Source organism: Lichenostomus cassidix, chromosome 3 (genome assembly GCF_008360975.1).
Source record: "Lichenostomus cassidix isolate B80296 chromosome 3, HeHo_3.0, whole genome shotgun sequence".
NCBI classification, from domain to species: domain Eukaryota; kingdom Metazoa; phylum Chordata; class Aves; order Passeriformes; family Meliphagidae; genus Lichenostomus; species Lichenostomus cassidix.
In genome coordinates, this window is record NC_139483.1 from 21,357,263 (window position 1) to 21,465,307 (window position 108,045).

At 39.8% G+C, this 108,045-nt stretch overlaps 3 protein-coding genes and 1 long non-coding RNA gene across 6 annotated transcripts; 2 read left to right on the top strand and 2 right to left on the bottom strand.

Annotated features, from left to right (window-relative positions):
* The first annotated feature begins 13,100 nt into the window (after positions 1-13,100).
* On the top strand, positions 13,101-24,539 carry LOC146439247 (uncharacterized). The gene is made up of 4 exons (XR_014850714.1): positions 13,101-13,439; positions 18,740-18,936; positions 20,185-20,524; positions 23,524-24,539. It is a non-coding gene; the product is annotated as an uncharacterized LOC146439247 (long non-coding RNA).
* An 855-nt stretch (positions 24,540-25,394) lies between these two features.
* Positions 25,395-30,159, bottom strand: NENF (neudesin neurotrophic factor). Its single transcript, XM_085054863.1, has 4 exons — positions 29,911-30,159; positions 28,754-28,814; positions 27,663-27,766; positions 25,395-27,078 (listed from the first exon to the last, which is right to left on the bottom strand). The coding sequence occupies exons 1-4, from the start codon at positions 30,079-30,081 to the stop codon at positions 26,902-26,904; spliced, it is 513 nt and encodes a 170-aa protein (XP_084910989.1). The 5' UTR covers positions 30,082-30,159; the 3' UTR covers positions 25,395-26,901.
* Positions 30,160-31,765: 1,606 nt separating this feature from the next.
* PACC1 (proton activated chloride channel 1) lies at positions 31,766-55,281 on the top strand. Of its 3 annotated transcripts, none has more exons than XM_085054860.1 (8): positions 31,766-31,972; positions 35,013-35,109; positions 36,657-36,866; positions 38,924-39,078; positions 39,932-40,074; positions 44,053-44,197; positions 46,944-47,048; positions 48,023-55,281. In XM_085054860.1, exons 1-8 carry the CDS (start codon positions 31,937-31,939, stop codon positions 48,182-48,184), a joined length of 1,053 nt encoding a protein of 350 aa, XP_084910986.1. In that variant the 5' UTR covers positions 31,766-31,936; the 3' UTR covers positions 48,185-55,281. The 3 variants fall into 3 exon arrangements, with proteins under 3 accessions (XP_084910986.1, XP_084910988.1, XP_084910987.1); XM_085054862.1 differs by having other exon boundaries at positions 31,770-31,972; positions 34,950-35,109; XM_085054861.1 differs by lacking the exon at positions 31,766-31,972 and adding an exon at positions 32,617-32,658.
* PPP2R5A (protein phosphatase 2 regulatory subunit B'alpha) lies at positions 50,799-92,662 on the bottom strand. Its single transcript, XM_085054859.1, has 13 exons — positions 91,803-92,662; positions 74,701-74,897; positions 69,551-69,652; positions 65,259-65,351; positions 63,189-63,319; positions 62,929-62,988; positions 61,616-61,724; positions 59,198-59,251; positions 56,051-56,101; positions 55,216-55,335; positions 55,002-55,129; positions 52,779-52,880; positions 50,799-52,019 (listed from the first exon to the last, which is right to left on the bottom strand). Exons 1-13 carry the CDS (start codon positions 91,951-91,953, stop codon positions 51,887-51,889), a joined length of 1,431 nt encoding a protein of 476 aa, XP_084910985.1. The 5' UTR covers positions 91,954-92,662; the 3' UTR covers positions 50,799-51,886.
* Between the last annotated feature and the right edge of the window lie 15,383 nt (positions 92,663-108,045).

Consider the following 108,045-nt stretch of genomic DNA (forward strand, 5'->3'; position numbering starts at 1 on the left):
CAGGGAGAAGACTTGGCTGGTGGTGGAGCTTTTGTTTCTACTCCCCTTGCAGTTGGCTCTATTAAGACATTTTTAATTAGACCTGGCTGAGTTTATTAAGGGATTCAAATTGTTCTACATTACTATCTTCATCTTTCATCCTCACAGTTTTATTGATCTCACAAATCTTATTATCAAGGATGCATATGTTTGTTTTCGTCTCACGAAAGCCCTAAAGTTTATGTTGCAAGTCTCCATTCATTATTACTTTGTTAGATCTTTCAGTTTTCAGTTCATTTAATACATTTTTCTGATATTATTGTGCCAGTGTTCATAATGAGAATGTCATACACTATTAAGTCAAGTGCTCTCCACAGATATATTGCAAATATACAATTACTTTCATAATCCAAATGCTTGTCTCATCAAACAATGCAAAGACTTACTTTACAAGATCTATTTGTCACAAAACTGGGTTCACTGGGATGATATTAATTATATTCCGTCACTTCCATTCTTTATTAAATTTACAACAGCTTTATTACCTGGAAGTAAGGTCAGACTAACTGTCCATTAGCTCTGAGTCATCCTGCTGGCCTCTGTTATTATTGGCACAACATTAGCACTTTTCCAGTCAAATAGGATTTCCCTGGAATGCCTTAATTTAGTAAAATAAACATGATTAGCTCTCAAGTCTTCTCTGTCTTGGTTTATAGGTGTGAGGTAGATGAGTTGGCTGACTTGAAAATGTTGATTTCTAGTGCATGTTGTTTAACATCCTGCTTGGTTGCCAGGGTACTGGAAAATAGTTCAGCTTCATCACGTGACATAAGAACAGCTGTCCAAATATGGAATAGAAATATTTCTAAAAATGTCTGTCTCTTCTGCATCACTATTAAAAGTTTTATAATTTCCATCTGGCAAAGGGTTCCTATAGCTGCCAGAGTGTTGTAGTCTTGATAAGTTTTAGGATTTTTTAATTCTTCATGTTAACTTGGTGATGTCAGCTGTGGACTTTCTGCTGATGTTTCTAACTTACTGATATTTTTCCCTTTGTAACTCTTGATTCATATGGATTATTACTGTTTATCTTCATTATTATATAGTGCTTTTTATTATGAACTTCTTCTTGCGCTTGAATAGTGAAAGAAGACAGTATTTTTGGGCAGAATTGTCCTTTCCTTAACTGTGGAATTACAAATTCATGACCATCCTTAGATTTCTTCTTGAAAAAACTTTCCATTTCTGACTTTCCTACATCAATTTCAACCATAATTTTAATTACTCTGATAGGATTCTGAACTTGCAGGTGACTGACAACTGCAGCACATTTGTCACACTCATGGCTTTATGCAACAGTGTCTCCCTCATCTCATGTACTCATTATACCTTGTTAATGTGTTTGTTGGATTTTTTAGTGTTTTAATCAGGCACATCATTGTGCAGTGTTCACTAATAATAATGGCATCATTCTCTTGCATTGGTGATAATTCCATGTTCTCTGGCTGATCACCTCTTCCAATCTCAGTGTGTAAAGGATGGAAAAAAGTAATCTTTTAACACTCTCTGCCATGCTAATTCCATTTTCTCAGAGACTGAGCATGTAGTGGATTTGCTTTCTTACCAATTTCCTCAGGTGTTGCTACTGTAACATCCTCCTGCCTATTCCAACTGATCTCCAATCAAAAAGAGGTAAACACTTGATAAACACTTGTGCTCTCCACTTCTTCAGTTTTTCTGAGGTAATGTTACCACAGGGAGTGTATTTGCATTAAAGTCCTATTAAAGAGGTCTTCCCAAGTCATGCACCTGTTTGTTTCCCATCTGACCATACTCATTCTGAGGATAATGTCATCTATTCCAGAAGTGATGCTGCAAAAGTGAGATTTCAGATAAATTTAATCACATTATGTTCTCTATGCAAGATGTGTCAGCTTTTTGTTCCAAACCAGTGTATATTTTCTTCATTTAGAATAACATGTAGTAAATTAAATGGGATGATGTAAAGGGTATATAGGGAGGGAGCTATAGCATCCAGCTATAGCTGGGATGAGGGAGCTATGGCATCCAGCTGGTTTGTAAGTGATGTTAAAGGCTGCTCCCAGGAGTAGAGCACACTGCATATTTTGCAGTGAGGATTCACATTTAGTCAGCATTCTAAAACAATAGCTGTTCAGAGCTGATAAACCAAAAATGTGGCTTGGACATACCTCCTTGCTTTAGTATTTTAAATCAAATGCCTTCCCAGGGCAGGTCCCTTAGCATGGTTCTTCCCTCTGACTTCCTCTTTCCTTCCTGAAATATAATCATCACTGTAGGTTCTCTTGTCTCCTGTACTCTCAGGAAAAACTGTTTCCTTTATACATGTACATTGCAATTAAACATTTTAAACCTTATTTTAGTAATAATTATTTTAGTAATATTCCTGCCTAAACGTGCCAATTAGCACACACTAAGAGGAAACGAGAAGTAAATAATTACTTCTTTCAGTATGTTTTCCTATCAAGAATATTAATAGATAATGAGCAGAGGAAAAGACAGTTGGCAAAATTGAACTGTGCCTCTCATTTCATGGGCTTTCAGTCTGCTTTCTAACCGAGGAAGGAGAGGAACAATAACCAAGCAGATTTAGGATGTACAAAGACTTTGAAATGCAGGCCTTAATTTTTCTAATTCTTACCTACTTTATACTCTGTCAGAGTGGTCATCTTCTTACACATACTTAATCTCATGTTTTCTAGTGGCAGAGACTAAAAACTTAATGATGCCTGAGTGTTACACATTTAACTTTTGATCTTGACATGATTTGTCCAGATCATGCTAAGGAAATCTTTAGGGTCTCATGAGTACATAAGAACACTTATTTCTTTCCTGAACGAAATCACGGAGGGACCCTCAGTGATAAACCAGTACAGCCCCACTGTAGCAGCAGTGTTTTGTCTGATATGATAAATGCAAAAAAAGTACTAAAAAAGAGTCACAGTGGCTAAGCCACGCAGTCTTTCTGAATCCAGACTTGTTTGGCTGTTTTGAAAGAGAAAATGAAATTGTCACATGGTTGCTGATTACATAGTGCCTGAATTGTTTGAAACTCGTGTACTTTGGGAGTCTGCAGCTGGGAAATCCCCAGCATGTGACTGGTACAGCTGTGTTTGGTAGTGTGGTTAAATTTTACTGGGGGCCTGGGTATTTCACCACGTTGCATCTTCTACCTGCTTGTTGCAGCATTCCAGCAACTGCCAAACACTCCTTGTCTTTCAGAATTTGCATCAGCGTTTGAACATCTGAGCTGCTTGAACTATGCTAACCTTTTGTTGATAAAGCAATGGGGAAACAGAGTCCCAAGTGAGGCAAAGGCAGATTTCTCATTAAGGGTGAATACAGAAGCTTTCAGTCATCTGCATTTGTGCCACACTGCCAAAAGATATAAATCAACTGTTAGGAAAAGGGGAACTTCTGGACTTCTGCTTTTCTTCAAGCTATTTTTGTACTTATCCATCCCATCTTGTTCCTGTGTTTCATCCTCCTGTGGCATCTTGTCAGCAGTGGGCATGTTGTGTTGTTTGGGATGGGAGCTCTTTGTTACTTATTGGTGCAGTGCCAAGGATAATGAGACACAATTCCTTATGGGGTTTATAAGACTTTCTATAATAATGGAGAATGGTGCCGCTTTAATCTTTCTGCCAAAGCTTTGCATAACATTTAAAATACATTTTCCTCTTGGTGTGTATCACCTTATGTTACTAGAGACCAAGTAGGGCTTTTTATCTGCTACTTAATGAATTACTTCAAAATGCCTAATTAGGTGAGAGATTGCTAGTAAGTTCCTAAAAGGATTTTGGTAGTGTTTGATTTTATGCCTGAGATTTTTCACATGTGGTGGCAAAAACATCTGTGGTGCAATACTGTGGCACATTAGCTTTGCCTTCTCTAATTCTCAGTATAAGTTGTGTTTGTTGATAAAGTTCAGTCTTGGTACTCAGGGTTGCTTGTTATCAGCATTATGCTGTAAGGGGCAGAAAGGAAAGTTGTACATGTGTTGTTACTTTTTAAATATAGAAGAAGATTATCTGCAGATTAGTGTATTATTCATATGATATTGTTTATTTTTAGAGTATTTTTCAAACACCTATCCCTTTGTGAGGGCATTAGGTCTTCTCTGCCTTCACTCAATTCGTAACAAAGAGCAACCTATGCTTTAGTGGATCTGGTTAAGTAGTCAAAGGGTAGCAAGAGATGACAGAAACGTTTGAGAAATGTAGAGCATGTAGTAAGGATTAGCACAATAGCAAAGAATATCATGAGATGAGCTATTATTATTCCCCCAATTTGTTGGTTCCTGATTTCCATATGTTATTAATACTCCTCTGTATTTTGTTTGAGGAAGTAGTCAAATGAAAGGTCACAACTGTTTTCTGAAAGTGGGTGAATCATGTACTGATTCACTGTGTACAGGCAGTGAATGCTTCATGTATTTGTGACTGTGCATTCCTGTATTATTTTGCCATCTGTTCTGTGGAAACGTAAATTACTAGAGATGAAGAGGGCTGCAAATCACTGAAACAGAAGTGGTGGTGCAATATAACTTGATGGACTTGACCAGGAAATTGCACAGTTCATTTAAATCGTATGCTCAGTACAAATTTAGGCTGCATCTGCCCCCCACCAGCCCAAAAGATTCCTCCCCAGATTCACACTTTAAAAAACCCAACTGGTGTTGGGGTCAGGGTCTCTGTGACAGATCATGTGACCCAGAACAACAGTTTTGCTCTTGCTTTCCCATCACTGGCACTGGAGATGGGAGAATTCCCACAGCTGAGGTTTGAGGAAGACAGGAGAAAAATCACATTGCAGGCAAAAATTTGGAGCAAAATAATCACCAAAGATTATAATCAGGATGATGGAAGAGTCTGGGTTAGTTTTGTTTGCTTTTTCTTTAGGATTGTCCAGGAGCAAAGTTGACACATTGTTAAATGCCACATCTGCTCAGTCATTTGGCAGACGTGCCTCCTTCTGTTACCACCAAATTATATAACGCGGTGGGACTGAGCCAGCCTCGTGCGCTTCACCACAGCGTGGTGGGTCACTTGACAGGATGAGGAAGAGAAAATGATGATCAGGGAATCTTGTCTTTCTTCTTTTTCCCTCCTCCAAAGCAGACAATGTCGTGCTTGTGGGAAGGTGTGGCAGATCTGGGAAGTGATATGTTGTCCCTGAGCAGACACCACACGTGTTGTTACACCTCACACTGATCCTGTGCACACTTTCCTCATACTGACAGGACAGTCAGTATGACTGACTGTCGTGGAAAAGCAACCTTTAGATCTGAAAAAACAGATCAGGTCAGCTTAGGCATTTTGCCTTTGTTACTTCACCTTCTTGCCAAGACTGGCAAAACTTTAAAACTGGAGAATTCCCTATAATTTCAGCTGGCGCAGACAAGAGTCCATCATATCAATACTGATGGAAATGTGGAGGCCCATCTGCTAGAGGTACTCCCTTTTACTTGAGGCAATGAGTGTAATTCTCATAAATAATGTAGCAGACAGTTTTAAAACTGGCTGATATTGCTGCAGGTGCAGCTGTGGTAAGGGCAGAGGGCTGCATGGGCATTAAGCAATCCCATGGCTAGGTACTGCTGCATAGAGTGAAGTAAAGAGAGAAACAATCCTGCTAGAAATGCAGGTGAATCTGCTGTAAACTACTTGGAATCCCAATCCATATTTAGGATCCTATCTAGGAAAGTACTGCTGAACTTCTGTACAGGATTCAAGCAACTGAACACTAAGCAATTTCATTGATACATTTCTGGAGTGAGGCCTGAGTTTCTTCTAAATGACAAGTTTAATTACAGCTCCTCTGCTCTGACCTTTAGTTGGCTTTACGTAGGCATCCAGGCTTGCAAGCTGTACATTTTACAAAGGGAGCTCGAGTTTGGTTTTCTCTTACTACACCTACTAGTGGAATGCCAGTCTGATGCACTCAGAAATGAAAATAAACACTGAGCAGAGCAAACAGAAGCACTGTGGGACACAAGGGTTCCATATAACTTCATTTGTATAATGCCATCCTGAAGATTGATTTTTTTTTTTAAAGCAGAAATAAGTCTAAACAAATGTATTTTTCAGCCTTTTCTCTTCAGCTGATACAGGATTAATTTATGTGGTATTGAGCACATTTTGTAAGTTTTACAATGCATGTCTTTCTAATTACCTTACAACATATTTATTAGCTATCATTCTTGATGCCACTGTGTTTTCTGCAGCTAAATGAAGGATTAAAAACCTGATTTGAAATATGAACTAACAACAGTGGGAAGTGAAAAAATGTCTCTGTAAAATATCCGTAACTTCTTACTTTCAAATCTGCAGGCATTAGGCGATATAGGATCATAAGCGTTTTATCCCTTCTTGATAGGCATGGAGCTTATCTCTCATTGAGATCAAAATGTACAATATGCAAGGGGAAAAACTAGAGCTACTGATTCTCCCTAAGTTCTTTTGGTTTTGTTTTTTTACAATTATTTGTATAAAATCTCCCTTCCCGTGACCAGTTTAAGCTGTTTCATATTGACTGTATGCAAGGGGAAGAAGCACCTGGGCTAAAGAGATGTGTTTGTGTGTGCTTAAATATTCTGTTATTAACTGGTGAGGTTCTTTCCTGAAAACAGGAGGTTTTACTGATGCCCTTTATTTCTTGTAATTTTATGTTAGAGAAATGATACTGTGTTTCAAAAGATACTTAACCATGTCATCAGTTCTGGGAAAAAAATTAGCAGATGCTACTTGGATATTTGAGCAAATTGTACTGCTGGGCAATGTTAAGTCATCTTGAGGGGGGAAGCACGTATGCACAGGGATCTGGGTTTGGAAACTTAAACAGAAAAACCACAGAGTGAGTAGGAAGCTTATCTTGGGTAAGAGTGAAGAAAAGCCGAGCAAGAGCTCTCAGAGCAGCATTCTTCTTCACCGGCTGGGGGCACTTTCAGCTGCCTCATTTGTTTGATTCTTGCACAGCTGGAAAAGATCTGACTCTGTTGAAAGGGCTTGTTAGTTTTATCTTGAAAGTAGAGCTGATATATAAATTGGGAGGGGGTGAAAACAAACAAAGGGCAGTCAGTTCTTGTTTCTGCCTTCTCTGTGTGGGAGGTTTCTCAGCCTTCGGCTGGAGTGGAAGTACTCAAGGAGGTTGAGTACCTGTAGTTGGAGCAGCTGAGAGGATGAAGCTGCGGTGTGGAACACAGCCTGGAAAAAGTGTCAGGCGTCTCCTGAGAACAGTCTGGCACTGACAAAAGTTCCTGTCCTTTCAGCAGCGCTACAATGAAGAGTCCCACTGCTTCCCTGGCTGCTCCCTCCCGTTCCTCTGCTGTGGCAAAGGCTGATCCAGCAACCCTTGCAGCTGTGCTGTGAGTGGTGGTGCAGTGTGGAAGTGGGTGACAGCATGAGAGAATGGTGCAATGCCTTGAAATTAAAAATTAATGCTGGTTATTAAAACTAACAGTTAAATCTAATTATTACTTGTGATCTTAGTAATAATTACGCCAGCACTATTTTTGAGTTAAATTCTGTACCAGTATCTTCTAGCTGGAAAGACCACCTGAGTTTTGGTGAGGTGTTCAGGTTAAAATGTTAAGAGCTGAGCAGTTTGACCGGTTGAAAAGTTAAATGTGCTTTCACAGTGATTAATGACCAGGCTCAGCCTCCACGAGAATGTGGTTTCACAAGCCCTTTCTGATAGTAGTGTCATCTATGTGTCACTCATTCCTGCCTGCTGCCACCGTCACCTACATTTTCAGTTTTGCAATGTAACAGTTGATAAGAGTGCACAGTGAATTAGATTGGGAAATTAATTAATTCGTTTTTTTAATCTTTTTTTGGTGGGGAAGAGAAGGGGTAGGAGAGGTTTGTTTTCCTTGATGCAGTTCAATATGTACCTGTACCAGGAGTTGTCCTGGCACAAGTAAGGTTGTGGTGTAAGGTGAGAGTAAACTGGAAGAGACCAAGTTGGTAAAGCCAGGACTGTTACTGAGGTGTCTGTGAAAATAAACCTTGTTTTGGTGCAGAGCAACAGGAAAGAGCATGTAACTAACTCTTCTGGGAATTGCTAGGTTTTATGTGGTTATTTTGCTCAGAACAGAGACCTAGTTCTGAGTGCCTGTGGATCCCTGAGGATTCAAATCCCTCTTTTCGGTAGCAGGGTGAACAGGAATCTCATTGCTTTTGAATTCTGGAGAAGCAGGCTGTGCTAGAATGGAATGGATGTAAATTTATTCACTGGTAGAAGGAAAAAAAATGTAACCAACCTGAAATTTTCTGTATTATACTGTTGATCTTCAGTGCAGTCATCTCATGTCCTTGTCTTTGCTGTGCCCTGGGCACTGCTGTCACAGGAGATGCTGCAAGTGGCCTGTGGTGCTGCACAGATGTGTGTCCCTTCCAGGTGTTGGCCTCAAATCTGCCTATCTTTGTGCTGTAAACCACCCCTCCTGTACTATCTTCTTCACTGCACAGCTTGTTCACTCTTTGCCTGGGTATTTCACGACTTTTCCTGAACTTCAGTTCCCTCAGGTACAGAGGTTCCTTGCCTTCCTTTTTCCAGGTGTAATATAATAAGATTCTGCTCCTTATCTAGTGCTTTCTACTTAGAGTTCTCACTGCTGGGTTTGCATCTTCTCATTTCTTAGGGAGGAAAATAGATAGAGGTGACTGTACCAGATGGATACAATCACATCCTGCTCTCTTATCAGGGCCTGGAATAGTTAAATAGCTTTTCTGGCTTCAGGCCACTGCTCAAGTCATCTGCATTTGAGCAAGGGACCTTCCTTCTGGCAAATTGATTTGCTTATTTTTGTGTATCATGTTTCTGTGGCACATGTTTTCCTTCAATATGATTAATTGTGTCGTTAAATAAAGTTAATGAAAGACAACCAAATTCTGCTGTATATCTGCAGGCATCTTGCACTGCATACCTGAGACCTCACTCAGCCATATCATTTCTCCAGTGCCAAGTTCTTCCTGGGCTGTTATTGCCACAGCACACAGTGCTGTACTTATGCAATGTAGATAGGTACCTGCTAAACCCCTGTGACACTGGGAAGCTCATTTCACCTGGGATCTCAGGAAACAGACTCATCTCAGAGTCAGAAATCAAGAGGAACCTGCACATTCAGTGACATGACTCAGAAACCTACATGGGATCAGGGTTGTGTGGTATGACACAATGAGAAGCTAGTGAGATTAAAGAATAATAATTATCCCTGATGCGCTCTTTATTAATTTTATTATAAAAACTCATTGATCCCTTCAGTTCTCTGCATGATCTGTTAAGTGGGAAACTGCTAGAAGCCTTTCTCCAGATTTTACTCAATTCTCAGGCAATTTTCCAATCAAAGTTGATGCCATTATCTTTGCTGTGCTTTATGTGGATGCACATCTATGTCCCAGTAAATCAGCAATGTGTCGTGCTTTTCTGCCTCTCATTTTACTACACGAAACCCTCTATCTTCAGTTTGCCAGATTCCTAAGCTGGGTTGCGTCCAGGAGTGTCCCCAGCCAGCAGGGAAGCGTTTCCAGAAGGTTGTGTTCTGCCGCCTTCTCGTGGTGAATATTCCGCTTGCAGCCTTCTCTCCGAGGCAGGCGCTGCCAGGCACTGCCCTCTGTGCTGCTCACGCCTTAGCGCTGTCCCTGAAGGGCACTACTGCTGTTCTGGCTCTGGAAAGGTTGCCTAAAAGTGACAGAAACATTTGGGAAGAAGGTCCGGAGGAGAATCCAGTGATGCTCTGGAGCACCTTCCCTGTGCAGACAGGCTGCGAGAGACGTGGTTGTTCAGCCTGGAGAAGAGAAGGCTCCAGGGAAACCTCATTGTGCTCTCCAGTACTTAGAGGGAGCCTATAAAAATAGGTAGAGAGACTTTTTACTCGGGCAGATAGTGATAGGACAAGGGGGAACAGTTTTAAACTAAAAGAAGAGGGATTTAGAGAGATGTTAGGAAGAAATTCTTTACTGTGAGGGTGGTGAGGCACTGGGTTGCCCAGAGGAGCTGTGGATGCCTCATCCCTGGGGGTGTTCAAGGCCAGGCTGGATGGGGCTTTGAGCAGCCTGCTCTAGTGGGTGGCATCCCTGTCTAGGACAGCGGGTTTGGAACTAAATGATCTTTAAAGTCCTGCCCCAAACCATTCTATGACAAGTTCTTAACAGAGGAACTATGTAACCAAGTTGATTTGAACAGTGATGCGGGGCTTTGATAACATAATTCAGTTTCAGGCTTAGTTTTCAGTTTGGTTGGCTGTCTCAGCAATCATTTGGGTTGTTCCTTGAACTCAAATGGAGTTGTTGGAAAAGTACAAAACATCAGTTAAAGGTATCTGAGTTGTTGCTCTTTAGATGTAGCTTTTTTCCTATCATTTTCTGTATGGAGAATGGAGTGTCAAGAGCAGTTACTTTATCATGGTGTTTGGGGGCTGTTCATTGAAACGACATCCTCATTGCAAAGAATGTGTGCTGTAAACACCAGGAGTACATTTCCCAATAGAATAGGACCCAAGGTCTTTCAGAGAATCCTGTCTGAGTTGTATTTTTTAAATGCTTGCACAAAATCAGTGCAACCTCATGCCAAATATAGATCACCATTTAAAATTGTTTTTTCAAGTGAATTACCACAGATTCCAAAGCAGATGTAGACTAAGGAAAAATGTTTACTTGCCTTTACTTTTCATGTAGGAATATAAGAATATGTTTTTTAACGTGTTTAGACCTAAGTCATTAAATCATTGATTAATTAATTAGTTGTTGATTTAACCTTTAAATTAAAAAGAAATTCTTTTGAGATAACTAGGAAGTAATAATAATAATTTCATTACTGTCTGGTATCTATCCAACTGTAGTGATGCACCAGTGAGAGGAACACTAACTGTGGTGGTGTACAGGAAGAGATTAATTAAAGACAGAAAAAGAGATCACCAGTCCTGGTTCCAGCACTGATCCAGTTGATGGGATATCAATCCTGGTTTCAGCATTGATCCAGCTGCATCAGTCTGGCCGAAGGGATGTCCTGGGGATGCTGCCCAGGCTTGGTGGGATACCTTTTTCTGGACAGGTTTCTTGCTTTCTAAGCAAATTAATAATTATGCACAATGCATTCTTTCAGGCCTTTCTGGACATGGGTCAGAGGGCTCTGGGGCTCTTTGGTGGTCTTAATCCCACCCTATGGTCTGTGGCCTCTTCTTGGTCTCATTCCTGAGCTTGGGCTGCATTGGGTTGGGTTTCTCTCCAGGAACTACAATGAGGATATTTGTCCCAGAAAGTGCTGCCCTATCTCTGCATGGTGCCCCTTGTCCAGCCACATTTTGTTCTTTCTCATGGTGTGTTGATACCAATAGCCCTTGGTTATTACCAACAATTCTTGTCAGTTATTAATTACTAATAATTACTGGGTATGTCATTTTTTTCATAAGTAGCGCATCCTGCTAATTTTGGCTCATCTCATCATATTCTCTGGTTTTACCCTAACTGCATGCAGTTTTCTTTTAAAAAGGTCTTTAAATACATCCCTTAACTGTACTCCTACCACCTCAGCCTGCATTGTTGTAAGTGAAGTCAGCAATTCCCTGCCTTTAATTCTTCACTAAATACGGACTTCACTAAATTGGGACTTTACCTATTCCCTACTCTTTTCATACAGATCTTGCAAGTTTCTAAGGGTCAAGCCCTTAAAAAAATTAATTACTTAACATGTATCAGTAACAAAATTGATTTTTCCAAATAAATTACTTCTAAATTAATATTGCTAATGCTAAGTGAAAAAAAATCCTATTTCTTTATCTTGTCTTCAGATTTTTGAGTTTATAAGCACTTTTGTGCTGATTTATATTTCCAAATAAGTAGTATTTTTATATACAATAAATATTTTAGATATGGCAGTAAAGACAGGGAATTTTCAATGACAAATACTGTAGATACTACTAATATATATATATATATATATATGTCTATTAGTGAAGTTAATAATTTGCTTCTCCTTGCTCTTACATAAGATCAAACTACTTAATACTAGCATTTACAACCGATTCTCTGGAATTTTATATCAGTATTAACTGGGAACTCTATTTACTATGCAGATAAAAATAAGTACTACAAATAGAGTTAAGGTTAAAGAAAATATTTGAATAGAAGATAGTAGATGTGAAAAGTACATGCCTGAATGTCAAAGCATTGGAATGAGATCTTGGATTAACACAGACCTTTATAGCTTCGTGGAAGTTAATAGACCTATCCCAATTCACATGTAGGATTCAGAAACAAAAATAATGAAGTTAAGCCTCAGAGATTTATGGGTGAGAATTATGGGTGGGAGAATTATGGGTGGGACTTTGAGAATGCAGTGAGGAAGTATGTAGGTTGCATGAAAAATGTACAGCAGAGATTAAAGTAGTGCTTCTGCCACTGGAATTTTTTTTTCTCTGGTTCTGTATGTGTGATAGTTGGCTCATAAATTTTTTCTTACACACACAGCGTCATGGACTAGCAAAGAAAATAGCTGAGTTTGCCTCTAAGTGGTGCAACCGCTGGAAGTCTCTCTTGCTCCACTTTCAGGGATCAGCCTTTCAGAGTGAAGAGCCTACATCTGGGAAAGATAAATGGGTCACTGTGAGAAGCCAGCTGCTCACTGCTGCCCAGCTGACTGTGATGATGTGACACACCAGCACAACTCTCAACACAAGAGATTGTGAGATATCAGCAAGATTAACAGATGAGAAATGCAGTTTTCTTCCATTATAAGAGCACTTTTTACCCACCCCATTCTCCTCAGTTGTGCTCAGTACCACTGTACTAAACCTGCTGCCAATAACTGAATATTATTTAGGAAAATAAGTTAAAATCAGTAATGTCTTTCTCAATAGCTGCAGTATGTAGAAAAATACTATGCTAGGCTGGATAGTAGAAATGCACCAGGTAAATGTTCTTTTGTCATGCCAGGGGTTTCTGGCCCAAATCAGTTAAGCTGGGAGCAAGTTCATATAAACAAGAACTACATTTCCCTTTTCTGGAAGAGTCTGCACTCTCTGCTTTGTCTTTTCTGGAACAGAATTGAGAGAGGCATACATTCAGAACTTCCAATGAAATCCTGCTTTGGAAAGGTAGGCATTAGGAGGGAATTTTGGTTCCCTGTGCGAGTCAAGGCTACAGGACCAGGTCTTTGTCTTTCTCAGCTGCGGTTTTGAAAAGCAATGGAAATCCTTCTGTATGCACATTATCAACTCTTCTTTTTTTCCAGGCATCAGAAATACATGAATGCAGCAAAACGCTTCAGAAATTCTTTTGAGATTGAGAACCTCAAGGTGTCTGAGTTGTGTAGAATCAAAGAGTTCTGTACTGCTTGATAGCACAGAGCTGTCAGTGGTGTGGAATACAGGGGAGAACAGAGTGATGCCTCAGGCAGTGCTTTCAGAAGGACCCATGAAGGTGAGTGCAGGGAATTTTGTGTTTCAGTGATTTAGCTAGGCTAATACGGGAATTTGGGGTTAGGCAGGTTTGTAATAGAGATCTTTAAGTTTCAAGGTAATGTGATGATAGTTTTTCCCATTCCTCAATTCTCCACACTATTTTCATAAAGTTTCATCTATATATTGTGAAATAGTATGTTTCCTTATATTTGTATTATATGGTTAATTCTTTAAGTTAAAAAACAACTTAGATTACAAATTCTGAATGCTAAAAGTCTGATATATTTCAGAATTTTGCTGGATTTCTTTTCCTCTATATTTTTTCTCAGTATGTATGAGAGAAGTTACATAATTTTGACCTTAGTAGTTGGCCAATATTTGAGCTCCTCTAGTTTATTTATGTCAGAAATGTTTATACAAAGTGATATATCTTTGTGTACATTCTTTGTAATCAAAGCAGGATTAAACCGAGGTCCTGTTTTCCTGACTGTAGCAGGAAAAAAAGACAATAGGAAACAGCTCCTTTGGCAGCAGCCCAAGCCTCTCTTTTCAATCAGGGCTGCACTCAGAAAAAACTCACTCTCATTTTTCTCTCTTTGTGGGCATTCATGATCATTCTACAAAGTGCTTCACTGATCTGGGGTTTTTCTTACCTGTATTTGTAATATTTCTGAGTGGGCCACACAATTTGGTGTTTGCATCCACATGGTTTTCATGGTTTTGCATCCAGGTGGTTTTTTAATTTGCTTGTCTTGGGGCTGGTGCTTGGGAGGCAAATACCTATTTGTCTGCATCTTCTCTTTGCCATAGTTATATTTCAGTTCCATTTTCCTCTCTAGGACTAGAAACCAGTTTCATTCCACTCCATTTTCTGTTGTGTTTCTCTGAGGCCGTTCAGGAAAACAGGCAGGGAAAGAAGTTTTGGTCTCTCTTATCTCAGACAGTGAAATTTAAGGAATATCAAAAGTGTTAACGGTCTAAACTAAGCATTAAATAGGGGAGGTGCTCATTGCCATGTTCTTAAAGTCTGGGGCAGATAAATCTGCATTTCACTATATTAGATATTTAAAGGCCTTTAGTCCATCTGGATTTTAGCTTTGCCAAGCTTGTGTTGAGAAAGATCTTTGCCTAATCCTGACTGTGCATAAAAACAATAATCAGAAGTGGTTATTCAATGCAAGAGCCAGATTGCATGGTTGTTATCTTAGACTGGCAGTGAAACCCCTGGAGAGCTATTTAATTATGTAAATTACCATTAAATTGGAAAATTATGTTTACTTTGAATTTTTGGGGGGATGTTTGGATTTTTTCCCCAGGAAAATCAGAAATAAGCATCATCAAAACATATGGTTTGTTTCTATAGCTTTTAGCTAGATTTTGCAATTTCTTCAGAGTTCATAAGTAGTTATCTTGTACTGTATCTTGCAACAATATTTGTCAAAAGTCCCAGTAGTGTGGATGTCTTAAAATTCTTCAAAAGAAGAAATGAAGGGAAAGGGATAATAATGTACACAGATGTACTGTGAAATACAGAGCTTTGAGGTTCCAAAGTTTTGGGGTTTTTTTGACCAAAAGCCAGTGTCCATTTAATTCTAGAATTGTGGAAGAAAAGTGGATCTGTAATTTTGTTCATAATCAGAGAGGTACTTTTTTGGTGTTTAATCCACATAATGTAAAATATGTAGGTTTTTGAGCAGCGTAGAAAACATGAAAGTTGATAATGTCGGAGGTTTTTGTGGTTCAGGGAAAAGCAGGGGGGACTGGGTTCTAAAATAGTGAAACTCAGCATAGCTCAGTTGGAACGCTGTATTTCTATTGATGTACACTAGTTGAAAATTGGTTTATGATTTCAAGTTGCATAGAAACAAATCAAACAAACAACAACAAAAAAAACCTGTTATGAAAGCATCCATCTAGGAAAACATTCAGGGGAGAAAAATACTGTGAAAACAGCACTTCTTTCTAAATTAAATTTACTATTACATTTAATAAAGTTTCCTAGCAGGGAGTTCCTGGAAAATGTGGACTGAAATGTGAAGCAAACTTCCGTTGCTCTTTTAGCTGCCATGTTGCTATCTTTACAAGAACTAAATTTCTTACTTTATTTTCATTACTTCTAAAGAAGCTTTCTAGAGAAAGAAAAAAAATAAGCTCTATAACTACCTGGAGGAGCATTTGCTGTGATTGTTTTCAAAGGAGCATCTTAAGAGTTTCATGAATATCAAAGTTAATAGGCTCCTAGAAACAAAGGAGATTGCCTGTAGGTGATTTCTGCTTATACAGAAACAGCTACTCTCTGAAATGCAATCTTCTCTAAACTTTCTCTCCAGGCCTGTTGCTTATTACTGCATATTTTGCTGTCCTGTTCCTACTTCCTTTAGCTGTTTTGAATCAACAGTGGGTAGAGCAATACTTATATGAAATATACTTGAGGGTAAAACACGATCTCACAAATTACAGAAAATAAACAATATTAAGTGTAGCTTGTGGCTATAGGCAGGTCAGAAACAGTCTAATGGGAACACACTGGGTTTTGAAAATGCAACAGCTATGCCACATTGTCATAAAGCCCTAGTTATGGCTGGATTTGAAGAAGAGAAAATCTTTCAAAAAGTGGCTTCCAGAAAGAAGTCTGAGAAATAATATCTTTTTCTTGTTTTGAGTTGCTATTTGGTATGCAGTAGGAGATGCTTGTCCTTTATTTTTGCTGTCTTTTTTTTTTCCTCTTGATTTTTATTCTAATTTTAATGGTGTTAAGGCACTTAGCACTATTGATAACTTTTACTAAAAATCATTGTTTTCTGCATAAACAGGATAATATATATATGCCTCATAATGGTCATACTTGGAATAAGAGCACTTTTCTCTCCTTAAAGGTGCAGAAAAATGTTATAATATTACACAACTCACAGAATCATGCTTAGGAAAGGATATGTGCAATATTAAGAGACGGATGAAGGATATGTGCAGTATGATACTAGAAAATTGGGATTTCATAATAGGCTTTGAGTCCTGGTGGGCTTTCTGCTGCCAGAGCCTTAAAGCAGCCTAAAGGCAGTAGAGTTGATTTTACAGAAGGCAGCAAGAGGCTGAAACAAGGGTGAGCAGTGCTGGTTTACAGCATGGGAAGAGCCTGGTGAAAGCTGCTGTCCCCATCCTGCCCACCCCAAGGAAGGGCAGGTGAATTGTGGTTTAGTTCACAATATTGCATCCCCATTTGGGATGCCCATTAGATACAAGTGAAGAGGGCCTAGCTCTGTTCTTCTTTAATGTTCCATGTTTTGGCAATTACATTTTATGTGCAGACAGCTGTTCATCATGTTAGATATTTATATTTCACATTCCTCACGTTTCCTAAATTCTTTGTCGGTGGGGAAAAAACATTCATAAAGTTGTGGTAAATTTCAGAAGTCTGTTATCTGAAGTTTTACCCAGGAGCTTTTATACAAATCTTTATTTTTGAACGTTGACTCTGGAAGTACATTGTTGCTATTAACACCTTTGGGGGTCTGGTTTCCTTTAAAAAATAAATGTATGCCTCCTTAGCAAAGATCATGTTGTAGTCTTGATTGAAGAGTGAGCTCTTAATTCCCTCAACTGCTGTTTGTTGACAAATCCATCCCTGGTTCTCTGTTGTGCAGAGAGTAGGGTAAAATAAGGAAAAACATTTTTTCTCCTTCAGGCAACAAGTAAGCCTCTCCCTCCTTCTGTCCATTCAGCTGCAGTTGAACAAAAACCATCACAGGAACTTCAAAGGAAAAATTTAATCCAATATGTATTTCTTCTGATCACTAGGTACAGTATAAAATAATACTTAATTCCCAACAGTTCACTCTAAAGCATGTGTTTCTTCTTTCCCCACTTCACTAGTCTGAAATAATGAGGCAGGAACCAGCCATGCAGTGAGGCTGGCTCTGGACTTCTCTTACTCTACTGCGGCTGTCAACATCCAAATTTCTATTACTTCTCTCTCTCTTGATTGTTGGGGTTCTTCTCTGCTCTTCCTCTCTTTTTTTTTCTCTGATTCTTCCCTCCTCCTCATGCCACTCTTTCATTTTCTGATTTTCCAACAGCTTTTCAGTTTGCCCCACACTGGCAGGATGGAGACCTACTGTATATTTTGTTCTGCCTGACTGGGGAAGCTGAAACTTAGCATCCTTTGGATTTCTCTAAGTTGCTGTGTGCAATTGAATTGTCTAGAGTGTTAATCATCATTTGATTATTCTGACATTCTTTATGCAAAAATATGTACATTAAAATAATAATGTAATTACGCAATTTGCTTTTAGCATGAATAGATTTCTTCTTAGTGACACTGAAATTATTTGCTATTTCCAATATTTATATATTGTTTTGACAGATATGCAGTGGGCTATGAGTAATTTTAAGGTGGCACAGTTTATTGCATGCAGCTTAAAAGCAAGGATTGTCCCCCTCCCCTTTTACCCCATCACATTTTATTATTAATGGACACATTTGAATTGTCAGCTTTCCCAAAACCTTGGTGTATTGGCTGGAATGATCAGATTAATTGCTTAACCATGTCATCACTAACCAGGAGTACTGAACACCCTCTTGCTCTTGCTTTATTTTCTCCCTAGCAGTTCTTTTGTTTGATTTTTCAATGTTTATCCTGTTAGTTTAAATATAAGAAATGCAAGCCAAAGTGGAAATACAGGCTTCCAGGAGCTGTGTGGGCTAGGAGTAAACTTTTGACTTTGTGTGGAGGCAGGATGCTAAGGCAGCTCAGCTGGCAGGTTAATGGTGATTGTAATGAATATTAAATGACAGAACCAAAACAAAACTCCCAGAGAGACACTTATGCACAAATCTTACATAGCAGCACAACCAGCTCAGACAGCTGGCTCTCTGTAGGCTTTCTTGAAAGAAAACAGTGCTGAGGCATATTAGGGTGATTTTTCTAAACCGGAAAGCCAATTTGTGATGCACTGTTTGAAAGTTAGAGGCCTTAATGATTTATAGCTTGAGGCAAAAATCTGTTTTCTGAAGTAGATAAATAACAGGTGAATTATATCTGTGCTGTCCTCCCTTGGATTAAGTGCTTGAGAATATTTTAGAGTTTTGTGCTGTCTGAAAATGCGTAAACAAATGTGTACAAGCCTTAATGTTAAAGTTCATGCCAACTCTCTGGTGTGCAGGTATAGTCCCACTTTCCCCTCTGAAGTTCCTCTAATCCCTTTTTGTTTTGATTTGGTTTTTTGTTTTAGTTTGGGGTTTTTTTCTCTAAAAAACCCACATTGCAGGGCACAGAATAATAAATTACATTTGGGTTTGTTTCTGTTTTGTGATTTCTCCCAGACAGGGTAAGAACTTGCTATTCACAGAGTTCCTCCTTTGGCTCCTGTGGCATAAAGCTACCTCCAACTACATGGAAAAAATTGCAAAAGAATTAAAATTCAAGAAGCCTGGATTTATTTGAAGTAACACCAACATAGCTCTGGGATGATTCCATTAACAGCACTGCAGTCATGCTGTTTCTAGAAGGATATCTAAAGGTGAGACATCCTCAAGGGCCTAGAGAGTAATCTTTGTTACATTTTAAAGCTGGGAGCAGATTCTTGCACATACCTTCCTTGACTTTTATGGTTATGTAAATTTATACCAACTTAATATGTGGTTCAGTGATTTCCATACTCCAAAAGGAATGAGCTGAAATAACAGAGTAGGTTTCCTCAGATAACTGCAAGTAGGCATGACCCATTTTGTGGTGTTATTCTGAGTATAAAAAGATAAAGTAAATCTAAACTATATTTAGGTGCAATGAGTCAGTCTAAATGAGTTGATGGAAAAAGATAAAAATGAAAGGACAGTCCAGTTAGAGGAAGTTAGGGAGAGTAATGCTTTTATATAAACATTCTACAGAATTCATTTGGCTTTCCAAACTCTGTCTATAAATCAAGAAGTGCTTTCCAGTAGCTCATGGAGACCTCTCAAGTCACATGGTGCTAGCTGTCTTCTTAAACTACTTACTTCAATTCAGTTGAAAACAGAATATATATATATATATATATATATATGCATATTAGAATTTTAAAAGTATTTATGTAAATAATTGATGCAGGTATCCCAGTGATTATTATGTGACTACCAACAGTGTGCACAATGAAAAATACAGGTGGCCAGCAGGTTCCCAGCTGTGAAGAAAACACATTCAGTGAGATAATTTTTCAGCTAGTACCAGGAAAAACCCTGATTTATTTCTGTTGATCTTAAATCAAACAGCCTTGTTGGAGGTTTTTTTTTTAAAGATAACATAAAGCAGATACATTTCAAAGACTTAGACTAGTTTATGTTTATATTTTCATTGTACCATAACAAATTTACATGCACTCCCTCCGACAGGCCTTGCAATAAAACAAGCTACAATATTGTAGAACAATAGTTTGTAACTATTTTCCTGTATATTAAAGCTTCCCACAAATAGGTATTACTTGGATCAACATTGGTAAACCATACTCACGTTGGCTGAAAGATGAAGCATCACAAAGTGATACCTCTTAGGAGTGAGGAAAGTAAAATTAGAGTTCCATAAAGTAGCATTCTTGATACTATAGCCAGCTTGAGGGTCCCACCAGCCCAAATGTCCAGCCAACATTCGTCAAAAGGCTGAAAGTCAAAACAGGGATAAAAGACAAAAGGAATTCAAGGTAAACACCAGCTCGTTTAACAGCTAGGAAACCTATCATGAAGGATGCCAAAGTTGTAGTGGAGCTGAGAATTGTAACTTCATTTCTGTGTCCCAGGTTACCTTTTCGTCAGCAAAACTCCAGCCTTCTTTCTTCAGCTGGATTGGGCATCATTTAAAGACAAACTGGGAAAAATTGATAAGTTATGGACTGAATAGCAGCAGTATGATTTTCCATGAATCCAGGCACCTGCAAGGTATCAAAATCAAAGGCATAATATTTTTAGAAAACAAGAATGAGGTTGTCAAGCAAGGAGCCAGCAGTCACAAACTGTTTAATTCATGCTGACTTCCCAAGAACTGTATCCAAGGAGGATGTCATACTTTTCTGTTCTCAAGTTCAGCCTTATCTCTGAGTGCATCAGCAAGTTTCACCTCTTCTGAAACACTACTCTCCTGTGAGTTATTTATAATCTCCTGCTGCTTCTTCTAAGCAGAGTTTCACTCCCCTTCCCTCCCTCTGCCTCACATTGCTGTATTCCACTGATACACTGCTGCTTCACATATAAACCTTTCAGCAGCCTGTTTTCTTCCAGCTGCAAGACATGCTAAACTCAAAGGAGACCATTCAGAGGAATGGGAAGGAATTTAGGGACAATGTTAGTATTTAATGTGTAGAATCATAGAGGCTTAGCACATACCAAACATCCCTGCTAAGCTCATGTTCTTCAAATCCTTTAAAGTTCACTAAAATGAATAGCTTGGTCTTTTGCACACATTAATACTGAGAGTTTTTCAGATATCCCTACACGCTCATTTCTGCCTATCATTTTTGTTGTTTCAGGGTATTTGTGACCTGTTCAGTTTAAGAAATACATTTAATATAACATGTTTTAAAAGACCATAAGATTGTTGGCTTTGTCTAAATTGCCAGATCTGTCTGTTGTGTACCTCAGGTGCATATTTGCCTTTCTGTAACATGAAAATACCTCACAAATGCCTTGTCACAAAGTCCTACTGCCCTATTCATAAAAAATACTGCATAACTATTAAAAAGTACAGAGCACAGTTAAACAATAAATAAGGAAAGAGCCATTAAATGCCTGAGGCACTTCCAAGACATGTTACCTAAGAATACAATCTCAATTTAAACATGTAATCCCTTTGATTACCACTTTTGCCTTGAGTATACTTAGGTGTCATGCACAGTTCAGCAGTTAAGAATGAATACTTTGCTTTTGTGTGAGGCAGCATTTATTGTTATTATAAAGTTTTTAGGAGTTTTGCTTAAAAATAAAAATTAATAATGGGATAAATGTAATGAATAATTTTGAGTTTACCTGGACTTTATTGGTGATCACTACTAAAACAGCACTCCAGTGTAAAATAAAGGCTATGTAGCCACAGCCCCCAACAAGGCAAATAACCTTCCTTGGATACTTTTGATCTGCCATGGCTATTTTGAACCAGTTATCAGTTTAATCTATAAAGCTACCCTTTAGGCAGTGAATTGCTTGGTAACTAAGTTCTGTGTATCCAACACAAATGATTTTAGAATCCCTGCAAAGCAGCACAGAACAAGGTCACAAGGAAGTTTTCAGTCATCATCTGTCTGCCCAAACTGGCTGAAACAAGTGCTAACTTTAAGGGATTCTTTTTCTGACAAAGATTTTGTTGTTTACAAAGAAGGGTGAAAGGCTCTAAGTTTCAGCTCTACATTCAGACATTCCTACTAGCTTAGGCCTGGTTTGATTCAGTGTCTGGGTTTGATTCCTTGTACTCCACTATCTGTGTTGTTGTAACCTTTAAAGCCCCAGGAGATACACCAAGAAGTGGATTAAAATTTTCACAATGCAAGGGTTAGATTCAAGTCTCTGCCTTATCTGCTGCCTTTGCACAGCATTGGAAAACTTCCAGCAAAATCAGGAAGGTAAAATATAGACACTGGGATCACTGATTTCTTTTCTTTCTTCAGAGAGATTTCTTCAAGTAGAAGGAAAATTAGATCATATTTTGATTTTTCTTGGCTGGCTGATGTCCAAGATGGCTTGCACCCTGTTTCTTCTAAACTTTTCACTTCTCAGAAGGACGGTATCTCATGTCAGAATGATAAAGGATCATGTCAAGAAGTACTGCAGAACACTGTAATCTTAACATTCATTAACAGTACAGAATTTCTGATGACAACAGCTACAAATAACTTACAGGAAACAGTAATAGAAATTGTTTATTTAAGAGTACTTCCTGTGGCTCTGCAGTTCATCCAGGTGCAAAAGCTCTATTTTTCACAGAGCATTAATCTGTTTCACTTAGTTTGGATTTCTCATCAACAGATTACCCAAGCCAAGATCTAAGCATAAACTTTGTACACAAGTAAATCAGGACTCACACTTTCTACTGAACAGAAAGAAAAAACCTAAACCAGAAGCTGTTATGTGACACCAACAGATGGATAAGGTTACTAGTTTGCATTGTTATCACTGACCATATCTGACAGAAGCAAAAATAGGAAGCACTGTTATCAGATCTGCTCTGCCAAATCTACTTTGCCAGTGTAAATTGTCCCAGTAGTTTCAGATAAATTCTCATTTCCCACCTATTCTTCTAGGTTAGGGGGTTTTTTTTTGGACATGCCAAGGTCATGCTAAAAGTACTCTATGCTATTAGAGTACTTTTAGCAGTGATGCCCACATATCATACACCTAGTTCTTTGAGACTCTGACTGAATAGAGTGGGGGAAAAAATCACCTTTTGGTAAGCACTGATTTTTCTGCCAAAGCAGACAGATAGATTGTACATTATAATTGTCTGAACTGGCATTCACAGACAGAGCTCTGAGTAAAGTGCAACAAATCTAGAAGTTTAGTGATTTTTTTGTTTGCTTGAAAGCATTCACAGACAAGGACTAGTTTCTTTGAAAACTGTATACCATGTAAATAGCTTTCAGGTTATAGGTTAATGTGCATTTATATAAATATTACTTATGGAGCATGGATTTGTCATATAAATTGCATAGTTTGTATATTTTTTTCCTGTATGGATAGGAAAACATTAGGCAAAGGCATAAATGTATGATGGGTAACAAAGTGTGATGATTGTTATCAGTTACGACAGTTCTGGGATTTCAAGATATCCAGTGTTCATCTGAAAATATGCAAATACTAATCAGAGCTGCTTAGCACATCTTCCTGATGTGCAGCTGAATCCTTCTGAATGGCAGCTTTTTCACTCACAAAAGTAGTCAGATGTTTTTTGACTTTTTTTCCTTTCACTTCAACCAGATCAGCTGAAAAATTTGCATTGGGCTTCCTATGTGAAACTTTCCACATCTCTTCAATTTTCTCTTAAGCAAATGCAAATTACATTGAGCCCATTTCAGATTAATACATTTATCTATAAAAGAGACAGAATACATATGTAAAAGTAATTTAAAGCTTTTTTTTTTCTTTTTCTACAGGTTCCTGGGAATCTTGCAAGGGAAAACTGCAGCAATTTAATGCCTTTCCAAACTATCATTAGTTGAATATATTGCCTGATGGTGAGTTTGAAGCAAAAGGAGGTGATTAACAAACTGTGTTGAGGCTTCTCCCATTCCAAACTACCATCCTCAAACAGATAAGAACCCTCTTTCAATTTTTACTGAAACATGGAAATCTGGCATGCCTGACAAGTGCAGTCTGAAATGTGATCCCATGTGGATTCCTACACTGATGATGTGATGAATTCACAGCCAGTGGTATCATCAGACCACAAAGTTAGTAGCCTAGGCTGCAGTTTTCAAAGAAACACAAGGCCTTTTCTGCAGAAAAAAACTAACACAAAAACTGATTTGTTTAACTCAATGAAAGACTCATATTTTGGCAAAGAGCTACAAAAAGAATGGTGTCCATATACACATTAGAGATAGAAGAGAAATAACTATGTCTAATCCCAAATTCTTGGGAAAATCTCAGCTGCTCAATCTGCAGGATTCAGAGTCCCTGCATTCTGGCATGTGGTCTCGTTTGGATTAGGATGTAATAACTAATAACGCATTCTTGGTAGGGTTTCTCTTCACTGCAATCTTTACAACTGCAAAAAATAAAGATAATACTTTGATTTGCATTTCATAACCCCTTTATTGAATTTTTGTTGCTTATACTAGTAGTCCTAATGCTTCAGTTGTTAATAAGAGAAGTCCTTCTCAAAGTAGGGACGATAGAATCAATCCTGTCACAATAAGAATGACATTTGCAAAGTTATCTGGAAGCAGCAAGCAAATTGAAAAAAAATTCCACACTCTCCACAGGAGGTGTGGAGTAGGAGTGCTACAATAGGGCTTTGCACAGCTTGCTTGTTTTGAGTGCAATTTATAGATCGTGAAGGCACCTGTTTTACTGGAATAATACAGAGGTCAGGGAATGCAGCTGCCTGAACAAAACAGCCATAGCAGACAGTTTGCTTTCAAGCAAAATAAATTTCAGACCGTTGGCAAGTCAAACAACCTTAGACAATAAAAAAATGTTGTTGAATTAGCACTAAAAGAAATTCTGTGGTACTCTGAATGCATTTTTAAAAAGGAGTCAGTGAAAATGTGTTAAGGATATGTCCACTTATTATTGTAACACTGAGTGGGAACCCCAAGTGAAATGGCCTAGGAAGTGATTAAATATGAAACTTTCAGTTTCCAAAAAGGAAATGTTTTGCATTCTAAAGTGCACTCAGTTGGGATAACCTTGTCTTTAATGACAAAAAGAAAGGACTAAAGCATTTCCCTCAGAGACATGAGTGAGGGTAGGTTGTATTTGCAAGAATCTTGCATTACAAAGTTGGGTTTTATATCACCATTTCCCATTGCAACAGGAGCATTTCCTCACTGAAAAGAACTCAAAATTTAGTACAAGTAGAAGCTGAGTTACCTGCTTTAACATTAAAAAGGTGACTTCATAGAGAGAAGAGGAAAAGCAGGGAGAGAGCAGGAACACTGAGCCACTCAGCAGGGATGAGCTGCAGTTGAGCTACCATGTTTTGGAAATGCAGCTGGATATGATGATCCCAGATGAAGCAAAGACTATTGCAGTAATCACAGCAGCACAACTACTGAAGCTGCCCCATCAGGGAGCATGAAAGGAAAGGAAGAGAAGGGCAAAAAAACCAGCAGGCATTGGAAAATTATTTGTGAAATGCTGGCAAACAACCAAAAACCATTACCACCAAACCCACATGCATTTCTATAAAGACAACAGATACCATCAAGGAGCAAACTACCAGCTGCTGTTGGTCTCTAATCAAAAGGTCAGCAGTAATAATAATAAATAATAACACAAAAATAATTATCTGAAGCAATAGTAATTTCTTAGATGCTGATTTATTTCTTTTACCTAGAGCACCATCCAACAGCAGCAGTGGGACCATGGAGTCCCTCTTGCAAATGAAGTGGTCTCATGGTAAGACACAAACCAAGTGTAGAACAAAATCTGTCACATTGTGAAAGGATGGGCAGATACATAGAAACAGCTTTTCTAGTTATTCAAGTGACAGTTAGCTGTCCCCTGCAAACTAGAAGGTTTAATCTAATAAAATCTAATAAAATCTTCTCTTCAAAGAAAATTGCCAAAATGCTAAAGAAATAGAATAACAATACAGAATTGTATTTTTATTATATCTGTCTTATTAGTACAGAATTGGGAGCAGCTGCTTTGTTTTTCCCATATAAATTCAAATGGTCACAGTGGCAGATAAATCAGTCTACAGGGCAATTCACATTCTACTTAAGTTAGTGAAAGTCAGTGGTTAGCAGCAATTTAAACAGCTCAGGCTTTGACAGTCCTCTTGTTGCTGAAAGACTGCCAGGGAACCACCATAAAGAGGTCTGCTTTCAGCCTACAGGACCTTCAGTTTTATAACAGGCTAAGAGGAACTGCATGCTCACTGCATGCTTCATTAAAACAGCAGTGATGAAGCCAGAGTAAGAAAAAAGTAAGTGACATAAAAAATAAGAGCTGAAATTGTTAATATAAAAATGCTAACAATATCCACAGCACACTAAACTGTGATAATAAACTTGTGCTGTAAGAGTATGTGCAAATAGTGGGCTATGATTTCCTCTTTTTGTCAGAGAAAGTTAGAAGGAAGCTAGAAAAAAATCATCTTAATCTAATATAGGTGACATCTTTGATAATTATTTTTAAAAATTGATGTGTTATTTATCCAAAACTAACATAGGAGTCTTATTTAAAATGTCACAGTAGTTCTCATGGGGGAAAAAAAGATTCATTTTTCTCACTTTACAGCTGTAGGCTTTGCACAAATACTCCACAGTAAGTGCATTTTAAGAGACTGAGTGTCCTTATATCCAGTATTCTCAAACCTATCAAATATTAAGCCCATAATGCTTTTAAAAATGTAAGCCTCTATTGTACCTGTTTGTACTTCTGATACCTACACTCACATGAAACACAGAGAATTTATGTTAGCTTGTCAAAAAAGTGCATTACACTTTTCCAAAGAGTGGCAAACAACTTGGGACTTACAAAAAGACCAGTCGTGTTTCAATTATTAAAAAATTCCTTCTCTCTTCTAAGGAATGTAATTTTACATTATACACTTCCTAACAGAGAAATCCAGGCAGAAAGAACTTGCAGGTTAAATAATTCCCATAATTCCCACCAAACAGCCCAAGTGTATGACACTGCCACAGATCTGTTTCCTTCCTCTAAACTGTGTACACACAGATATATTTTCTGAGCAGAAAACTGACTCATTATAGCTAGTTGTTGTAATGAACTCCACAACACAGGGAATTCTTTTAATGTTGTGCCCCTCCCCAGGCATTCTCTAGGTACAAAAATGTTCCTCAAAACTCATCTTTAATGCTGAAATGGGGCTGATCTTCAGGTTTAAAGTCCAGATTGGGGCTGCCATCCTCATTCAGAATTCTCCGAGAAGTATAGCCAACAATTGGGTATTTGGCCTTGTAAACATTATTGAAGATGTCATCCAGGGACTTCAGTTCCTCTTCTGTGAGTCCTGTCTAAAGGAAATAAGGAAATGAAAGTCCTGCCTCAAAGAAATAAAAATAGAGGTATTTACATTGGTTTTTTTTCATGATTACTATAAACCTTAAGGTCAGCTTTTAGGTTTACATTGCAGAGCATGATGAACAAAATTGATAGTACAGCCTGTAATTTTTTTCTTTCCATCCAAATTCAGCCTTGACAAATTTTGCTATATTCAGGTCAAACAGGCAACAACCCATTGCCAAAGCTAGCATCCACTGCCATGTCAGTGACATAGGATACATCAAACCAATTGACAAAGAAAGGGATTTACTGTCTCTGTGAGCATCTTTTTAAACAGCAGGTGATTTCCCTTTTACATACATACAGAAGTTGTATTGATTCCACAAATTAAAAACTTTCTTCTTAAAGGCTTTTAGCACCTCTCATGAGCACTAAATAGATACCCATTTTATGTATTTAAAGAGTACTACTACATTTTGGTTTAAATATGTGAATCAACTTCTATAAATACAGGTAATTTAAAATCATCATTTACTGTCTTGTATAATAATAATAATTTGCAAAATGGAATTAAACTGATGGCCCATTTTCTTACTGTGTCATGTGTAAGATCTGCTGGATCCAGAGACATCTTTGCAACTCCTCTTGTTGAGTCTTTTCCAACCAAAGCATTGTATGGGGCTCCTTTTCCATAAAATTCTGTCAGATTTAAAAAGAAAAAATAATCCAGTGATGATTTGACCATGTACAGGGTATGTTCAACTTCTACCCTTCACCAGCCTGTTCCATGTCAGTGAACTGAAAACAACAACCCAAGTCTAAGACTCTTCTTTCCAGAACTGACTTTGGATTAAATACTTTTTGATAATATATCCTAGTCTAAAAAAAAAAAACAAACCACCAACCAAAACCAGCAAAACCAAACAAAAAACAGGGTGTGCTTATACAGCTGTTGAACTTTCTACACTGCAGTCTTAAAATTTTCTTATTTTTTAGGGAGCTGTGCTTTACATTCTTATGAGATGTTTGTAGACTCCAGAATTTGCAGTGGCAAGCCTTGTCTAGCTTGGGATTTGAAGATCAGCCAACGTGTATGCCCAGAGAACCTGCATTAACAAGGTTAGTACAAACAAAAATCGAGCCATTAGTTTACTTCTGATGACATCAAGGGAAGTGTCTAAGATCCTCATGGTCCCTTCAACCTTTTTAAAGCAAATCTGGATTAAGTTGCAGGAGTTCAAATCAAAACATTTGTAGTTCTTAGGGGAAATACAAACAGCAAGGGGTGTGAACACCAGCACAAGAAAAGATGCGGCTGCAGCAGTGTTGATATTGCACAGTGCCATATGGGTACATCCAAGTTAGCTTTGATCTGCTCAGTTCGTGTACCCAGGGCAATAAAATGCTATAGCAGCAGCTTCCATGTGGCCTGGCAAGGACTCAGGGGTCTGGGCAGTTTTCTTCCGTGTTTCCTGTGTTTCTGTTGCCCAATCTCCCTGGACAGTGCTAGCTTGTCTGTCAACACGTAGACAAAACCTTAGTAGGGCACTTTTTAAAAACAGGATAAATTGTATTCTTTTTGTTGCAATTGAACTCCAGGCTTCCAATACATTGGGAACAGTTAAAAACAAATGACTGAGTAGTAACATGAAAACAAAGTAGACAGCAGAGGAGAAGCCCACTAACCTTTTCCAGAGGTGACATCAAACACTACTCCCTTCACCGCCAGGTAGATGGGCTGTCCTTCCTAGATAGAAAGCCATCAATGCATCCTCAGCATTTAAGCATAGGCAAAAGGCGGTCAGTTTCAGCTGTGAAACCCACAAGCTCTCAGGACACAAATTCTCTGTTGTTTACTCTTGTTATACCAGCACACATGTTCCCTCTCTTGACATTTCTTGCTTGTGCTTTAAACTGTCCCCGATACTTTTTGAAGATTGAACCATATGCAATAAGAGAATCCTTTTAATATAAACCACAACCACAGAAGATGTGTCCCTCTTGCAAGTCAGCTCTTGGCTGCACACTAGTCTGCTTGAAGATTATCAACTGCGTCTTTCTAGTCCTAATGCAGATGGATATTGCCCAAAATAAAAGGGTGTGTAGCCAACAGCATTATTTGATTAAGAAACAAAGATAAATACATAAACACACGTAAATCTCATCTGCTGACATCTGTTTTGCTTAATAAGCCAGTGCTTCTGCTTTGTGTTTTGTACATAAGATGTAATTTTAGTCAGACATTGGTTAGCCTCTTTCAAGTATCTAGAGACGACCATGAGAAGGTCAGACAGCGTTTCAAAAGAGAAGCAGATGTGTATCAATAAGGGACTTGATAGTTTTGAATCTAAAGTTCTGCTGGGGCTTCTGAATCACAGGAAGTGAAACACTCCTAAGTTAAAACTGTCTGTTATTCTGATAATCTTGTTTAAAAAAAAAAAAAACCAAAAAGGGGGTGGGGGGGGTTAAGTATAGGGTTAATGAATTACTGAGAGAAAATTAATTTTGGCTCCAACTCGTGGTAATCTGAAATTCCCTGGCAGGCAGCGAGTAAAATGGGCACATGGCACCTAATGATCTAATTGTATGTGTGCAGCACCAAGCCCGGCAGCTGCCAGCCGGACCGAGGAGCAGAGGCTGGAGCACAGGGTGCCTGCGAACGTCTCACGAACTGCTGCCTAGAAAGCGAGCGATGCCCAGAAGGACAGGGAGGGGAGGGAGCCAGCAAGGGAGCAGCGCTAAAAGCCGAGTTTCCCGGCGCTTGCAGGGCACCGAGCGCCAGGGAAGGAGGCAGCGCTGGGCCCGGCCCGGCCTGGGCGCGGAGCAGCGGCCCCCGGCCCTACCTGCTGCCCGTCGTATCTGGCCAGCTCGGGCTCGGTGAAGAGCCGTACGGGGGCCTCGGCCGGCGGCCTGAAGCGCAGCTCCGGCTCGGCGCTGGTGCCCGGCAGGAGCAGCAGGAGCAGCAGGAATGGCTGCGGGAATGGCAGCGAGCTGCGGGCCGCGGCGCCCGCCATGCCGCGGAGCGCGCAACGCTCCCCGCCAGAGGCTCCGGGGCAGGGCGGCGGGATGGGGCTGGAGCTACAGGAACACGTGTGGAGAGCGCCACAGGAACAGCCACAGGAACAGCCACAGGAACAGCCACAGGAATAGCCACACTGCCTGCCGAGCGCTGAGGGGGATGGGGAGCTTAGCCTGGGGGAAAGGAGGCTCGGGGGAGCCTTTTCGCGTCCCACCGCTGCTTGAAGGAGGCCGGAGTGAAGTGGGTCGGCCTCTTCTCACGGTAACAATCCGTAGAGGAAATAGCCTCAGGCTGTGCCGGGAGAGGTTTGGATTGGATATCAGGAAGAACTTTTTCACGGAAAGGGTTGTCAAGCCCCGGGCAGTGATGGAGTCACCATCCCCGGAGGTATTCAGAAGAAGCGTGGATGTGGCACTAAAGGATGGTTTAGTGATGGACCTGGCAGTGCTGGGTTAGTAGGTGGACTCGATGGGCTGAGAGGTCGTTTCCAACCTAAACGGTTCTGTGATTCTCTTCCATGCGGGATGCACAGCCGGCTCCATATCATACTATCTAATAATAAAAGACTTCTCAATTTTCCTCCTTTTCCCCCTCTTGAAGTTTCTCTTCTAGCTGTTTTCAATGTTTGTTGACAAAACCAGCACACACAGTGCAGGCTTCGTCTTTATAACTTTAAAAATCCAGGCATTTTTAGTCTAAGAATGGAGAGAATAAATAGGAAATTTCAGATTACATGTTTTCCCCATGATATAAATACAACACGGGGGAACATTCAGGACTGGCAGAAGAATAAGCTTGAGGTTTATAATTCCATGAAGAATTATAAAAATTAGAAACCTTTTACAGATCTGTACAGTTTACAGATACGTATATCACATCCTTCACTGCAGTGCTGACAAGTGAGGATCTGAAGGGTTTAAAGCCTGAATGTTTGATCCTGTGGCACCCAGTCTTCCTGACTACAGTGCTGTAATTCAAATGTCTAATAGGATTGTTATTGTCGAAGGACTTCAAACCTTGGTTATTAACCAAGTAGGTGTGGGCCTTAGAGGGAAACGATCTGCTCAGCAGGGGCTCCCTTTCTCAATGCAAAAAATGTTGCACATGCTCTTTCTTGATGATGAAACATTAACAATTACTTCCACGCTGGGGAAGGAAAAAAATAGCTGTGTCGGTATTTGTGGCCGGGTGGGTCGTGAATCAGCCCTTGTGTGGTTTTGGCTTTTCTCTTCCCGCAGTGCCCATTGCTGCGGGCACAGCGTGGGTGTCCTGCAGGAGTTGTCTGCTGGTCAAGCACGCCTGTTGTTTCGGTGTTCTGCTAACAGCCTTGAGTAGAAGAAAATAAAAATAAAATTAAAAAAAAAAAAGGTAACATTTTGTGCAGCCTGGGGAGAACTGGCAGAATTATCATAAGCTGCTTTTCCCGTCTGGCTCATGCTTGTGTTAGCAGAGTTGTGAAGCTGGCGGTATAGAAAAGACTTTCCTCCCCGTGAGCACCTCTCGGGAGGGCGAGATGCTCCTACAAACCTCTTCAAAACCCCCTTGCGCCGAGCAGCCGGCGCTGTGCTGCCGGAGGGCTGCGCTGTGCCCGGACTACGCCTCCCGGCAGCCTCGGCAAGGGGCGGCACCGGCCGGCCACGGGAAGCGGCCGGGGCGGGAGGTTCGGGGGTCCCGGCGGCGCCTGCGTGGCCCTGCCCGGGCGGGGCGGCTCGGTCCGGCTCGGCTCGGCTCGGCTCGGTCCGGCTCGGCTCGGCTCGGTCCGGCCCGGCCCGGGCGCGGTGTGGCTGCCCCGCCCCGTGCGGTGCCGGCGGGCGCTGCCCGGCCCCCGCGGCGCCGCTGCCGCCGATGCTATGCCAAAGCCAGAGGTGTCCGCATCCTACCAGGAGGTACGGGGGGCCGCGCAGAGCTGGGGGGAGGCTCGCCGGGCGCTGCTGCCCGAGCCAGGGCTCGCCGCTTGGCGCTGTCGCCGGTAGCTCGGCTCGGCGCTGTGCCTGCGCTGGGTACCTGGGGCGTCAGGTGGCACCTGCGCTCCGCAGGAACGAGCGAGCGCTTCGGGTGCGCTCAACTGCGTGTTTTACCTTTGAACGTGGCTAACATGATGGGCAGCAGTTGTTCGAGGTGGGTTCAGCTGGACTCTGTACCCGGGATTTGGTAACAAGGGGAGGGTCTGTCGGGTGTGAGAAGCGACTTTGGTAGCAGAGCTCCCGCATCGGAAACTGAAGGACGCTTTATCACCCTGCCAAAAGCCTGAGGCAGCGCCTGGTTTGCATATCAATGTACAGACTCAGCAACCCGACTTCCTTGCTCCTTCCTATCTCTCCTTGTAGACATGCAGGCTATTTGCGCCAAGTTCAGCAGCGGTAGAGAGTTACAGCAGAGCGCTTTTGTTTGTATCTTGCAGGCAAAAGGAGTGTAGATATTTTCCTTCCTCTGCACGTGACACGTAGTTTGAGGCTCAGTTTTAATACATTCTAATTTAGCGTAGCACTGTCTGTTTAGTTTCAGCTTCTGGTTTTTGTGCCAGGCTAGAAGGCAGTGGAAGGTGATGAATCAGTGGACCAGCAAAAGGCCTGTATGAACAAGTTCTCCTTTTATTTGATGGGGGTTTATCCAGTAGAAAGGTTTTACCCTGTGATGAAATTGACTTGAGTGCTTTTACATAGGGGAGGTACTTGAGGGAGTTAATGAAGCTGCATTGGTGCCTGAAATATGGACTGGACTATGCATGGTTTCCACCTGGAGTATCAGCTATCAGTGACACTGCTCCATATATTCGGGTTTATCCCAAACTGTAGCACAAGTCTGGATAGGGTGTGTGTGTAAGTGCAGCACCTGTGTTTCCATCCCTTCTCCAGCACCTGCAGCAGCCTTTGTTGCTTCTGCCCCTGGCAGAGATGCTCAAATGTCTGGAATTGCTTTTTCTGAGCTTCTGTTTGCTCAATGTGCAGGGCTGAAAAGGAACTGCTGCGACATGGGCAGGCTCCTGCAGTTGTTTCTCCCTCAGCTGTATGTGCTGAACCCAGAGAACTGCTGAATGAAGGTCTGTTTCATGCCCTTCCTGCCCTTGACATCCATTTATTTGGTTTCTTTCTAAGGGGTGCTGAAAGGTTATGTTTTCTGAGCTTTTCACAGAATCATTTAGGTTGGGAATTACTTCTAAGAGCATCTTTCTTCTCCTACATGTTGAAAAAAAATCCTATAGGTCCTCTTGAGAGGATTGGAAATGTTGAATATTTTGTTCTTGTTTAAACTTGCGTTGGGATCTCCTTGCCATCAGGAATAGAATTCACCCTCCAAATAACCTCAGTCAATGCCTGTTACCTGGTGAATCAGAGAGGTGTGGGAGTTGGCTGAACAACTGCAGTGACTTTGTAACTTACATTAAATTTGTTGGATCTGCTCTGGTGTCAGCAATTTTCATGAGTATAATTGGAACTGACTTCTTAGCTGATTTAGTAACCAGTACCAGAGTGAGTACTTTCCTTGGGTCAGAATAGATTATTTTGGGTCAAGTAAACAAACAGAACCAGAATGTTTCTACTAAAAGGAGCAGAGTGTTAATTTTCCCTATTTTATGATGATAATGAAAAGGATATCTTCAGTTGGACCCTGGTAAGGGTCTTGCATGTGAGCTGAGCTTTTAGCCTATAAGTTACGTGTTCACTTCTTGCCTCATGCTATGGGAAATCATGCCTTATTTATGTGCTAAGCATTGAAAAACAACTGGGCAACTGCTTTCATCTTGCTTTGCATGGTGGAAATGAATACAGAAATACAGCAGGAGGTGATGGAGACTTTGACGTCAGACTTGGAAGATGTAAAATGAGTGGACTCTTTCCCAATAGGTGCTAATGATGATCTGGTGATGGTATAATGATGATTTCAGCCCTGAATTAAAGTTGGGTGAAATAGAAGCACTTCCTTATGGACACATGCACGTTACTGTTGAGTAAGTTAGGGGTGTAATGTTTAATAGCATTCAGTGCAGCTTCTGCATTAACTGTGCCCCCTTTTTTTCTTGAAACAAGAGCAAGGTGAATGTGATGTGCTGCAAGCTCATGCCTGCTTTGCATTTTTGTAATCTCTGTGTCAGTTGCCACCATGAAAAAAACTTGGAAAACATATAGGAGATACTTTACACTTATAATGTTTAAAAACTGTGGTACTTCACAATCCCATGTGATGTGTATCTGATGTGACAACTTTCTGACTCTGATGGAAGAGGCCTGGCAGTTTGAGCCCAGAGCTCTGAATAGCAAAACAAGAAAACATCTGGTCTCTGTTGGTGTTTCAGAAACACTGGAAGACTAATTAGTTGCATAACCACTAATATATAATAATCTGCACAATGAGATCAAATAAGGACCAGAAATACAGAGATGCTTGGCTGTTGTCTCATAATGACCCACCTACCTCGTTGGCCAAAACTGTATTTCATGCCTTGCTCTAACACCTGTCAAAATGCATCTTCTGCTTTTTGCACCTCTTTATTAAGAAGCACTAATGCTGTGTTTGCTGGTATGTGCTGTGGTTTCTTTATGCCTAAAAATATGTTCTTCAGTGACAGAATGAAGTTCCTGCTTATTTCAGGGAACACTGTCCTAATTGGGGGTTTAAAGGGTGTTGGAGCTGCCAGGGAAATAATGACTTTGGTCTTGAATGGAAAGGTGATGCTATTGTTGAAACAGCAGGGTAGAAGTAGGTTAAATTTGCGGCATGCAAGTCACCTAATTTTTGGCTCTAAGTCTCCAGAAATGTGGCTCTTGTCTTGTGAATAAATAGAACAGATGTTGGGTGCTCTTGGACTGGGGGGCATGCTTTTGTGTGTTTGGTTAGTTGGAGCCTCTTTTATTTGTACCATAGAAATTCCAACAATTGCAAGTTGAGAGCATGATTGGAAATTGAACCACTGTTTTAACTACACAGCTGAGTGAAGATGTGGAGCAAGTATCTGAAAACCCAACAGATGAGAGAGAAGGAGAGATGGAAGTTCATGAAGATTCCAGCTCTGTTATTTTACCAGGTGAGAACTATTGACCCAGAAATTACTGGTTTTTAGGGCCTGTTAGCTGCTGCTGTGCATGGCTTTGGTTGTCTTGGTTTTGTTATTTTATTGCAATTCTGAAAGCAAACAAAACACTAGATTAATTATTTTTGTGAATCAGTATTGATGGAAAGCCAAGGAGGTTTTCCAAGGACTGATAGGAGAACATTTCTTTGCCATGAGCTATGCTCAATCAAAACAGGTTCAGCACATCTGACTCTGAGATAGCTTAGCTTGTCACCTGCCTTCCCTGAGTGGCAGTGGGTTGAAGGCAGAGTTTGTGCCAGATTTACATGAGCAAGATGCAATATTGAATAGATACAGTTTTAAATAGGTTTTTATTTAGACTGTGCAGGCTGCTTTTGGAGAGCATGGAGCAGTGCTAACTGGGCTTATTGCAGCTCAGGTGTAGGCACTGAGGTCAGCCAGCCTGAAAGGAGCATGGCCTAAATGCCTTGCAGCTGTTCAAGACATTTGTTTCAACAGTGCAATTTTATGCATATTAATATCCTAATTGCCTTGGCTGCCATCTCCTGGCACATAGCTTGACCATGGGCCTTTGTAAGCAGTTATGTGTGCAATAGGATTTACTAGAAGGCTCATGTTTGCTGTGGGGAGGAACAAACACCAAACCTACTATTAGAGTTAAAGAGCAGTGTGTGACCCGGCCTCAGAGGGCCTGACTCATTAAATGACACCACACACCAGAATCAGTATGAAATGTGGCTGCTTATCTCCTTTCTTATGTGGAGTTTTAATGCTCCTTTTGTGTGTTCAGCTGTGTATTGCTCATGGCCAAAATGGGGTGTGTAACTCAAGAGTACAGGAACCTTTTCCTTAGAAGTGTTGCCAAAAGAAATGGCAAATGCAAGGAGTATGGGGAGGGCAGTGTCTGTGTGTGAGTGAGACTGGTCTGAAGATCTGCAGAGAATAAGGTTTGAAGGCAGTGAGGCTGTGGGAGAATTGGGTTACTCTTTTTCTAGGTGTAGATGGAAGAATCCTTCTATGAAAATTTTTAACATGCACAAGGAGTTATGAAGTAAAGAGTAACAAATATCTGTGACTTCTACCATGGTGAAGATGCAATGCAGAGAGCTGGGCATGAGCATTAGAATATTAAATATCTGCTTTTGCATATGCTGAGTGTGTGAAAGAATCACTTCAGACTGGAAATGGGGGGAAAGGCGTTGTTTTTTTCCAGGAGCAAAGATTCACCATCAACAGACTTTCTTGTGAACTTTAAACTTTGTTTCTGAGTTGTTCTTGAAAGTAAACCTTGTTTCCTGCCTTAAGCAGAGTGCCAGATTCTGGTAAGCAAAAAAGAGGCACAATCTTATGATGATTACACCTTGTACTTGAGAAGGAAGCATCTGTGTGAATGATAATCAAAGCCAGAATTAGCTGTGGTTTTTTAAATCAAGCTGAGGTTGAGGCTTATGTTCATCTCACGTGATTGATCTTTAAATGGAAATTGAGCACAAATATCTGTATTTTAAAGTCCCAATCCATATTGTGTTTGGTTCCAGATGGTGAATTGGGTACCACTACCCCTTCTTTGCGTTTCAGCAAGACCTGCCTAAAGAATGTGTTTTCAGTAATTCTCCTGTTTATTTATCTGCTGCTCATGGCTGTAGCTGTGTTCCTTGTCTACCAAACCATCAGTGACTTCAGGGAGAAGCTCAAGCACCCAGTGATGTCTGTCACTTACAAGGAAGTGTCCTTGTACGATGCACCTGGTAAGAGTGGTAACAAGCAAAATGGCTTAAGTCCTTGTTCATGTTTTTCTTGGATTGTTTTAAATTTTTGGTGTTCATTTGCCAGGGCCCAGAGTACATATAGGACTTTGACCCAGATCTTTAATTTCCTCTCTCTTTAATCTAAAGTTGTGTTAACTTTGCACAGAAATGTTAACACTGCATGGGAGATTTTTGGGAGCTTTTGTGCCAATAAGTGAATGACAGAAGCTGTGGAGAACTGTGCAACTTTTGATAGATAAGAAGTGTTTTCAGACTCTAGAATGAATCCTCTCTTAGGGGAGAAAGATAATTCCTTTTGGAAATATTCCACCAACTGTATCATTCAAACAGGGTGTGTTTCAGGAGGTCAGTACTGCACTGGGCAGTGAGATGCCATTCACAGTAAAGAAGGTGAATTTCTCAAACCAACCACAAGATAACCACAATGCCACTTTCTGCTTCCATCCTGCCTTGTTTACAGCGTGGTTTTACGTCAGTAGGCAATGATGTGACTGCAGGGAACAATGTTGGCATAAAAATGCAGTGTGGCAGCAGAAACTGTGTTGCAGTTTGTGGGAGGAATTGCTCCACAGGAGCATTTTGGAATAGTGAGTTCTGTTATTATTATTTTTTTAAATTGTCCAGTAGCCATTCATAAGTAGAGCCATGGTAGCAAACGCAGCTTAGTCAGTCATCAGTCAGCTTCCAATTTAACAATAACACTTTTGTTTGGAGTGTTACCACATTTTACAAATACCCACTTCAGTAATTGTGGCTGAAAGGTGAGTGTTTTGTGTTGTTGCCATATTACAGTACTTGTTTTTCTCTATGGCCAGCTAGGCTCAGCTCTGGAAGAAGTGCCTTGTGTTTGGACATAAGAATCTGACTGTGAGAGCAAGCAAACTCAAACCTGCCCCCCCCCCTTTTTTTTTTCCCACATGAGCTTTTCATATAGCAACAGGAAGAAAATAAGCAGATTTTAAATAAGCAGAGCAGCATACATATAAGTCCAAATGCATTGTTGGACTTATCAACATTTTTATGGACTGCCAGATCAGAGAACCTAAATTAACACAGTCCTTTACTTTATTGCTCTATTAAAATGATGAGATGGCAAGTTGCAAGCATGGAGCTCTGAAGAAAGGGATAAAGCATTTATAGCCTGATATATGCTGAATGCTTTGACACTTCACATTTTGGTGAGCAGGACATCTCAGTTGTGTGAGTTAATTATATCTAATAAATCATACTCTCTTTTTTTAAAAGTTGGACTACATTATCTTCCAGCAAGCTTGTTTCCAGTGATAAGTATGGCATATGTGGTGTAAAAGGATTCTGAGGTTTGGGTCTTATATTTTGCTAGCCTTCCAAAGCTGAGGTGGCTGAGGTCCTTTGAATGCACTGTTGGACTGAAAGAGGAGCTTATGGTATTTCTGAGTTTCCATCCATTTGGAGTAGTAGTCTGCCTACCCCATGATGGTAATAATAAGGGATAGTAGCAGTTAGTGTGTTTGATGGCTATGATTTTTATCATGATATCACATTCAGTTAGCAGAAGATGCTGAAAAGCATGTTTTAGCCTTTATTAGATCAGCCAGTGATCTTTGATCTGTCATGTATGGTTATGTACATTATACCCAATTAAAATCTGATGCATTAAATATTAATATCTGAAAGCATGAACAAGCTGAAGCCCTACATGTCACATTTGACATCTCCTAACTTGCTTTACAGATTCATTTGGGGTGAGAGGGACTGGTGGATTAGCTGCTGGCTTCTGGGAAGGCTAGGGTGACTTGGTAGCTTCTGTGAGCCTTGAATTGTTGTAATAGAATATGAACCCTGATTTTTGTCAAAGCATGGTGGGGGTTCTGTCCTGATGCAGTTGGTGCTTTTGTCCTGCTCCAGAAAAATGTGGAAGCACATAGTTTAATTTTGATTGATTTGTGGGTTCTTAAGGATAGCTCAGTGTCCTGTGGGATTAAATTCCAGAATGAAGATCTACGTACTCAGGAAGGAAATCTGTGCTCTCCAATGTTTATTTTCTCCCCAAACAGGTATTGCCTTTTACCCAGGCAAGGCTCGGCTGCTTAGCTGCAAACATCATTACTATGATCACATTCCGCCTCTGATAAATCCAGGTCAGCCAGGAGACATTGAATGCACCACTCAGAGGATCAACTACTCAGATCCTTTTACTAATCAAACTATGGTAATAATAATAATAATATAATAGAACAAAGCTTGTTCAGTGTGGGTTTCTGCTCATAATCTTACTGGGAAGTAAAACTATGTACTACATGCTGTAAAATAATCCTTGCTTCTGGTTTGGGTTTTTTGTAAGCCATCTGTCATTTTTTTTTCAGAAATGTAAAAGACCCCAGTCAGTGTGTATATGTGTTATGGAAGATCAGCTGTCCTGTGGGTGTGTGCAGTACAAAAACCTTAATGGGATAAAATAAGTAATTTTTCACAGTGAAACTCTTGCTTCATTTTTCTCCTAAATGAACTGGGAAGCATTTTCCTTGATATTGTAAATCTAGCTTTGATTGAAAGCAGTATCAGTATCCATTAAAGGAGGATAGCTAATCTCTTTTTGTATGTTTGCTGGGAATTTGTGCAGGAATTCCTGCTGGGAATTACACACTATGTTTGTCACACTTGGAAGAATCTTAAATGGGCACCAAGTGTTTCATTACACTGAAATGCTGTGAGCCAGCAGGATGGGTACATTGAGTGGTAGTCTGTCTGAAATTGCCCTTACAAGTGCAGGAGTGCCTGCTTCTGCATAAACAAATGTCCAACCCCCACAAATGACCATATTCAATGCTTAAACATTAATATTTAAACAGTGAATCTTGATGTAAAGACCTCCTTTTCAAACTTTTAAAAGGAGGGACTCAATTGGCATTCTGTCTAGGTATTTTAATAGATATGTACTTAGCAGCAGCCAAGAAATTCTCAGTGTGTATTAGATTTCTATAGAGTATTAGTGCCAGATGGCAAATTAATGCACAGGAAATGAGGAATCCTGTGCTCCTCTCACCATCTCTGTTTGCTTACAGAAGTATGCTTTGGTTGTTCAAGGCCCTCGTGATGTGAAGAAAAGGGAACTGGTGTTTTTGCAGTTCCATTTAAATGAAACAGACCAAGATTTTAGTGCCATTGACTACCTTTTGTTTTCTTCTTTCCAAGAGTTTGTCAGCAGGTATGTAAAGAGGGGATGAGCCTGTGACTGCATTGAACTTGCTGTCACAATACTTGTGAAAGCAGGGGTGTTTCAGTAAAAATCAGACAGACTTTTATGTTTTGGGTTGGTTTTTTTTAATATTTGGACTATGTTGGTGCTCTTTCGTGTCTTTGCTAATCTGACTTTTAAAAAAATGCAATGGGGGCTTTTTCAGTGTCAAAAACTGTTCTTCAGCTGTGCTAAAACCATTTATTGCTGCAGTTTCTAAAAGTTTGGAGTTTGTGCTGGTTTCCTGCTGTCTGCTGCTGTGGGTGATCAGGAAGTGTGCTGTCCTGGGGAGTGTGTCAGGAAGTGCACCAGGAACACTAATATTTCTGTACCATTTGGGGCTTTTTAAAGCAATTACTCTAAAGGTCAGATCCCTAGATTGATTTGTTGTGGTTTCACTGAAAGATTAACTCTGTTTTTTCGTATTACTGGCTATATGTAGGCTTCTACAGAATGATATAAATTCATGCATGGGGTTTTCAAAATTGCTTTGTACTGGTTTTACATTGGTGCTATTGGAGTAAATAATCAACCACCTTCTAATACAGGAAGAGAACCAGCTGTGGGCAAGAGGCCAGTGGTGTCTCTTTTGTAGCATCCTCCAAAGCTTGGTACAAATTGTGTGGCTTGTCTTTCTCAGTGCTCAGTTTGCTGTCCTGGCATCCCAGGGCATGAGCAGGATGGGCTCAAGGCAGGGAGTCTACATTTCTCCTGTACTGTGAAACTGCACTGTATATGTGTGGAGAGCACTCATTCTGTCCAGCTTCCAGCAGAAGAGAAAATAGAAATGATTTCTTATTCATCAGCAGATGCTAAATTTAGCTGATGGGAAGTCTGGATTAAGATATCTGTAGAAACTGTTGTGAGTCCTTCCATACAGCCTCTAAAAACTGCAATTACTGGCCTCTGGTGACTACTTCTGACAAAGTGTCTCACTGGTTCTGAGAGCCCAGCATTAGCACTGTGTGCCCAGCAGTTCATGCACAGTGTTATCAGAGGTGCCACAAGCAGTAAAAACATGGCATCTAGAGACTTGTACCTTTAAGAGGTTTTTTGTGGTGTAGTAGGTGCTGAGGACTCGAGCAAGGTCCAGTTGTTTCTGTCAAGGGCTTTATTCTCTGCTGCTCTTCTGTTAAAATTGGATCAGACTCCATGAAACTGGCACTGCTCACTGGTTTTGTTCTGGTCTTCACAGAACACTGCTGCACTGTGTGCTGTTGCTGGCCTCTGAGACAGAGGGATATGCTGCTGGCTCCTTTTCTTCTCTTTTTTTTAAGGCAGTGGCAGCTGCTGTCTGTACCATATTAATCGGAGGGAGGGGAATAATGAATCCTTTGCGAATTACCCAAAAAGTGTGGCTAAAAATACAAGTTCCTCTCCTGAGCTGTCATTAGTATAATACATGGGGTTTAGAAGAAAGTCCTCTGAATATACTCCTGGCAAAACTATTGTTAGTGTAGCATGTCAAATAACTTCTGGTCCTGTGAAACAGTGGATACCAGTCTGAACAGATCAGGGATTATTTAAGGCTCTAAACAGAGCTCCATGTCTCTGGTCTGGATTGCTGCATGCAGAGAAGTATAACATAGAAGGGTTGAGACTTTTGGTACCACACCAACCTTTATTAGATGCCATGGCTATTTGAGAGTTTCCTGGTCTGGGGAAACACAAAAGCAGTAAACACAAATTGGGTTTGACCTACCAGTGGGTTTGGCTCTTGCTGTTGCACTGGAATCTGCTGGTGGGATGTCCTGAGCTGCCTCTGCCTCACGTGGGGTGGTCCATAGAGACTGGTGTTACAAGGATCCACTGCAGCACTACAGCCCAGTCCAGAAATAAGTTAGTGACTCCCACAGATTTAAAAAAAAAAAAAAAGAGATTAAAAAAACCCCCAAACAGCAAGAAAAAAAAGCCTGTGTGGGTTGTGTGTCTTTACTGCAACGAGGGAATTAAAAGAAACTGCATGGAGAACTGGTTTTTATCTTAAAATCCCTTGCCTGTCATGTGTTCACTTGCTGTGTGTGGTTTTAAAGCTGAGTTATTTTCCCTCTGCTATAATTTGTGCAAAGCTTGTGTCTCTCTGCTCTGCTCCTCCTGTCCACCCCCTGCTTTTTTTCCCCCTCACTCTGTGGCCGTGGTCTGGATTATGAGCACATGCATGGAGATGCCTTCTCAGATCACTTCTCCACAGCTTCTCCTAAGATATTATTAATCCTTCATTTTCAAGCCTACAATTACTGTCGAAGGCAAAGTACACAAAGCATACAGTTGTGGCTGTAATGTTCAGCTCTGTGTCATAACTTCCTGCCTCATTTTTCCATGTTGGCTTGGAAAGCTTTTCTAGGATGCTGTATTTAGCCAGACATTAGGCATATGACTGGCTGGCAGAGTGCTAATTATGTATGTTCCTCTTGAGTGGCAGAGCACTCCAGTGCTCCTCTGTGCTGTTCCCTCAGCTGCTGCTCTGCCCACATCCCAAGGGGGGAAGCAGAGCAGTGTTCCTGTGGCCCTAGTTTGTTGTGGTGAGGAGCAGTCAGGCCATGGCCTTTGTCCTTAGGCTCTGCCCACATCTTTCCTGTGGGAGGTAGAGAGGTGCCATCCTGTTGGGGTCACTAAACAAGCACCTCATGTCACAAATAAAGATATTCCTAACTTCCTAAAACACCCTTGGAACAGCATCTGTCTTGATGGGTAGCAAAGCATGTTAGTTTTTCTTCCCAGGAACACTTCTCTTTTCTGTGCACAATGGAATTCTGTGCTTGAGAGCAGTGGCTTTGCTGGGTTTTGCCTTCCCATGGACGTGTGTGTATTCATCTATTAAGCCTGAGCAGGTGGTGTAGTACAAAGTAGCCATCAATGTGATATTTTTATCAGTGCATCCTTTTGCTCCTTGTAGACAAGGCAAGTTGGTTTGCAGGAAGAGAAGTAGCCCAGAGCTTGAAAACTAAGAAAAAAATACAATAAAAGTGCAAGTCAGTCAGTGCTGGACAAATCTTCCTGATTGGCCTGTCTTGGGACAAGAGCTTGCTTCTTCAGCTCTGCTTTTCTTTTTTACTTCTTTGCATCCTTCTCCTGAAAGACCAAAACACCTTAATGTCCCAAAAGAGATTATGTAAACCCTGTGCCATACAAGCAAAGAATACCCTTTACCTTCTCCTAGGCAGATGGATTTAGTCTGGATCAAAATCCTCTCCCTTCTTTTAAGGACCAACACACCCTGGCATATCTCTACAACCTGAAATCTATCTTTAGTAAAAGTAAGCTTCAGTGATTCATGATTTATGACAGTGGTTAGCCCCTTCTTCTCAAATGAAACCTTTTTGGACAAGCAGCTGCAGGGCTAGGCTTATTTCACAGGGATGACATGAAAGTGGCTAAAATCACAGTACTGAGGAGCTCCAAGTAAATAGCATGGTTAATTCACTACGTCCTGTGCAGCTGGTATAGTGTTTCCAAAATAATAGGAATACTAGGAATATACTGAATGTAAATTCCAAAGCATTTTAAGTATGTCTGCCTTGCAACTGGTTTATTGGGCAACCACTTTATTTGCATGCCAGAAATGAGGTGACGCAGCCTGTCCTTCCTCTAGGCTCTTCCTTCTGTCTCTTGCTTCTTAACATGGTGATGAATTGTTTCCTGAGGTCCTGGCTCTGCTCCTTTCTGTCCCAGAGATGAGCAGAGCTGAACTCCTCTATGAGGCAGAACAATCCCTACAGCCAGGCACAATTCCAGGGTCATAGGGCACCAGGTAACTCCTCTGCAGTTAAGGATGCACGAGTGCAGTGCTGCCATTAATGAAAACATCAATGCACACGATGTTTTAGATATATTGAACTTAGCAGGATAAAAGGAATTGTGAACATATTTTGAAGTGCCTGTAGGTCTGACATTCTCCTGTCTACAGTGCTCAGTTTGGTCAATAAAGTAATGCTCTTTTTCCTTCAGTCCAGAAAAAGCAAAATTCATGAAGGACTGTGAAAGTTCCTACTCCAGCTGGAAGTTTTCTGGGGGCTTCCGAACTTGGGTCAAGATGTCCTTGGTCAAAACAAAAGAAGAAGATGGTAGTGAGACTGTTGAATTCAAACAAGAGGTAAAAAAAAAAGAAAATAAGTATTCATAATGTTTTGGGAGTTGGGTTTTTGTTTCATTACATCCATTATTCCACTTTGCAGAACAATTGCTAAAGGAGTTCTCTAAATAACAGCTGCTATTGGAAAGAGGTGTTGTTTAGGTTGCCACAGGGACTGATGTTAGGATGAAGAGGTAAATGTAAGCTTTGTATCCTTTGTAGCATTCTCATGTCTGCTTTTTGTTTGGGTTTGGAATTTTTAGCTGTTGAGTGTCCTTAGAAACATGGAGTAATTTCACTTGTTGCATCATTTAAAACTAGGAAATATGCAGGTGGAAGATGCAAACTTATCTAGAGAGGAAATGAGCTTGACTTTCATTTCTGTTCTATTCACATTAAGGGACAGGAAAATAATTGTGTTTTGAGTTTGTTTTGCTTCCAGTGTTGGTTGGAAAGGAAGTGTCTCATTGGTGGTGAGAAATGGGGATTTTAAGAGCAGTCCTTTCCAGAGGGTGTCTCTTTCAGAGGCTGTACTTTCTCTCAGTCCCTGGTACGCTTGAAGAGAGTGTTCTGGGGAGAGCAAAATGCAGCAGAATCTTCAGTTCTATCTTTAGTTGTCACAGTTAGGGTGTTGCATGGCACAGCCTTAGGGAAAGAGCAGAGCTCTGACTGTGAGGGGGTACCCTTCTACTCCCCTGGAGGACAGGAGGCAAATCCCAGAGTCATGCCAATCCCAAATTATTGCCTTGGTGTGGAGGAGAGGAAAGAATGCATCAGTCTGCTGCTGCCATGTAAGCACTGACAGCAGCTGTCTGTCTGTCCTTCATCACCTACAGCTCTGTATCACTTGCCATTTGGTGCTTACCAAGTATAGGATTTTTGAAAGTCCTCCTTTGTGTGCCCAAGTCTAATGTGTCTCAAAGTGGAAACAAAAGGCTGGCTCAAACTCAGAAAAAAATGAGCTTTTTGTGACCATAAGCATGTATTTAGTTCAGCAGTTTTGGACTCTGATTATGTGTGTAAGTGAACATTGTTGGTGGTTTGGGTTTTCTGTTTGTTTTGTGGATTGGTTTGTTTGTTTTTAATAAAACCTGGGAACCAGGAATCAGATCCCTATTAATAATACAGCAGAAATTGAAACAGCTCAGACATAAATTGCACTTGCTTTGTTTGACAGTACAACATCTGCTCAAATTGCACCAGGAAGTCCATTAGCCTTTCAAATGCAAGGCTGGGAGCTGGCATACTGGAAAGATGGATACAAATACTAGGTCAGACAGAACACTCAGTCGCTCTGCTAACTAGCCCAGCAGTCATTCATTTGTATTTTCTTCCTTCCCATTGCCTTCATTTGGCCTTGTGTGCTGTTTGTTTCCTGGTGTGCAGTTTTCTTGGATGAGTGTAGCTGGGATGCTGGTACCCTGCAATAAGGAAAAGAGCTGTAGAAGTGTGGGGCAAGTTGGCAGCAAAGGTGTTTGATCAGAAACCAGGAGGTGAGGAAGCTCTCCTAAGGTCTGAGTGGCCATAAATAGCATTCTAGCTCCTGCTTCTGCTTGTTTGCAAAATCTGCTAAGGTTAGAGACTGTGGAGAAGACTGAGAGAAACCCTGAGGTATTTGTAAAGAAACTGCATCATGGTAGATGGCAGACTTTTGTGGTAGGCTTTTCCTCTTACAGTGGAAAGGCTTGCAAGGAGGTGAACAGAGTGGTCTGCTTAGAGACTTCCAACTCAGCCTTCCTCTGCCTGGAAAACTGGACTCACAAAACATGGAAAAGGCATGTTCTTCCATCATCTGTCTCTTCTTTGTCACAACCGTGACATGAAATCACGTTGCTGCTGGATTCATTGCTTCCAGTACAGAATTAAACAACTGCAGGATGAGCAGCAGTACTCCCCTGTGCACACACCAAGATGTAAACACTCCTTTTAGGGCTGGAGAAGGGAGAAATCCTTCCACCACTGTGCTTTCCTGAGGTCACTGTGTGTCTCTTGGGCAGTTTGTATTGTCCCCTAGGAGCAGGGGCAAGTTCAAACTGTGTTAGTTACTGCCCGTGTACAAACCCTGTGTAGTTTCCCTCTGGGCTGGGGGCAGGTGATACAATACAAATGTTTTTCTGGCACCTGATGTCTTAATACTTTCCTGGTTGTGGTTCTTGAGACTATGGTTTCACGTGGCTGTAACATAGTCTGGTATCCTAACCCAGTTCCCTGTTGGAATTGTGTTACAGTTCACTGCTGGGCAGCATTAGTTTCAAATGGTGACCTAGTTAATGGGAAGTATGGATTTGGTTGTTGACATCTGGGCTTCTTTCCTTCCATGTTCATTCTGCACTTGTTGGAATCTTCTAGTTTGTTCTACTGTGGATTTTTCAAAAATAAGGAGTCTTCCTGCCACCATTGTGGGGTTCTCTGGTAAATAAAACTAATTGAAGATTTATTCATGAGAACTTTCCAAATGTCATATTTGGAAGTAAACTGATTTTGGAAATTAATTTCCCCTCCCCTCTTTGAAAGGCAATGTAGAAATGGTATTGTAGTGTGATACCGAGTGAGAAATAGGAAAATTATATGAACATGAGACAGAGGGAGGAAACTGGCTTTTCCATATTTTGGCAGTCCATTGTTCTAGGTAGAAAGGTAGAAAGGCTGAGGTGGAAGTCCCTAAATAGCCTGCTATTTTCACCTTCTTACAGGCCTCTTCTGTTGCACAAAAGACTCATTGTACCTCTGAAGAAAGTAACCTGCACTTTTCTTTCCCTCTCCCCAGACCAGTGTGGTTAACTACATTGACCAGAGAACTCAATCAAGGAGTGACCAGCTGTTTTTCGTGGTGTTTGAATGGAAAGATCCCTTTATCCAGACTGTTCAGGATGTGAGTAACCCTTCTTGAATCACTGTCTGACTTTGAATGCTCATGGTTAGTGTGTGCATGCACTTGGCCCTGTTACCTCACTCCAAGCAGAAGTGCAGAGGAAGAGTGAGGCTACTTCTGAAATTCCAGGCTAGGTTCTTCCTTATGTCCAGTAAAGTATTGTGTGTGGAGGTCAGGACCATCTGATGCTTTTCCTTGGGCTGGTGACACTCAGCATTCTGCTTGCAGCTAGAGGTACATGTAGCTAAGAAAAGCACCTGTCCCCTGTGTTCTAGCAAAGGGTATCTTCAGGTCAGGGCTGAACTTCTTGCTTAAATAAATCTGCTTGGATAAACTGATTGAATGACTTTTTTTTTTTTTATTAATTGACAAGCAAGAAACCTAGGCTGAAATAAGAATAATAAAAACAGCCTAGTGTATTTTTTATCTATTATTAGAATAAAATGTGGTACTGTATTTACCAACAAGCAAGGTCCAGCAGCAGCAAAATCTAGACTGTTGTTCTTTTCTTGCCCAAAACTAGAGTGTTTTGACAGTTGTTGCTGTTAGAAGCTGGTTTATCATTAAACTGCTGTCTTGGTAAAGCTTTCCAGTAGATGCTTATCCAAGCTTTGTCTTCTGGAAGATCTCCTTCCATGTGACTGCTTCTTTTTGGAAATACTTAAATAATATAGTAAGTTTAATCTATAATTTTAATGTTAGCAATTAACTGTACCTCCGAAGTTTTAAAACAATTCAATATCCTGAAATATTCTAAAAGGAATTTAGCACCAGGAATTTAGTGCAGTGTGTTTTCTTCCTGATGGCAGGAATCAGAAAACCATGTTGTGGGGAGAAGGCACTGCAGCCCACCTTTGCAGCATAAAGGAATACACTGCAAAGCACTTGAGTTTGGAAACTGGAATTGTTTGGCATTGAATAGGGTGATAGATGTGGAATCAGATGAGGGGGCTAATATTTGTCATCTCTTTCAGATTATCACGGCAAATCCCTGGAACATGATTGCCCTTCTTTGTGGTATCTTTCTGGCTCTGTTTAAGGCAGCAGACTTTGCTAAGTTAAGTGTTAAGTGGATGATCAAAATCCGAAGAAGGCATCTGAAGAGGAGTCGTCAAGCAACAAACCACATAAGCTGAGACTAAGACTGCCTTTTAACTGTTCATAGCAGGAGGGATAGAAAATAACTGGAATAAACTTCAATCAGCAATCAAAGCTGCAAACCAGGTATGTTCTCTTCCAGGGAGGTGCTGGCTGGAGGAACAGCCTAGTGAATCTGCCTTTGAACTGCAGAAGGAGCTAACTCTAGGACAGGTCTAACAAACTCACGCTTTTCTAGTCCCAGTTTAACAAGTTTACCTCAGTGTATGGGGGAACCAGGGAAAGAAGGGAACTCACTAATGTTCAGAAAGTCATCACTGTAGTAAATGGTGTAAAAGTGGACAGAGTTTGAATGCTTCTCAGACCCTTTAGTTTCTGCATCAGCTGTGAGCTGCATCTGCTCCCATAGCAGTCACTGCCTTGATGGTGCTTAGTGGAAGGTAAAGCACTCTGAAAACATCCTGGCCTCTCTTCTCCAAAGTATGTGTTTAAACAAAATACACTGGAATTCTATTACATGTCATTTTTGATTTAAAGTACTATAACTTTAATATTAAAAAAAATACTTCAAGTAAGCTCTTGTGTGCCTTCTTTGAAACCACCTGCTCTCAGGTTCAGATGGAACTTTACAGGAGGCAGGAGTGTTATGGCATGAGGATAAAACCAAAAAGCTCTTCCTGATCAGTTCAGCTCAAAGGAAACTCAAGCAACAGGACAAGCTGGGGGGCTGAGCTGGTGGTTGATTTCAAAGTCTATCTCAGGCTCTTTATCCCTCTTTCCCCCAGTCTTTCCTAATGAAGTGAAAAACAGTCTTTCATCAGCATAGCATGAGCATGGAACTGTGATTCTGTGTTACATGGGGAATGCCTGCTCACCAACTGTGCTGGGGTGGTGGTGTCTTTTTCTTCCTTATAAGTCCCCTGTTAGTTGAGATGCCTGACGTGGATGTGTGGAGTCTACAGGGAGCAGGGCACCACAGTGTTTGCTCTGAAGGCTTTGCTGCAAGGATGCCAAGTCCGAGTTTGCTTCTTCCTTCCTCAAGAGGCCTAAGTGTATCAAAAGCACCCCCTCACCTTTTCTCTTTGTTTTTGGCATCTGAGGAAACCTTTTGGAACAAAATTTACTACTTTCAGCTAATTTCCAGAGCAAATTAAGGCACTGCATTGACCAGACACAGCCTTAACCAAGAGAGCAATTCATTTTAGTAAGATAAACAACACAGCAGCACTGGCTGTTCGGGGGAAAATGTTTAATCTGGGGACAGAGTTGTTTGTATGGGAGAAAGGTGTCCAGTCACCACCTTATCTTTGGTGTCTGGCAATGGTGACTGCTGAACAGCTTAGCCTGGTGCACAACAAGGGAATGAGATTAAAGTGGAAAGGAGCAGCAAAGGCCAAACTCTGCCTGGCTGAAGCAAATAGAGCTACTCCATCCCTGGGCGATGTGGAACAGGACAGAAAGCAGGCAGGGGGTGGGGGGTGGATAAAATCCCCCATGCTTAACCCTTCCACATCAAGAAAACCCCCACTGATTTTGCTACCTAACAGGTTGTGCTATGACAACTGAGCTTTCTTGATGCCTCACTGTCAAAGAAGCACCCAACTCTCCCTTGAACAAATGATATTACAGCAGCTATTTCTTGGATTTAAAAAAAAAATTGAACAGGTACTGACAGATCCTACTGCTTTTTTTCTTTTTTTTTTTGCTAATGAGGTCAGAGAAGGTAAGCTGGAAGACAGCTGCAGTTACGGGGTGAAAAGAAGGTATCCCTAAATCAAGGATAAACTCTTTTTTCCAGTATGTACTTTTTTTCCCCCTCAATAAACTCCCACAGCAGTCCACTTCAGTCACTACATCTCAGCTGTCAAGATGTTTTGTTTTATAAGGAAATGTTACAAGAGCAGGCCAGTGATCCCAGCCAAGAAACCTTTCTTTTACATACCTATTTATAGGAGTGATTTTAACAGCAAGTGTTGCACAATTTGGAAGGGTAGCTTACAGCTCCTGTGTTGTTTTTTTCTATTACTTAAGCCTGATATCCAGATTTATAATTTTGGAAAAGCTAATAACAATTACAAATGCCAGTGATTTGTTCCTTGAACCCCTGGAAGGTGTTTGGTTCCCCAACATTTGTGTAAGTTATTTCCTTTAGGCTGTAGGACAGCTGAAAATAATGTATCACACCCTGGGAACTTTATTCTTCTAAGGGCAAAAAGGCACTAAAGCAAGGTAAGATGTGCCTGTGTGACTGTCTTCTCCCCTCAAGAAGTATGATGAAAGGTAAAGGGGTTTTTTTTTCCCCCTTTAGTTTTGGGCAGCCAGCTACCATGGCAGTCTACTTTAGTCAGCTGATTCTCTACTCTTTTTATGCAAAACTGACAGAGAGGAGCAGCTAATTGGATTGATCCAACAGAGCAGTTGGAAGAACAAGCCCTTGCAGGCTGTGCTAGTCCCACATCCTCTGTGAAACAACTGAGACAAAAATGAAGCAACAATAAGTGTAATACAGTTGACTCAAACAGCATAGCAGAGACTTCCCCACTTTTGCCACTCAGTGAAAAGCCTCTCTGCACAGTTAAAAAGGTTGGTTGTAACAGCCATTCAAATACTCCTGGTCTTCATGAACACAAAGATGTGAGGTACAGCACTAAATACAAACATAAAGACTTTATTGAATGCTGCTCAATTCCCCAAAGATCTTTCATTACAAAATTTTTCCACACAACTGCAATTTAAGAGATTGGAATGGTACTCTGATAAAAGATGTGAAAAAATACTTGATCAAGTAAACAGACAAGACTTCTATTGTCAACTTTCCACCTTTAAGCAACAGACTGCATTTTCTTTAAAGAAAACAAGGAACTATTTCTTGACATCCTCCTCTCCTTACTGAAAAAAAGATATAGTAATGCCAATTTTGGTCTCATTCTTCACTCCACGAGATGCTAAAACTAACACAGAAACATCCAAGATGGGTCACTCTCAGAGGCTGCACCACTCTGGAGGGTCCTTGGGCTGATGAGGAGCATCATTGATGGGCTCTCCAGAGGAAGCTCCATCCTCAGCTGTAGCAGGAGGAAATCCCTAACTAGCCCAGGACCCAAGAGGTAGCAGGAATGGGGTAGAGGCACTGGCCACCCCAACCTGTTGCAGCTGATTCTCTCCCTACCTCACCTCCTTTCTAACGTGAGCATTATATAAATCTAAATCTGAATCCAATCAGGAATCCAAGGACAGCACTGTATCCGAGTTCCTTTCACTGCTGGAAGGGGCATATACTGAATATCTCAAGTTACTGGTAACGTACCTTGGTTTTATTTGAGAAAATACAGCACAACTAGAAGCCTTTTCTATCATCTTAACCAAAGTATGCAGCAATGTGAAAAGCACATAGAAAACAAGGAAAAATGTGTACGTAGCAAACTATACCACCTATGTGCAACACAATCAAAAATTCAAGTCATAATTCTCACCACTCCCGTAATTATTTCACTCATTAAGGATGATAATTCAGTTCTATGAAACATTGGAAGTGACAGTATATCAATAATTAGACAAATTTACAATGTGTTGTGGTAATGACATCACTTAACTGCTGTATTTAAATTCAAATCTTTACATTTGCCAGAGAAAAAAAATGGCTGTTTCTGTTATACTGATGAGGTTTCTTTTGCAAATCCTTATATATTTCAAAAGGGTACAAAAAAAGAATGTCTGCCGAGTAGAGGTGGTCATTTCTTTTATTTGGCACTTGTATTGTGTGCATTGAGCACATTGTGAGTGCTGTTCTGCTTTTCTGCCATCGCCTTCTTAAGCTTTAACTCCTCCAACCTTCTCCACAACTCTTCACGTTCCAATTCTTTCTTTTTCTCTCTGTAGAAAAGAGTGAAAGATCAATTTCAGATGTGTTTTGAGCACAGTCTGGAGACACAGTAACTTAGCTGTGACTTTACATCTGCTAATTCCTCTTTAAGGTTTTTCTCCAAGGCTATTTTTAGAGGCAGTTACAATTTCCTCAATTAAAAAGTGAGCATAACAAATCAGTAACGGTGAGAGGTGAAACTGTACCTTTGCTCCAGCAAATGCAGACAATTGCTGTAGGGTGGCTTTGCCCAGATGGCTGCAGTTCTAAGAAGGTTCTTTATCACATGCACACAAATTAAGGGACTGAGCATCTTTGGGGAGGAAAGAACACAGCTACTGCACAGAGGCTTGGCAGTGGTCTCAGCTGGCTAAGGATCACCTGTGCCCTGCCTCCCTGCCTCCCACAGTGCTGCTTAGTAGGTTAGTAGGGTAAGAGATGTTTTTGCTGAGCTATGAAGCATTCTCCAGCTCAGTTCTCTTCAGACACCTGAGGCAGCACAGCCAGCAGCAGCTGAGCCTGATTTCACCACCAAGGAGTGAGCACATTCCCTGCCCAGGAGGGAATCCAGGCAGGATGGGGAGCTGGGGCATTCCTGTGCCCTTGCTGGGCTCAGCTCCCCCACAGCACTGCCAACACTGCCTCACTCACAGCACACCCAGCAGCAAACAGCTCCACTGCAGAACCCCACAGCCACAACAGCAAAGCAACACCCACAATTACAGCTTGGATCCATATTGATCAATGGGCACTTGGAAAAAGGGTCATACCTTTGCCTTTCTGCTTTGTACGAGCTTGTGAGTTCATCAAAAAGCTTGCCATTCATTTCCATCAGGGTTTTCAGCACGTTATACACCAGTGCCACAATGGTTCTGAAACAGGAGGAGCACAGCCATTAGATTTACTCAATGACAAAATTAACTTCAGTAAACAAGCATTTGATTTCTTTTTTGCATTCCAAGCTTCTTATTCAAGATACTACTGTAAGGTCAGGGAGTTTGTGAAACAAAATCCTTTCCATTTTATTAATTTACAGAGGAAATTATAGTATAGTTAAACTTTTTTTTTTTAAATGCCTATTTAACATTAAATTCCTGACTTCTCTAATTGCACAGGATGTAATTATTCATGCTGTGGCTGTACTTTAAAGCCATTCAATTATGTGAACCTTTAATAAACCAAGTTTTAACAACAACTCTGCAATATTTGAGCAATGAAATATGAGAGTCTAGAAAAATAAAACTTCTGGCTCACAGCTTCAGGAAGGCAGCAGACAAACCACAGGTTTAGTGTGGTTTAGCACAGCCATGCAAAGCTCTCCAGCAGTGTTTCTGGGCAGCAGGAGTCTTGCTGCACATGCCCCACTAGAGAACTGAATAGGGAACATCAGATAATGGTTTTGGGTACCTTGGTTTCCTTAAGAAACCCAACAGCTTGAGCAGTGTTACATGGCTGCCTGTATTTCTCCACTACCCTTCTTTTTGTGGAAGGATTCATATTTCAATAAACAATCTCAAGCATGGTGTTACCACCTTTAAATCCACTCGCATTTATACAAAGAAATAAAAACCCCAATAAAATTAAACATTAAAATGCCTGTCATTAAACTTATCACTAATCAGAAAGTAGGTAAACTCTCTTCCCTGTCTTCTCCCTCACTTGGCAGTTCCCCACTGACCGCAAAGCTGCAGCCCTGTGACCTTGAAAAAGGAGTGGGGAAAAAAAAACCCCAAGGAAGTAACCAAAGAACCAGGTTTGGGTTTTCAGTGCACTCTGTCCATTGTGGCACTAGGAAATCTCCCAGCTGTTCATCAGAGCCTCATGCTCATTCAAAATGCACAGTACCTTTTGCTTGTTCACACACTAATTTTTTCAATTTTTTTTTTTTGGTACACTGGCTTTCATGTGGCTTGAGGTCAAAAGCTTATTTAAGGTTTTGGTTTTCTTTGAGGAAAAGTTTGATTTTGAGCAAGTACTTGAGTCCATATCAGACAACCAGCTAGATAAAAGGTTCTGCTGCCCTCCAAAACAGATTAAAATCACAGGATTAGACTTTGTTCCCCAAACTTCCTTGTCCTCAAGTAGGCAATTACCCTTTGTCTTTTACTTCCTTCACAAGGAGCAACCTCTGGCTGCAGACAGGGAAAGAGGGACATCCTCCAAATTTGCTGATGTCCCAAATATATTGATGCTCCAAGGACTATTCCCCAAAGTCTATATTCAGTCTCAGCTGCTATGCTTGCAACTAGACACACCATCTAGATAAATGCGGAATAATTGCAAAGCCTCCAAAGACTTAGCACAGGACATCTGTTTTACTCCAGGGCTGTGGGAGGCTCCTGCTCACCCTGGCTTTTGCCTGTACAAGCTTTATATTCTGCACACTGACTTGCAACTAAATTCAGGGTGCTGGCACCAGCAAGCTTTGCTTTTCAGTATTTCAATACCATGAAGTGTTGCTTTCAAACATAGGAATACCAATATTTAACTTGCAGCACTAAATATAAAATGTAGTAGTCACTCATTTCTCAGTCCTACAGTCCTTTATAAGGGTTGCTCTTCTCTGGTGGGATCTTTTTCCCCTTCTTATCTCACTGGGTAGCAATAAAAACTTATGAAGACACAGAATTTTATTCATCTGAAATAGCAAAGGACAGCAAAGCATAAATAGAAGCAACCTTTGGAAATGGTTTTGGTGTAAGTAGCATTAATTTGCATTTTGAAGTGACACATAGGATCAAATGTAATTACAATATAAAGACCATCATCCAATTTCCTCACACATTTTCAATAAATTCCAGGTCTCCATCATAACAATGCAGAACAGTGAAAGCACAATGTAGCTGAAAGTGACACTCATTTTAGCACCAGAATGTCATGGATTTCATCTAATTTAAGTAAAAATGAAGTAATATTTACAAGTTCCCAACCCAAATGTGAAAACAGTGGACAGTTTATTTATGATACTGCAGATAAAGGGAAACATTACATACGGATTCCAGTGTTCTTTGGAGATCTTGTACAAACTGCCAAACATAATTGGTAGAATTTTATCAATGTTCTCCTCAATCAGGCTAAGAATATATTCGTTATTCCAGAAGTACAAAGCTCTTTCTGCAACCTGAAACACAAAGTTAGGGGTCAACCAACCATGGAATAAGTTACTACAAGGTTTGTTAGGGTTTTTTTTGTACTTCTGTTATTTACCTGAAAATGTGAACTTGACACACTCTTGGATATTTGCTTAAATAAAGGCTCTTCTATTTTTTTGAATTGTGTTGGTTCTATTACATCTAAGATTTCTTCAATTTCACCTAAAAACATTACCTGTTTGTTTAAAAAGGAAAGACAGATAAGAATGTTTCATGTCACTATTGTAAACAGAAGCAAACAAAACACAGCTTATACATTAGTCATAAACCTTGCAAAGAACACCATGTGTCATTATAAGACATTTAGACATTCACAGGGGTTTTGCAGCCTAAAAGAAGTCAATCATCACTCTCAGCTACCAGGTTACAGCTGTCTTCTTGGTGTTCTGTTGTGTAAATACTGAATACTTCACCAAACTGCTTCTGCAGAAAATACTGGGGTTTTTTTTTATTACAGCCAAAAAAAAATTAGGGCATCTTATTTCAAGAATGGTTGCAGAGATTATCAGAGATCATCACAGTAGTTTTTGAAGTGGTAAGTAGTTAATTCCCATATAAAATTGCAAGCAGCAGAACTCTGTGTAGCTGGCACAGAAAAAATTAACATCACTTGCAGAAACAGGGACAACAGTGTTAAGGGACCCACTTTTAAAGAGCTGTTGGGGATGGAATCTGCTGGGATAAACCAAACTCCTGGTTTTTGAACTCGTTTTAACTACAGAGAAGAAACCAGGCCGAGTCACATGACAAAGGTGAGTGCCTCAAGAAGCTTCAAGAACTTCAAGTTTTCTGCAAGATCTCTTGAAGTGTACAGCAGAGGGAAAGTTTGTGAACCTGGTCCACAAGATTTTACATCACAGCAGACACCAGAAATGAGACACAAAACCAACCTCTTTCTGACTGCATGTTTTTGGCCAAAATTTGAGCAGTCCTCTGATTACCTGTATGAAAAATACAAACAAGTTAAAGCTGAAGTTTCTACTACATACTTAGTAAGATAAAGTACTAGTTTGCTTTTCCTTATCCAGGGGTTCAATGAAAACTGAATAAACACTCATTTAAATGTCTGTCTTGTTTAGGTTATCAGAATAACTTAGACCCTTATCACTTTGTTATGTCTGTGATTATCTGTTCACACTCTGCTCCCACCCCAGTACTTACATTAACTGACAGGATGCTGATCACATCAAAGCATCCCAAAGTGAAGTTAACTCCCCTGTAGCTAAATTTCACTGAATATTTTTTGTCTTCTACTCATCCATACTTTGGGGAGCACCTGCCTTGGCATCAAAGGTTTGAAGCCTGAGAGGAAACAATATATGCTGACAGAGCTCTGCAGAGGAGCCTTGGCCTCCAACTGTTCCTCTTCTCTGCTACAATTTGACATGTTAGACTGGAAACTAAAGTAATAAAGATGTGAACTTACAGAGAAAATGTATTCTGGTATCTACATTTGAAACTACCTTACACAAGACTGGAAAAAAAACCCTTTGGGAAAATTAATTGGAAAGTACAGCCCCCAAGAGGAATGGAGGGAATACAGCAAAGAAAGGCTGGAGGCATTTTTCCTAGAAATAAACATCTCACATGGCATCTAAATTACAAAATGAATGCTGGCTTAAAAAAAGAAAAAAACAAGCTGTAACTATTTTCCAGAAGCAGAAGCATTCTCAGAGCCTTATAAACTTTGAATTCTGAGGAAAAGGTCTCTATTTTTATGATACAGCAGCACCTAATTGATCATATCCAAAGGGAAAACTTAATTATTTTAATACCTTCCACATTTGCTTTTTGTCATGTTTTTTTCCTTCAGCTTTCCAGCTGGCTGCTTTATTCACAGCTACATATACTATCAAAAGTGGCTTTCCAGAGAAAAAGTTAGTATGACTAAAGTGCACTTTCCAGCACATGTTACTGCAAGAATTTTTGAATATACTTTGCTAGAGAGACCCATATTCTCAACTTGATAAAGAAGTAACATGCTCTGAGTATAACACTGCACATCTCAACAAGATACCTATTCCTTACCCCTCCTTGCTGGAGTGTCAGTTTCCAGCTTGACTATGCTTTTATACTAAAAAGCTGATACATGCACATTTATGTTCATGGACTGCTGCTCTTACTACACAAGATTAATATTCTTCCCTGAGCTACAAGATTCCCATAAAGTGGCTTACAACCATAGGCACCTGCTGGAAAACTCAATTCATGTGCAAGGACTGCACGTTCACCCTGATTTCCTCCATGTAAAGGCCATTGCACTCAGCAGGGTTAGGTAACAAACTCTTCTTGTCAGCTCTGCAAACATCAGGACTGACCTGAGGCAGACTACCATAGCTACAAGAGCTCGGATTGAATGTCCTCCAAATTGACCCTGAGTGACAATTCCTGCCAGAAAAATAACAGTAAGGTATGTGTGAAGACAGCCTTCTGATGGAGTTCTTAAAATATTACTCAACCTAAAGCCAAGAAAAATTTCCAGTGCTATCTCATCAGCTGCCCCAAATTTTAACATTTACTTTTCAAGCTTTTCAGAAAGTTTCTCAAAGCTTCACTTCTTATCTTATTAATTCCTTTATAAAGCAACTTTTACCATACACCCAGAGTAGCAACCAAAGCAAACACAGGCAGTGACTCTGAAGTGAATTATTTTATCTTCTCCAGTCTGAATTCACGTTTAACTGATTCAGAAGCAACAACTCTACAGACCTCAGTCCAGACAAGCCCCAGAACTGCACTATGGCACTACTGTAAAGCCCTGCCTTCTTCACATCAGTTTGGGCTTGGATCCTGCTCCACACTTCCACAAATTTGTGTCAGCAAGTTCTGACTTTGTCACATTGTCACTTCATTCAATCCTGCAGGTTTTTATGTAACACTACACATTTTCTGCTCCCATGTCAACTTTAATTGTCAGAACGCCTGGGTTGTTTTCTCAGTTCACTTAAGGAATAAGGGCTACACAATTCCTTTCTCCTTGCCCTATCCCACAAAGTAGGCTTTTTGACCAGTGTAGCTGGGAACCTTGCAGCACAGGGGGGAAGAAGATGCTTCAAGCACACAAAGCAAATTTACAGATACCCTCCCCTCCACCACAGAGAGCTGATGAGGAACATCAGTGCTGAGGTGCTGTGCTGAAAACAAGCTTCCACTGAAAGACCACTCAGTGAAGATCAATGCTGTTTTCCCAAAGTTATTAATATTTTTTGCTTTATAGAAAAAAAAATTTGATCTTGCATAAGCTCTTCATTTTTCCATTACAAAAGGGGTAAAGTATTTAAATATCCCTAATGGAGAGATTCCTGATTGTCCAACTAAACCCAGTTTCTGTTCTAACTGGCCTGACATCAGCCTGTGTCCTCATGAGCTGCTGCACTGCCCTGAGCCTCTGTTCTTCTCTATGGACCCTGCCAAAGCCTGTGCATGCAGCAATGCAAACCATTTTCAGCTGAGCTGTCAATATGTATCACGGGAAATTCAGTCTGGCAAAAGCCAGAGATGCCTGAAGCACCTGAGTTCTGACTGCCAAGAGGCACCCCAAGGAACTGAAGAGGCAGGACAGAAACACCACATTTGGAATTTCAGAGTTCTTTCTGTCTAAAAGAAAGAAAGCAAGTGGTTTTGATCTTTTCAACTTTTATTTTGGGATTGTTTATTCCCTAAAATATTTCAACTTCATGCAGTGGCTAAGCACAAGCAATCAGTACCAAAAACATTGCAACTTTAGTTTTTATGAGGAGAGAATACAGTCATTACATGCCTTCTCATATGGGGAGCTTGCATGATATCAGCAGCTCCAGTTCTAGTTAAATCTGTGTTCTATTTGCCACAGGTTAAGCAGTAAGTGCCCTTTCAAACCGAGAATTTTCTCTACTGTTCCAGACTTAATTTTTTCTCCCCCCGCAAAAAAATCCCACCTATGGATCTTTAATCAGGATAACACACACAGACAGCATTGCTGTACAGTTCTAACAGGTTACACTGAAATATTTAATTGAAATAAAAAATAGAAAGACATTCAACTGAAAAACACTTACAGGCTCTGTTAAAGTTGTATCTTTTTCCAGGAACTGTACAACACAATAGGCGAGCTAGAATGTAAGTCATATGGGTATTTAGTTCAAGCAGACACTGTTTAGACATTGCAGCATTACTAAGTATCACAACTTCTAATGGAAGCACTTCAGATCATGGGGGGAAACCCAACCCAAGACACCCCTACACAGCCATTTCATATTAGTCCAAACTAAACAGAACAGCAATTAAAGCAGCAAGATATACAGGCCTGCTCTAGCTTAAAAAAACTTCCTGCACACCAAAAATCATCTTTTCAACCTAGAAAATTATTTTTAAGCTTGGCAGATATTTCCCTGAGATCCCATATCCAGACAGATTTTCCTTAGTATTAACTTCTGTATTAACATTACAAAGCTATCACTTTCGAACATTTATGTTGGGGTAAAAAGAAAGCCATACTTCCAGTAAAAAAACAAGTTTTAACATAGATTTGACTGAGCACACATTGCACATTGCTCAGGTACCAGACATCTACAGCACACAACATTCAGTGGTAAGATTACAAGTGAAAGAATTTTAAGATATTCCAAGGCCACAAGAGATCAGGCAGCTGCTGTCCAGCTGAGTGTCCTGTCCCAGTACAGCAATGGCCAACAAGTGCCTGTGGAAAGGTGGAAGAAGTGCAGAAGATTAAGTCACCAGCACTGCTCTCCCAGCTCCTAGTGCTTCCTGTGCAGGGGCTGCTCAGGCCAAGGTGTGATATTTAATGTTGTATAATTAGTTATTAGTTTAGTTACTTAGCACATAGGTGAGTAAGTAAGCAACCATCCCATGCAGAAACCATACCATAATCCTATTACTGAACTGGTTACAATCCTAAATTCCATCAAGACTGATTTTAAAAAGTCACAGTATTTCACAATATAAGGCAAAGACAAAAATTACGTAATAGGCATTACATTTCAATATTCAGGATACTTGAATTTAAGCACTCCCTTTCCTTTTTTTTTTTAATCTGTTATGCCAAAGCAGATAATTACAAGGCTGTAATTGCAACAGGTCTAATTTATTTCTTTTGCCCTTAGGCTACTGATACACTTATACAGATTCAAAAAATAATAAATGTCACACATTAATCTCATAAAATCCCATTATATGTATATATACAGTACAGTAATGCTTTATTGTTCAAAGACATAAAACCTCAAGCTTAATTCATCTCTAAGGCTCAAACTTTTAAGGGCAGGCTATACTTTACTTAGCAACAAAGCAACCAGGCCACTTGGGATTGCAGTGCAGGTTTAACACTGGCTACACTTTCAGGATAAAATGAAACCAGCAACACACAGTGCTGTGTGTGCACCTGGCACTAGTGTTTTATGAAGGGACAGAGGAGTGGTCTGGTCAGCAGGACAAATGCTACTTTCAGGTACAGCTGAGTTAATAGAGCCCTCTCAGTACCCATGAGCTCGATTAAATGTATCCCAGAAAAAAGGGCAGCTTGATGTACTGATCTGTCAGTGGGATCACCTTTGGGAGGTGACTGGGCCCTTTCATTTCACTGACTCATTCCACGGAGCAGCAAGGCTGCAATAAACCACAAAGACAAGTGATTTGATTAATTTTAAGCTTCATGTGAGAATCAGGAATTGAGTCCTTCACTTCATCCTGTTTGTAGGCTATACAGTCATAATGATTTCACTTTAATTAGAAACCCATTTTCTTGTATCTTTAGTCTGTAAGGAGCTGTATTAGTAAGCTAAGTTACAAAGCAAATTTTAATCAGCCACAGCAGAATTACTTCCAAGTCTGCATCAACTGCATTCAATACTTAAAGTGCCATATGTCTGGAAAGGATACAGATTATTCCTCCAATGAAATGCTGAATTGTCTGTGGCAAGTATAAGAATCAAAGTCAGCTGAAGAGCTGCAGCATTCTGACAGTGTGTCATGGATCTACATAATTTCTGGCTGATCCAGAGAGCTACTGTGCATTTCTGCCATTTATAAATGGCAACAACATTCTCATCCCCACCCCATCACTGGTACAGCTTTAGAAAGAAAAAAACCACTTCTGAAATAAGTATCTGGCCATACCCAAGGTTACTTTATACACAGCGTTTAAGTTACACAAAGGAAGTGACGACACCACAAGGTCCTGGGATTCAATGAAGCTTAAATTGTGACAAGACTACAAACAAAACTTCCTACTTCAGCTGATATGTCTTTGACTCACTGGTACATTCTTTCACTTGTAATATATGCCAAATATTATCTCAAAATTAACATTTAGATACAAGATCTGGAAGGTTTGTTTTTAATGAATTTGCAAATATTTTAGAATATTGATATTATAACACATAGTGCTTTAGATTTCATTAGTTTCAAATGTAAAGACAAAAAAACCCCACCACTCTTAAAAATAGGCAAAAGCTTACCTGTGCATGAAACAAAGCTAATCCCTTAGCAGTATGCATGGGAATCAGAACTTTCATAAGGAACTGTTTGTGTTCTGCTTTCAGTGGCAGTGCAAAACCATTGATAATACTGAAAACATGAATAAGCAGGATTTATTTTTATTCAAAAAAATATTTTTTTTCCTAGCAAGTCAAGAATTTCTGTAAGTTCAAGTGAAACACCATTTCTGATTCAGTTTTTAAACCTGATTAATTTGAAGCCATAAAATGCTCTACATGTGCACAACCTTTAAAGTGCTGGTATTAGGAGAATTTAGACTCTTGGTAGGAACACCAGAGAACCACAGCAGAAGCCAAATAATACTCATTAGATGAGCTAAAGTATTTTTATCATGACCTCCATTAAATAAAATCCTCTATAGTAAGTCTAGCTGTCTAATTGTAAATCTTAGACAAATGTATCAGGAAGCTTATCCATTTCACCCACAATCACCAGCAACTTACAGAAAAAAAAGAATAGATGATACAATTTTAACAGTGCAGTTTGAACATTTGTTTTGAGATTGAACAACCTTTCCCTTTAGAAACAATGTTAAAAAGTTGTGTCATTGACTCGGTCGTCTTATATTTAAGAGTTAACAAGCTATAGAACAGGCAAAAGTCCTTCAGGAAAATGTTAGTTTCTTCTGCCCCATGCATTTTAGGCAAATCTGAGAAAATGGTATCCCTTTCACTTTATTTTTCATGAAAATTTGTTCCACAATAGCATTTGTATTTTCAGTTAGACCAGTAATACTTAAACATTTTTTTCTTGTGAAATGTATGACAATTTTGGAAAGGCAGTAAAAAAACTATGAGAGAAAAACTTCAAAGTTAAAAATAAGTTAGTGAAATAACATCCAAAAAAAAAGGTAACTAAAAAGCCCTAGCACTTGCAAGGCTTTCCTGAATAGAATGGAAGGAAAACCAGCCTCCTGAAGATTAAAGCATTTCACTCAGCAAGAGGGCAAAAGTTAACATTCATTTTCTGAATCAAAGAACAACTCATCTATCAGGTAAAAGATAAGCAAGAGTAGATAGCTCTGACAAACAAGGACCCTTGAGAAACGTTTTGCCAGTCATCTCTAAAACTTGCACTGAGAAAAGAATGATTTATTCTTTGTGTTCTAATTTGATATTCATGTGGTAACCCAGACAGTATTAGATTATCAGTGACTGCACTTCATCACTCGTTACTATAATAATTCTCTTCCCCCCTCTTTCCCAAAGCAGAAAAGCTGAAGCAAACATTCACAATAACATTTTATATTTTTTCTGTGTCATATCAAACTTACCTTCCTAATATCTCAAGAAGTTCAGCAACACCATTGAAGTGCTCTGTTTCATATATAAACCTGTTACCAAAAGAGACAACCATCAAAAAGTGACACAGAAGATCAGAGGTTCCAAAGAAACAACCTTTACTAAGCTTCAAATATTTGAAAGCCAGATCACAAACCAAACTCAGGTCTTTTATTTCAAGGATAAATCACTGCAGACCCAGACCATGAAGATAAAATATTCCTTAACCTAGTCACACACACACAGAGCATACCTGAGGAAGATGTTGTTTATCTGTTTCCTGATGAATGCTCTTAAACCGAGGAATTTTCCATAAATTCTATGAAGAACTGTCTTTAGGAAATCACGTTCTCGTGGGTCTTCACTGTCAAAGAGCTCCAACAACTTTAAAAATTAAATTGAAATGTATTACTTTTGAAAGACTTAAGATTTTGTTTTGTTACTACCTGATTTGAATTTCATCTTTCATTTACAAGATTACATTAGAAAAAAATAGAATCAGTCTAACTGTACATTTTTAGATGTTGATAGTACATTTTCAAAATTGTGTTTTTAATAAAGCTGACTTTTTAGTAGACTCATCAGCTTGATTTCTTTAAAGAGCCTGTATACAACAGACACCAAAGTCATTCCAGCAACTATTTAAAAATAAAAATGAAATTGCAAAAATGAGATTATCAAACCATAGGTAAGTAGTTCACACTTGTTCCTCAAGAAATCAGAATGAATAAAATCTGTATCCTATATTTACAATTTCTTAATTAAAATCTTTTACTGGTTATCTCAAAAAGGTACTTGTGTCTTCATGGCTAAGCAAAATCATTCCTATTCAAGAAATTTTACAATTAAGGAGGGGGTCATAGAATAAGCATAAGATATGTAATTATTAACCAATTCCCTATTAATACAGACTAAATGCTGCAATAAGCTAACAAAACCTTCCACACACTTTTTTCTTGTAGAAAGTTTTCCAATGATACAGAAAAGACCATGCTCACTCAAAGACATAAAAAAAACTCCAATCACATTATAGACCACAATTTTGGGGATTTTTTTAAACCCTGCATGTCTAAGCAACAGCATATCAGAAATGTTAGCTGCCTTGAGCAAGTTAGTTACAGCTCAAGCAGTCACCAGAGCCTCCTGCTCAGGTCTGAGCTTAGGTATGTCTGTACCAAGCAGCACAAGGGACTGGAAGCAGCTGTTCAGGAACTTGGTTCAGGCTCATTTCAATTTTATATTTAGCAGGAATTTCTCAGGGTCACTACTCCACGTTTTTTGCCATATATAGCTAGCTGTTGGTTGCATTGTCTTTATCTTGTACTCCAGAGAAAGATCAAGTGAAATGTCAGAACAAACTCTGCAATGCTGCTCTTAAGGACCACAGGTCAATTGGTAAACTGGATACCCACAGCCAGTAGTTCACCAGCAGCTTCAGGCTTAAATTTTGTGTGTAAGCTGGATACAGCTGAGAAGGAGGAAACACTTGTAAACAAGAACAGTAGAACCAAGTAAGTAGAAATTACATGCATTCACTCAAGGTAGGGAGGGAAAGCACCCATCTTGTGGTTTTACTTTTCACTGCTGTATTGTGGTGGCCTGCCAGCACTCACTCTTCAGACACTGAGCAAACAAGTATTTTGACAAACAAAATCTGGCAAATATTTCGACATGGTGACAAAAATCCCCCCTGAATTCACCTTGAACCAAAAATTGTTATGGCATTCTACACCATAATACCTTGAGAAGTTATATTTAATATGAAATCTCACTTCATTTTTCTTGTTCATAGTTGCTTTGCATGCTAAAGCATGACCTTCCTCTGTAATTTCTTATTTGATTTTCCTTTTGTAGTTAATACACAATAGTAAAGAGAATTACACTATCTAGACACAAGTTACAAGGTGTTGAAACACATTTTGTGTACAGTAAGTACTTGAATTTTTACAAGAAAAAGGTTTGCTGTAAGTCTTCCCATGAGAAAACTACAAAAAACCCAAACATAGAAGGACTACAAAAATATAATTAGCACATTGTTGATTTGACTGGAATTAAGCTACAAATCATGGAAAACACAACTTGTGTTCACAAATACTTTGCATTGCCAAGCACTGAGGTTGATATCTGAAAACAAAGTGTTCCTGAAGTTACTAATTACATATAGCCCCCATGGTACGATGTGCTGTTTATTTAGTGTTTGGCAGAAACCACTACTGGAACAACTGAAATTTACCCTGTGTCAACACAAAAGCTTTAACAGTCCATCTGATAAATTAAGCTTGAGAGGTGATCTTTAAATCCCACTTTAAAACTGCCCTCTTACCTGCTGTACAAATCTCTGGTCAATGTATCGCTTTGCAATGCTGGGCTGAAAATCTGGGCTCTCCAGGAACCTCAGGAAAAATTCATACACCAACTGCAAACATGGACATGGAAATTCTCAAGTTAGGAAATACACCATAAGACAGATCTCAGCCCTGTCACCACCAAAGACAGTGGGACTATTCACATGCTTAAAAACTACAAAAGGGAGTCAAAAGCCTAACACATCACTGCTTTACCACAGCCTCTACTGGAATTTACTGACAGAATTACACTAAGTATCCAGAACACTTTGATTCCCAGTAGAGTCGAAGCTTAATAAATAATCTACTGAAAATATTACTAGTGGACAAAAACCAAGTTCTAAATGTTACATTCCTGCCATGTTAAGAATTTATTATGTAGAAATAAGTCACCAAACATTTAGCAGAATTGAGGGTAAAATTAAGTGCTCTAACATTAAATAATTCCTTAAAGAGATAAAGAAAAATCTACTAAGTGTTTCTAAAATTAAGTTTTGACAGCCAACTCCAAAAATGAAAAGTCAATGAATTCACAAAAACTGAAAGGGTTTAGATTAAAGTTAGGCTTCCATATCCTGGAAACTCAATTATAATATCCATTATGGCTTGTAGCATATTGTTTCTACTTACTTTGAGTTCCCATTTGCTACAATCCCACAATGCCCACAGATAAAAAACCTGACAGCTGGGGTAGCAGAAAGTGGCACGAAGAGGCCAGAGCACAAGTACCATATTTTGGGGTTCAAAGTCCAAGACACAAAATACTGTACTTCTGTAACAATGGCAGATTAATAAAACACATAGAAAGCATCACTCAAAGACAGAATTGAGAGGAAAGATGCCTTATGTTTAAAATACATTCAGAGCTGCTTGTATTCTCAATGCCTATGTCAAAACTCCATGTAATTAAACAGCTGATTAGTAATAACACTAAAATGCAATTTAGGTACATAATGCCATCACTGACTGGGCTTCTAAATAAAACCCATGCAGAGCTGTGCTCATACTCACAGGCATGAATTCCAACTATTACCACTCTGAGTACTTAACTAAACTGAGAGCCAACACCTGAGTAATTCACAATTATAATTAGGAACCTTACTTGAGAGAAATGCATGACAGTAAGTACTTTTATGCAGAACATCTGAACTGACAGTTACTTATGCATAGCCTCAAGGAGGATGTGCTGTATCTGCAAAGCAGAAGCTCAGAAACACAAGCTACCCTTCACTTTCTCCCCTTCTGACAGACTGCAACAAGAGCTTTTCATATCAGCAGTTTACATGGAGTAGCAGAATTGTCAGGGTTGGGAGCAACCTTGGGAAATCATCTAGTCAAGGCAGGGTCACCTAAGGGAGGTGACAGAGGAACAGGTGGGGTTTGAATGTCTCCAGAGAGAGAGATTCCATGACCTTCTTGGGCAGCCTCTTCAGTGCTCTGCCACCCTCAATCTAAAGAAGTTCTTCCTCATCTTGTGTTTCAGTGAATGGCCATTACTCCTCCTGTCGCTGGGCACAACTGAGGACAGTTTGGCATCATCCTGATTCTACTGAGCTTTCTCAAACTAGCAACTGGATAAATTCATATAGAAATGGGAAACATACGGCCAGAGGGAGATTATTAACACAGCTCCATAGGGACTCATTTTGGAATTAAATTTAATTCAAGATTTCTGTAATAAATTCCTATATGGAATATTTCTGTCAGTGAAAAAAACAAACAGCCATGTGTGGTAACTACTTAGGCAATGCCACAATATTGGAAGCTACCACCAGAGGGGAAAATATACTTTTTTTTTCCTATGTCATGTAACCAACAAGAAAGGACAAGTTGACCCTGAAGCCCTGGAAGAATAAATACAGGATGAAACTCAATGATTGCAAAGTCACACTTGGAGTTCCAAGAAAAAGCTCTGCTAAGCACTTGCAAGCCCTTAAGCTGAGAAAGGGTTAACCATAAGATGACTAAGATCCATCCTCATAATGAAGCTATGGAAGTGACAGATGAAATCCTAGGATATTCCAGGAAGATACTGACAGCACAGACAGAGATGCACAGTCCTACACGTGCTTGAGGGAATTTATTAAAACCTGAAAGGATTCAGAGAAAGAGCCACTAGAATTGTCACGGGGTAAAACACTTTTTAAGAGTGAAAACTAAGTTGGCATATTTTGATTTTGCTAAAGGACAGGGGAGGAAGGATAATTACAGCTTCTTTCCATAAACAGATACAGCAACTGCAACAGACATCAAGCAGAAGAATTAGGTGAAAAGCACAATGCTGCAACATTTTGTTGCTCTCTGATTCCATCAACTCTGCAACTCCCTAAGCTTCAAAATACAGAGTGGCTTTACTGCCAACCAGCTCAACCCAGTTAGGCTGTTACAAACCATCTTGAGCATTGCTTTAAAGCAACATCTTTCAAGTGGCACTCCAGAGTCTTTTGTTGTGGCTACACACACTGGTAACTTACTAAGCAATTATGTCAACAGATTCAAGCAGGGAAGGGTAGAGATTCAGATTTTTTTTTCCTTCCTCTCCCTGAAAACTGATTACCTGACTGCCAGATAAGGATAGAATTCTGAATTTGTTTGTAATTGATCAAGTACAAACAAATCATAGCCAGCAAAACATCCACACCTTTCCTACTTAAGCAGTCCTTTGGACTATGCCAAAAATAATAGTGTATTTTGCTGGGGAGGAGAATGGTTGTGCATGGCCCTTCTTCCACACGCAAAATCTGACATTTTCAGCAGCTTTGTGCTCCTGAAGGGCAATTAGCAAGTTATCCAACTCAGTCTTCTATGGTCCAGTAGCACATACACTGTAAAAGGACAGTGGAAAACACAACCGTTTCCAGTGTGCTGCAAGGAGCAATCTATTCCAAGGACAGGATAAATAACACATGGAGAAGGGGGAAATCCACAATCAGTGACCAGACAGCCTGGCAAAAACTCCATTAGAAAAAAAGCAAGGAAAAAATCTGAAAATAAAATTTCAAATAATACCACAGGCTACAAATCTCTTTCAATTTCTCTCAGACAAGCCTAAGGCACAAGTGGACTGATCACAAAATCCACAGGTCTTCTTCTATGAACAAGACTAGAGTTTAATTATGACCTAAAGTGAACTAAGCTAACATTTGGAAGTTTTACCTGTGAGACACAGGGGCATTCAGAAGTCAGATGGTGCTGCTACTGACTACAAAAGACATTTGCTTAGCCCTTGCACCCTCCCACCCAATAAAATCAAGCCTCTCATCTAGTCCAGCTATAGCCATTTCTCCTATGAATTAAAATCAGCCACATATAAGAAAACAATTTTCACAGCCTTTAAACATGCAGAGTTATTTTTTCTGATAACTTAATCTTGTTTAAGTCTCAAAGACTACGCTGAAGACATACTTTTCATATCCAGTATTAGATGCCCAGTTTTTAAATAAGAGCATTTGTTGATGCATTAGAACTGTAATATTATAGAGGCAGAGTAGCATTTTAGCTCTCAAGAGGGAAGAGAAAATGGCATGCAGATGTGCAGCAGCTTTTAATCTTCTACCCACACTAGGAGTTGCTACTTCACTTTCCTTTAACAGATAAATTAAATTCAGCAATGAACTACCCGAGATTTGTACTTGGACAATTACAACTTCTAAGAGTTAACTGAAAAGAAAATTCAGCAGCATTTCCAGTCAATCACATGATTGATACAGCAGTGCTATAAAAATCACGGGATTGGCACAGAAGTGCAACAATGGAATAACCACCCAACTGTTACCAAACAACGCTGATATTGTAAAGTTTTTTGCATGGAGGGAGGGGAAAGGGTGGGAAGAAAGAGGGGATTTCTATTGGCTCAAAAGACAAATAAAGGCTGTTACTCCATTTTTTGTTATTGTCACAAGAAACTGAACTGTTAATATTAACTTATATTTTACTGAAACCACACTAAAAAGTTGCTCGGTTGCAGAAAACAAACCTCTTAGGTAAAGAACGTAATTTCCTAAAATATGCACAATTTTAAGACATATATACAATTTAACTACAATTTAACAGTGCAATCACTGTTTAAAAATAGTATTTAAGCCATTTAAAAGAGTCACATTCAGCCATATTTATAAATGCTAAAAAAACACCACCTTTTTTCCCCCCTCAAGTATAAAAACTCAATTGGATTATAAAAGCCATTTTTATGTTCGTAACAAGGGCACAACATTACTGAAGTATTATTTCTTGCCTTACAAGAAGGCTTGAAAGTAAAGGAATCCTATACCTGTATGTGGGGCCATGAGGCTTCAAGAGTTGGTTCATCTTCTTCTGGATCAAAATCTGGGTTGTCACTAGGTGGAAGTGTTCTGAAAATATTAGAACTAATCTGCAAGCAAAAAAAAATTGTATCACTGTTTCAGCTTCCACAGATCATATGCGGTAAGGTACTGCATTTATCCTAAAATCAAACAAAACAAAATCACCCCAAAAAAGTAACATAATAAATCACTTCATTTTTTTCAAAACTGCAAAACACAAACAGCCAAATGTCTGTAACAGGTCAGTGAAAATGAGAAAGTAACTTTTGTCTCAAGTGCTTTACAAGCTTGCAGCTAGACGTGGTCATATTCAGAAATTTTCTCTGAAACTAAGGCAGTTAAAAAAATCACCTTGCCTATATAAAAAATAATTTTTAACTATGTGACAATTTTTCACTATGTGCTGTTTTTATGTAAGACCACAAATAAAATATATCTAATCAATTATGATTTAAAGAGAGCTCTCTCCACATGTAAGGCAGACAAAACTTTTCTTATTCTAAAGTTCTTCACTTTACTTGATTTCAAGGTATTTGTTTACATTTTTCACTTTTTCACTTTTGAAAATTTCAAGATATTTCAAGGTTTTGGGAAATTAGAAATACATAACCATTCTAACTTTTCCATTTCACATAGTAGCTATTTTTTCTCATACAGTCACATCAAATCAATTTCAAAAGGACAAGCTTAAAAAGATTTCTTCAGGGATTTTTGAAGTATATTAAAAGTCTGGATAGAAGACCATTCAGATGTCACAGGAAAAATGTCATCTCTTGCACCAGATATAACATACTGGATTTAAATCTCTAACATGAACAAAGGAGAACATGAAGTTCATTTTGCTTCTGCATTTTCTACCATTCCTTCAGGAACAAGTTTAACCTAACTTTACCAACCACCTTTCAAACTCTTTTAGTCTTTTTGATCAAATCTGTTTCAAGTGGCTGCTTATCACCCAAGCCTACTAAACACAAAACAAACTGACTGTAGAAAATCCTCCTGCACATATTCCATGGAGTCTTCGAGGTGTTTGCAGAATCTCGCAAAAGGACTTTAGAAAGATCCTGAAGTCACCCAGCTGGCTCTGCACAGAAAAATCAACTGCCTTGTTAAACAAGATGCACAGCTATTGCACAAAATGACTTTTCATTTCCTCCTCTGCCCTTCATTCTGTGTCCTGTCACTGTATCCTGTTGGGACATGGCAAAGCTGTGGCACTGCTGTCCTGGATCAGAAGGGCAATGCAGCTCTGTGTGGATGGGCACTACAGCTGTCTCCAAGCTTAATGCACAGGAAAAAACAAAAGAAAAACCCAAACCAAACAAAACCAACCAACCAACAAACAAAACCTCCTCCATGAAAAACAGTACAGTTTTCCTTTAATGTTGTAAACACTGGGGATTCCAAAGCACAAGAACAAAAGGCTGGGTGGGAGAGGAGGGGGAAATAGGAGTCAGAGAACAATTATTTGAGTCAAGCCCAAAACCCAACATATTACAATCTTGGTTCTCTTATCTGCTTCATCTGCTCTAATTAGGTACTCAACCAAAACCTCCAGCATAAGAATCATCTCCTACAGAGAATGGTTCTACCTCTGCTTGCAAGTGTTCTGGTAACATCTCTTGAAAATGCTTCTTTTTCTTTCTAGGTGCATCTTGCTGAACTGAGCTTGTCAGACCTTTAGCACAGAACCTGAGAGTACTGAATATGGTTCATGCCCAAAACAAAGGTACTAAATACACTTCTGTAGCAGAAACAATTAGCGAGCCTTGCAGTCAGGCCTTTGGAAAACCAGTTGTAAGATTTTTCAGAATATTCAGTATTTCCACTAACATTACTCATCTCCCAAGAATATACAAAACTTAGAAAAAAACCTTGCACCCTTTTTATGTACTAGCCTGTCTCCCTGAAAAAATGGTTAATTTACTTTATTATGTTTGCAATACTTTCGAAAATTCTTCTCAATATCCTTTCATATTATTTAAAACTTTCTTTTTCTTTCGTAAGTGGTGTCTTACCCAAAACTGTTATTTCAGAAACACAAATCATAAAATATTTCTAAAGCTGGATAGATTTCCAGATAAATCCAGTGTCAGCCTTCTAAATTAAATCTCAAAGTTTTCAAAAAATGACATCAGAAAATGTGCCAGTTAATATACTGAGATACAACAATTACATTTTACTAAAACAAAAAAAGAAAAAAAAGGTCCCCTATTGTCTGTACACTTCTCCAGGATCTAAACATTTGAAAGATACTAGGTTCAATTCCAATTTCTGAGTGTGCAGACTGAGGATACCTGATTTATTTTAAATTCTGAATTCACAACTCATTTAGCCTGTTAGGACAATCTCATTACACTGAATTTTTATATGCTGCTGGGTAACGAGAGGAGGTTGATATGCACCAGGAGACAAAGGAGTTATGTGCACTGAAGAGACATTTCTGTTATGCTCCCCAAAACTGATAAAAGGTAGAGCTTTCTAACTAAGTTTTAAAACTTAAAATATTCACAATGCCAAACCCTAATTTGCTGTTAGCTTGAGAGTACTTTTAATGGAGAATTTCCAGAGATGACCCAGAACGGAGGTGTACTGACTGCTGTGCTACACCTTCAAAACTATTTGTACACAAAACTCTTCAGCTGAAGGAAAACCAGGCTGCCCAGGGCACCAAAAAGATAATCTACAGCATGTCCTGCACATCTGTTTCAATGAAGACTTTTTTGTAATGATGTTATTTCATCCTCAGTGTCTTGAAATGACAATTGGTATCATTTCAAGCTCCATATGTCTGGATCCAAGCAGAGCAGAGACAACCACAGGAGCCATTACTGTGTGGTGCTGGCCCAGCAGCTATTCTGAAACAGAAACCAGTGAATGCCAGAGACCTGCTCACCTGCACAGACCTTGCCTCTGCACTGGTCAGAAAGAACACTTTATTTCCCCTCCTGCTGTCTCTAAGGGATTGTTGACTTAGCCTCCTCATGGCTTAGGCAACTCCAGGGAAACCTGTTTGTAACCTGAGGCTCTTTCCTCTGCAAGCTGGAGGAAAGGTGTCCCAGGCCTAGGGAAAGACAAGGGGCTTTGGAAAGAAACTGTCTCTCCTTCTGCCACTGATGCCACTCTGGCTTTTTTCTGGGAATTTTTTACTTTGCCTATCCCCTACTACCAGGTGGATTTCATTAAGGCCATTTCTATTTTTTCATCCCAAAAAATTAATCCTTCAAACTCTGCAATAAAACTCAAATGTTTTTTCCTTTTAATGTAGGAACACTGAAGAGCCTAAAAACTTAAAACCCAAATAAACCAAAAGTGAAACAGTAACTCTTCAATCTCATACAAATTTTGCTACCAAGAAAGGCCTCGTGCCTGACACAGGTGTTATTTGGAGGGAGAGAGAGACCCATGCAGATTTTTTTCTGAAAGCTGGTACGTCGTCCTAATTCACAGGAAAGGCCTCTTCTGCTGCCAGTTGCCAGGGAGATTAGAAATACTATTCAAGCTTGGAGGGATCTTTTGTCTCAAGCTCTCAAAAAGCTCTCACTGAGCATTTAAAGCTCTCACTGAGCTTCTTCATTTTCTGTCATTTTAGGAGAGAAAAGGAGATGGAAATTTGTTATGGAAGGAAAAACAAGCATCCACAGAATCCAATCATTTGCACAACAACAAAAACCTCAAAAGAACAGCTCAATACAATCTTATCTTCAGAAAAAGGAAACAACTCCAGTATAAAAGAAAACCTCCCTTCTACAAGTACGATGGGCTAGTTAGTATATTCTTTCTTCCAACAAGAGGCTATAGAGGGCACACAGAATAAGAAAATACTGCAAGGATTCAGGCTGCTGCCACCAGAGGCGAGGAAAAAAAAAACCTAAGAAGAAGTGAACATACTTTGTCCATTTTTTTTCTTATGTAAAAAACATTTAGGACAGAAAACCAGGTCTTTTAAAAAACAAAACTATACAAAAAACCCCAGTGTCCCAGATTTTTTGTAAAACTTAATAAGCATCTGCTGAAACAGCCAAAATGATTAAAAGGGTTTCAATAATCCTAGCCCTTCAGTATAATGGCAAAACTTCCATGCTTATTTACATTAAATATCTGATCTTCCCTATCAGCTGCTCGGAAAGAAAACCCCAACCAAACAACAAACAAACCACCAACCAACAAACAAAACAAACTTTAAGAAAAAGCTAGCTCGTACTGTATAGAGAACTACAAAAGTTGCAGGCTGTGTATTTGAACTGTTCTGCTTATGTCCCCGAGAGCTCTTTTCAAGTCAGCATTTAACCCATGTAAACTTAACCAAAGTTTAGAGAACTATTAACATAAATGCATGGGCACTAAAGCCCTTCTTTTCACATTTCTAGTAAAAAAAACAAAAATAACCAAATCAGATTATTCTCACGTGTCCTTCAGTTGCATTCCCCGTACATGAAGTACAGGCAGATCAAAAACATTACTTAAGTAGCATTTGAAAATGCACATAAACACCTGGGAAAGTCAGCATATAACCACAAATATTTAGTTCATTATTCAACAAGCCATTAGTAGAAATTGCATGGGATAAGTCATCCTGTGGTTTATAACTTCAGCAAACCACTTAGACTACTCTAGCACAGCTAGAGAGCACAGTTCTCCAAGGCTCTCCAGGGCCAAAATAATAACAAACAACCATATAAAGTACTTACAAAGTAGACTTGCTTTCTTATACTGATAAACCTTTCTGCTGTCACTAGAACCTGCAGCAATCACTACCAGAAAAATTTAGCCTAACATTCCAATGCCACTGGTAAATTAAAAAAACAGCGCGGAAATATTGCGATTTTCTGAAAGAGAACAACTTTAAAGCTTACCCAGACTGCAAGTATCTGCAGTGTACCAGTACTTTCATTTTAATTAACCTGAATGCATCATGTTTCAGCTAATAATTAAAACTTGCAAGTTGTTTGTTTTTACAAGCCTTTCTAAGCCAAGTTATCATTAACAAATTATATTACATTATATTGTAAAAGCAGAATAACCAACCACAATTCTGAGTTAAATGTCATCAGAGTCATAAACTGATTAAGATAGTTTATTAAAATTCAAACTATAACAAGAGCATTCTACTTACCATTTTCACTATGTCAGCATAAGCTGATTCAACAATCACTCCACGATTTGTTGAAACATATTCAACCAGTTCATTCAGTGTTGCTCTCTTGATTTCTTTGCTTTTCAGGTCTGAAACAGAGTCCATGAAGTCAAAGAGCACACAACACTGTTGCAACTTTTGACAGAAAAGATCTTGCTGTTCATTGAAGGTGGCATCTAAAAAAGAAAATAAACACCAAACACTTAAGTCTGTAGAAGCAAATACAGAACTTATAAATCTATTTTGTTGACAAGAACTTGCATAGCTATGACTTGGTTTTTTATGGGGAATGGTGTGCTCTATAGTCAGCAAATTAATAAGCAATTTTGTCAAAACTGAAAAGATCTGTTTAAGTATGTTAGAATGGAAAACCCGCCATTCACACCTTTTCATACATGAAAGTGGACAAACACTGAGCAGTAAATATATTTACCAAAAATGAGTTCCTGAGTTAACTTTGAAATACACAGACATTAACAAGTCCCAGCTCTCCCTCACCAGAAGTCATATACAGAAGCAGTACACCATACTAACCTTCCATTCATCCGATTTGTCTCATTCTGTTCCCTAATCCTTTATTATGTAACCTGCTTAAAAGCTGTAAAATCTGCTTTGAAGGAACCTTGTCTTTTTACCCCAATGCAAAATGCTTCACATACTTTTGACATCATATGATCAATGTTTCTCTTAAGAAAAAATTCCAATATTTCAGAAGGATTAATCCTGAATTTTAATGCTTTGGTCTGCATAATTTATTACAATCTTAGTCATATAAGGGTTTTTCAGATTTTTTGGCCTATTAAGACAATGTGTTTGGCTGTGACTTAGCATTTTCATTTTTAGCATTTAGTACCTCTGTAATCTGATAAGCAAAATTCCTCCATTAGCATTTCACATTAATTCCAAAACAGATGGATTATCAAGCACTACACTCTTCAAAAATTTAATACATCCTTAACATGTTGTTCCAAAGTTGCAACAAAAACAGTCATAGTTTTAAATTAAAATTTGGTTTAATGTGCCTTTTGTTCTTGCTTTTAACTTTTTGTAAGGGTTCAAAGCTACTGCAGCAATATAGCATCACGTCATCTATCAAACAGTTGGGATTTCACTTACTCTGATAAAAAAATCGTATTCCCAATTCTATCCCCAAATAAAGAATGCTCTCCCCTAAAGAATTTTCAAGACTTGTCTACAGCCTGACTACATCCCTTAACATAATTAATTCACTGTAGTTTTGCGGTGAGCACTGTTGTTTCATCACAGAAAAAATTATCCAGACAAGAAAAAGGTGACTGCATTGGAACACTGAGTACTGAAAATCTTAAGTCTCACTTTAAAACCTGGACAAATCATGAAATATCTCATGCTTCTCTTTAATATCTTAGAATTATTCTAATCAAGCAAACTTCATTAAGTTTGTACCTTTAAAAGTTCAAAGATTCTCATAATGCCCGTTTCTCAAGTTTCTTACCAAAACACCTTTCATTTAGTGGCTGGAACAACAATAGTTAATTTAATATTCAGTAGTTATCTGATAGAATTGTTGCTTTTCCATAGGCAAAAAGTAATTACTGAAACAGACTGACACGCCTCCACTGTAATCCATACTGCTTGCTCTGCCCTGGAAATTCAGGCACCAGAACACTGTATTGTGTTCCCTTTCCCCACCTGACAGTTATGATCCTATTAGCTGAGCATAACAACTTCAGGGAGCTTTCGAAAGAGCCAGCAATTACTACTCCCTCTGAAGAACAAGTCACACTTTTGAATGTCAATTCTGCAATTTTAACCATTTTCCTTTGAATAAAAACCCTTGCAAGATGCTTATTTTGCTCAGATAACTACGAAGACACGGATTGTTACACTCTGCAAAATAATGAACATCAGCTGTAAAAACATTTGTAAGTTACATAACATTTCAGCTCAGATCTTCTAATATTCTACAGCGGATTGCATGAGTAAGTATTGTATCATAGCAACAAAGCAATAACAGTGACATGCTGAGGAGAAAATCCAAAAAGCCTAATTTAAGGAACCAACACAGGGAGGGCAGCATTTTTCGTCGTTAGCCCCAAGCTGATAGCCAGACTAACACAGGAGCTGAGCCTACTCTTATTTTTCCTCATTACAAACTCAACTATACTCCCAAGTTACAAAGGTCCACAAGCGAGGCACAGCTAATACAGTGTAGTTAGCTGATGATAAAAAAAATTTTAAAAATTAAGTATCACTAAGCAAAATTTACCTAGAAGTTTCAAAAACCAGCAGACAGTACCTGAATACATCTAACCATTGTTCAAACAGACTAAAGACCTAAAGTTAAAAGCCAGTAACTGGAATGAATACAAAATAATTAAATCATTTATTACCCTCCCTAGAACACCAAATAAATTCCTGTATTAGCCATTTTTAGTTAGAGACTAGAGTGACAGCAGATCTCTCCCCTGCCATGCATCAGCAGTCCATTTCATTAGCAACCTGATCTCTCTCAATTGGACATGTTTCCTCAAATGAAAAGCCTGCCCATTAATCTGTTTTGTTACAATTAAAACATTTGAAATAAAACCAAAGAAGTATCATCTTCTCAGCATACATCCTTTTTTTCATACTTAAAGGGGAAACAATTATTTTATCAATTTACTATTTTAGTCATCTGAAAGAGATGTGTGCACCCATGGCAAAAAACATAAGGTAACAAGAAAGCCAGTTCTGTTCTATCAGCAAAACCTGTCTCCATGTGCTCAATCCCTGCTTGACACTTGCACATTTGTCCCAGGAATGTTATGAAAGGTACCATGGGAACCACCAAGTGATTGGGGAAAATTTGTCACAGAGTGTTCTTAACTTTTCAAAGCCTTGCCTTTAACTATGGCAGCACAGTGAAAGGTTGATAATTTTATACCACAACAAAATTGTATCACAATAGTTTATTCTAGTTCTAGGAATAGAATAAACTGTGCCACCATAATTGCATAAACACTGGAGCTTTTAGCTTTAGTAGTTGAACAACCCATGGCATGATTTTTAAACCAGTTTCAATTGAATATTCTATGAAGATTTACATCATAAGTGTGCAGCTCAAGACAATTGTTAGTCTTCAAATAGCCTAAATACCATAGAAGATAATTTAGGTTCAAAGGAGACAGTAGATGCCTCAATGAAATAATCCTGAATCAAGCATGATGATGGGAAATCCCGAAGACAAAACCTTAACATCTAGCACCAAAAGAATTACTGCAAATTATTATTCACTTTAATCATGACTCTTCCTTGCCTCTGGTCATTTCTGTGATAGATAGTGAAGTGTTTGTACCTGATTAAAATTCTTAATTTGATTGTTGCACTTCATAATACTTAAATTCTCCATAGACTACTGCTACTGTTTACAAACTCCCCTCATTACAGGCAGTAGCCACAATATTAAAGGATAAAAAATAGTAAGCAATTGGACTTGGAAGTTTTAAAACATTGAAAATGCATGATTGTACAGATTTCTTTCTAACTTGAATGTTTTCAGATTTATAAGGTCATCAATGCAAACCTAAGCATGGAATATTAAGTTAAGAGACTAATCTTTCTAAGGAAGGGCCAAGCAAAATATGGAAAGGGAAAGTTCTCAAAAGCCACCTCACTGGTATGTAACTGGAGACACAAACACACTGTAACAATGTCTTCCCTACAATATATTTATCCCTCATGTTTATGAGCCTTCCTCCTGAAGGGAAAAGAAAAATAATTCTCCTTTCTCAACACAATTGTTTACCCAAGACCTTCACTACAAAGCCAGAGAACCTAACATAATCCTTGATTCATCAGCAGAAACCAGACTCAAAAACCACAAAACTCCTTCAACTGCACAAATGGCAAGTTCAAAATTCAGTTTCCCTGCCAATACAAAACAACCCCCCCTCAAACATTTGCAACAATTTTCCTTTTTTTTTTTTTCCCTAAGTCTCTCTAATTAAATATTTCTACTTTTTCCTGAAAGAGCTACCCCAGGAAGATGCAGAAGCCAGAGAAACAACTAAGGAATTTTTGTCTGACAGCATCTTAAAGCAGTTCGTTCACAGCCCTTTCCAGTACTTAGAGAACAATGATATTAAGGAATAAAGCACCATATATCTCCTTATAACTTAGTGACAATTCTACACTTCTACATAATTCCCTGACAAAAGGAATACATGAAAAGGATCATGTCATCATTATGTTGCATTCCACAGCGCAAAGTTTAGGATTTAGTCTCTGCTGCCTGGTTACATTTACTGCACTGTATTCAGCTATACTCAGTGGTGGAGGGATCTGCTAGAGCAGCACGAAGCCTTAACACTGACATGGAGAGAGGAGCATGTGGACTGTGAGACACCAAATCTCTGGGTTTGCTTTTGGGGCTGTTAACTTACCAAGGTGAAGGAATCAACATTATTGTACAGACTACTCCTTTCAGAGATCCCATTAGCATGAAAAGGAGTTAGTGTGACAAACTCTGTCCCACCTACATAAAACAAGCACAGGGAGTCCTATCTGACCTAAATTTAATATTTGGTTTTGTCCTGGAGAGCTCTTGTGTACAACATTGCTGTGATCCCTCCCAGCATCTGAGTGCCAGTGCTGATGTTACAGGCATGGCAAAGCATTGCTGAGATGCAGTTTTGATGCAGTTGATATTACAACAGGACACAGAGTGTTTCCAGGTTCTTCAAAGTCTTCATCTGCAGCCTGACAGCAGCAAAGTAGTTGGCTGACAAAGAGATTGAGAGAGGTCTCTCTCCCTGCTATCCCCTTTCCCATTTACTCCTCCCTTCCCCTTCTGTGTTCCAGTCACATCCATCCATCAGCACCAGCTCTGGAACTTGTCAGGCTCTTCCTAAGCTGCTTTAACTCAATAACATGGTCATATTAGTGAGGTTAAATGGCTTCTGCAGGGGCCTGATGTGCATCAGCTCTGGCACAGGATTAGAGATGGGAGCAGAAGCTCTCTGCAGCGAGCTGCTAAGTTAGTTTACCATCTCCTCTGTAACCACATCATCCAAATATGAGATTATGTGTAGGTAGGATTTTTCAGTTAAGTTAGATACTTTTTAGGAATAACAGATTTTGGATATTTTGTTTGTTGTGGAATTTCACTGGTTGGGGGGGGAGGGTCAGGTTGTTTTGTTTTAAATAACTTAAGGATCCTTTTTAAAGAAAAAATGTAGCCCCTGTATACTTGGCTACACTGGTAGTGTACAACATTCCCCAGTAACTCCATACACCCATAAGAGAAGTTCCCACAATTCCAGCTTTTGGTAGCTCAACAGCCCAACTGAAAGTGATGAGCTCTGAGCAGCACTGCAGGCATCCAAGGAACTTTTCATCAATATTTCCAGGTTTTCCACATAAAATTTGTCACCCTAAGGAATTAGTATTATTTTTTCAGTAGACCAGGTTTGTAGGTTTTCCCTCTGCCCCCTCCAATCAGAGCTCAACAGGATGTAATTTCAAATTCCCTGTTACCCCAAAATCTATAGCTGTTGCTAGGACGCTGGAAGGGGCTGAGTAAATGTTTCTGCATATTGTCAGTAAACAACTGACTTTCCAGGACAGATAAGGGAGTCAGATAGGATGACATCATGTATCTTAAAAGTTAACCAGCTCCTTATTCAATAGTAAGTTTGTTCACTAGAGGAGGAGGTTTGGAAGGCAATGAAGTAAAAGGGCATTTTAAATCATTATTGAAAAGAAATTTATAATACCTATAGGAGATTTTAAAAAAACAACAAACCAACAAGAAAACAAGACAAAAAAACCACCAAAACCACACAAAACACACACAAAACAAAAGGACTTGGTACAGAACTGCCAAGTTGGTCAGTCCTGTCTAGGACCCATATGCTCATACTAATGTTTAACCTCTTCATTTCAGAAATCAGGACTGCAAAGGGACAATCAAGATAACAAGCTGAGCTTCTCCTGTACTTCCATTTTTAAGTAAACTATTCTGCAGTCTTGCACACTGTGGAACCCTCCACATGGTAAATCTCCATTTCCTTTTGAAATAGCTAAAAAATCAGAAACTTTGCTCATTGGAATACTCTGAATTTAAGATTGTGATACATACGAGGGAAGCGGAAAAAAAGGAAATCACATAGTCCACATATTAGAAGTAAAACTGTATGAAAATAACGATCAACAATTTCTTTTATTCACATACAGCACTGTGGTTTAGAGAGTTAGTCACAAGTCTAAGTTACAGATAATTTGTAAGTCATTTAGTAAAAGTCACGGCTGGAAAGCTGTCTCCCACCCAGTAAGATATTGTTTCTTCAGAGTCTCTGCTGCTGCTCCACGAGGCCAGCAGTTGACCTCAACAAATCAGTCCAGAGAATCTGAAAAGCCCACGCTGATCTAACAACATCTGTCACAAATTCTGTGACATGGCTTCTTGCAATGATAATAAACTGCAAGTGTCTTATCTAGATTGTTTCTACCATCTTCCAGGCTTTCTTATAACCTCATATAGTTAAGAGTCTCCAGCTACTACCATGTTAAATCCCTTGATTTTAATTAAGATTTGAGTTAACTACGACACTTTAGAGAATAAGAAACTACCCCAATGAAACGCTTTCATACTAATAGCCCTATTTCCTACTGTTTAATTACAGAGGACAACAAGCAGTTGGATGCAAGAAGTAATACAAATTATCATCTTGGTCCTTAAAACGTTAGACTAGTAACTGGGCCTGCCACAATTCACCTTATTTCAAACATACTTACTTAAAAAAGGAAACTTAAAGCACCATTGATTTTTAAACAAATTTATACTCACAACGCATAGCAATCACTGGAACAGTAACAAAAAACACCCTTAAGTCACCCTTAACAAAATGTACAAGTTTAACAATACAAAGGTTATCTGAAGAGCATGCCAGCAGTTCAGAATCTAGCTGAAATTCAGTTCCATGCATGTTCCATGCAACAACAACAAAGAAAAGCAGGGAAAAAAATTGTCCAATGGACTGACACAGTTGAATCAATGTTGATTTTAAAAGTAGTGAGTTGAGCAACTTGCACATGGCTAACCATATGAGGTTTTGTTCAGAGTGACACTGAATTTATTAGAAAAGGCAAAGAAGTTTCACTTCTTACACAGTTCAAATGTTATGTTCACAAAAAACAGTAACCCCTACTCCTCTTATACTTGAAACAAACTTCCTGTAAGTCAACCATTATGCTCTGCTACTCTATTTGCTGTCTTCATTTAAAACCCATAAAGCAGTTTCACTGGCTGATCATATGGCAGGGTGAGCCTTTTTTGAACATACCCAGAGGCTCTAAAAAATTAATCTAAAATAGGAACCTGCCTCTTTAAGGAACATGCCTCTAAATTTAAGGTTGATAAATCCTATTGCAGGATTCATACACACAGCCAGGTCATTCAGTTGGGAAAAGGGGATAGTAATTAATTTCTTGAATGGGAAATTGTTTCCCAGAAGATGTGAATAGGAGATAAATAGCAACCTTTAACTTAAAATTATAGAAATCAATATAAAGGCCGAAGAATTAAAACTGCTTTCCCAAACAGAAAAGACAATTCCTCATTAACTTTTTAAACACTGAAATGCAACAAAGGTTTTTATTATGGTAAGGCAAAGATGGTTTCACGAAGTCTTCCACCAAGCGGGCAAATAAAGGTAAGGTAAAGCCCTGAGTATGTAAAAAGGTCCTCTCTTTAAAGTCTAACTGAGGCTACACTGTGTGAGCCACAAGGTGAAAGCCCTCAGAGAGGCTGCACGCAGCAACTTGTTACTCCAGATAACTCCTGTGCCGGGAAAATGAACCACCAGCAAAACCCAAGAGACTACAGAACTGGAAGGACACTACAGACCAAGCTTCTGAGAAAGAAAAGTTTCTGAAAAGATCAGAAGGGATAACTGCTACGATGCTCCCTGTTCCCAAAATATGAACTTATTTACATTTTTCCACAAATGGAAGCACTTGTCCTTAAAGAAATACTATTTCTCCAAGGGTAACAGTTCAACAAAATTTTGGATTTTCACAAATAGTTTTGAAGATGCAATAAACCCCTTGAGGATGTGACAAGGCGGACTCAAGGAAGCATTTCACATCTGCTCTGCTAAGAATTAAAAGAATAATCTGAGCAATTCTGCTCCCTATCTTGCCCCTCAACAGCTGCAGTGCTCTGCACAAATTTTACCAGGGCATGCAGACAGCCAAAAAGCAGATGACAAAGTTGTGTGCCACAAGGCTCAGTAAAAATTTCAGCTTAATAGTCATTATCCAGGACTGCATTAAAAACATTTTCAATTCATAAGAACCTGAACACTTCGCTTGACCAAAAGCAATTGATTTGCACCTTGTAAGACTAAAAGGACAGCAACTGTATTTACAATCGGAGTAAGTTTCCTTTACCTTAAGTCAACTGCAAAACTCTTGTCTGACTGACATTACAGTAGTTTACAATTACTGAGTGATAATTATGAAGTATGCCATAAGTGGATCTGGTGTGTGATATTATTAACAGATTAAAAATCTATCAACTTGTATTCTTCCTCCATCCTTTCTTCAACTTATTCAAAGTATAAAATTAATTTTGAGTAAGATGAAGTTGCTCCAGTTTGACATCACAGGAGAACATGCAAGCCAACATTACAAATAAAATTTATTTATTTTCCCAGAAACTGAAGAAACACCCATGTTATTTTCACATGGCAGTATTAGCACTAAGTGCAATATAAAAACACCCTTAATTTGTAACCAAGGGGTAGCTGTCAAACATTATTTCACAGAAGTACAAAAACTCATTTCGCAGTTAATTTAGCACTTAGCTGTTTTAAATGTGAAGAAGATGCATAGAGGAGTAATTTAACAAGAAATGTGTGCCAGAGGAAGCAGTCAATCTAACTTTTCAAAAGACAAGGAAAACCCACCTCTTCCCCTGAATTCCTGTGTAAATCTGTGTGGAAGTTACAAGTACTGGATTAACTCCTTAGATAAATATATACTTTACAAATTAGCTAAACCAGTGTTTCTTACTTTTCAAAGTCTTCTCAGACAAATAATATAAGGAGATACTTTATAATTATGTTACAGTAGCAAGAACTATGATTAAATTAACAAAGGGAACACAGGTGAAATCCTGGTTGTGCTGCATTCAGTGACCTAACTCCCACCATCCTGAATGAGAACGGATCATCCTGAGCAGACAAGTATCAAGCACTTGCAGGACCTCTTTGTTTAATTTAAGTGAAGTAGGCATTTAGCCTCATAAGTAAAAGGTTGAGACAATTTTTTCACCAATTTTAACCATACTCTAACAGTTACGCTCTTTCTACCAAAAATTGTAAACATGAAGTGTACGGTAATGACAGATCCCGCACTTGAAGTGCTCTCCCATTTGGCAAAATCTCTTGGCTATTTTTAAATTCAATTTACATCATTTTGATGTATTCGGTTTCTTTTGATCCTGCTTCCTACTCTTAAGGGAAAATGAACAAATATGTATTACCAAACGATGTCCTTCCTGACTTTACTGTGGGACCAAGCCCATGTCTCTCAAGAGGGTTCTGATATTCACATCTTAACTTTTCTTCTCAAAACAATAACTCTTTTCCTACAGAATCCAACTATGCTGAAATGCACAAGTTTATCTCCCATACATAATTCAAAACATAAGTTCAGTTCTCATTTGTTGCTTTACATACATGTGGAATCAAAATTTTTGCTGCTAAACAAAACTTCAGTTTTACATGTATGCCATATTTTAAGCACAGAATTTTTAATGGAAAATATGGTACACTTTCAAAACGTTTTACACAATTACACTAAATTAGAACTCTTTTTTTAAGAAGACAATTTTTCCCTATATTCTCCCATATAATTTTACTTGGGACAAAATTAATAAAATAAAAACTGTGCATTTGTATTTTGAAGGACCAAGCATTTACAAAAACAAAGCAACCTATTAAATCACTTCTAAATATTCACTTGTTTATGCAGTGATGCACTCTGCTAATCCTCTAATACAAGTATAGCAGAAATAAAGCTGTTTCCCCCTTCATATTTAGACACACTGCTGTGACTTTTTATTCCTGCTCTTCTTCACATCAGTCTTCCAGCCCCACACTATACTGTCCTCCTCTAAACTTGCTCAACCCTCCTCTTCTTTCAGTTCTGAGAAAATCTACTGTGCTGCTTTCACTGTCTTGTTACCCACAGCTTGTCAACTCTCCAAGCGTGTGATGGTCTCAGATATAAACTTCTAATCAGCAATTTGAAACTTGTATAACATATGGAAAGCTTCTCTCTTATGGTAGGGAGTATCTTTACTGTCTTAAATTCTCAGTGTTTCAAAAAATGACTTATTAGAGATATAACATCTTCCTTTTGCAGCATTGTTCTTCAGTATACATGCACAAATATAATTTTTGCTGTTACTCCTACCCTGACCTCCCAACTCCACAGCAAAATTTGTATTTCTCTTCTGAACCCTATCATATCAACAAAGCTGACAAAACCCATCCATTTCACCAAAGCTTCGCTTGGTAAGGTGAGAAGAAACAATGGCAAAGAGAAGAAGCTTAAGATGAGAATGAGATGCATTGACTTTTACTATTGGGAAAATACATGTAACAGCACAATTTTTATTTTTTAATCTATAGTCTTTTCACCATATCTATTGCAGCAATACATGCTACTATTTTAGCAGGATACAGGTCTGCTGAATCCTGATCAGACTGCTGTTTGTTTCCATAGCCCTCATACCCTTAAAATACTGAGGCTTAGTATCCTGCATTTGCATTTTACCAGCCTTTCCTGGCTTCACTTCCCACTCCCATCCCCAAATGTACAGATATGCTCTCCTCAATTTCAAGTTCTCAAGAAAAAACATCTCATTTGGTGAAGCAACTCATCTGCAATCAATTCCTCATGTCACATATGGAACAAAACCCCTATGCCTGTGAAGCCTCAGGAAGATCATGGCAAGCTCAAAACCATTGGCTGCAATGAAAAGTTATGAAGAAATTAGAACAGACTATGGTAAGAAACATTTCCAGAAAGTTTCACAGCCAATAGGAGCATTGACACTCCAAACACTGAGCTCCCTGCAGCCACTGGAGAAGTGCTAGCTTCTGTCCTCTCTTCCCAGTTAAGCTTCTCCATCAGCTCACCAGTTCCATACCATCCCTCCCCCTGGGAGTACTCCTAGGCTCTTGCTTGTAGAGAATGACAAGTTTTCCACACACTCGGCTGCTGTCCTAGCAGTACTACAGACAAGAAACCCATGGAAAGCCACATGGAGCAGCCTCACCCAGCATGGCAGATGGGAACAGCACAGCAGATCCTAAAGGATCTGTACACAACAGCTTAGGAAATACCAACTCATCCACCTTCCTGCTGAGCTGCAACTCCAATTGGACCAAACAAGAATTTGGACCAAATGACACTCATTTGCATTAAGAACCATGTGCTAAGCTCCAAAGTACAGCAACCATTAAACCTCAATACAGCTTTTTTTTTTTTTTTTAATATTGACACTATACAATTTCTTTTTCTTCTAGTCTTCAAAGTAGTTTGAATTGGTTTTGCTGAAACTAAGAAAATTAGCCTGAGGAACAGTTGTAAATAAAACTGTCCATACTTGGCATGGAAAACTTCAGTCCAAACAGCTCAGCAATGTTGTAAGCAGCTGAGAATAAGGTCTCGTGAAAGAAAACTGAAGGCAACCTTAACTGTGATGAGTTCTCCTTTTAAGTCAGAAATATACCATGAAATAGGCCTCTTGTAGACAACATTATTCACTGGCCACAAAGTCAGCAAAACCTGAGAGAAACTAGTTCTGTAATTGTCTGATACAATCAGTGATTCAGACATTAAAAAGAAGCTGTCACCATCCAGTTTCTAGTAGAGAATTTTGCTAAGGGAGTCCTCTAAAACAGGTGTTATTTACTACCTATTAATCTAATTCAGCTCCAGCTCCAACCTCCCAAATGCACATATTGCTGTGAAACCATAATTTTAACCTGCTAGATTAAAACAGCAGACAGGACAACAATGGTATAGAAGCTAAATTTTATGGTCTTCTCAATGAAGTGTCTTTTTTTCATCAGAACACAACACATAACCCCTTGGTGCTTAAAAGAAATATTGATCTGTCCAGAACTGCTGGTATGACACCTTTTCGAAAGCACTGAATGATTTTAAGATAGATAGATGTTAAAAAAGCCCCCAAATCTATAGACTGAAGTAATCATCTTCTGATCAGATAGCCTGCAGCAATGACATTCCATCTGTACTTCCTACAGCAGCTACCATAAAATTCAGCACCTGCAAAACTACTATCTGACTAAACCAGAAAGCAATGAATATGGAAAAAGAAATCTGATACTAAGCTGGCACACAGAAGATGTGAAAGATTTAAATAGAAAAGTTCATGTGAAGACTGTCAATAGGCTCTATATTTAGGAGTTGCTCTTGATGGAAGTATATTCTAAGACCAAAAATTCAAGTCTACGGATAAAAAAGGTCAATTTGTTAAGAATTAAAGACTAAAATGTTCCGCTCCATAAACTAGGAACAAGTTCCTTAATATAGAAAAAAATTCAAACAGCTCATTTTTCATGGAACTACTACAGCTTTTTCATCTATTATAGGTTGTTTATTTCTTCAGATTGCAACTTCACTAAAAGGGAAGTTTTGACTACTTCATAGTGAACCCTGCTGACATTATAATAAGAGTTAAACAAACTCCTCACAGAACATCCTCATTCGTCATCTGAAGTAAAGATTCTCACTTTTAAGGAAAAACTCATACAAGGTGATCACAGTTGCAAGGGGTGTTGAATATGAAAGGTGGAGGATGGGGGACTACAGAAGAGGAAATAACAATGAATGATGAGGGATACAAAAAAACAAGTGCAAATCTGAAAGAGAAAACTGTCCTTTCACTTACAAATATTTATTAAGGCCGTCGTAAAAGTAAACCATTCTAAAACTTTGAAGCACATTTTCCCTTGGGGAGCAAAGGCAACTTAATATGACAAGAAAATTCCTCTCAGCTGTTTTTAATTCCACTTATTTATGTTACTCTGAAGCATACACTATGTGACCCAAAACCAGTCAAAGTTTGAGGTTTGAACTGATCCTCAGATTTAATAACATCGAAATTTTACCTATAGGTAAGGTTATTAGGCCTCCCTGTAACACTTCCACAAAAGCTTAGCTTGAACACAGCAACTGGTTTTCAGTCAGACCCAAGCTCTATCTCAAGGGTTTAAGTAAAGGAAATACCAGAGTTGGCACCTATTTTAAACCCTGTGTCTGAATGCTGACACTACACACTGGGATGCCTTCTTAAAAATGTCTTATTCCAGTACACTCCACCTCTGTAACTCTCATCCCCACAGAGATCACTGTAACTATTTCTAGTCCATGGCTGAAAGATTTCTGGACCACTTTCCAGTTCTTCTGCTGAGAGGGTGAGAGGCATCAGGAAATGTTTATTCTTTCCAGCTGCAGCTGACATGTTTGGTACACAGAAAAAAATATCCATTTGCTTTACAACCTGACAGACCATATTAACTATACTAAATAAAAGCAACAAGTTGTGTTTTCTTTTCACCACTTCCCACCGGTATTTCTACATGCTTCTTCAACCAAAAATGACAGAGACAAGCATGCATACATCTACTGGAGAGAGTCAGACCAGGTTCAAGATCAAGCTGTGTATTTTTCAAAAATGAAGGTAACTGCCATGTTCTATTGTAGTTGCGTAAAACAATTTCCTATTGGGACAAAATTATCACTTCTTAAGACAACAACAATAACATTGGAAGGAGATTAATCAATCTTTTTTTTTCTTTTAGATATAATCACTGTGTCCTCAGTATTTCTTACTCAGTATTTAAATAATACAGTAAAATGGACACTCTCCTGAGTAACACACACTTTAGGAAATCTGCTAAATTAACTGAAGAACAAATTACTAATTTATTTGGAGTAGCCTACATCAGTCAGGTTTTGCTGAGCTTTCATCTAAACAGGACAGATATCATCACACACAAAAATAAGCTCAATGTTAATGACAACACATATTCTTAGCATCCCTCCCCTCAATCTCACTCCTCCAACAACACCTCTGAAGGGAAGAGTTCCTGCTGCTGGGGTACTATTTGGGATGGCTACACAGCAATAAGAGATGTGATCTATCACTGCCAGGAGAAGAAACACACAGCCAAACTACAGAATTTTGGTAATTCAGAGCAGCAGTACAATTAACTGCAGAAATATGTACTTTTAAGATTATCTGTCTAAAAGCTTTGAAACAATACAAGTCTAAAAGTGTGTCTCACAGTCTGAGTTGGCAATTTCAGTGGCAAACAAAACAGCCTCTAGAGAAAAGGAAAAATTCCACAACACTCTACCCAATAAGGTAGTTTCTGAAGCTATGGGTAATTTCTATTTCTCTTCTGGAACATCTCTCCCTCCAGTAAAATAGATGCAAGTGTTTTAGGCCAGTCTGACAAACCTACTGGGAAGTTTCAGAACACTGTTTATACTTACTTTAGAATATTTTCCCTTAAAAGCAATGAAACAAGACAACACCTATAAACAAAATGAAATATTTTACAGCAACATAATACCAAACTGCTTCTTCATCTAAAAACCTCCACTTTTCTGCCAATACAGGTTTGAAATACCTCAGGTTTAACCATTTATTTGAAGACGTCTGTAAAAGCAAAAACTTATTCTAATTACATAAGAGCATGCTGAGCACCCGTAGGCATTAGTATAATGACTGTACTTTCCTTTTTCAGCCCCTCCCTGGGAATTCTGGCTCATGACTCTGTAGATGATACTACACTAGGCAGCATCTACACTGGCAGCATCAAAACTATTACTGATTTCCATGTCAACTTTAAAGGATAAAGCAAAGCTTCATCTTCCCAAGACTTGTGCAATTAGAACAATTAGTTTTATAAAATGATCCACTTACAGAGAGAGCAGACTCTTTCTAGAACCTTTTTTGGTTTCAGGGGTAGGAAGGTTTAAGAAGAAAAAGGACAGTGGGAGCATCAACAGATGAAAAGAAACCATCCTTTTTCCATAGCTACGTTCAGGACAAATTTAACATCACAAACCTATGGGAGAAAAGCAAGCAAAGGAGTGCTGCTTGACTTTCTGCTAACTGGCTACTTGGGACACTACAGCTCATAAAAGTATATTTTGCCCACAATTTGTGTTCTGAAGCAGGTCTCCAAGGCAAGACTTTACATCTGAATCAGAAGCATGAAGACTGATGGGATTTTCCTTTAAGAACTTAGGGCAATAAGGCGACTAAAACTGAAATAAAACTGTGGATAACTGAAGAAATTCCTCTGCTGGCTTATGGCTTCAAATTTCCAAACATCTGAGCTGCTGATGCCAGGCAAAATTTCTCTGTGTTATAAGTAAGTAAAAAGCTGTAAAATGATGCTCACGTAACTACAAGACTTAATAATACAGAGTTAAAAATCTAATATTAAAGTCCCAGCTCAGCAAAGAATGTAAACTTGGACATTTTGCTGATTTAAGCTGGAATTACTCCCTGCATAACACACGTATGTTTAACTGTTTGCTGGACCACGACTCAAACTTTCTGAAGTCTGCCACCTATGTGCAATATTTCCCAAAGGCCTTTACCAGGTCGAGTGTGGTTTTCTAAAATTCATCTCTGAGGAAAACATATCGTTTAAACAGCAAAGTAACAGCAGAAACTGAACCTTGATTTCAAACTAGTTATCCAGGTTATAAATCCCTCAAATCAAACTAGTGCACCAAGGCAGGAGACAACTTCACAGAGAAAGGAAAGCCCAAAACAAGCAGCAAGAACACCCCTGCTGTTGTTAAAACTAACACCCAAAACCACTGCAACAAACATGCTATAACCAAACAAACAACCCTCCCCTTGCTACTCCCCTGCCTAAGCTTATTTCTAGTCAATAACACTTCTGCTAAGAGCCAGATTTATGATTCATGTACATCTGCCACTCAAAAAGCAGGAAAAAGTGACTGTCTTGAAATACTATAGACACAATTGCAAATGCCATAAAAATCATATTGAAAAAAAAAAACCTTAATAACGAGGAATATTTTAAAGTTTGCTATATCTTATTCAGATTTTGGATATTTGCTTCAAGTCAGGGGTTTTTTTCCACCATCATATGATGCAGCTTCAAAAGCCTTAAGACTTTAAAGCCAGTGGAAGCAAAATTAACATGCTAGGTCACGTTAAGGTAATCACTCTCCCTTATTTTGCAGCTCCGTGACAAATACTTTAATAACAAGTTTGTGTTCTTGGCCCAACAAAAACTTTTTACAATTTTTAAAATACAAAGAAATTTATTCTGATCTTCAAAGATGTAGAAGGTTGTCATGAACTTCGCTTCATTTCTGTGACCTAATGAACTGATCCTTCCCAGACTGTAGCTGCAGCACAGTGGATAAAAACCTTCACTGTCTATTTTCACTCCAGCAATGCCAGCATCCAGAGTTCTCATTCACTTGAGAGTGTTTCCATACAGCACTATGCAGGGAAAAGTCTCCGAGGCAACTCGTGAAGAGCAGCAAAACGTCGTTCAAAGGCCGTCCAAAGGCACCGGTGAGCCGAACGCAACTCCCTCCGGTAACTCAGGATGTTGTGCCACGGGCAGAGTTCCTCTTCGCAAAATCCCCCGTGGGAGGAGCCACCGCTTGCTCCCAGGTTTTAGAGCTCAATTCCCTGCACTCCTGAACTCAACTGGTCGTCTACCTTTTCCTCAGAAAGACCTTAGAAACACCACGCGAAGCAGGCAGAGAAGGGGGGTGGCGAGTTAGCGGGGTCAGCGCCCGGGACAGCGAGCGAGAGCCAAGCCGTGCGGCTCGGCGCTGGTTCGTGCGAGCAGAGCAGCAATTCCTGCCGCGGGGTCCCTACCTGGAAAGCACCGGGGGCAGGGGAGGACACGGCTAAAGGGCAGAGGGTGCGGGGCAGGGGCCAAGCCAGGGCAGGCGGCGTGGGCAGCGGCACCTGCAGCCGGAGGGGAAGGCGAGAGGGCAGGCCGTACCTTTGAGCTGGGGCAGCGGCGAGAGCTCCACCGGGCTGCCCTGGCTGCGGAACTGCGAGGAGCCCTGCGAGCGCTTCTGCCTCTGCGCCTTGCGCACCGATTTCCGTGTGAAGCCATCCACCTTCTCCGCGGCAGAGATGGCCGCCGACATGGCTGGGCGGCGGGGCGGCTCTCCACGAGCATATATTGTACCGGAGGGAGAAGCGGGCGGGCAAAAAAGAAGGGGGTGGAAAAAAAAACAAAAAACAAAAAACCCAACAACAAAAAAACCACCGCCAAAAACGAAGTCCTAGCTGCCCTCACGCAGCACACCGCCGAGGAGAGGAGCGGAGCGGGCTCTGCCGGGCGCTGGGGAGGCTCCCGGGTCGCTCCTCAGTTCCTGCTTCCCTCGCCGTTTCCTCCCCGCGCGGAGCCGGCGGGGGAGCGGAAGGGGGGAGGAGGAGGAGGAAAGGGAAGACAAACAAACAAACCCAAAGACAACTTTGCCCGGCGGGGCGGGGGCGGGCGAGTGCCAAACTTTCCCTCCCGGGGTCCCGCTCTCCTCAGGGCAGGCGCGGCGCGGCGCGCCACGGGACAGGCTCGGCGGCGCTGCTGCCCCGCTCCCGCCTCGTTCGCTCCGCGTCCCCTTCAGCGGAGCCCGCTGTCATCGGCCGGACTAGCCCCTGGGCTTCAGCCGCTCGCTTCCACACGCCCCTTGTCCGTCTTCAGCCGCCGCCGGGCGCTCCCCGCGCCTCCGCCGTCATCCCGTCCCGTCGCGCTCCGCCGGGGGCCGCTGCGAGTGCCGCCGCCAGAACCCGGAGCCGCCAGAACCCCGAGCCGCCGGGCAGCTGCCGTGCAACTTGGCGGAGCGAGCGGAGTTGAGTGGAGGGAGGGGGGAAGGGGGCGGAGCTGGGGCGGAAGCAGCGCCCACCGTTGGCGGTGCCGGATGATTGACGGCTCCGAACAGCCAATGGAGCGAGAGGACCGCGGAACATCCCCCCGCTCCGCCCGGGGAGAACGCGGGAGTCGGGCCGCGCGCAAGGGACCAGATGATTGACAGCCAGCCCCTCCAATCGGCAGGCGGAGAGGCGGGGCGGGCGGGGTTTCCCGCGGAGGGAAGGGGAAGGGGCGGGGCGCGCTCCGGCCAATCCCGCGGCGCACGGGGAGCGGCGCGGCGCAGCGGCGCGGCGGGTCCTGCCGTGATCCTCGCCCTGCGGAGCCGAACGGGGATGCTTCGCACGGGGACACCGTCCAAAAGGTGTTTCACCGGGAGCCGAGCGCGCCTGGAGTCGCGGCAGCGCGCGGATGCGCTCCGTGCCATCTTCGAAGTGCCCCTGACCTTTTTTGTTTGTTTGTTTTTTGCCCACCCTCCCGACACCTCAACACTTCATGTCCTTCTGACATCTCCGCGTGGACCCCGTTGTTTGCCGACGAGCCCTGCCGCGGTGTTTCCCCAGCGAGCCGCAGGCGGGCGGTGCGGGCTGGAGGCACAGCACTGCCTGGAGCGAGCACGTGCTGGGCTTGCAGGAGTGGATGTGCATGGAGCAGCTGATCCTGCTGCTCGCTGCGGGCTGTGCGGCCGTGGGAAACGAGGATTGTGGCAGCCGCAGCACGCCAAAGCCGTGGCTGTGTGTGCACTGCGGGGCTGCACTGAAGTGTGACTTGCAGCGTCCCGTTTCCATATCCAGCCCTGCCCCCGGCTGGAGCTGCGGACACGTGGGAATCCTTGCCGTGTAGCCATTCACGTAGATCTAAGTTTTGTGCACATCAGCACATTTCTTTTTGCTGTGTAGTTTTAGACACCAATTCAGCAAATAAGTATTTGTAGTATTTTAAGCGCACACTCGAGCTGCACAGTAGCTGTGGTAGGGCATAAATACAGTCAGGTAACCATAAAGGTTTGTAAAATGGCTTCACGAGTTGGACTTTATTCTTTATGCGTATAAACCATAAATCAAATGCCAAATGATTATGGCTTTATGTGAGCATAAAAGGCTAAGACTCTGGAAGACTGTTCTGTAGAGACTGTTCTCTCTGTTTTCTTCTGTGACTGTTTTCCTTTGTCAACAGTCGCTAACTTGTGCACTTCCCATCTTTTTTGCTTTTGGTGAAATAATCTTTGGTAGAGAGAGGGAGTGTGGGCCATTCACTTAAGAGTTGGACTCGATGGTCCTTGTGGTTCCTTTCCAACTCAGAATATTCTGTAACTCCTGTCTGCTGAGCTACCTGTGAGAATTTTTTTCTGTACACTTCACATTAAATTCAGGATACAACATACCCAGAAATTACAAAGTACCAGTGTTGTATACTGTTGTATTTCTTGTAATTTTGTAGACTTTTTTATTTAATTTTTTAAAAATATATTGCAAAATCCATTTTACAGACAACACAGCAGTCTTTAGACACTTGTCCTTAAACTGCCAGCTCCTGTATTCATTGCAGCAAGAGAGATCCTTGCATTCCTTACCTGGTTAATTCTCACTTCAAGGACCACAGCTCCTACTGAGAGATCACTGGGGCCAAGCCCCTGTATCGGTGTGTTCCTCTCTTCCTGCCTGCCCTCCAACAGCTGTCATTTTCTTCTGCACCCATTTTTAGAAACTGACACTGCCCAGCATGTCCTGTGTACTGTTTATTGGCAACTCAAGCCTTCCTGCCAGTTCCCAGTGTAAAAGAGTCTACCTTAGAGTTTCATCACAGTTTATTAAGAAAGCCTTATGCAAATTCTAGGGAATGTAAAAATGTTTTTCTGAGGTTTAAAATATTTTCTTCAAGGTTGCTTAGGCTTAGAAATGGTGTTTGAAACTGTGCTTTAAAAATCTGTTGTCAGTTGAAATCCATGACACAAACACCTCCATACATAATAGGTGTAGTCTTGCAATGATGGGATTTTCATATTGACTGCACTGAAATATATTTTCAGACTGTATCTTCATGTATCATTTGTAAGAGAAACACTGATGAAATCTGAGTCAGCTACACAAAATGAAACTTTTATTCTCTCAAATAAATGGGAAGTATTTTTAGCCATTGAGTTTTCTTTTGCCTTTTAAATATAACTCTTCTGTTTCAAATGAGAATGAGCAGCATCTCTAGAGACCAGCTACACTTTCTCAAACTGAAATGGTAACGTTTGCATTAAGTTACACTTGAAGTCAGGGGAATTACATGGATGTATGAAATCATTGGAACATACAGGCCTGTGGGACTGGGGTATTTTGAGTTGAAAAATGAAAGTAAGAGCTGTGAGTGGCAGTGTGAAATAACTGTGTTTCAGAAGGCTGGAGATTGCTCTTCCCCGCTTTCTGCACATACTGCTTCCTACACAGCTGTTGGAGCTGCTCTGAGTCAGCTTCTGGAGCCCCTGGTTTTCCGAGTGTGTTTAAAAGCACGCAGGGACCATGCCAGATTGTAAACTGCTGCCTCCAGATTCAATTCATCGAAGTCCATGATGTCCACAGAGAATGTTGGGAACAGTAATTTTATGCCAAGTTATTCCCACTCCTAGATCGGGGCCCTCAATATGCACTGAAGCCTCAATTCTGCAAAACCTCTCACATGTCTCTAACTTGGAAGAAGGCTCATTATCATTCATGATCATTATTCAGAACGGAGAAGCAACATTCTGGAGCAGATTTCACTGAACGTCACATTACAGTTCTTTTCATTTAGTCACAGAGGATTATTCCCTGCACCTTCTCAGCATGTTTTTACCCAGGAAAAAAAAACCTTTGGAAAGGTGAACAAGAACGTGACGCATCATTAGCTTGCAGAATCCTGGCCAAGTTGGCTTGCAAGCATGATGCTTCAAGTACCAGGTTGCTGCTGGGTTTTTGCTACAGGGAGCTGCCTGGCTGCCAGCAGATGAGGAGTTAACCATAGCTCTGCTTTCCCATTCTTCTATACAGATGCTTGGAGGCCAAGCTGCCAGAAATCTAGCTCTTCTCAGAGACAGTGGGAGGAATATTTTAGTAAAGAGGATGTCCTAAGTGGGTGAACTCTCAGCCAGGAAGGTTTGTGGAGGAAACTTAATTTTATTTCCTTCTCAAAATGAAAGTTCGTAGAGAAGAGCCCTGTTGACTGCAACTGTACTTATATTTACTACCACTCCAGGAGTTTTCCAGGGTATTTCATGGAACCACAGAATGTCCTAGGTTGGAAGGGACCTTAAAGATCATCTCCTTCCAAACCCCTTGCCATGAGCAGGAACACTTCCCACTAGAGCAGGCTGCCTAAAGCCCCATCCAAGCTGGCCTTGAACTCTTCCAGGGATAAGGCATCCACAGCTCCTCTGGAACAGCCTGTTCCAGTGCCTGACCACCCTCATAGTGTTGAACTTCCTCCTAATATGTGATTTAAATCTACCCTTTTTCAGTTTAAAGACACTGTCACTTGTCCTGTCACTACATGCCCTTCTAATAAATCCCTCTCCAGCTGTCTTGTAGATCCCCTTTAGATTCAGGAAGTGCTCTAATGTCTCCCTGGACTCTTCTCTTTTCCAGGCTGAACAACTCCAGCTCACTCAGCCTGTCTGCTTAGGAGAGGTGCCCAGTCCTAGCTTAAAATGCTTTCTGGACTAATGCCCCAGTAAAACTAAGTGAGATATTCACCTGGTTCAGGTTAAATTGTATGTTTACATGCTCTGTAGTCTGTGTTGGGTAGTTGCTGTCTAGCATAAGTGTTCCCAAGTCTTCTGCTTGATAAATCCTTAAATAATACAGCATTAGTTATCTCAGGGCCATCTGTCACCTTCCTCCCAGAACAGAACTTGAAATTCAGGGATTGGAATTCAGAGATTAGTTGGCAAGATCTTCTTTGTAAGGGTCCTGAGTTTGATTTCCTTCAGCATACCTATGAATATGTCATTACAGTCTTTCAAGCTAAATCTATGTATATGGTTATGTGCAGGCAATGGATTGTGAAAACTAGCTCTGATTTATGTGTTATTTTAAAAACCTTTAAATTGAATCTTCTGTCAGACAATCCAGTATGATTGTGTTGCAAATAAAAAATGTATTTTAAGAATTTTGTATGCACAGACACACATACACTGATTATTGTAACTGATAGTCCAATGAAAATATATCCCAATTTAAGTCCTTAATTCTGCTTGTGTCTTGAACTGTCATTTTGGGTGTAAACAGTGCTGTCTGAGAATTCAACAGCAATCTTTCTGGCTCAGTAAGATACAAAGCATCCCTAAGGGATATAGGTTTACAGCTAAGCTTTCAAAGTCAGTTAGCATCTTTGCCATAATGACATTTCCTTAGCAAGAATCCACAGAACATGAGCATATGTGTATTTATTAATCTGTTCTCTGTGATGAAGATTCGCTAGCATTTTATAAATATAAAATGAGTAAAGATCTTCTGCAGAAGTGGATTCATCATATTTTTAAATGGAACAAATGGTACCTGCATACTCTGAAAAGCAAAAATGACACCAAACTCAGCAACTGCCACTGCCAACAACAAAAAACACGGTAACCTTTCCACTACCACTTTCTAAATGCTTTTGTCTGTGGCAAGTCAGACCTCTGTAAATGCCCATGAGCACTATCTTCATCTTTACAGTCTTCTATAAAGATTGTTCAACACAGCATTTAGGAAATAAAAGGGAACTGCTTCTGTCATGAAATGTTTGCATGTAAAAAAGAACACCTGGAAGCCTGCGTTCTTTCAGAAATAATTCCTAATGCTCAGTGAAGGGAATTAAACAAACAAACAGCAAGGTTTAGTCTGTCAGCTTCTCAGCAGGCTAACAAGAATTACTGGCTGCTAAGAATCAGCTGCTCTTGGAAACTTAATGAGTGTGGCAGCCAGAAAAGTACAAAATGTGGCCAAGAGTTGCAAACTGGATATATATAGGCTGCAGTGAAGAAAAAAGAAGAGGATAGTGTTCTCTCCCTAAATCCAAGGTGGAAAGGCTTTGTTATATCAGGGTTTCCAAGCACTTAGATAGTGTAAAATACTTTCTGTGAGGAATTTGGTCTGCATCTAGACTTGTAATTCTATTCCCTTGTAGTTCCATTATCCTCAGAGAATAATAGCAGAAAAGTATTTTTACATTTTCATGTGTCTCTGCTGTGATTTAGCAACTGGAAACAAAGAGCCAAGTCAGCCAAGCAGCCAGTTCTCCACGGCCCACTGGTGACTGGGCTGGCACCCATTGCCTGCAAATCTGCCCTCAAACCAGGCTCAGATCCCAAAAATACCTTTTCAGCAGCATTGTTTAACCTCATTTTGCAAAACCAGAATGAGTGCTACTAGGAAGGAAGAGTCCTAAATATTGATTTAATTAAAATCAATCCTTCCACTCCCTCATTAATGAATGAAATGAAGTCACATGCCCTTGTGGATACTACTGATTGTTGTATGGGTTACAAAGTTTTTGTGTGCAGTTGTTTCACATTTTCAACTGTTTTCAGAGCTGCAAAAGAGACTTGAAAGAGACAGCTGTGGCTTTTATGTAATAACATGATTTCCAGAGCTGGATCTTTGAGGAAAAATTTAAAAAGTAAGGTTTGAAATAGAGTCATAAGTGTGGATAAGCACACAGAAGAGATTGACATGAGCTTTAGGGGAATGTAAATAATGTTTATAGTAATTTAGTCATTTGTCCTTTTGTCTGTGGCGTCCAAAAGTATCTATTTCTGCAAGCAGATGCACTAAATGGTCTTACTGGTGTTTCAGAATGCTGTGCCTCCATGTTAGGACTTGTCTACCTCGGGGAAATGTGCTGCCCTTCCTACAGCAGCAGAGCCGTAGCGGTTGAATCAAAGCAGCGCAGCAATGCCCGTGATTTTTCCTTATGCAGATGTGCTCTGAGTCACGAGGGTAAAGGCAGCGGAGCTTGTTCCTGCCCCAGTGAAACGTGACACTACAGCAGGAGCTTTCCCTCCCAAGTCACCGTCCGGAGCGGGATCGCGGCGTTTCCCTGCGCTTGCTGCAGGATGGAGCACCTTCGGTGACCTGGCGTGCTCTCCTTGCAGCGGATCTGACACCGCGATCACGAAGCACAGACCGTGCGGCAAGCTCACTTAATCCTCCCCAGCGAGCACATGAGCCACAGTTTGCCTTTCAGTCTGTAAATTGTTCTTTTGTTTTGCAGGCTTTACTGAACACAGTTTTATTTCATGTGACTGTGCTATTTATGGAGGAGTAAATATTGCCGGGGGTCTATTTAAAAAGGCCAATGACCTGGATTTTTTTTCCATTTGAATTATCTCCAAGAGTCAGACATGTTTAACAACTGATTTTTTTCCCGCTTGTTTCTGTAGACTGCGATCAGTTGTAACATCTTAGATCAACACCAACTAAAAAGACAAAGATTTTGAGTGAAATAAAACCGTGTGTGGTATGAATGTGATCAGACAGTACGTGACCTTGCCATTTTTGGAAGAGCTGAATTCCATCCTGATTTACCGGTCAACAACATAGCATGGTTTTAACCTCTGCATATTAGCCTTTTTGTACTGTTGGAGTAATTTGAGTTTATAACTTTGGTTCGTTCCTTTTATTATTGTTTTACAGAACCAATTATCAAGTGTGTTTTCACAAATTGGAAGTAAATAAATAAACAAGACATGTTTTCAGAATGGGAAGATTTAAACAGGCAAATATTTTTGCTGTTCCCGCAATCTAAACAGCAGTATACCTTTGCTTTTTAAGAAAGAGAAAGTCAAACATTACAGGGGAAATAGTGCTATATTTTCACTTTCAAGAAAGAGCTTTGTGAATGCAAACAGGTAGCCAAATATCTGGAATACTAGATAGAATTGAGTATTCTTAGAAATTAGAAATCCTTAGCCAGCTATATATTTTTTAATATATATATTTTCTTAACAGTATACAATGAATTGATCACAGTAAGTATAATGGTCTTCAACCTGAAATTTTGCTGTAGACATATTTATCTTTACCCAGTCCTCTAAAAGTGTGAAAAGATAGAATTTTTATTCTGAATGCTGTTAAATATATGTTCTAAAGTTTATGGTGTTCACCATGTCATGAAAAGGTACCCTGGCTTCAGAGCAAAGCTGGCTTCAGAAGTCACAACCTTTTCCCCTGCAGAGGTGGAGCAGGTGGACAGGGATGGGATTCCCTCAGGCTGGTCTTACTACCAAAGCTGTCATCACACCTGATTACATTTCTTCAAAATTTCATCTTTACTGGGGCAGGAGCATGCAGGACAACACTTAGATAATTCAGTTCTCTGATGATGTAAATGATGAGCACATCTTCAGTATTATTCTGGCTTGAACCATACCACACTACACCAAGGAGTAGCCATACTGTACAAGCTAGCCCATATATATGTACACATTATATATATACATATATATATATATACACACATGTACATATACTAGTCCTACCAGTCCTCCTTTCCCTTTGGGAAAATGCTAAGAAGCAATGCTAAATCTTCTTGTCCTGTTGATGTCTTAGGAGAGACACATAGTTCAAGGTGTTGGAAAAAACATTCCACACAGCCAAACTAATAGAAACTTGCACTGATATTTCTTCAAATGACAGAAAACTGATTCCTTAGAAAATATGTTTTACAGAGAAAAAAGCCTTTTTTAAACGTTTTCCACTTAAGCCCACCACTTATGACTTCAACCTTTTAATTTTCAGTGGCCCTGTTTGAACATTGGAGTTTGCCAGCAGGTTATTTCACACTTTAAAAGGATGTTGTCTTCCTTGAGTAAAAATGGTTACTGTGAAATGAACTGCTGTTAGTGACACCTACAGCCTCTATTAAGATGAGAAGTACAAGTGCTGTTTCATTCTCAGTTGTAACATGTAAAATTCTTGTTTGTATTTCCTAACAAGAATTTTCAGATTCTAATTCAAACCATCTTTCAAAAAAAAATTAACTAAAGCCTTAATTAGCCAGCACTGGTGAGAACAGATCACAGTGACTGCATATGCTACTTGGTCTTTGTTAAAAAGCTGACAACTTATAAGAAAAGAAAAAATTCAGACTGTTTTCTGTCTTAATAGAACCTCAGAACTGTCTGAGGTGAAGCAGAATAATTATAGTATAATCAGGCACCTGCTCTAATTCCTTTGTAGATTATTAGATTATCTGCATGCCCTCATGCAGGGGTTTCTCAGATTCCCCTTCCAGTTTTCCTTTCCTTTAAAAACTGATGGCCTGATTATCCTCTACTCTAGTTTTTGGAGACCACAGAACCACTGAAGTCATCAAATTTACATTGACATAAAATGTACTAATTCACATCACTAAGGACAAAATTGTCAAATGAGCCTGGAGGTCAGATTTTATAATTAAAACCAAAAGTTTCCATTTTCTGAAGTTAAGATTTCTTTTTAAATATTAAACTTTCCTTAAGAAATAACATTGAAGTGGGCTTCTGGATAGTAAAGCCATGGTAGGAAGCAGAAGTATGAGCTGATATGTAAGTAAAGCTCAATGCTGTTCTAAGAGGATTTCTAAACTGATTTCTATAGTTTCTATAAATAAAAGATATCTTCCAGTTTAAGTCAGTACAGGCATAGTCAACTAATTTTTTTCTAGATCACTTCTTATGATAACTTTTATGAATATTCACCACATTTCCAAAACAATGTAGACAAATTGAGGTACAAACTGTATATATTTGGGTTCTGTGGCTGGAAATGAGTCGTTCATACCTCTGAATATATGTCCTAGATAAAAAATTGTTTTCTATCTTCCACAATTTTTACCACAGTGATTTCAGAGGATGAGTAAATTCTTGTCTTTTTGAGATAGAAGTGTTTTTGCTGTAGTCCAGTGTTGAATGTACTGCTGTCCATGCACATAGTTACTAAACACTACAAAACCATTGTGACTGAAATGTCTTTAGTATTTGTTTTCCCTGTCCAACAGGGCAGTGGGGATTTCAAACAATTTTGTTTCTGCAGCTTTATTATTTTTTGTAGGGAAAAAAAGGGGAAAATTCAAAATCATTCTGACCTAAGTCTTACTTAAATATCTGTGTTAATTGACTTGGCTGGTCAGCTGCTGTGTATGAGGTTAAAATAGGCTCTGTCCTGTACTCTGTCTTAGAAAAACCGTAAAATATCCCTTTCAAATAACATTTAAACTCTATTTGATCCCGGAAGTATGGGGTGGCCTGCATGTTCTACACGTGAGGAATTTTGGATAATGTTATTGTAAATGTCATGTTTTTTGCTGCTGGGTGTATACCACACATTTGTCAGAGGGATGGAGAGCCATGAACTTCAATGGCTGTACCAGAAAAACTTAAACAGGAAGAAGGAGCAAGAATTAGAATACCAGTTCCAGAGGGTGTCACAGAAGGAACAAAGGGGAAGATTTACAAGTCCCTCAAATGTTTTGAATTGGAAGGAAAGACAATTTTTTGAAGCAGGAGAAAAGGGCATTTAACTATGAGACACTACAATGACAAAGAAAAGCATTTTGATTTTGAGGAGACAAGGGGAGGGTGAGGACACTTGTGGATACTGCACAGGAGATGTGACCTATTGCCAAGCAATACCATGGAAAAAACACTTACAAACCCGGAGCTATACCAAAGGATTGACAAAAAATCCTTATCCCAAACTGCAAAAACTGTCTGTTCTTTGCTGCTCTTTGTCCAGCTGCTCTCCCTGTAGGAAGGGATGCTTCCCTCTTTGTTTGCTTCCCTCTTTGTTTCTCACACTTTAGAAAGTGGTTGCCACAGCCCAGATACCTTATGCTTTTCAGGAGTGTTATTACTCCAGTCTGAAGAAACTTGGAAATCAGGAGGAGAGACTGTCAGCAGCACTTGGAAGAGTGGGGTTATTTGCTTTGTAAGTACAGTACTGGAATTCTCTGTTCAACTGTTTTATAATAAGCATATTATTTAAAGTATTTTTCTTTTGTTAGATAATGCAAAGTGAAAATAGTTTTCATTAATTTATGTTTTCCCCCCTAATTTCTGCCCCTACTAATTTTCAGTAGTTGCTTTGGGCCACTTTTTTAGCTCCATTACATTAAGGAAGTTCATCAATTTCACTGAAGATATACTGATTAACATTAGTTGAGGATGGCAATTTCTTCTGTCTTTTCTTAAGAAATTTCCTTTTTTTTTTTTCCTGCCCCCAAGCCATATTTAGTTTTTTACATTTGCTATTTTCATTGACCACTGAAACTGAGTATTTAACTGCAAATACTCTGTCACTGTGGGAACTATAGCACTCTGTGATTTAGTGCTGCTTTTAGCTCTGCAGACCAGAGTTGAAATTATTTGTAATGCTTTCATAGGCCAACTCACGCTGGGTATCTTTAATGAAGATTGCATGGTGCTACCATTTGGCTATGTCTGAACATTAATTAGGCATTTTGAAGAGTAAATAGTTTAAGTACATTTAGGTAATGTTAATAGCCTGGTAAGAAAATGGATCTTTTATGGACCAGGTAACCAGAGCAGTAGGAGCTACTTTCCAGTGTACAAGCATCTGCAGGTAATGAGGTTTCACTGAGTACAATTTGGTAAATGTTTGTGGTTCTGTGAGGAGGGACAGAAAAACAGAAACTGAGACAGGACAGTAAGGAAGGGATCATGGCAGCCACAGAAGCACCAATAGTCTGGCAGTGTTAGAAATAATTTAAAAAGAGAACCTTTGGGCAGATTGTTATCTATGCAGGGTATTGGATTTGTAAGCAAAGCCTGTCTCTTCTGCTGCTTGATTCCTTTTGCATTCAAGGACACAGGATGTTTTTCCTTCTTTATGAGCAAACAGAACTGAACACAGTAATACTGGTTTCAATTTCTTCTTCTACGGAAAGTAAATTGTACATTACCAATTCTGGTTAGGAAGTGGTTAAAAGAAGCAGCATCCTATTCTCATGGTTGCTGTCAAAAATCAGAAACTTTCCATTTCCTCCTTAACCAGTCCAGTTGGTGATGCTGGGCTTTCTCAAGGGCACAGACCACATCGTCCTGTGGTTGGTACCATAAGGTGTGATGCTTTCCAGAAGATTAGGGTAGCTCTTTGCAGAAAATACTGGTGGGGATGGGGAAGGCAAAGAAATACACTTTTTTATGATGTTTTCAAAATTAAAAAATGTTATTGTCAACTATCTGCAAACTGGTGACAGTGTGATTATCAGATTTCCCTTGCTGCTCCCTTCAGTGTGAAGGATTAATGGTTTGCTAAGATGCATGTGCATCTTCACAGGAAAAAACACTGGAAAACTTAAATTCTTTAGTTTTCACTCATTGCTGCATGTGAGTTACAGGCCTAAAGGTCTAGTTCCACATAAAATTCCAAATAGAAACAAGGCAATAGTAATAAGTAAAATGTGTCTCAGAATGGTAATCTCCAGATTATGTGAGCATCAGAAGTTGTATTAGAATAGCGTAATGTTTCCATGCTATGTCAGTGTGATGCACTTGAAACTATCAGACATTGAAATATTGACTTCTTGATAATACTTTCTTTCTCTTACAGTACAATTAGCACATATAAGGCAGGTGCCAATTCTGCTGGATTCTGTAACCCTCCTTATCTGCCCCACAAACTCTATAGGGGCCAGGAAAGGTCATTAATCTGTGGTTAATCCTTACTGTGTTCCCAAGAAATAACGACCTTCGGCACTAATGACATCCTGACTCTCAGATTTGTCCCAGATTGGGTCACCACCTCTGTGTAGCACAATGACCCTCTACTCAGAGACAGGATAGGGACATGGTTTTTGAAATGAAAAGGCATTACCAGTGGTGGTCACAATTTGGCTGCTTTGCTGTAGTGCTGCTTCTGGTCTGAGAACAGAAGAAAAGAAGATGAGATATGAACAATGTATGCTGTAGGGGGAAAATGCAATATTGTTTGGAAAATAAGCTTACAAAACTTGCTGCTCTGTTTACATAGTTAATTTAGTCTATCAGCGAACAAATTGATTTTTCAAATTTGCCACCACAGCTCTTTCACTTGTTACAATTTCCTGTTCCTCTTTGGCAGGTAACGTCTTCCATTTATAATGAATGAAATTTTATTACCACCATGAGTTTTGCAGAAGTCTTCTCTACCATTATTTGTTTTTAATGAGCTAGTAAGGGTTTTTTGGTTTTGTGGACACAGAATTTTGAAAATATAACTGTACACATTTCTTGTCAAGATAAAATTGCCAGCTAAATGGAAATATATCTTTCACACAAGTTGTGAAGCACCACTCCTCTGAAAAGGCTTGTTTCACTTTCAAGGAGAGTGTGCTCTTAAGTCAAACCTGCTGGTTATTTTAAACAAATGCAACTGATTTAGGAAGATACATATGTTGGATACTGGAGACATCCCTAGTTTATGGAGTTGCTTTATTTCCACTATATGCATTGCCAAATGTGTTGCAAGATTAGCAGTGAAGAAATTTGAAGTTTCTAGATGTTGCAGCTACATGACTATGTAAGAATCATTATAATTTTCTGTGCTAAACTTGTGGAATGTGCATGCTTGAATTTGGTTTTATGCATGTCAAAAACCTCAATTCCATATTGTAAGGGGCTTGTCTACAGTCACTGTAGGAGATTCTTCAATCTAATCAGCTTTGGCTGTGTGGTATTAGACAGCTGCCTATGCAAAACTAGATACAGCCACTTATCAGTTTATCTTTGAATGATATTTCTGTTAAATCAGACTTCCAGTGTGGGAAACTTTATATCTTAGAGAAGCCATGATATCTGTAATAATTTTGATGTTAAAATCCACCCTTATTTATTTTTCTCTTGCTTTATCTCTATGGGCAGCAAGAAGATAGCATCTTTCAGTGCTTGCTACTGCCAGTGCCATTCGGGACCAAACACAGGCAGTAGTAGTGTTCCCACAATCTTGTAGCAGGAGTCAGAAGTCAGTCTTGCAAAATAACTATAAGGAAGGAAAATTGCAAGGTAATTAACTTCTAGATTCCTGTCATCACGTCCAGGCAATGAAGAAGTTAAAAACTGATAGCTCAGAGAACTGTCTGCTTCAATATCTGTCCACACCAATCAGTCAGAACTTGCATCACATCTCTTTTGAAAAGAGAAGGGACTGGTAACTTCACAGCAAACCATCACTCTCTGTGAACTGTTAGGTTGGGAAGAAATGGGATTTTAGAAATGGGAACTAGACTGTACTTTTAGCTATTAGGTCAGTTTGTCCAAAGTCCAGGAAATTTAAATGCAGATAGAAACTCACTATGATTCATAGTGTGCAGCCACCATTAGTTCCTCATGTTCTAACAAGGAGCTGCAATGTTTAATATTAGATCCATTTTTATAAGAGAAGAATAAAGCAGCTGGACTGTAATGCTATTGTGTAGTCTCCACTGAATACTGCTGCCCTTATTTGAGTATTTTTGTGGATTGAAAGAGTGGTGTGATCTTTTATACATTTTTTTGTTTCCTTTTTTGTTTGCCTGGGTTACCGCCTTGCTCTGTTTTTAATTTGCTTTTTAGTGGCTCTTTTTTCTTGGTCATTTATTTTGTTGTCTGATATATCTCTCTCTGATAATCAGCTGGCCTCACTTCTGTGTTATGCCATCCCAGAGCGTTGCTTCAGCAGTTGAAAAGAAGTGTGAATTTCAACACCTCATGGCTGCAAGCAGGTTTTAAACAAACAAAACAAAATCCTTGGAATGTGCTGGCTGTCTTACTACACAATAGCTGTACAGAAAAAAAAGCAGATGTGACTCCAGGGCCCAGAAATACAGATGAAGGTAGTGCTCCTACCCATAGTGGTGAAAAGACTCCATCCTGTTGAATATTGACCTCTTCTCACTATTGGTAATAGGGTGTAGGGAACAAGTGCTCTTACCAGGTTTGCATTTGTTTGCTCAGATAGGAGAATTTAGGATCCAAAGCCACCCCTTTCAAAGACCTGGTGTATTTGTTTTCCATGAAGCCTGCATCTGCTGGTGGGGTTCTGAGATGCAGAACCCAGCTGAGCCTGCCAAGCACCCCTTGCCCAGGGCAGTTTTCCTACAAGGGCTCGAGACTCTGCATTTCTATACGAGCCATGCAACTTCTGCACACTGTTATTTTTATCTGTATTCCAGAATAGCTGCAGACCCATTCTCCTGGGTGCTGGATAAGCCCACAGAAATACAGTAATTATTCAGTAATTTATGTATATATTTCAAATGGATTCATGCAAACTAATCTTGAGCACAAAAGGTGCCTGACTTAGGGATCTATGCTCCCTCTACAGCCAGTGGAGATGCAGTTGACAGATGTGCTGAAGTTGCATTCTTGCAACCTCTCAGTGTGGGGATGAGGAGGCATTGATATTTAAGACACTCAACTAACTTCTGGAGTGAAACTGAGTTAAAGTTTCCACCTCTGAAAGATGCAATAAAAAGAGAAGGAGCAAGGTAACTGTGTCACCTTGGATAAAATGCTAATTTGCTTGCATTGTGCAGGCTGTGTATGCACAGTCATGCTAGTGCAAACCAGGAATTTTACCAGAAAACTAGGAGAGAAGCAATACAGGTAGGAGAAATGGGAAGACAATTGTATGTCAGGCCTGCTAGAGTCATGGTCAGATGAAGGCAAAGAAAAAGAGGATATGTCAGAGACAGATGAGGTCTGGGTTGTTTGGCCAATGTCATGTTTATGGTAAAAACTGTGGATTTGTTGTTGCTGCCTTCTGGGCTTGAGGGGAGATAACTGGAAAATGTTTGAAGGACAGCTAAGTAATGGATTGGGAATACAGTCTGTGGAAGGACCAATGGGGGATGGCCAGTTTGGGAAAATGTATAAAGATAAAAAGCAGCTCTCAGTTCTGAAGCTGGGGTGAGGATATGAGGATGGGAAGCCTCCAATGTCTACTTTTGCTGGGAGTGCTGGGGCAGCTGGGGAGTCTAAAACTTGTACAGGCACTGACCTCAGCCCGTTTGTGAGGCTGGTGGGGCAGGTGAGCAGCTCTAGAGCACCATCAGAGAGGCCAAAAGGACCTTGACATGTCTTTGTTTCTGCTGCAAATACAGACAAATATGTATCACGCCTGTTTTGAATTACTAGAGTATCTAAAATGTTTGCAAAACCCTTGGTAATGATTGTATTAGCTCGAAATAACACATTTGATAATTGCAGAAATTGTAGGTAAACCATATGTTTTGGTTATAGTTTTGGTACAGTTTGTTCTGCTCAAATTTGAAAGGATGTTATTTTTCATAATCTCTTGAGGACACGTGAGCGCTATGTGAAGAATGAAGGAACTGATTCATAGGTTTGGAAGTAATCTGCTGCTGCTCAGCTCTGTAATTGATTTTTGTATTCTTAAATATTTACTCT

Coding starts and splice junctions, on each gene's coding strand:
- NENF (XM_085054863.1), bottom strand. CDS start 30,081: ATGGCGGGCGCCGCGGCCCGCAGCTCGCTGCCATTCCCGCAGCCATTC. Junction 28,815..29,910: donor CCAGATACGACGGGCAGCAG/GTAGGGCCGGGG, acceptor CTTTCTATCTAG/GAAGGACAGCCCATCTACCT. Junction 27,767..28,753: donor TGATGTCACCTCTGGAAAAG/GTTAGTGGGCTT, acceptor TAAATCTGACAG/AATTTTATGGAAAAGGAGCC.
- PPP2R5A (XM_085054859.1), bottom strand. CDS start 91,953: ATGTCGGCGGCCATCTCTGCCGCGGAGAAGGTGGATGGCTTCACACGG. Junction 65,352..69,550: donor CCTCATGGCCCCACATACAG/GTATAGGATTCC, acceptor CCATGTTTGCAG/TTGGTGTATGAATTTTTCCT. Junction 52,020..52,778: donor TACAAAGCAGAAAGGCAAAG/GTATGACCCTTT, acceptor TCTTTTCTACAG/AGAGAAAAAGAAAGAATTGG.
- PACC1 (XM_085054860.1), top strand. CDS start 31,937: ATGCCAAAGCCAGAGGTGTCCGCATCCTACCAGGAG. Junction 35,110..36,656: donor CAGCTCTGTTATTTTACCAG/GTGAGAACTATT, acceptor GTTTGGTTCCAG/ATGGTGAATTGGGTACCACT. Junction 36,867..38,923: donor GTCCTTGTACGATGCACCTG/GTAAGAGTGGTA, acceptor CTCCCCAAACAG/GTATTGCCTTTTACCCAGGC.